General features: G+C 44.7%; 2 protein-coding genes across 4 annotated transcripts; both read left to right on the top strand.

Moving 5' to 3' along the window:
• The first annotated feature begins 42,429 nt into the window (after nucleotides 1–42,429).
• On the top strand, nucleotides 42,430–124,531 carry PINX1 (PIN2 (TERF1) interacting telomerase inhibitor 1). Of its 3 annotated transcripts, XM_084624301.1 has the most exons (8): nucleotides 42,467–42,502; nucleotides 44,855–44,907; nucleotides 49,421–49,530; nucleotides 52,445–52,537; nucleotides 53,301–53,379; nucleotides 57,391–57,480; nucleotides 59,009–59,082; nucleotides 121,961–124,531. In XM_084624301.1, exons 3-8 carry the CDS (start codon nucleotides 49,498–49,500, stop codon nucleotides 122,570–122,572), a joined length of 981 nt encoding a protein of 326 aa, XP_084480427.1. In that variant the 5' UTR covers nucleotides 42,467–42,502; nucleotides 44,855–44,907; nucleotides 49,421–49,497; the 3' UTR covers nucleotides 122,573–124,531. The 3 variants fall into 3 exon arrangements, with proteins under 3 accessions (XP_084480426.1, XP_084480425.1, XP_084480427.1); XM_084624300.1 differs by lacking the exon at nucleotides 44,855–44,907 and having other exon boundaries at nucleotides 42,430–42,502; nucleotides 53,301–53,370; XM_084624299.1 differs by lacking the exon at nucleotides 44,855–44,907 and having other exon boundaries at nucleotides 42,430–42,502.
• A 6,959-nt stretch (nucleotides 124,532–131,490) lies between these two features.
• On the top strand, nucleotides 131,491–135,605 carry SOX7 (SRY-box transcription factor 7; the record flags this gene model as incomplete). Its single annotated transcript, XM_084624298.1, has 2 exons — nucleotides 131,491–131,713; nucleotides 132,940–135,605. The coding sequence occupies 2 exons, from the start codon at nucleotides 131,491–131,493 to the stop codon at nucleotides 133,836–133,838; spliced, it is 1,122 nt and encodes a 373-aa protein (XP_084480424.1). The 3' UTR covers nucleotides 133,839–135,605.
• Nucleotides 135,606–144,179: the final 8,574 nt, after the last annotated feature.

Raw genomic sequence — 144,179 nt, 5'->3', positions numbered from 1 at the left:
AGGTTCCCCTGCCAGCCATTGAGGAAGTGGCACCCCATGAGCAGTGAATAGGAAGCCTGCCTGAGACTGCTGGTGAGGAAAGACTTGGATACCCCAGAAGGGGGAAACACGCCTGGGTGATGTGTCCAGAGGGCCAAGTCAAGAAGAAGGAGCACTTGGAGTTGCAGAGAAAGGGGAAGGACGGCCAGAGGAGGGTGCTGAACCTGGAAGAAGCTAATCCCCAGTGTGGCCAGGAGGAGGCGCCTTAGCGGTAAGTGGAACCCTGTGGCAGTCGCTCAATATTTGGTGCATCACGCAGAACACAGCTGAAAGGAAACGGTATGAAAATACAACAGCTCTCTCCTTAAAGACAGGCAGTAAGCTGGATTCAGCTCGACACCTTCAGCCAATGCACACGCAGCTCCTCAGGCTGGAAGACAGAGCAGGCAGACTGTAGAGAGGAGGATGCTTTTAGGAGATACGTTGGGTAAGAGGCCAGGGAGTAAAGGGCCACACACTGTTTTGTTTATTCTGAATGGATTTGGGAACTGGACAATGGACATTTTGGGAGAGAGTGCTTGGGGAGCACGTTGAGGGAGGGGAAGGTACAGCTCAATGTAACCTGAAAGTTATAGCTGGGGGATGACATGAGAAGGGATGAGAAGACACTTGATGCCAGAGACTGAGTCTTTGTTGTGCTGCCCTGCCAAAGGGTGAGGGGAGCTAAGGAGAGGGTGGGTGCTTGGGAATTGCTCCCTGCAATAGCATGAAGGATGCCTCTCTAGCTTAGTCTGTGCAGCGGGTAAGGCTGGCTATGTTATGCAGACAGTTTCCTTTGTTCTTCTCTGTTTTTCTCACGATGCCAAGCCAGTCTTACTGGACTACAAGCCAGGTGGGGAGACGCCTTGTGAATTCCATACATGCTGGCCCAAAGAGCCGAAAGACTCTTCAGCTGGTATGACAAGGTGAGGCACGAAGGAGGTGGGATATGGAGCTTTCTCAGCTCATGATTCTCAGACAGCAGCACAGACCCAGGGCTGCTCTCTCAGAATGTGTGTTGCTTGCTGGGCTGCGGTCCTCTAGATTCATGGGAAATGTAAAATCGCCAGAGACCAGAGCCAAGTTTACGGGGATTAAAATGACCTCTTCTGAGGAGCCAGCTCAGAGATGCAAGTAGGATGCCAATTTCTTTCACTGTTTGGATGTGGATCAAAGCCTCACCTACTGGCTGATGTGGGGCTTCATGCCCTTCCCTGCTCTCCCCGAGTCATTATCTAGTAAAGGGACTAAAATATCAATAGGTTGGAGTTTTAGTTCATCATAGGAAAGGGCGAGTGAGTAGATTTTCTGCCTGGCCACTTTTCACAACATTTTGTAAGGCTGCCTTAAGCTGGTTTGGAGACTGTTACCCGTCCCAGACCAGGATGTGCATAGGAGAATTCCAGCCCGCTCCCCTTGGCTTCTCTCTGATTTTCAAACGCACTTGAAAGCAACTGGAGTTCTCATCTCGAAGTCTGAAGGAGACGCGGCTGGGTGGCCTGATCACATGACTGGGAGGCACACACTGTGGATTATTGGCTTAGGGGGCAAAAGTGCTTCTTCTGCCAAGCCACTGCCATGCCATTCATTCATGGATCAATTGCGGAAGCATCCAGGCTTATCAAAATTTCCATTGAGAAGTGGGTTGGAACCTTGCCAGAATTTTAACAATCTGTAGGAGGGAAAAGCAGACCCTTCTTGGCTTGCTTCAAACAGTTAGCCATATTAACCAGCTGGGAATCAACAACAGTGAACAATTCCATAGGAACACAGGCACTGCCCGACTAGATCAGATCCAAGGTCCATCCAGTCTAGTATCCCGTCTCGAGAAGAGTTGACACTAGGTGCTTCTGAGGAAGTGCAAGAACCCGACAGTAGGCAGATGTGGGATAATCTGCCCCATAATATTGGCATGCACCCCACATGTGAGACAGTGACCCAGAGTGAGGAATAGATCACCCAAAACAGCAGCAGAAGGAGAAGCTCGAAATGAGGCGGAATTAATTCTCCAGCCTGCTCAAAGTTTCCGGTTCTGTGACTCAGCATTTCTGATGTCAGTAACTGACAGAATAGGCAGTGAAATCTCTCACCAGGTTGGCTTGTACACAGAGGAGATAGAGCTGAGTCTGACGTAAGTGACAGTCCTGGTAATCGGATACAGCTGAGGGTCTGGAGCATAGCAACTGACATATCAAACCAATCTATCTACTCTGGTATACTGTCCTAGACAGCTAGCCAACACCAAATGCTTTACAAGAAGGTGTGAAACCCCCCACAATGTCTAGTTAAACCTGTGGAACTCACTGCAACAAGATATTATTCAGAGGAAAAGTTTGTTAGGCTTTTTTAAAAAGCAGTCGATCCTCATATAACTAATGATAGGAAGGATAATCAAATGGTGAAGACACTGGACTGAGACACTAGACTGAGACCCAGTTCTGCCACAGATTTCCTATATGACCTTGGACAAGTCACTTTATCTCCCTGGACCTCAAAGTTCCCCATCTGTAAAATACAGCTAGTAAGACTTCCTGTCTTCCATCCTTGTCTATCGTGATTATATGTTTGCAGTGTTGTTGTAGCCATGCTGGTCCCAGGACATGAGAGAGAGACAAGGTCTGTGAGGTAATATTTTTTATTGGACCTATGTCTGTCAGTGAAAGAGACATGCTTTGGCCCTCTGACCTGAAGAAGAGCTCTGCGGAGCCCAAAACCTCGCCTCTTTCACCAACAGAAGTTGGTCCAATAAAAGCTATTACCTCACCCACCTTGTCTCTCTCATATCTTGCTTATAAGCTTTTTGAGGCAGGGATTCTCTTTTTGTACAGCACCTAGCTCCATGTGGACTCAGTCTAGACTGGGATCTCTAGGTGCTACTGTAATACAACTAATAAATAATCAAATATATAGGACAATTTGCTGGAAATCAGACTGCAACAGTGTTACCATGCCAGCTAGCTAACAGTGACTGTACCTGACTGTCTATAACTTTAAGAAAAAATGGTCTTTGAGTAAGATTGTCTTTGGGTCTCAAGGAAATTTCCCCTCATGGCATCCTCTGTCTCTGAACTCCCACTGCAGTGGTGCCCAGACTTTTCCTGTCGTGACCCCCTAACACCTTACCAGTAATGGAACCTGTCCCCCCCACCCCACCCCTTTACTACACAGTTGGATCGGCAGAGGAGCTTGGGCTGGGGGCAGAACTGGGGGTGGAGGAAGATCTGGGTCTAGAGGCAGAGCTGGCCTGGGAGCGGAAAGGGAATGAGAGCCGAGCTGGGCTGCGGGTGGAGTGGAGATGTGGTTTGGGGGTGGAGCAGGGGGTAGAGTGGAGCTGTGGCTGTGGCCAGAGCTAGGCAGGGGGTAGACCAGTGCTGGGTGGTGCTTCCACCCCCCCCCCCCCATGGGGGCTGGCCTGGGCCCTGCCACCTGCCCCCCCCCCCCGAACATTCCTCTGTGCCCCCCTTGGGGCACACTCCACAGTTTGGGGACCACTGTCCTAATGTGTGTCATAGAATCATAGAAGATTAGGGTTGGAAGAGAACTCAGGAGGTCATCTAGTCCAACCCCCTGCTCAAAGCAGGACCAACACCAAATAAATCATCCCAGCCAGGGCTTCGTCAAACTGGGCCTTAAAAACCTCTAAGGATGGAGATTCCACCACCTCCCTAGTGAAAAAGTTTTTCCTAATATCCAACCTGGACCCACTGCAACTTGAGACCATTGCTCCTTGTTCTGTCATCTGCCACCACTGAACAGCCGAGTTCCATCCTCTTTGGAACCCCCCTTTGGGTAGTTGAAGGCTGCTATCAAATCCCCCCTCACTCTTCTCTTCTGCAGACCAAATAACCCCAGTTCCCTCAGCCTCTCCTCATAAGTCATGTGCCCCAACCCACTAATCATTTTCGTTGCCCTCCGCTGGACTCTCCAATTTGTCCACATCCCGTCTGTAGTGGGAGGCCCAAAACTGGACGCAATACTCCAAATGTGGCCTTACCAGTGTCGAATAGAGGGGAAACTTTCACAAGTCTCCTTCAGCAAGTAATGGGGTCAACTCTGCTAATGCCGAAACTCTGCAGTAGGTCTGCAGGGGGAGGAAGCAAAGGATGGTGGTAGGATTCTGAATATACTCAGGTTTCAGAGTAGCAGCCATCTTAGTCTGTATTCACAAAAAGAAAAGGAGGACTTGTGGCACCTTAGAGACTAACAAATTTATTTGAGCATAAGCTTTCGTGAGCTACAGCTCACTTCATCGGATGCATAAACTCAGAAGGTGATTTCTAAATGCCAAGCCAAAGGCCAGCCTTGGTGTTAGTTGTCGGAGTGAGGACAGAGGAAACCGATCTCAAGAAGTGTGAGAGAGGAATGTGGCCAGAGAGAAAGTATATGGTTCAGTTAGTGTATTTTGGACCATGTGACATGCATGGACACAATGCATTAGGCATGGGGAGCTTACTGGGTGTGTAGAGATTGTGATTCTGTCTGAAAGTGAAATTCATTAAAGGATGCAGCCTTTCATCCTCTGCAGCACTAGATGACAGGGCGAGGGAGTGATACAGGCATGGAAATGCCACATGCAACAAGGTCACTGAGGCAGATGTCACTGGAATAGGTAGAGGCCAGTAAACTTCAGAGGGAAGTGAGCTCCAGAAATGTTTAATCTGGCCATCCAGTGATCCAGGCACTGCCTATCACTGTCCTGAAAGAGAACGTGGTCTGGAGCAAATGCCAACCGAAGAACTCTAGCATGTTTTCTTTATGACTGCCAGAGACTAGAAGCCAGCACAGAATGCCCCTCCCCCCTCACAAGCCAAATCAGGCTGCTTTCATCTGGCCAGGGTGAGAGTTACTGAGAAAGAAAATTACCCCACACAATCCTCTAGGCTGCATAAGGTGAAACAATTGGAATAAACCAGAAAACCCAGCTCTTGTTTCCTTTGTATACACGTTCCTCGACGCTCCTACACCAGAGAAAACACACCCTGTCTCACTCCATAACTCCACCAACTTCTCTTTGAAATCCCCGCTTACAACCTGCTTCTGCCATGATACCTACAAATCACTTCTGGCTGGCACCTCTTAGGAAAGCAGAGACTTCTGCTTTGCTGCTAAACTCTGCTTTACTATCGAATCTTCCCTCCTGCCTTCAACCATTTGTTTCCTTCGTCCACCTGTTACATCCTCTCTGACATGAAGGGCAAAACCCTGACTCTACTGAACTCAGAGGGAATCTTGCTGTTGACTTAAATTGGGCCAAGATTTCACCCCAGGACAATAAACTCTCTGAGGCAGGGATCATCTTCTTTGTCACTTGTGTGTACATCACCGAGCATGCTGGGGCTCTGACCCTTGACTAGGGTTCTTAGTTGCTACCATAACAAAAATAAATAAATAATCTTTCCAGATAGCTCCCTGTGAGTTGTGCAGAGTTCCCAGCCTGACCAGGTCTCACATGTTTAAGATAAAGGAGGACCGTAGACATTAAAGGAGAAAGAGACATTACTGGGGCAGCTATTCAATTTCCCAAGGGCTAATTCACAATTGTCCCCAGCTGATGACATATTTTCAGTGCTTTTTCCAGTCTTATTTTAAATATCTCCCACTTCCCCTGGGAGACTGTACCCGCAGGCTAATACACCTTGCCGTTTGCAAGTTTTTCCTCTTATTCAGCCTACATTTTCCTTTCACTAATCGCAATCCTTTACTCCTCATCACACCCCCGGAGAGTCTCTTAAACAATCCATTGCTCTGTTTGGCTTTCACATGCTTCTCGTGTTTCTGCAGAAGAGACACCACATACATACTTAAACAAATAATATGCATTTTAATACGGCTAAATATAAATGTATACTTCTAGGAACAAAGAATCTAGACCATACTTATGGAATGGGTGATTATCCATCACAACCCTCAAATCTTTTTCTGAGTCACTGCTTCCCAGGATATAATCAACTCAACATGAGCTCCCACTGCAATGCTGTGGCCAAAAGAGTTAATGCGATCCTGGGAGGCATAAACAGGTGAATCTCAAGTAGGAGTAGAGAGGATATTTTACTTCTATATTTGACACTGGTGCAAACACTGCTGGAATCCTGTGTCCAGTTCTGGTGTCCACAATTGAGGAAGGATGCTGATAAATTGCAGAGGGTTCAGAGAAAAGCCACAAGAATGATGAAAGGATTAGGAAATCTGCTGTATAGTGATAGACTCCAGGAGCTCAATCTATTTAGTTTTACAAAGAGAAAGTTAAGGAGCAACTTGATTACAGTATATAAGTACCGATATGGGGAACACTCTATTTAATAATGGGCTCTCCAATCTAGCAGAGAAAGGTCTAACACGATCCAATGGCTGGAAGTTGATGCGAGACAAATTCTGACTGGAAATAAGGTAAATTTTTAACAGTGAGAATAATTAACCATTGGAACAACTTACCAAGGGTTCCGGCGGATTGTCCATTGCTGATAATTTTTAAATCAAGATTGGATGTTTTTCTCCAAGATCTGCTCTAGGAATTATTTGGGGGAAGTTCTCTGGCCTGGTGTTATACAGGTGGTCAGACTAGATGATATCACGGGTCCCTTCTGACCTATGAGTTTGTCATATTTTTTAAAGCTTGTACTTTCTGTTGCTGATGTTTATAACAAAGAAATGTATTCTGGACTCACATACATTGATTGCAGTCAGTGGGGAAGGTACCCTGGGCCAGATTACAAAGGTATTCAGGCATCTAAAGATGACCCTCAATGTTATTCAATGAGAATTTGGCAGCTAAATATGTTTGAGGTTCTGGTTCTAGGTGCCTGACTTGCTTATTTGTTTGTGTATATTTCAAGCGGTGTCTATCTGCAGCTTTAGATGCCTAAATACCTTTAGAAATCTTGCCCCATGTTTAATTTAGTACTGTATAGCATTAGATAGTCGCAGCCTAGGTAAGGAAAGGAGTAGCTTATGTAGCTGTCTTCAAAAAAATATAAGGGGCCAGATTCTGTCCCCAGTGTGGCCACTGTCAGGCTGATAAGCAGCCCTAAACAGAGAGGTGAGGGTTTCCCTTACATGTGTCAGGGCAGGAAGGGCAAGACTAAGAGCACCTTGCTCTCCAGTCATCTCCAGGTGGTGCATTGGCTGATGCCGAGGCCTCTCCCACATACACAAGGAGCTGGCTGGTAGTACTTTCACCATACTCCCCCACCTCCCAGGTCTTGGGCCAAGCACAGCTTAGGCAGACCTTAGACCCATTGCCAAGGACTGGAACCTGGTTCTCTTTGAAAAACCCATTGTCCAAGCCATCCAGCCACACTATGATCTGTTCCAGGGATAGGTGGGTCTTAGAAGGAAATAGTGCAATGTTATGTTGCTGGGCTGGTTGCATTAGGACACTCTACAAGTACACACTTTTGAGCAAGGTTAAGGAATCCTCACTTCTGCTGGGATGTTTCCAGCTAAGCTAATACCAATTAAACTACCCAAGAGTCTGGAGAAGGTTCCAAAGCCAGTATTTCCCCTTTCTTTACACAGACCAACTGGCACTGTGCTGGGTACCCTCATATGGCCAGAGAGACTGGATGGCAGTAGGACTTTCTAAGAGCAGAGTTATTGGTATTTTATAAAAAGATTGATCTTTTCCATAAGAACGGCCATTCAGATCAATGGCCCATCTAGTCCAGTATCCTGTCTTCTGACAGTGGCCAGTGCCCGAAGCTTCAGACGGAACAAACAGAACAGGGCAATGATCAAGTGATCCATCCTCTGTCATCCACTCACAGCTTCTGGCAGTTGGAGATTTAGGGACACCGAGAGCATGGGGTTGCATCCCTGACCATCATGGCTAATAGCCATTGATGGACCTCTCCTCCATGAACTAATCTAGTTCTTTTTTGAACCCAGACATACTTTTGGCCTTCACAACATTTCTGGCAACAACTTCCACAGGTTGATTGTGTGTTATGTGAAGTACTTCCTTTTGTTGGTTGTAACCCGTTGCTCGTTTGTTTCATTGGGTGACCCCTGGCTCTTGAATTATGGGGAGTGGTAAATAACACTTCCTTATTCACTTTCTCCGCACCATTCATGATTTTATAGATCTCTCTCGTATTTCTCCCCACACACATACTTAGTTGTCTCTTTTCTAAACTCAACAGTCCCAGTCTTTTTAAACTCTCCTCACATGGAAGCTAATTATTTTTGTTGCCCCCTCTGGACCTTTTCCCAATTCTAGTACATCTTTTCTCAGATGGGGCGACCAGAACTGTGTGCAGTATTCAAGGCGTGGACATACCATGGATTTATAAAGTGGCATTATGATATTTTCGCCAGTAACTGATTACCTCTGTAGTCTCCCTTCCGAGAAATAACTTTTGCACACAAATCAACTCCTCACAGTTAAAGTGTCAGATTACAGTAAGGGGTTGTCAGTACCCCTTTCAAAAGAGGTCATTCAGACTCTGTCTGCGTGTCTGTCTCTGTTTGTCTATCTTCTCCAGTCATTATAATGGACGCAATAATACAGAGAAAATTCTACCCTTTGATCCAGGCACAGAATTTTCCACTTCTGACTACCTGAAAGAAGGAAAACCCAGCAGAAGGCAAGCCAATGGCAGGGCTTGGTAGGGCCCTGTGGCATAGGTGGACACTATTTAATTAGGAGGCCATAGCTGTATAAGAAACATATGAGATTTGAAGGGTCTAAGCCCCTAAACTAGATCCACAGCCTATGTAATGAGTGTGGAAAAACAGAACCATGTGGTCGAAAGGAATCAACCCAGGACTAGAGTCCGGAACTCCCAATTTCTGATCTTGGCTATTCCCAATAAGGTCTTTTGCAATTCATCTCAGCTCTGTTCCTCAGCTTCCTTAGCCACAAAATGAGGACAGCAATACTGAACTACCTCATAGCAGAGATGCCAACCTCTTAGACTTTTAGCATGTTTACAAAAAATAAAAAGTAGGAAGGAATTAGGGAGTTGCTTGGAGCAGCGGCAAGTGCCAAAGGTGCAAAGCTGAACACAGACAAAGGGTCTGGGGTAGGGCCTTGAACACTTGCAGTGCATTTTAGATGCATTTCTATGCATGATCATATAATAGGACTGGAAGGGACCGCAAGAGGTCATCTAGTCCAGTCCCCTGCACTCTCAAGGCAGGACTAAGTATCATCTAGACCATCCCTGACAGGTGTTTGTCTAACCTCTTAAAAATCTCATAAGAACATAAGATGACTTAATGATCCCTTTCTGCAGTACTCCTTCCTAGGCAGTCATTTCCCTTTTTGTACGTGTGCAACTAATTGTTCCTTCCTAAGTGGAGTACTTTGTGTTTGTCCTTATTGAATTTCATCCTATTTACTTCAGACCATTTCTCCAGTTTGTCCAGATCATTTTGAATTTTAATCCTATCCTCCAAAGCACTTGCAACCCATCCCAGTTTGGTATCATCCACAAACTTTATAAGTGTACTCTCTATGCCATTATCTAAATCATTGATGAAGATATTGAAGAGAACCGGACCCAGGACTGATCCCCGTGGACCTTACTCAATATGGCCTTCCAGTTTGACTGTGAACCACTGATAACGATTTTCCAACCAGTTATGCACCCACCTTATAGTAGCTCCATCTAGGCTGTATTTCCCTAGTTTGTTTATGAGACTCATTTGAGACAGTATCAAAAGCTTTACTACAGTCAAGATATACCACATCTACCGCTCCCTATCAGGTTGTTTTGACACAATTCGTATTTAAGAAATCCATGCTGACTGTTACTTATCTTATTATCTTTTAGGTGTTTGCAAATGGATTTCTTAATTATTTGCTCCATTATCTTTCTGGGTACTGTAGTTAAGCTGTCTGATCTGTAATTCCCCAGGTTGTCCTTATTCCCCCTGTTATAGATTGGCATTATATTTGCACTCTTCCAATCCTCTGGAATTTCTCCCATCTTTCATGGTTTTTCAAAGATAATCGCTCATGGCTCAGATATCTCCTCTATCAGTTCCTTGAGTATTCTAGGATGCATTTCATCAGGCCCTGGTGATTTGAAGACACTGCACCCATGCATCTCTTACCCCGACCTGGCTGTAGCTGGGGGGCCCGTGGTGAAAAGTGGACGGGCCAGGTTTAAAACTGTTTAAAGTTGGGCAGACTGGATTAGATTAACACCTTTGGTCCATTTATTCCATCTAAATTAACAACAGGCTCCCACTGTTTTCAGTGAGATTGAAGCCAGGACCACAGAGAAAATGGCTGCCACTGTGTGGTTCAGGGGGCTGGACAGGATACAGGGACTGACTAGCAGAGACATTGTGAAAGGGGGATAGGAGAGTGAGGGGGATCAGGAGTCAGATTTAGGGCCTGTAGGGGAATGGGGTGCAGGGAGATGTGGGGGCAGGAGGAGGCTGGGGGGGCAGGAGGATGTGGGAGGGAAGGAGGGAGGTGGAGGCACCTACAGGGGGATGGGGGGAAGGAGGGAGTCTGGGGGGTTCAGGGGAATGAGGGGGGCAGGAGGGAGGCTGAGGGGGTGCAGGGGACAGAGGTGGGAGAAGAGGGGATGGAATGGCCGCTCCCCCAGCCTGGGGATTGTGGTGGGGAAGGAGAGTCCCCTTCCAAGCAGCCAGGGGAAGGCAGTATTGACAACTCTCCTGAACTGTCTGCCAGTCACAGGATTTTGGCGCCTAGAGGAGGAGCTGTCGTGATGACACCAGAGGGGCTGGGCACGTGGCCAGAGCTGTGTGCGACTGCGACAGCCTCAGGGCTGAGGACACAGACCTGCCCTGCCGCTGAGCCCTGCCTTCATGTATGTCCCTAGAGCAGAGGGAGAGTCCTGGGGCAGTGGGAGGCAGGGGATGAGAGGGAAGTTGGGGAATTGGGGCTACTGGGTCCCAAGCAGAGACGTCCTGGGGCAGCAGGAGGGAGAGATGTGTTGTTGCAGGCTCAAGACAGGAATAAGAAACACATGGCTGTTCCCACTCTCAGGGGTGAGGCGAGGGTAAGTGGAGTCTCCATCTGAGCAGCCAGGAAGAGGTTCTTGTGTGCATTAAAGTCTGACTTTCCAACCTGAATGTCTCTCACACACCTTGGCAGAGGAACAGAGGCAAGTTAAATAATCAGAAGACAGACTAAAAAATATGGTTTGATTATTTTAAAATTTCATGATTTGTGGGGCTGATTTCATGATTTTGGGGGGGATCTGACACATGATATTTGATTTCTTGAGGTTGGCAAGAATGGCAAAATCTCACTGAGATCCTAGTTTCTCTGCAATATTGAAGACTCTAAAGCCCTGTGGCAAATGCTGGTGAGTGCAGGGAGATGGCACAAACACCCCAAAATGGGCTCATGTGGATTCTGCAAGAGCAACATTAATGTGTGTAAAGAACTGAACTTCACATGTGCAGGACACAGAAACAACTTTATCCAGTCGACAGATGACCAGTCTGATGTATCCTCATGTGCCAGTAGATGGCGCTCTTTATATTTACTCTCTACCTATATGTGTATCTTTATATAGAACATTTGTAACCCTATGCACCTGTTTTCTGACCAGGACCAGCCCCAGACACAGCCCCTGTCCCTCTCTTGCAATTTATTCCTCCTAAGAATTAAAATAATGTGCATAGTCAGAGGCCATTCCCCGGCTAGGGTACATGCCCACACAGTATATGCAAACCATATCCCCAGGTATCTGGCCTGGGCCCTATTTTGCCCCTCTGGACTTGAAATGCAATATTTCAAGGGACCCTGAATCAAGCTCCTTCTACTGTGCTCCCTTTGCTGGTTGCCAGCCGCTCACGCTGCCCTGCTCCATGCCAGCTTGTTTTGGTCCTTTTAGTGAGAAACACCCTCTGTGAAAAACAGTAAATGCACCAGAAGACAAATTAGGCTGCACAGGCTCCCCCTGAGACCTCTGCCTTGTGAATGTCAGAACAATCAGAGCCTGATCACACACGTCCTAAAACACTCTGGACGAAAGCAGGCACCAAACTAACTGCTCGCCTGCCATGGGAGCGGAGAGCATCCCGGGCAGAAATCATAATCCATGCCCTGAAAGAGTGCTGCTCTTTGGAGGGTTTCACTCCCCACTGTGCTATATATGGAAGCTAAGCTTGGCATCCTAAGTGCAAAAAGGGTCACAGAGGCTATTTTCTGGGTCATGGTCACGGTAATTTATTTTCGTCTAATTCCAGGCTCACAGAATATACTGACTTGTCAGGAACATGGACTGAGATGATCTAATGAAAGGTACCACAAAGGGAAGAGGGTTTCACTTTGAAAAGCACAAGAGGGCGAGATAAAATCCCTTGTCAAACTTCATATCGCCCCCATTCTCCCCGCTCCAGCAGCATTTCCAATCTCATCCTCCTGTTTATCCATCCACAGGTCCCCACCCTGTCCACACTTCAGTCCCTCTGAAAGACCCACTTCTGCCTTGCTGCCAACAGAGAACTAAGTTGACTTCGGTGTAATACATTTCTTTTTGTTGTTTCCCTTCCCCTATCCTCTGTCTACTTGTCTGTCTTGTACTTAGACTATGAGCTTTTTGGAGCAATAACTCGGTGAAATTTCATGGCCTATGACATAGAGGAGGTCAGGCTAGATAATTTAATAGTGACTTCTGGCCTTAAAATCCATGACTTAGGGACCATCCCTTCCTGAGTGCCTGGAAGGTGCTTGGCATGCTACAAGCACTCCTAATAATAAAGAAATAATAACTGATACGTATTTCACAAAGATGGAATTATGATTCTGAAAAGTGTGGATTGCAGTGAAGCTGTACAACTTTATAAATTAGTTAACCTAATGGAATGCAAATGGCACAGCTTTGGCAACCACAGATGCATCGGGAATTTGTAAAGTACATAGGCAAGTTTCCCTCCGGAGTCCCTGGATCCAGCCATTACTTTGGGATGATTTTCACCAGGTCGGAAATCTGCTTTTGGGACCAGTCCTCAGCCACAAACTGGGGTATAAACAAGTTGTTTTCAAGACCTGAGATGAGCTGCAGAACTGTAGAATGAGGAAAGAGACTTATCTGTGTTGTGCTGGCCCCTGAATTGCGGTACCATGCCATGAGAAAGAGAGCTCTGTCTATTGTTGAAAAGAGAGCGGCGATTGCCTGGGGGAAGATGGCTATCTGTCAGCTGGGCACCAGTATGGGGCTGTGAAGTCCCTGGTGAGCAGTGTTGTTGTTAGAGATGGACATGGCAATACATGGAGTGCTGCAGGGGTATGTGATCACCCTGGCCAATGTGCCAGAGATCACTGTGAGAGTTAAACAACTGGGCTGTCTGAACTGTGAGGGAGCTACTGAGTCCTGTGCATTTGGATTCTTGTACTAGGGCCTCTGTGGGAACTGAGCATCTTGAGGGAAACTGCGCATCCAACTGAGGCAGGATTCAGCTACTTTTGGTGAAGAGGCACACAACCATTGCAGCAAAAGCTGTATCAGCTGCCGATCTGTTTCTGGCATAGGGATTACAGGAAAACCAGTGCTTAATTTGTGCCAGGGCTGAGCCCCAGCATCTCTAGGCTTGGCAGTTCCTAGCCACAGCACATCTGGGCTTGCTGTTACAGTTATGAAACTAAAATATTGCTCGAGCCCCGGCACCTCTTTCATTCCAAATTAAGCACTTAGAAAAACCCTCCACCGCCACCCAACAGCCAACTCCCAGGTCTCACAATTACTTCTCCAAAGCCCCAGCGGGAAACTTTCTTGTTAGGCAAAGAGCACAAGCTGAACACTCCTCCACTGGACACTTTTATATGAACTGGCTTCCACTGAGTCCTCTGCTCACTGGCTCAGCTGCATGTATCTGGGTCAGGTTATTCAGTACAATCGTTGTTTCTGGCTGTTCCCCATTTGGCCCATTCAGGAATCTTCTCTGTCAGACATTTGTGCTATTGATGTCAAACATCAGTGTGCTGCTTGTCAGCGGTAACCCAGACGAGTGGAGTTGTGTAAGAGCCACAGGTAACATGGCTGATACTCCCTTCTCCTCCGCAGTTGATGAAAATCTCTATTGCTTGTCACGCTTCAAGAGGGAAAATGCTAGGAGCTGTGAAATCAGGAAAGCCCAATATTCTGAGTGTGAGGAAAGATTATCCTGTCGTTAGGGCTCTGGACTGGGACATACTTTCCTCTTCCACAGACTTCCCTCTTGATCTTGGGCAAGATCTTGATCTTAGGGTTGCTAGGCGTCCGGTTTTCAACAGAAACACCTGGTTGATAAAGGGACCTGGCGAGTCAGGTCAGCACCTCTGACCAGGCTGTTAAAAGTCCAGTCGGCAGTGCAGCAGGGCTAAGGCAGGCTTCCTCCCTGCCCTGGCTCCACGCAGCTCCCGGAAGCGGCCAGCACGTCCCTGCAGCCCCCTAGGTGGAGGGGTGATCAGGGAAGCTCCATGTGCTGTCCCCAAATCAATGGTAAAATTCCCAGGCCCTTAATCTCTCTGGCCCAGACTCTCAATAGGGAACAAATTGATAAACTAAACAGTAATAAGTCTCCAGGACCTGATGGTATTCATCCAAGAGTTCTGCAATTTCACTCAAATGTGAAATTGCAGGACTACTAACTGTCATCTGTAACCTATCATTTAAATCAGCTTCTGTACCAAATGACTGGAGGAGAGCTAATGTGATGCCAATTTTTAAAAAGGGCTCAAGAGGTGACCCTGGCAACTACAGGCCAGTAAGTCTCACTTCAGTACGGGGCAAATTGATTGAAAATATCGTAAAGAACAAAATTGTCAGACACATAGATGAACATAATTTTTTGGGAAATAGTCAACATGATTTTTGTAAAGGGAAATCATGCCTCACCAATCTACTAGAATTCTTTGAGGGGGTCAACAAGCATGCGGACAAAGGAGATCCAGTGGATATAGTTAGTGTATTTAGATTTTCAGAAAACCTTTGACAAGGTCCCTCACCAAAGGCTCTTAAGAAAAATAAATCAGTCATGGGATAAGAGGGAAGGTTCTCTCCTGGATTAGTAACTGGTTAAAAGATAGGAAGCAAAGAGTAGGAAAAAATGGTCAGTTTTCAGAATGGAGAGAGGTAAATAGTGGTGTCCCCCAGGGATCTGTACTGGGCCCAGTCCTATTTAACATATTCATAAACGATCTGGAAAAAGGGGTAAACAGTGAGGCGGCAAAATTTGCAGATGATACAAAACTACTCAAGATAGTTAAGTCCCAGGCAGACTGCGAAGAGCTACAAAAGGATCTCACAAAATTGGGTGACTCGGCAACAAAATGGCAGATGAAATTTAATGTTGATAAATGCAAAGTAATGCACATTGGAAAAAATAATCCTAACTATACATATACAATAATGGGGTCTAAATTAGCTGTTACCGCTCAAGAAAGAGATCATGGAGTCACTGTGAATAGTTCTCTGAAATCATCCACTCAATGTGCAGCAGCAGTCAAAAAAGCAAACAATGTTGGGAATCATCAAGAAAGGGATAGATAATAAGACAGAAAATATCATATTGCCTCTATATAAATCCATGGTACGCCCAGACCTTGAATACTGCATGCAGATGTAGTCGCCCCATCTCAAAAAAAGATATATTGGAATTGGAAAAGGTTCAGAAAAGGGCAACAAAAATGATTAGGGGTATAGAACGACTTCCATATAAGGAGAGATGAATAAGACTGGGACTTTTCAGCTTGGAAAAGAGGTGACTAAGGGGGGATATGATAGAGGTCGAGAGAATCATGAGTCATGATATAGAGTCATGATATAGAATCATGATATAGAGAAAGTAAATAAGGAAGTGTTATTTACTCTTTCTCATAATACAAGAACAAGGGGCTACCAAATGAAATTAATAGGTAGCAGGTTTAAAACAAACACAAGAAAGTATTTTTTCATGTAACATACTGTCAACCTCTGGAACTCCTTGTGTTGTGAAGGCCAATACTATAACGGGGTTGAAAAGGGAGCTAGAAAGATTCATGGTAGATAGGTCCATCAATGGCTATTAGGCAGGATGGGCAGGAATGATGTCCCTAGCCTTTGTTTGCCAGACGCTTGGATTGGGTGACAGGGCATGGATCACTTGATGATAACCTGTCTGTTCATCCCCCTTGGGGCACCTGCCATTGACCACTGTCAGAGGACAGGATACTGGGCTTGATGGACCTTTGGTCTGACCCAATATGGCCGTTCTTATGTTCTCAAAGATATTTATGTGCCTGACTCCCATTGAAAATGATGGAAGTTAGGGGCCTAAACAAGTTTGAGGATCTAGGCCATTGGGCCTCAGTTCACCATCTATAAAGTGGAGATAACAACACTTCCTTTTTCCCACCCTATGTTTGCCTTATCTGTTTAGATTGCAGAGGCTGTTTCTTACTAGGTGTTTGTACAGTGCCTGGCACAGTGGGGTCCTGATCTTGGTTGGGGGCTCTAAGGGCTGCTGTAATACAAATAATAAATAATCCTCCACCTAGAGCAGTGGTTCTCAACCTATTTACCACTGTGGGCCGCATATGCAGCTCTCTATATGTTATGTGGGCCACATCCACACAATATATATACTATCTGTATGGCCCTGAGGATTTCACATGGGCCGCAGCTATGTGCCGATTGGGCCGCAAGCAGCCATGGGTTGAGAACCACTAACCTAGAGGCTCTGTAATCAGATAAAAGATAGTTAGATCTTATAAGTATTTTTTTTAATTGAAAACCACAGTGTTTGTACAGTGTCTAACATAATGAAATCCTGGGCCGTGACCAGGGCTTCTAGGTACAACAACCATACAACTAATAATATTATTATTAATATTAAGTAATAGTACAATGTATTAAGTAATGGTATAATACCATTATACCTTCTAACTGCATTTGAGAAGGCGCACGCTAATCCTGTGTTTATTTACAGGCTTTGCATGTATCTTTTTCTGCTCCATGCCTGAAACTTGATAAAATACTTGCTATAAATATAAACACCAAGAAAGGATGGGAGTTATGAGGCAAACTAAAGATCTTATTTCCAAGCAGAATGCTTTTCTAAATGCTTCAAGTGATACTAAGTAAACAATGGTATTTACAAGCACTGTTAGTAGTGCCATTTGCATTAGATGTGGATTTGAATGCGTCTGTGGGATAAATGTGAACGGGTACTTTCCCTGGTTCGTTAACTCTACAACGAGCCAACAAATGAAAGCTATGCCCCAGCTCCTGTTTTACAAGAAGCATGTTAAATTAAAAAGTTAGCGGTGTTATAAATTGAAATGTGGCGTAGCAATTGCTTGAAGGTTACCCAGGAAGAAGGGAAAGTGCAAGATGCTCTGTTAGTTTGTGAAGTTATTGTTTTGTTGCTTCTTCTTCTGCTTGGGGTGGCTAATATATTACAGCCTGTTGCCCTATTTTAGTAATGTTATGCTGAAATGGCTGCCCTCACCTGAGTCTTGGATCCAGTAAAGGACCTTGTTAAATCCTATGGATGTGCCCAACACCTTCCTTAAAGCTCAACAGAAGGACCAATCAAGCCCCTTGATGTAGTTAAGATAGTTGCAAACAGGAGGCTACCATCCATGGACTAGCTGTGTGCCAGGCTGAGGGGTTTCCAATGTTGATTTCCAGCCTGTGTGAGTTAGAGGCCAAGAAACATTGGAGAAGGAATTGTGATGCCCTGAGAGGAAGCAAGGACACCTTCTTGGGCACAGAACTTGCTGGGGCAGCAGATTTGGGGATTTCTGAACAAGGAAACAGCTGGCTGTTTATTTTTACTGTGATCAGTGCCATAGGACTTTGTGTATGTTGTTTTGTAAATAAACAAAATTACACCAAGAGTGTACCTGGCTTGTATCTTCGATTTCTCATCCCTGCAAGGCCCCCCAGTATTGGCTAACCACATAGGCCAAAAGGGCACCACTAACGTGGGGTGAAATCCTGGCCCCACTGAAGCCAGTAGGAGTTTTGCTATTAAACTTAGTAGAGCCAAGTTTTTGCTCTTTAGCTCTCTTTTGAAAAGCAGCTGAAGGCCAGATTTTCCCAAGACCTTGGCAAAATCAGACCTGCTTGGGGGTGGATAGAAAGCTGGTTAGATCATCGGGCTCAATGGGTAGTGATCAATGGCTCCATGACTAGTTGGCAGCCAGTATCAAGCAGAGTGCCCCAAGGGTCGGTCCTGGGGCAAGTTTTGTTCAATATCTTCATTAATGATCTGGAGGATGGAGTGGATTGCACCTTCAGCAAGTTTGCAGATGACACTAAACTGGGAGGAGTGGTAAATACGCTGGATGGTAGGGATAGGATACAGAGGGACCTAGACAAATTAGAGGATTGGGCCAAAAGAAATCTGATGAGGTTCAACAAGGACAAGTGCAGAGTCCTGCACTCAGGATGGAAGAATCCCATGCACTGCTACAGACTAGGGACCGAATGGACCTATGGGTTACAATCAGTGATAAGCTGCCAAAATCTTAACAACCGGTTCCCTCCTCACCCCATGAGGGGGTCGTGGCCCACCCCCGCCCCCCAGGACTCCTGCCCCATCCAACCCCCCGCATTCCTTGACAACCCCCCTCCCGGGACCCCTGCTCCATCCACCCCCATCCCCTGTCTCCTGACTGCACTGAACTGGGCAGGAGGGTCTTGTGGGCCACTGTAGTTGGTGCCCCTAAGAACCAGAGGGACCTCGGGGGGTGAGGTGGGGAGTCCCAGCGGTGCTTACCTGCGGCAGCTCCCAGGAAGCATCCGGCAGGTCCCTCTGGCTCCTAGGGGCGGGGTAGCGTAGCTGGGAGGGAGCAGGGGGAGCGGCCGCGGCTGGAGCACCCAAGGGGAGAATTTGGTGGGTGCAGAGCACCCACCAGCAGCTCCCGCACCCAGCCCCAGCTCACCTCTGCTCCTCCTCCACCTTCCCCCCGAACGCGCCACCCCGCTCTACTTCTTCACCCCCCGCCCCCACCCCAGCTTCCCACGAATCAGCTGTTTGCACGGGAAGTCTGGGAGGGCTGAGAAGCAAGTGGCAGCTTTGCGCTCAGGCCCAGGGAGGCGGAGGCGAGCTGGGGTGGGGAGCGGTTCCCCCGCGCGCCCCCCGGGTTACCTGCTGCAGCGCAGACAGCCCTCCTCACACCCCTTCCCCGCCCCAGCTTGCCTCCGCTCTGCCTCCTTGGGCCTGAGAGTGAAACCACCGCCTGCTTCTCAGCCCTCCCAGACTTCCCGCGCCAATAGTTGATTCGCAGGAAACCGGGGGAGGGAGGGGTGCAGAGAAGCAGAGCGGGGCGGCACGTTCAGGGTAGGAGACGGAGGAGGAGGCGGAACGGAGGTGAGCTGGGACTGGGTGCAGGGTGGGGACCTGCAGGTGGGTAGTCTGCACCCACCAAATTTTCCCTGTGGGTGCTCCAGCCCCGGAGCACCCACAGAGTCGGCGCCTAAGGCACCACTTTTGGCCAGTTGTTAAATTTAGAAGCCTTTTTAGAACCGGTTGTCCCTCGTGGCTGGGATGATTTAGTTGGGGATTGGTCCTGCTTTGAGCAGGGGGTTGGACTAGATGACCTCCTGAGGTCCCTTCCAACCCTGATATTCTATGACTGAGCTCTTTGCATATCTGGCCTTAAGTGTCACCATGAGAGCAGCTGGGTGAGAGGCCAATTGTGGGTGCGGAACACTAGAAAATCTGGGGTGAAATCCTGGTCCCTCTGAAGTCAATGGCAAGACTCCTGTAGACTTAATTGGGGTCAGGACTTCACCCTTGGCCTTATGAGGCAAACCCGTGGGGTCGTGACAGCAAGTAATTAAAATGAATAAAGTACAACTCTGCTCTGTACAAAACGCTTTGTGGAGTTCCATGATCATTGTCTCCCAATGACTGCCACATCAAAGCGGCTCAATATGCAAGACACACAATGCTTTCCCTCACTGCCACCCGTGTGAACTCGCTCCGGGCTCTGAGAGTCAAGCTGGTTATTCTCCTTCTTGCACATCATCGTCTGTAAAAAAAGGTTGGGGCGGCCACAGTATGCGCTCTGTTCCACCAGAGTTCTCCCATGGGCATCAGAGGGTATGTCTATGCTTTGAACTGGGGAGGTGATTCCCAGCTCGAGGAGACACGCTTGTGTGAGCTTTTCATCAAGCTCGTGCGCTAAAAATAGAGTATAGTAGCCATGGCAGTGTGAGTGTGGGAAGGGCTAACTGTCTGAATATGTGCCTATGGTCTTGGACTCGGGGTGGGTAGCCCCTCCCACCACTCGTGCTACCATGGCTACACTCCAGCGCAAGTATGTCTCCTCAAACTGGGAATCACACCCCCAGCTTGAAGTGTAGACATAGCCAGAGGCTCCCTTCAGGGATATCTGCACTACCCCATTGCCATCAATACAGTTGCACAGGTGCAAATGGCTGGTACTTGGAGTCCCCTCATGAGCAGTTACTCACACATGTTTTCCCATTGACATCAATGTGAAGAAGGGATTTGTGATCTGGCCTTTGGTAAATAATTCCTTGGGTGACATATAAAGAGGAACAGAAACCAGTTTGCTCTCCAGTAGCTTGGGTGGCTCATCTGGGCTAACAGGAGTAAAAGGCAGTAAAAACTTCCCTTCTCATTACAGCAGTCAGCAAATCTGGGTCTGGATAAGCACATGTGGCCTGCCCCCACTCCCACGGAATTCATTGGCAAAACTCCTATTGGTCTGGCAGAGGAGGAGGGCCATGGAGAAGATCTGTGTAGTAAGAAGCATTTTTGCACAGAGTCACTTTGAAGAGAAGACCTCACCTGGCAGAAGGGGATAACATTTTGATTCTGCTGAAATGCAAATCACAAAATTCATAGAGTCGAAGACTGTAAGGGACCACTGTGATCATAGAGTGTGACTTCCTGCGTAAGCCAGACCATAGAATTCTCCTCTCCAGACTCCATGCCACACAGCAGCTGACCTATTGTGAACCAAGGACCCTTGACAGCACAGGAGGTGTATAGGGCTGTACAGGGACCCCTGGGTTGGAAAACTGCATAATAGTTCACTGAAGGGTTGCATGTGAGGTCTTTACTGAAAGCCAGTAGCCCACAGGTCATCATGCAAAATGGATGTACCAGTAACATTTAAGAAGTTATGTATCTGTACTAAAAATTATGTTCTTAAGGTCTTGGAGTTAAGACAGGTCACCAGGAGGTGACACAGCTCCTGCCTGGAAGGAACATCTCTGAGGTAACAGACGCCTATCTCTGTATGGTCATTTTTGTACAGCATGCCTAACACTGTATGCCTATTTGCATGCTGAACCACAAGCAAAAGAAGAGATTGTGAAATCTACACGAAAGAAAATCTGCAGGATTAAATAAATAGCAGTGGAAGGGGGATGCTGTTTATGAATAAAGACAGAGAATTGTTCTGGTATATGTTGGAGTGCAAAGTGACACAAAGTGATCCTTCACCAAGGAGATAAACGAATGCTGTGTTTGTGTCATGAAAAGAGGGTCGCAGCCAGCAAGGCTGAAAAGCTCCACAACAATTTTCGGTGTGCAATGCTCTACAAGACATGAGAGTACCTGGTTAATTAAGTCAAGGCTCTACAATACATGTTATTATTTTGTTTTACATGTAATCTTTTGTTTCCAGTACTTCTACCTGGTATTACCTGAAGGATCTCTACACTTTGTTAAATAACCTTATACTTGATTTAACTATAAGCCTGTCTCGGTGCTGTGTGTTAAGCAGAGTGGTGATCTGAGGTGGAACTGGTAACTGGAGTGCACTGTTTCTTTGGAAGCAGCAAACTGTAAATGCTCTGAGTGTCCAGAGGACATGGGGCTGGACGCTCCACGAATACACTCGGGAGGCTCGAGGGTTGTGGTGTGCCAATCGCTAACCTGTAGAGTAACAGCAGAGCCTGTGAGCCCTAAAGGGCAGTGCTTATGTTGCCCATGGCTGGTGGAGTTGGGGACCCTGACCCATGGCAGGCACTAACCAGGCTTCCTCATGCTAAGGGCAGGTGGATACCCTCACGTAGCATAACCCTGGGACCCCCAGAGAGCATCATCCCTATTCATGCTGGAGATCTTTAGCAGATGTTCTTGAATCCTGACTTGCACTTTGGCTACTAGGTACCATCTTTCTCCCAGCTGCTTAGAGAACAGCAGCAAAGTCCAATTAACAAGCTCCATGGCTGTTTCTTAACACTACCGACTTTTGCAGCTCCAGTGTTGACAGCAACAGTAGCAGCTCTAGTGCAGACAGGTGCCAGCATTTTTACCACTGTGTAATCGTGCCCTGCTCAGAGAAAGACTAAATGACATGGCAGAAAATACACCAGCAGTCCCGAGCACCTCATCTACACAAGAGCTCCCACTGGTGTTACACCAGAGTAGACAAGGCCACTGCAATGGTCTGCTGACTTGCAGTACATTATACAGCTACAAGATGTTTGTGTGTGCTGTACAGAGTTTAAAACAGGGTGTGGTCCCTGGTAAACAACACAGACAAAGCTGGAACCTGAGTTATAGGGAAGCCTGTAGTGTCAACCCCCGCGGCTGAAAGGTGGACCGTGCATTCAGCCCCCTCCACTAAAAATCTTAAACTAAAATTATTATTCAAATGGCAGCCCACCGGGAAGGCAAAAAAATAAATAAAAAAGTATATTTTATTCCCCCTCTTGGCCCTGTGCCTAACCGGTACTGCTGTTTCAGGCACTGTACTCATGAATACCTGGCTGGCACTGGCCCAAAGTGCAGTAAACGCAATGTCGTTCTCAAAAAACCTTATTCTCAGAGGCTGAGGCAGCAGCTCTGGCCTTTTCCTTAGTTAGTATTCCTGGGCTTGTGGCGCATAATTATCACGCAATAAAGCACCTTGCCTGCACAGTAGCAAAAGCCATTAATTTAACCTCAACCGTCCTGGCCCAACTCTCACATAAGTTAAAAAAAGTATGTCAAAGTATGCTACAAAACAAGCTGGCTGTAAATTATTTGCTTCTACGCCATGGTCACCTATGCCAAAAGTTCGCAGGCATGTGTTGCTTTAATATAACAAATGCAGGGCCATTCATAAAAACTAATTTACAACGCCTACAGCAGCTGGCAAAAAGCATTCATCAGCAATCTAAAAAAAATTGGCTAGGCTCTTTATTTTCTGGTTGGGGCCTTTCCCCGTGGCTAAGTGGGTTGTTTAGCCTATTATTTAAGTTTTTTTCCCTGTATTAATCATGTTATATTTACTGTGTTATATGTAGTCCTGTATAAAAATGCTTATTTTGCATAGCTTTAAAAATTTTAATTTTATGCATAGCCCGCTAATAAATAAATAAAAATAAAAAAACGCAAGCAACAAAAATAAATATTCTCAGAAAAAAAGAATTGTTGGAGACCCCAGGGCATGGCCACTAGTTAAGTCAAGGGGATGGAAGGCCATAAGGGTCGAGGAAGTCTCCCTGCTGAAGGCCTAAGGGCTTCTTATCAACCCCCCTTAATAGAACTCAGGCCTGGCTGGTTTGAGTAAGCTCTTTTGCTCTTAAAACAATGTTGCAGTTGTAGATAATGCCTCATAGTATAAGGTTTGCTGACGCCAAGTTAAAAATAACAAAAAAAAATACAGCTACAAGGCCAAACAAAATGTGCTAGTTATTTAAGTTGCTAAAAATGCTTATTAAAAGTTGCAAAAAATAAACATTGTTATAACCCATATAAAAAAAGCAAAATATTTGTACAAAGCTTTAATTAGCTAATATATAGTGCAATAACATTAAAAAATATAAAAGTGTGTGTAATAACCTGCTCTGGTGTGCAAAATTTAAAATGTCTCTCCCTGCACCTTTCTTTAAAATTCCAAATAAACTTTTCTGCTTCTCCACCCCGTTGTGTTTATTGGGTAACGCATACCTGGCAACAAACCCCTGCTGTTGTTTTGCCTCTGGGCACTGGGTGCCGGCAACACTGTAGTAATGGCTGTTTCTTTAATAAATGTCTCCTGTTTAAAGGACTAGGATTCCATATATCAGGACAGCCAGGCATTGAGCACTTCAGAGTCTGTTAATGTCACTTCCCTCCCTGCTCTCTCTGCACTGCTCTTTTCCCCACTGCCTAGCTTGGAGTGTGCTTTGGAGGGTGCAAAAATGTCAGGTTGTTACTCAGATCTGCTGCGGAGTGGAGGAGCTGAAGATGGATTAGCACCTACACAGCAGTGTTGGTAAGTTGTATTGACATGCGCTGGGCTCAGCCAGCCCCTGGCACTCACTAACCAATGTAACTAGCGAGATACATGGGACAAAGTGACATTTGGTTATGAGAGAAAGAAAGAGCAGTTAGCAATTAAAGAGCTAATGAGTCTGTGCTGATTATTTTTAGCGCTCTTTTATTAGCTCAAACATTCCCAAGATGACAGTATTGGGTCAGTCATTTTTACAGCTTAAAGGGCAGCTATACTCTGAAAAGTGGGTTCCCCTATTTCTGCCCTTTCAAAGGCCTCTGAATCTAATTTGCTTTGCTTACAAAGCCGAAGTCAAGCTCTGCGTAGGATGTGAAATTCCAGCTCTTCCTCTATCAGCCTCACAAGTAACACAGATTCTGCAAAGGGAACTTAGCAGACTTTCATGGAGGTGGGGGAGGGGGAATAAAACAGACCGTAATTGAGCACATTCAAATGTGCAGACCCATTTGCTTTTTGATAAACAATCTCTCGTTTATTGCTGTTGGGTTTTGACTAGTGCTGTGCAAGTAATTTGTAATGAATAATTTATCCAACATATTTCAAACCTTTTCCTCCTCATAGAATATATGGGAACAGAGCATGATTTGCACAGACACCTTTGGGATTCAAAATGATTTGATTTTTTTGGGATGAACTCTCGTTTGTCTCTGAGGATGGATCATGAACGATTCTTTGCAAGCATGTGATATTCTTTTTGTGTTGAGTAGTTGTGCTTGATGAGGTATTGGTCATCTGGTATTGTCTCTGTTCCCTGATTGGATGAGCAGGCCAGCACTTGTGAAAACTCTGGCATGTGCAAATGCAACATTTGGTTTTGTTAAATGCTTGCGTACGTGACTTTGGATTGAACACTATTCTCTCACTTCTAATTTGACTGAAGTGAGTGAGTGTTTAAGAGAGTTAAATAGGATTCATAAAACAGAAAATAGCACAAAGGTGCTCTGTGGATAAGACACTGGACTGGACCTAAGAGATCTGGGTTCAGCTCCAGCTCTGCTCGAAGCTTCCTGCCTGGCTTTGGGTAAATCACTACATCTGCATGTCTTGGTTTCCCCATCGGAAAAATAATGATACTCACTTCTTCTACATCCTTCATCTGCTTTATCTATTTAGATTATAAACCCTTCAGAGCAGGGACTGTTCTTACAATGTACAGCGCCTGTTGTGCTAATAAGAACATAAGAGCTGCCATACTAGGTCAGACCAATGGTCCATCTATCTCAGTATCCTGTCTCTGGGCGTGGCCAGTACCAGAGCTGCAGGGGGAGGGTACAGAAAAAGGCAATTTTGAAGAGATCCATCCCTCTTCCTCTCCCAGCTTCCAGCAGTTAGAGATTTAAGGTCACCCTGAGCATGGGGTTACATCCTGACCATCTTGGCTAATAGCCATTGATGGACCTATCCTCCATTAACTTATCTGATTCTTTTTTGAATCCGGTTACACTTTTGGCCTTCACAGCATCCGATGGCAGTGAGTTCCATAGGTTAATTGTATGTCGTATGAAAAAGTATTTTGTCATGTTTGTATTATACCTGCTGCCTTTTAATTTCATTGGGTGAGCCCTGGTTTTTCTATTGTGAGAAAGAGTAAATAAACAAAAGGGTAAATCAGGTAATACAAATACTACCTTGTTTTAGTCCTGCCTTCTCTGCTGTCTTTTTTGCCCAAGTTCCCTCTAGTGTCCTCAGTAACCTATTGCATTTACTCAGTCGTTAGTTGGCAGCAAATGCACCAAATTCTCATTGCTTTGAATGTGTCACTTTGCCTCATCTGCCCCCCGTAGCTGTTCTTTGGAGCCTTTTGTCTCCTCACTGTGGGTAGCTCAGTTTGACATTTTTGCTCCACAGATCAGATATTGTTAATCTTGCTCCATGCCTAGTGGTTGATTCTATGCCTCTTCCATAGCTGCTGTACTAACTCTCCTTTATACCAGAGCTCACCTTTAATCTTCTTGTTCTGTCTAATCATTGTTCTAAATCAAACCTGTCTTTTCATTTTAAAGTCTGGAGGCAACTTGTGTCCTCAGTGCTTCCGTCACACCTCTCCCGGGTTTCACTTGATAAGCACTTTCTGACTGGCCTCAGGCGATCACTCAGCACAGAAACTGAATTGGCTCATGAACGCCCTGTTACTTAGCCAGGATTCAGATCCTATTTCCTCTCTGGTTCTCTCCAATTTGGCTAAGCCTATGGCCTTTTCATTTTTGAACTTCCAGAACTAAATCCCCGTAAGAGTTTACCTCCTGTGTTTGAGGGGGATCACAGGAATCCCAGGAGGTGTAGTCACACATTGTAGTCTGCAGAGAGAGAGAGAGAGAGAGAGAGAGAGAGAGAGAGAGCGGCATGGGCTAGAGGTCTGAGCATAGGCCAGGGAGCCAGGAACTTGAGGTCCTAATTGTATTACTGTGGTGATTCTTTAGCATCTTTGCCCTATTTTTCTCACCTGTAAAAGGCAGATGATAAAACTTATTTGCAGGGATATTGTAGGGAGCTTTGAGAATGAAAAGTGCTATACAGTATATCAGTCACCTGGTACAAGCGTGAGGTTAAAGTGGGCTTTCATTATACTGCCTTATTTGAGCGAGTCATCAACTTTTTGAAGAACTCTTCTCCAGACTGGAAACTCTCCAGAGTTCTCAGCTCAGTGGTGATTTTTGTTGTTTGAAAGTTTGAGGAAAATGCCTCAACCATTTGCGTATGTGTGTGTGTCTGTATGTGTTGAGAGGAGGAGATGTAATTTTCCAGCATTTTTTTAAAAAAAAAATTATTTTGCTCCACAGTAACCTAATATCAACTGAGCCTATAATTAATGTTTATAAAATTATAAACTTTTTACAGGTTTCAGAGTAGCAGCCGTATTAGTCTGTATTCGCAAAAAGAAAAGGAGGACTTGTGGCACCTTAGAGACTAACGAATTTATTTGAGCATAAGCTTTCGTGAGCTACAGCTCACTTCATCGGATGCATGCAGTGGAAAATACAGTGGGGAGATTTATATTCATAGAGAACGTGAAACGATGGGTGTTACCATACACACTGTAAGGAGAGTGATCACTTAAGGTGAGCTATTACCAGCAGGAGAGTGGGGGGGGGGGCATTTTGTAGTGATAATCAAGGTGGGCCATTTCCAGCAGTTGACAAGAACGTCTGAAGAACAGTGGGGGGGTGGGGCGGGAAATAAACATGGGGAAATAGTTTTACTTTGTGTAATGACCCATCCACTCCCAGTCTCTATTCAAGCCTAAGTTAATTGTATACAGTTTGCAAATTAATTCCAATCAGCAGTCTCTTGTTGGAGTCTGTTTTTGAAGTTTTTTTGTTGAAGAATTGCAACTTTTAGGTCTGTAATCAAGTGACCAAAGAGATTGAAGTGTTCTCCAACTAGTTTTTGAATGTTATAATTCTTAGAATCATAGAATATCAGGGTTGGAAGGGACCTCAGGAGGTCATCTAGTCCAACCCCCTGCTCAAAGCAGGACCAATCCCCAATTAAATCATCCCAGCCAGGGCTTTGTCAAGCCTGACCTTAAAAACCTCTAAGGAAGGAGATTCTACCACCTCCCTAGGTAACGCATTCCAGTGTTTCACCACCCTCCTAGTGAAAAAGTTTTTCCTTATATCCAACCTAAACCTCCCTCACTGCAACTTGAGACAATTACTCCTTGTCCTGTCATCTTCTACCACTGAGAATAGTCTAGAACCATCCTCTTTGGAACCACCTCTCAGGTAGTTGAAAGCAGCTATCAAATCCCCCCTCATTCTTCTCTTCTGCAGACTAAACAATCCCAGTTCCCTCAGCCTCTCCTCATAAGTCATGTGTTCCAGCCCCCTAATCATTTTTGTTGCCCTTCGCTGGACTCTCTCCAGTTTTTCCACATCCTTCTGGTAGTGTGGGGCCCAAAACTGGACACAGTACTCCAGATGAGGTCTCACCAATGTTGAATAGAGGGGAACGATCACGTCCCTCGATCTGCTGGCTATGCCCCTACTTATACATCCCAAAATGTCATTGGCCTTCTTGGCAACAAGGGCACACTGTTGACTCATATCCAGCTTCTCGTCCACTGTCACCCCTAGGTCCTTTTCCGCAGAACTGCTGCCGAGCCATTCAGTCCCTAGTCTGTAGCGGTGCATGAGGTTCTTCCGTCCTAAGTGCAGGACTCTGCACTTGTCCTTGTTCAACCTCATCAGATTTCTTTTGGCCCAATCCTCCAATTTGTCTAGGTCCCTCTGTATCCTATCCCTACCTGCCACCTAATCTACCACTCCTCCTAGTTTAGTATCATCTGCAAATTTGCTGAGAGTGCAATCCACACCATCCTCCAGATCATTTATGAAGATATTGAACAAAACTGGCCCCAGGACCGACCCTTGGGGCGCTACACTTGATGCTGGCTGCCATCTAGACATGGAGCCATTGATCACTACCCGTTGAGCCCGACAATCTAGCCAACTTTCTACCCACCTTATAGTCCATTCATCCAGCCCATACTTTTTTAACTTGCTGACAAGAATACTGTGGGAGACCGTGTCAAAAGCTTTGCTAAAGTCAAGAAACAATACATCCACTGCTTTCCCTTCATCCACAGAACCAGTAATCTCATCATAGAAGACGATTAGATTAGTCAGGCATGACCTTCCCTTGGTGAATCCATGCTGACTGTTCCTGATCACTTTCCTCTCGTGTAAGTGCTTCAGGATTGATTCCTTGAGGACCTGCTCCATGATTTTTCCGGGGACTGAGGTGAGGCTGACTGGCCTGTAGTTCCCAGGATCCTCCTTCTTCCCTTTTTTAAAGATGGGCACTACATTAGCCTTTTTCCAGTTGTCCAGGACTTCCCCCGATTGCCATGAGTTTTCAAAGATAATGGCCAATGGCTGTGCAATCACAGCCGCCAACTCCTTTAGCACTCTCGGATGCAACGCATCCGGCCCCATAGACTTGTGCACGTCCAACTTTTCTAAATAGTCCGAACCACTTCTTTCTCCACAGAGGGCTGGCCACTTACTCCCCATGCTGTGTTGTCCAGCGCAGCAGTCTGGGAGCTGACCAGAGGCAAAAAAAGCATTGAGTACATTAGCTTTTTTCACATCCTCTGTCATTAGGTTGCCTCCCTCATTCAGTAAGGGGCCCACAATTTCCTTGGCTTTCTTCTTGTTGCCAACATACCTTCTTGTTACTCTTGACATCTCTTGCTAGCTGCAGCTCCAGGTGCGATTTGGCCCTCCTGATTTCATTCCTACATGCCCGAGCAACATTTTTATACTCTGCCCTCGTTATCTGTCCAATCTTCCACTTCTTGTAAGCTTCTTTTTTATGTTTAAGATCCGCAAGGATTTCACTGTTAAGCCAAGCTGGTCGCCTGCCATATTTACTATTCTTTCTACACATCGGGATGGTTTGTCCCTGTAACCTCAATAGGGATTCTTTGAAATACAGCCAGCTCTCCTGGACTCCTTTCCCCCTCATGTTATTCTCCCAGGGGATCCTACCCATCAGTTCCCCGAGGGAGTCGAAGTCTGCTTTCCTGAAGTCCAGGGTCCGTATTCTGCTGCTTACCTTTCTTCCCTGTGTCAGGATCCTGAACTCGACCAACTCATGGTCACTGCCTCCCAGGTTCCCATCCACTTTTGCTTCCCCTACTAATTCTTCCCGGTCTTCTTGACGTCTGATTTGTGTCCATTTATTCTTTTACGTAGAGACTGTCCAGTTTGACCAATGTACATGGCAGAGGGGCATTGCTGGCACATGATGGCATATATCACATTGGTGGATGTGCAGGTGAATGAGCCTCTGATAGTGTGGCTGATGTGATTAGGTCCTATGTTGGTGTCCCCTGAATAGATATGTGGACACAGTTGGCAACGGGCTTTGTTGCAAGGATAGGTTCCTGGATTAGTGGTTCTGTTGTGTGGTGTGTGGTTGCTGGTGAGTATTTGCTTCAGGTTGGGGGGCTGTCTGTAAGCAAGGACTGGCCTGTCTCCCAAGATCTGTGAGAGTGATGGGTCGTCCTTCAGGATAGGTTGTAGATCCTTGATGATGCGTTGGAGGGGTTTTAGTTGGGGGCTGAAGGTGATGGCTAGTGGCATTCTGTTATTTTCTTTGTTGGGCCTGTCCTGTAGTAGGTGACTTCTGGGTACTCTTCTGGTTCTGTCAGTCTGTTTCTTCACTTCAGCAGGTGGGTATTGTAGTTGTAAGAATGCTTGATAGAGATCTTGTAGGTGTTTGTCTCTGTCTGAGGGGTTGAAGAAAATGCGGTTGTATCGTAGAGCTTGGCTGTCGACAATGGATCGTGTGGTGTGGTCTGGATGAAAGCAGGAGGCATGTAGGTAGGAATAGTGGTCAGTAGGTTTCCAGTATAGGGTGGTGTTTATGTGACCATCGCTTATTAGCACCATAGTGTCCAGGAAGTGGATCTCTTGTGTGGACTGGTCCAGGCTGAGATCGACGGTGGGATGGAAATTGTTGAAATCATGGTGGAATTCCTCAAGGGCTTCTTTGCCATGGGTCCAGATGATGAAGATGTCATCAGTGTAGCGCAAGTAAAGTAGGGGCATTAGGGGACGAGAGCTGAGGAAGCATTGTTCTAAGTCAGCCATAAAAATGTTGGCATACTGTGGGGCCATGCGGGTACCCATAGCAGTGCCGCTGATTTGAAGTTATACATTGTCCCCAAATGTGAAATAGTTATGGGTAAGGACAAAGTCACAAAGTTCAGCCACCAGGTTTGCCGTGACATTATCAGGGATACTGTTCCTGACAGCTTGTAGCTCATCTTTGTGTGGAATGTTGGTGTAGAGGGCTTCTACATCCATAGTGGCCAGGATGGTGTTTTCAGGAAGATCACTAATGGATTGTAGTTTCCTCAGGAAGTCAGTGGTGTCTCGAAGATAGGTGGGAGTGCTGGTAACATAGGGCCTGAGGAGGGAGTCTACATAGCCAGACAATCCTGCTGTCAGGGTGCCAATGCCTGAGATGATGGGGTGCCCAGGATTTCCAGGTTTCTGGGTCTTGGGTAGCAGATAGAATATCCCAGGTCGGGGTTCCAGGGGTGTGTCTGTGCAGATTTGTTCTTGTGCTTTTTCAGGGAGTTTCTTGAGCAAATGGTGTAGTTTCTTTTGGTAACCCTCAGTGGGATCACAGGGTAATGGCTTGTAGAAAGTGGTGTTGGAGAGCTGCCTAGCAGCCTCTTGTTCATATTCCGACCTATTCATGATGATGACAGCACCTCCTTTGTCAGCCTTTTTGATTATGATGTCAGAGTTGTTTCTGAGGCTGTGGATGGCATTGTGTTCTGCACAGCTGAGGTTATGGGGCAAGTGATGCTGCTTTTCCACAATTTCAGCCCGTGCACGTCAGCGGAAGCACTCTATGTAGAAGTCCAGTCTGTTGTTTCGACCTTCAGGAGGAGTCCACCCAGAATCCTTCTTTTTGTAGTCTTGGTAGGAAGGTCTCTGTGGGTTAGTATGTTGTTCAGAGGTGTGTTGGAAATATTCCTTGCATCGGAGACGTCAAAAATAGGATTCTAGGTCACCACAGAACTGTATCATGTTTGTGGGGGTGGAGGGGCAGAAGGAGAGGCCCTGAGATAGGACAGATTCTTCTGCTGGGCTAAGAGTATAGTTGGCTAGATTAATAATATTGCTGGGTGGGTTAAGGGAACTACTGTTGTGGCCCCTTGTGGCATGTAGTAGTTTAGATAGTTTAGTGTCCTTTTTCTTTTGTAGAGAAGCAAAGTGTGTGTTGTAAATGGCTTGTCTAGTTTTTGTAAAGTCCGGCCGCGAGGAAGTTACACAAATCAGACGTCAAGAATTGTAACATTCAAAAACAAGTTGGAGAAGACTTCAATCTCTTTGGTCACTTGATTACAGACCTAAAAGTTGCAACTCTTCAACAAAAAAACTTCAAAAACAGACTCCAACGAGAGACTGCTGAATTGGAATTAATTTGGAAACTGGATTCAATTAACTTAGGCTTGAATAGAGACTGGGAGTGAATGGGTCACTACACAAAGTAAAACTATTTCCCCACATTTATTCCCCCCCCGTTCCTCAGACGTCCCCGCCTTCCCGACTCTCCTGCTGGTAATAGCTCACCTTTAGTGATCACCCTTCTTACAGTGTGTACGGTAACACCCATTGTTTCATGTTCTCTATGTATATAAATCTCCCCACTGTATTTTCCACTGAACGCATCCGATGAAGTGAGCTGTAGCTCACGAAAGCTCATGCTCAAATAAATTGGTTAGTCTCTAAGGTACCACAAGTACTCCTTTTCTTTTTGCGAAGATAGACTAACACAGCTGTTACTCTGAAACCTTTCTTAGGGTTGTGTAATACCACCACCTACAGATTTTATCTGATATTACATTGACCCTCTAAAGAGAAGAGACATTAATGTCAGGCCTCTCCCAATACAGAAATGAAAACTAAATTTGACTGGAGTTAAATGGCTCACGTAAGAAATGAACAATTAGAATAGGAGGGTGAAAAAACTGTCTGTATTAAAAAGACACTTTGGTTAAAAACATAAAGAAAACTGTTCTGTATTAAAAAGACGACTTTGGTTAAACACATAAAGATTTAGGAGCATATTCTTAGCACATTAACAGAACTCGTGTTCTGGCATCCTCTAAAGAAACAAGGGGTTTAAGTGCCATGAATGCAGAGGAATTATTTAGGGAGTGTAATGGGGACAATAGCTAGGATGAATTGGATGAAATTTAGAAAGAGAAGACTTCCCAGCAGTGCTACCTACTAGGCTGTTGAACAGTCTCACAGGGAAAGGGATAGAAGCTGTATTGCTTAAGACTTTTAAAATGAGATTGGACAAAGTACTAGGAAGCAGATCCTCAGAGGTTTTCAGGCATCTAACTCCCACTGAAATCAGTGAGAGTTAGACATCTAAACATCTGTGAGGATGTGGGCCTATTTATTTAAAAAAACAAGCCTGTATTGGCTCCTAGAAGATGGACTGTCTACACTGCATTTTCGTCAGTAAAACTTTTGTCGCTCGGGGTGTGAAAAAACACGGCCCTGACCAACAAAAGTTTTACTGATGAATAGCGCCGGTGTGGACAGCGCTTTGTCGGAGAAGATGCTCTCCCGCCAACAAAGCCACCACCCCTTACTGGGGTGGTTTTATTTTGTTGGCAGCAGCTCTCCTGCCCGCCAAGAGTGGTGACACTCCCTGCCTTATAGCTGCAAGACCTGCTGTAAACTGTGCAGTGTAGACAGAGCCTAAGTCTTCTTAACCTTGTACATCATCACTCACTAGTCTCCCCCATGATCCCTTATAGCCCAGACTATGTTGTGCCCTGCCCCAAGGCTGCTCTGTGATTGCAAACGGGCGGGGATGAGAGATGGGTCCGGGAGAAAATCTCTCCTCTAAGATGTGCCCCACGTTGTGGGAAGATCCCAGCCCCACCCCGCAGGGCGGTCAAGCCCCACCGGGGTGCAACGTGCTAATATAGCGCTGCCAGGCCACCCTGGGACACTGATGCAGGCGGACATTCACGCGTGGGGCAAGGTCCCTGTGGGGCACCCCCACGCGAGCGCACTTGGATACAGAAGATGGCGCCGGACATCACGCGGCGCGGATTCTCCGCCAGCGGCCCTGGCTCCAGCGTCACCTAGTGTCATAAATATAAAGGGAAGGTAAACACCTTTAAATCCCTCCTGGCCAGAGGAAAAACCCTTTCACCTGTAAAGGGTTAAGAAGCTAGGATGACCTCGCTGGCCCCTGACCAAAATGACCAATGGGGAGACAAGATACTTTCAAAGCTGGAGCTGTGGGAGGGAGAAACAAAGGGTCTCTCTGTCTGGGTGATGCTTTTGCTGGGAACAGAGCAGGAATGGAGTCTTAGACCTTAGTAAGTAATCTAGCTAGAGATGCGTTAGAGTCTGTTTTGTTTAAATGGCTGATAAAATAGCTGTGCTGAATGGAATGTAGATTCCTGTTTTTGTGTCTTTTTGTAACTTAACGTTTTGCCTAGAGGGATTCTCTATGTTTTGAATCTGATTGCCCTGCAAGGTATTTACCATCCTGATTTTACAGAGGTGATTCTTTTACTTTTTCTTCAATTAAAATTCTTCTTTTAAGAACCTGATTGCTTTTTCATTGTTCTTAAGATCCAAGGGTTTGGGTCTGTGTTCACCTCTGCAAATTGCTGAGGATTTCTATCAAGCCTTCCCCAGGAAAGGGGGTGTAGGGTTTGGGGAGGATTTTGGGGGGGAAAGACGTTTCCAAGCAGGCTCTTTCCTGGTTATATATCTGTTAGACACTTGGTGGTGGCAGCAATAAAGTCCAAGGGAAAAAGGAAAATAGTTTGTATCTTGGGGAAGTTTTAACCTAAGCTGGTAAAAATAAGCTTAGGGGGTTTTCATGCAGGTCCCCACATCTGTACGCTAGAGTTCAGAGTGGGAAAGGAACCTTGACATGGTGGCAGAACGGTGGGATTAACTTGAAATCATTTTGAGATCAATTTGAGATTTTTTTAACCATAAGCACAGATTTTAAAAGGAAATATTTTTTTTCCTTTGGGCTGCTGGAAAGTAGGTTTTAAGCTGAAAGCAATTAGAGTTTTTTTTTTCTTTGTCTCTGCTTGGGGGCCAGAGCAGAGACAAAAGGGAATTGTCTTTTGTGAGCTGGAGTTTTCTCTACCTAAAGGCAGTGTAGTTAACCTGCAGGGAAATTCACAAGTCTTCACAGACCTGAAGAAGTTTTTTTTACCTAAGAACAACTAGAGGGGTTTTCTGTCTATTTGCCTGGAGACAAAGGTGTTAGGTTTTTTTTTTTAAGGATTTTTCTGTAGGCTGACCATCACTATCAGAGAACATAGGTATCCGGACAGCACAGCAAAATTTTACAAGCCAAGTTTTTTTGTTTGTTTTATTTCTAACTCTCAGGTGTAAAGTTAGTTAAAAACAGAGAGGCAAACATGACAGAGCCCAAAACAGAAACAGCCAAAGAGGCTGCCCACGGGTGAGCTATGGAGGCAAAGGAAAAAGAAATGGAGGAACAGGAAAAAGCCCAAGAGGCTGCCCACATGAGAGCTATGGAGGCAAGGGACAAAGAACTGGAGGAGAAGGAAAAAGAGAGGAAGCATGCACTGGAGATGGAGAAGGCAAAGGCTCAGTAGAATATACCAACAAACCCTAGCAATCCTTCTCCAGGTACCACTTACCATCCCAGAAAGTTCCCCACCTACAAGGCAGGCGATGATACCGAGGCCTTCTTAGAAAACTTCGAAAGGGCCTGCCTTGAGTGCAGCATCTCTACAGACCAATACATGGTAGAGCTGAGGCCGCAGCTCAGTGGACCCTTAGCTGAGGTGGGGGCTGAAATGCCTAAGGAACACATGAACCAGTATGAACTGTTTAAAACCAAGGCGAGAGTCACAATGGGGCTAACACCTGAGCATTCCCATCGGCAGTTCAGAGCCCTAAGGTGGAAACCAGTGTCATTTACCCGACATGCCTACCACATTGTGAAACATTGGGATGCCTGGATATCAGGAGCAAGTGTTAAATCTCCAGAAGAGTTGCCCTTCCTAATGCAAATGGAGCAGTTCTTAGAGGGTGTTCCTGAGGAAATAGAAAGATACATCCTAGATGGGAAGCCCAAAACTGTAAACGAGGCGGGGGAGATTGGAGCAAAATGGTAGGAGGTGGCAGAGAAGAAAAAAACTGGTCGCGGTTGGAGCGGATACCAGAAGGGACAACCTCAGACCACACCCTACTACCAGGGGCAGCCCAAAACCCCAACTACCCCCCAAGGAACCCTCCAGAAACCTTACCGTCCCGCCACACTGTTCTCCAGCAACCCACCTCACCCCAGTGACCTGTCAGCTGGACGATGTTTTAAATGTAACGAGCTGGGGCATGTAAAGGCCAACTGCCCCAAGAACCCCAACAGATTACAGTTCATTACAGTGGAATCACACCAGAGGTCCTCAGGCCCAGATACCTCCCAGATACCCTCGGAGCGGAGGGAAACTGTGAGTGTGGGCGGGAAGAAGGTCACCGTGTGGAGGGACACCGGAGCACAAGTGTCGGCTATCCATGCTTCCTTAGTGGACCCCAATTTAATCGACCCAGACATCCAAGTGACGATTCAATCCTTCAAGTCCAACACTTTCAATTTGCCTACAGCCAAGTTGCCTGTCCAGTACAAGGGCTGGTCAGGAACGTGGACTTTTGCAGTCTATGATGATTATCCCATCCCCATGCTGTTGGGGGAAGACTTGGCCAATCATGTGAAGCTAGCCAAGAGGGTGGGAATGGTCACCCGCAGCCGGGCTAAGCAAGCCGTCATGCCTACCTCTGTTCCGGAAACTTCTACCAGGACCCGGTCAGAGGTGATGGACCTTGACCCCAGGCCAATGTCTGCAACAGCAGTAGTGGATCCGGTCCCAGAGACCCAGACAGAGCCAGTCCCAGAACAGGAACCAGCGGAACAACCAGCACCAGACCCATTGCCGACACTGAATCCAGTACTTGCAACCCCAACACCAGAGTGTCCCACCAAACCTGAACTGGCAGCAGCCGATAACCCTACCCCAGAGGCTTAGCCGGAGCCTGAACCCCAACATAGTGCACCATCGGAGAGTGGTGCACAGTCAACGGAAACAGCCCCATCCCCTACATCACTTCCAGAGGGACCAACCCAAGGTCCACAATCCAATGAGGAACTGATGTCTCCAGCATCAAGGGAACAATTTGAGACCAAACAGGAAGCAGATGAAAGCCTCCAGAGAGCTTGGACGGCGGCACGGAGCAACCCACCACCTCTCAGCTCTTCTAATCGATCCAGGTTTGTTGTAGAAACAGGACTTTTATACAAGGAAACTCTTTCTGGTGGACACCAGGAAGACTGGCATCCTCAGAGACAGTTGGTAGTTCCAACTAAGTACCAGGTCAAGCTCTTGAGCTTAGCCCACGATCATCTTAGTGGCCCTGCTGGGGTGAACAGGACCAAAGACCGTTTGGGGGGGTCATTCCACTGGGAGGGAATGGGCAAGGATGTTTCTACCTATGTCCGGTCTTGTTAGGTATGCCAAAAAGTGGGAAAACCCCAAGACCAGGTCAAAGCCCCTCTCCAGCCACTCCCCATCATTGAAGTTCCATTTCAGTGAGTAGCTATGGATATTCTGGGTCCTTTTCCGAAAAAGACACCCAGAGGAAAGCAGTGCATACTGACTTTCATGGATTTTGCCACCCGATGGCCAGAAGCAGTAGCTCTAAGCAACTCTAGGGCTAAAAGGGTGTGCCAGGCACTAGCAGACATTTTGGCCAGGGTAGGTTGGCGCTCCGACATCCTCACAGATGCAGGAACTAATTTCCTGGCAGGAACTATGGAAAGCCTTTGGGAAGCTCATGGGGTAAATCACTTGGTTGCCACTCCTTACCACCATCAAACAAATGGCATCGTGGAGAAGTTTAATGGAACTTTGGGGGCCATGATACGTAAATTCGTAAATGAGCACTCCAATGATTGGGACCTAGCGTTGCAGCAGTTGCTCTTTGCCTACAGAGCTGTACCATATCCCAGTTTAGGGTTTTCACCATTTGAACTTGTATATGGCCACAAGGTTAAGGGGCCATTACAGTTGGTGAAGCAGCAATGGGAGGGGTTTACACCTTCTCCAGGAACTAACATTCTGGACTTTGTAACCAACCTACAAAACACCCTCTGAACCTCTTTAGCCCTTGCTAAAAAAAACCTACAGGATGCTCAAAAAGAGCAAAAAGCCTGGTATGATAAACATGCCAGAGAGCGTTCCTTCAAAGTAGGGGACCAAGTCATGGTCTTAAAGGCGCTCCAGGCCCATAAAATAGAAGCATCGTGGGAAGGGCCATTCATGGTCAGGAGCATCTGGGAGCTGTTAATTATCTCATAGCATTCCCCACCTCAAACCGAAAGCCTAAGGTGTACCATATTAATTCTCTAAAGCCCTTTTATTCCAGAGAATTAAAGGTTTGTCAGTTTACAGCCCAGGGAGGAGAGGACGCTGAGTGGCCTGAAGGTGTCCACTATGAAGGGAAAAGTGCTGGTGGCGTGGAAGAGGTGAACCTCTCCATGACCCTTGGGAGTATGCAGCGACAGCAGATCAAGGGGCTGTGTACTAGCTACTCACCGATGTTCTCAGCCACTCCAGGACTAACTGAACGGGCATACCACTCCATTGACACAGGTAATGCTCACCCAATTAAAGTCCAACCTTACCGGGTGTCTCCTCAAGCTAATACTGCTATAGAACGGGAGATCCAGGATATGTTACAGATGGGTGTAATCCGCCCCTCTGGAAGTGCATGGGCATCTCCAGTGGTTCTAGTTCCCAAACCAGATGGGGAGATACGATTTTGCGTGGACTACTGTAAGCTAAATGCTGTAACTCGCCTAGAGAACTATCCAATGCCACGCACAGATGAACTATTAGAGAAACTGGGATGGGCCCAGTTCATCTCTATCTTGGACTTAACCAAGGGGTACTGGCAGGTACTGCTAGATGAATCCGCCAAGGAAAGGTCAGCCTTCACCACCCATGTCGGGCTGTATGAATTTAATGTACTCCCTTTCGGCCTCGGAATGCACCCGCCACCTTCCAAAGACCTGTAGATGGTCTCCTAGCGGGATTAGGAGAATATGCAGTCGCCTACCTTGACGATGTGGCCATATTTTCAGATTCCTGGGCAGAACACCTGGAACATCTACAAAAAGTCTTTGAGCGCATAAGGGAGGCAGGACTAACTATTAAGGCTAAGAAGTGTCAAATAGGCCTAAACAGAGTGACTTACCTTGGACACCAAGCGGGTCAAGGAGCTATCAACCCCCTACAGGCCAAAGTGGATGCTATACAAAAGTGGCCTGTCCCAAAGTCAAAGAAACAGGTCCAATCCTTCTTAGGCTTGGCCGGATATTGCAGGCGATTTGTACCACAATACAGCCAAATCGCCGCCCCACTGACAGACCTAACCAAAAAGAAACAGCCAAATGCCATTCAGTGGACCGAAGAGTGTCCGAAGGCCTTTAACCAGTTTAAAGCGACACTCATGTCTGATCCTGTACTAAGGGCCCCAGACTTTGACAAACCATTCCTAGTAATCACAGATGCTTCTGAGCGTGGTGTGGGAGCAGTTTTAATGCAGGAAGGATCGGATCAAGAATTCCACCCTGTAGTGTTTCTCAGCAAGAAGCTGTCTGAGAGGGAAAGCAACTGGTCAGTCAGTGGAAAAGAATGTTACGCCATTGTCTACGCTCTGGAAAAGCTATGCCCATATGTCTGGGGACGGCGTTTCCACCTGCAAACAGACCATGCTGCACTAGAGAGGCTTCATACTGCCACGGAAATAACAAAAAATTTATTTGGTGGAGTTTAGCTCTCCAAGATTTTGATTTCGACATCCAACACATCTCAGGATCTTCTAACAAAGTGGCTGATGCACTCTCCCGTGAAAGTTTCCCGGAATCAACTGGTTAAAATCGTCCTTGAGATGTGGAAAATATTGTTGGTAGTATATTTAGAGGTACATGTGTCTTATTAACTCTGTTTTCCCCTAGAGCTCCAGGAAGAAATCACAGCCAGCGTTTCACCCTATCTGTAATTTGGGTGGCGTGTCATAAATATAAAGGGAAAGGTAAACATCTTTAAATCCCTCCTGGCCGGAGGAAAAACCCTTTCACCTGTAAAGGGTCAAGAAGCTAGGATAACCTCGCTGGCACCTGACCAAAATGACCAATGAGGAGACAAGATACTTTCAAAGCTGGAGCTGTGGGAGGGAGAAACAAAGGTTCTCTCTGTCTGTGTGATGTTTTTGCCGGGAACAGAAAAGGAATGGAGTCTTAGACCTTAGTAAGTAATCTAGCTAGAGATGCGTTAGAGTCTGTTTTGTTTAAATGGCTGATAAAATAAGGTGTGCTAAATGGAATGTAGATTCCTGTTTTTATGTCTTTTTGTAACTTAAGGTTTTGCCTAGAGGGATTCTCTGTTTTAAATCTGATTACCCTGTAAGGTATTTACCATCCTGATTTTACAGAGGTGATTCTTTTACTTTTTCTTCAATTAAAATTCTTCTTATAAGAACCTGATTGCTTTTTCATTATTCTTAAAAAAAGAAAAGGAGTACTTGTGGCACGTTAGAGACTAACCAATTTATTTGAGCATAAGCTTTCGTGAGCTACAGCTCACTTCATCAGATGCATACTGTGGAAAGTGTAGAAGATCTTTTTATACACACAAAGCATGAAAAAATACCTCCCCCCACCCCACTCTCCTGCTGGTAATAGCTTATCTAAAGTGATCACTCTCCTTAAGTTGGGCCATTTCCAGCACAAATCCAGGTCCCGTCCCCCCCTTTGGTAATAGCTTATCTAAAGTGACCACTCTCCTTACAATGTGTATGATAATCAAGGTGGGCCATTTCCAGCACAAATCCAGGGTTTAACAAGAACATCTGGGGGGGGGGGGGTAGGAAAAAACAAGGGGAAATAGGTTACCTTGCATAATGACTTAGCCACTCCCAGTCTCTATTCAAGCCTAAGTTAATTGTATCCAATTTCCAAATGAATTCCAATTCAGCAGTCTCTCGCTGGAGTCTGGATTTGAAGCTTTTTTGTTGTAATATAGCAACTTTCATGTCTGTAATCGCGTGACCAGAGAGATTGAAGTGTTCTCCAACTGGTTTATGAATGTTATAATTCTTGACATCTGATTTGTGTCCATTTATTCTTTTATGTAGAGACTGTCCAGCTTGACCAATGTACATGGCAGGGGGCATTGCTGGCACATGATGACATATATCACATTGGTGGATGTGCAGGTGAACGAGCCTCTGATAGTGTGGCTGATGTTATTAGGCCCTGTGATGGTGTCCCCTGAATAGATATGTGGGCACAGTTGGCAACGGGTTTTGTTGCAAGGATAGGTTCCTGGGTTAGTGGTTCTGTTGTGTGGTATGTGGTTGCTGGTGAGTATTTGCTTCAGGTTGGGGGGCTGTCTGTAGGCAAGGACTGGCCTGTCTCCCAAGATTTGTGAGAGTGTTGGGTCATCCTTCAGGATAGGTTGTAGATCCTTGATGATGCGTTGGAGGGGTTTTAGTTGGGGGCTGAAGGTGACAGCTAGTGGCGTTCTGTTATTTTCTTTGTTAGGCCTGTCCTGTAGTAGGTGACTTCTGGGAACTTTTCTGGCTCTATCAATCTGTTTCTTCACTTCCGCATGTGGGTATTGTAGTTGTAAGAATGCTTGATAGAGATCTTGTAGGTGTTTGTCTCTGTCTGAGGGGTTGGAGCAGAGAGAAAACCTGGATTTGTGCTGGAAATGGCCCAACTTGATTATCATACACATTGTAAGGAGAGTGATCACTTTAGATAAGCTATTACCAGCAGGAGAGTGGGGTGGGGGGAGGTATTTTTTCATGCTTTGTGTGTATAAAAAGATCTTCTACACTTTCCACAGTATGCATCCGATGAAGTGAGCTGTAGCTACTGTTACTCTGAAACTTTTCATTATTCTTAAGATCGAAGGGTTTCGGTCTGTGTTCACCTATGCAAATTGGTGAGGATTTTTATCAAGCCTTCCCCAGGAAAGGGGGTGTAGGTTTGGGGAGGATTCTGGGGGGAAAGATGTTTCCAAGTGGGCTCTTTCCTGGTTATATATCTGTTAGACGCTTGGTGTTGGCAGCAATAAAGTCCAAGGGGAAAAAGGAAACTAGTTTGTACCTTGGGGAAGTTTTAACCTAAGCTGGTAAAAATAAGCTTAGGGGGGTTTTTTTCATGCAGGTCCCCACCTCTGTACCCTAGAGTTCGGAGTGGGGAAGGAACCTTGACCTAGCAACCAGCGGAGGTGGCCTGAGGACAGCGAGTCACGGGGCCGGGCGAGCGCGCATCACAGCGGCCCGCCACGCGCCCCACACGGCACTGGGCCCAGTGGGCTCCTCCCTCGTCCGCGCGAGGCGCTGTGGGTGTGAGGGCGGGGTAGCCCCCCCCAGAAGCCCCCTGGATCCAGGCAGGATCCATTTGAGAGCCCCACCCGGGCAGCCCCATTCACAGCGCCAGGGCTGCCCAGCAGTTGCCTGTGTAGCTTCCACGCAGAACCGGGGGTGGGTGAGCGTTTTAATCGCATTGGGTTTCTCCTACGTCCCTAACACGCCCCGCTTCCCCCTTGGAAAAGCGCCTTGTTTTGACTCGCCTTCCCTTTTAAGTCAGGCACATCTTCGGGCGCCCTATTCTGCGCCCAAGAGAAAGAGGGCCCCATTCTCCCCAGATGGCGGCGCCGGCCGGGGAACGTAGGGCTCTGCGCGCCGGTAGCTTAGAAGGCCCCAAAGATGGCGATGTTGGCGGAGCGTGAGTAGCGGGGCTGTGGAGGGGGTTAGAGCCGGCAAGTCGGGTGAAGGGAGAAACCATTATGTGTCTGGGAAGGGGGAGCTACCAGGGTCTACGCAGGAGGGGTGCGGGGGGACACCAAAAGCGATGAGGCGGTGGAAGACACCACCAGGGATGTTGGGGGGGGGGGAAGGGGAGCGTGTCCCTGATAAAAGGGTGGATTCGATGGAAGGAGCTATTCTGAGGGGTAGGGAGATACCACTGTTCGGGGGGTGGGGGCGCCCCGCCAGGCTGCGTTATGTCTCCTCTGGAACCCTGGCTCCTTGCCCCGCCCAGGGCGCCTGGGGGCCCTGGCACAGCGGTGGGGAGGCTGGGAGGGGCCCCTGGGTGCTACCAAAGCGGTGGGTGGGTGGGTGGGGGGGGGAGGAACGAACCTGCCTAGTTCCAGGCATTGGGGGAGCGAGTGGGGAGGTGCCTGGACCTCGTGGGGCCCCTATGGGGGTCCTGCCTGCTGGGCCCCTCTGTGGGCCTTTGGGCAGGGTGAGCACTGGGCCCCAGCCCCTCTGTGGGCAGGGGCGCTGGGCGGGGCCCCAAGCTGTGTTGTTGGGCCCCCATGAGGTTGATTCCCACACCAGCGTCCCTTCTCTCCCCCTCTACTGCCCTCACTAAAAGAGCCACCTGTCAGAGGGGAAAACGCTTCTCATCATGGCCTGTGGTGCGTGCTCCGACACTGCTCTATGGTGTGAGCACGCACATGGACGCAGTGGTGAAACACAGCCGTCTCTGGCGAGGAAGGGTGGCAACTGTGTAACGGTTCACAGCAATTTAGGACAGGAAATGAACGCTGCCTTATACCCAGTGATGGCGAGAGGGATTTTCTGTAGTTGGAACAAAACTTCATAGTATCTAAGTGAGAGAGTACCCTGACTGTATGAAGATTTATACATATGTATAAAGACAAGAACATACTTGAAATAACCCTGCTGAACTCAACGAGATTTGTGCTTAATGTTAAACATTAGTATTATAGCACTTTTGCATAAGGAGGGCATTCGTTCTTGTGTGAGAGGCTTTTTTTAATTGAGTGTGAGGTAAACTGTTACCACAAATTGATTATTTAATGCCGCTGGGTGATGGAATCAAGTTCAAGGTCTCAGTACTTATCTTCAAAGCACTCAAGGGCATGGGCCCAGGATACGGAGAAGATCAACTAAAGTTCCAAGATGAAGACTGTGATCAGCAACTTTGGTCTTCTGCTGCAATGGAAATCTCAAAGGCTATGTCTATATGTGTCTTTCAGAGGTATTCCCCTCTACCCCCCCCCCCCAAGAAAAAAACAAAAGTTTTGCCGCAACAAGTGCCAGTCCTGCTGACGATACAAACGCCAGTCATTGGAGGTAGAAGTATTTTGTTGGCAGGAGAGCCGACAAACAGCGTCTATACTGCATAACTTTTAGCAGCATGGGTGTGGCGATACAGACATGTCACTAAAAGCTGTGTAGTGTAGACATCGCCTAAGAGAGAGGCTCATCTCTGCAGGAGACAGAACTTTCTTGAGGGCTGGTCCAAGACAGGAATGAACTCCCCCAGGAACAAAGGATCATCACAGTCCTTTCTACCTTCCTCTTCCAAGGAGCGATGGTCTAAAGCTGCAGTGGGGGAGGTCTAGGTTGGATATTAGGAAAAATCATTTCACTAGGAGGATGGTGAAGCACTGGAATGGGTTACCTAGGGAGGTGGTGGAATCTCCATCTTCGAGGTTTTTAAGGCCCAGCTTGACAAAGCTTGTCTGGGATGATTTAGTTGGGGTTGGCCCTGCTTTGAGCAGGGGATTGGACTAGATGACCTCCTAATGTCTCTTCCAACCCTGATCTTCTATGATTCCAAGTGCAAAATGTATTTCTCTGAATCTCCCTTCTCTAACATATATAGCAGTGTGTGTATCAGAAATATATAACACCTAAAACTAAACATTTCATTGTATACTCTCATCCCCTGGGGAGAGGATGAAAGAACAAACACATGACAGATGTTAGTCACATTGCATAATGTGCCATTCAGAAGTGCTTAGATACTAAGTTGATGAGGATACTGTAAGAAACTGTTGATAAATTGTATAGCCATTTGCTTGACCACGCTTCAGTTGGTTATGAAGTATATTCAAGAGACTAGCCAGCATGTATTGGTTAACAGAATATATAAAATAGTTTTTAATGCCGTTAGATGGTTATTGAAAGTTTAATTATTTATTGGGACACTCAAAGCTTTTGAATTCTTTTTTTCTTAATGTCAAATATAAATAATATGTTTCTGCAGGACTGGGGCCAGAATATGTAATGAAACTTAAGATTTTTTTTTTTTTTAATTTGAGAGACATACCTCTGAGTTGATTTGAAGAAAGCTGTACACAGAGAGCACAATTACATGTAAGTCCCCATCAGCATGGTTATTCAGAATTGTGCAGTATCCAATGTACAATAATTAAAAATTTAGTGCTGTGTTAACGTTTATCCTTGCATGTGCAGGGAAGCACTGAAATACTTCTTTAAAGGATAAATCTAATTACGTAGGGTTTGCCAGAACTCTGTATGTGTGACTAGCTTGTGGTAATTGTGAAGGCAGATTATGCACATGCATTTTTGTGTGTGCAGTTCTGGACAACTTCAATCACTGTATTATCAATATTTAGTCCAAAAGAGAGGAGGAGAACTATTTCTTATCCATGCACATAGCTAAAACTCTTGTCCAAGCTCTCATTCTCTTGGTTCTCAATTACTGCAACGTCCTTCTCTCTGGACTTGACAAAAGCAATCTTGCCATGCTTTTATCTATTCAAAATGCTGCTGTAAAGATCATTTTCCTAGCCTGTTGTTTTAAGCATGGCACACCTCTCTTTGCATCCCTCCACTGGCTCCCCCTCCTCCTACCTGTCATCTCTCATATCAAGATGTCAGCTCTTGCATCCTGTCAGCTCATGATGCTCTCCTCCCTCACCCACTTATTACATTTTCAAACTAAGATCGTTTGCTTTCTCACAGGATGCCCCTCACGCTCGGCAGGTGCTTCCCATAACAATTGAAAAGCCATCTCGTTCTCCTTTTGCAAAACCCTCCTCAAAACTCTCCTGTACCATGATGCGTAAAAAAAAAAATTGACAATGGTCAGGGTGCTGATGTGCAGAGTATACCACCTATCATACGGTACAATATTGTCTTGTTGTTTCCTTGTACTGCCCTGTCAGTCTGTAGCCATCTGTTGTCTCCTGTCTACTTAGATTGTAAGCTCTTTGTGGCAGGGACTGTTTTGGCTTGTACAGCACCTAACACAACAAGGTCTGGTCCATGATTGGAGCTCCTAGCTATTACGGTAATTCAAAAAGAATAATCTAAAACAAGAGACTATAGATGGGAGGGCAAGGAAAGGATGCCTAGAACATCTGTAGATGGTTTTTAGCCATCTCCTAGTGCAGTTTAGCAGCTGGAGACAAGGAAAAGAGCCAGTAGCACATCACCAACCAGCTCTCTGCCCATAATTATTGAGTGCTCCATGGACCACAGTTTCAGAACTTCTAGTTCAGCTTCACGTCCAGGGCTGCAGTTGGGCAAAAAGTGTGCAGGAACTGATCCATTGCAAACTGCATGGAGCGGGAGTTAGTGGAATAGCAAAAGGTGTCTGAGTGAATGAAGTTTTTCTCCACTGGATGGTGCTGCTTACCCAGGATATCAGTAGTACCTCTATAATGTAATTCTCCAGGGGCAGTTTGGTACAGCGGACTAGTGTTGGAACTGAATCACTTTTAGCTTGCAGGATGATAGGTAGTTTACTTCTTCATTTTGGAAAGATTACAGTGAACAGACATCTCTAACAAAGAGAATTGTTCTTTCCAAATCTCATTTGGAGGAGAAGGGATGGCTGCAGCACAGAGGTTGGAGTTCTGGCTTTGCCACACGTTTCTTGTTGATTTTAACTAAGTCACTTCACTTCTCTGTTCTTGAGTTTCCTGATCTGCAAAATAGGACTAACACATCTGTCTGTCTTAGGGAAATGTGAAGATTAATACCCTGTCTGGAAAGTGATTTGAGATCCTGCAATTGAAGGTGCTAGGAAAGGAAAAAGTATTACCAATTTCAACTTTGAGAAATTACTCTACTAAGTCTTGTAACCAGGGGTCTCTGGGGAGGATGAACTGAAAAGCATCTTAGATATATGTGGCAGCTTTACAGCTGGGTGAGATGTATCAAATTTAATTCTCCTGGTTTTGTTAAGCCACTATCCTGAGTAATAGTTACAATAGACAGAAAATGAGGGTTCTTCAGATGTTATAGCTGGTAGGAAGTGCTGAACAAGTGGGATTATAGTGATTTAAGGAAGGTGAAAGGAGAGCAATGAAGAAGAGACTTCAGGCTAAAGGGGTAGAGGAAAAGGCACCGTGTAAGGCATGGAATTGGAAAGGAGACATTAGTGTACTTGAAACCTTCCGTATGTGTGTGACTGTGTCCTCTTGAATTGATCCTCGTGTGCTGCACTGGTTGACTCTGAAATGAAGAACCTTCTGTGGCTTAAAGGGACAGTGGCCAAGATTTTCAAATGTTGTGAGATTCAGTGTTTGGTTGCTCAGTTTGATTTTCAGTGGACTGGTGATCATTATTTTTTGAAATCAGTTTTCTTTGAGGTGTGTTGAGTTGGTTGCCCAAAATCACTAGTCAGCTTTGTAAATCTTGGCCAACATCCACATAACTCCTTTTGGCTGAGATTTTCAAATTAGCCTAAGGAGGTTAAGTGCCCAGTTCCCGTTGAAGATTTGTGGGAGTGTTGGGCACTTGGCATATTTTAGGCCCTTTTGATCATCGCGACCACTTTGTGTTTATATATAAACACAAACAATCCCTATGTTATTGGTATGACTATAGATTATCAGCACTAACAGAGCTCTAGACTTTTCTCCCTGTATGCTCTATTCACTTCTTGAATTTTTACTCAGCTTGGATAATGAAAACAGGCTGGTCAGTTTCACTTATGAAAAAGCATACCGAAAGTCATATAGAGATCTCTCTGGAAACTGTACAGTTTTCCAGAGAATGAGATCCTTTCTACTGGTATTTAACCATCTGATGGAATTTGGGGGTATTCCATCAGCAGGGTATAATTTCCTCTTAAATCCAATAGGACTTTTCTTGAGGGTGGTTTTTCTGTACAGCGCAGTTACTAGTGCTTCTAATGCTGCTGGGGAACGTTAAAGCTAATGTTAAACACAATTTTGTAACTTTTTTCATCACTGTGTTTTGTGATTTTTTTTTTTTTGAAGTCAGAGTGGGTTTTTATTAAAAGAAACAGAACAGGGGCTGAAACCAAATTGTGTTCCTGTAATCTTGTTCCAATTTTCCAAAGGTGCATTTAGAGGACTGATGGTCTTGTAGTTAAAGCATGGAATTGTGACTCAGGGGAATTGGGTTCAATTCCTGGCTCAGCCATAGAATTTTTATGATCTTGAGCAAGCCATTTATCTCTCTATGCCTCCATATGTAAAATGAGGGTAGTAATACTTCCTTTTTCTGTTTAGGCCAGGGGTGGGCACACTTTTTGGCCCAAGGGCCACATCTGGGTATGGCAATTGTATGGTGGGCCATGAATGCTCACAAAATTGGGGGTTGGGGTATGGGAGGGGGTGAGAGCTCTGGGGTGGGGCTGGGGATGAGGGTGCAGCAGGGAGCTCCGGACTGGGACCAAGGGGTTTGGAGGGCAGGAGCGGGATCAGGGCTGGGGCAGGGGGTTGGCATGTGGGAGGGGGTCAGAGGTGCAGGCTCTGGGTGGCGCTTACCTCAAGCACCTCCCAGAAGCAGCAGCAGCATGTCCTGCCTCTGGCTCCTACGCGGAGGCGCAGCCAGGCAGCTCTGCGCGCTGCCCCGCCTTCAGGCGCCATTCCTGCCAGTGGGGGTTGTGGAGGCAGTGTGCAGAGCCCCTTGGCTGCCCCTATGTGTAGGAGCCAGAGGTGGGAGGACATGCCGCTGCTTCCAGGAGCCACACGGAGCGGGGCAAGCCCCCGACCCCACTCCCCGGCTGGAGCGCCAGAGTGAGGCAAGCCCTGGACCCTGGTCCCCGGCGGGAGCTCGAGGACTGGATTAAAATGTCTGACAGGCCGGATGCAGCCCCCAAGCCGTAGTTTGCCCACCCCTGGTTTAGGCCCTGATCCTGCAAACAGTTATGCACATGTTTAACTTTGTTATGCTAACTTTACTTCGTTGATTTCAATGGAACTACTAACAGTAGTAAAGTTAAGGATATGCATAATTGTTTGTAGGATTGTAAGCTCTTCAAAGCAGAGGATCTTTCTTACTGTGTCTGATCACAAAGTGGCCTTGATCCTCATTTTGAGACTCTAGATGGTGTAACTGTAATACAAATAATAATGTCATCTGAGGTCTCAGATAAATTAGCCATTCTCTGTGTAGACCTTGAAAGCTTTCATCACATTGGTGCTTGTTCTGTACTCGTTTGAATAAGTAGACATCTGTGACTGGTTATATTTAATTTTTTTTTATTAAAGCAGTGGTTAGATCCACTATAACCTGACATTCAGGGAGGAAAGATGGTCCAGTGGTTAGGGCACCACCCTAGAACTTGGGAGACCTGCATTCGAGTCCCTGCTCTGCCATAGACTTCCTGTGTGACCTTGGGCAAGTCTCTTAGTCTCTATGTGCTTCAATTCCCTGTTACAATGGGGCTAATAGCACTTCCCTACTTCAATGTATTTCTCTTCATAACACTTCTGTGAAGATTGAGATGCTGAGATACTGTGGTATTAGGACTGTATAAATACCATAATAGTCTGTTATAGATTCTGTTTGGAGGGAAAATAATGTCTTGACTTTTTTTTAATTGCATTATCAGCTTCTGTAATATTAAATAGAGCATAATTTATTCCCCTCCCCCCCACTGTAGCCCGTAAAAAGCAGAAGTGGTCTGTGGATCCTAGAAACAGCGCCTGGAGTAAAGATGAATCCAAATTTGGCCAGAAGATGTTGGAAAAAATGGGATGGTCCAAAGGAAAGGTATGGTCTGAAGGGAAGTAAGTGGTCTTGCAGAAAAGCAAACTCTCAGCTATTCCAGAATTTGAAATACTGAGAGAGATCTGGATACAGGAATTACAGGCAGCTCTTAGGCCTAGAGCAGGGGTCGGCAACCTGCGGCACACATGCCAAAGGCGGCACGCAAGCTGATTTTTAGTGGCACTCTCCTGCCAGCCAGGGTCCCGGCAGCTGGCCCCGCTCAGCCCGCTGCCGGCCTGGATGGATGGAACCCTGGGCCGGCAGCGGGCTGAGCGGGGCCAACGGCCGGGACCCCAGGCCGGCGACGGGGACCCCAGGCCGGCAGCAGAATGAGCGAGGCCGGCGGCCAGGACCCCAGACCGGCAGTGCGTGCAGCAGACAGAACCCCAGACTGGCAGCGCGATGAGCCGCTCAGCCCACTGCCAGTCTGGGGTTTCGTCCGTCAGCCCCTGACAGCTGGGGTCCTGGCTGCCGGCACCACTCAGCCCGCTGCCAGTCTGAGGTTCCATCGGGGGGCTCTGTAAATGTAAAATTTATTACTGGCACGCGAAACCTTAAATTAATGAAGACTTGGCACAGTACTTCTCAAAGGTTGCCGACCCCCTGGTCTAGAGTTTATAGGGCTATATCCTTTTTAGTAGGTACTTTACTGTTACTCCCCTTCTTGCTGACTTCTGGATCTCTCCTGCTGTCCTGTTTCCTTTTTTCCTTTTCTGCTCTCTTTGATAAGGAGATGGGTGACCCCAATTCAGAACTGCAGGAGCTACAGATGTGCCTCCCAAATTCTGACAGCTGCCTGGGGTGTAAGATAGAGCAGCTTCAGGAGCTGCTTTAACTTTTGGCAACTTTTAATGGCCCCTTATGATCTGCTCTTCCACCCAGAATAGCCAGAGTGTAGCATCAAGCCACATCTCTTCCCACCCCAGCATGCTCCTATGGTGGAGAGCTGTGGATGGAGGCCTGTGATCTTAGGATGACAGATATATTCCCTGTTGGCCAATAAAGACATCTCTGCTGCCTCTTTAGAGTGGCTCAGCTTCTATAGAAACTCCACAGAGCCCAGAATTGAGGCCTGTGTCTCTTCAGCATTTCCAGGTGATAGTTACCTGACTAAACGCAAAAGAGAATGGTCTTCATTGTTTTTTAAAGGCATCTTTCATCTCTGGTATTTCTCTTCAACCATTTAATAAAGAATAATAGTTGTGGCTTTCTTGAGTTTAGGAGACTCCCAGAACTTATGGTGAAAGAGAAGAGGTACTCCTGAGTGTCTCACAATAACTGTGTTGACTTGGGAAAGTTGCTTAAAGAAAAGGTAGCCTAAATAGGTTTTTAACTGGCTCTAATTTTGCATTTAGTTGCTGGAGCAGAATTTCATATACAAACAGTGAAAGGTAGGGCCTGATCCCAAACCCATGGACATCAATGAGTCCATTGGCTTCGATAGGTTTTCTAACTGTGATTGATTAACTTCTTGATTTGTAAGCACAAATACGTATTTATTAGTGCTTTTAATGTACTGTGAAAATAAGTATGAAAGCCATGGGATTTTAAAACTGAGATTGAAAGGATGCTGTCAAACATTCTGCTCACACTGGATAAAATCATGCTGGCAACAACCAAACACAACTGTTGCCTTAACTAAAGTGGACAGAGATTTTTTCCTAAGTGTCCTAAAACCATGCTATAGGCCCTGCCTACACTGGAATTACAGCTGAAGTCGGGAGGATCTGTTACAACACAGTCCCAATAGATGGGGCAATAGACCTGGTATGTGATAGTGAGAGGAATCTGGCTAGCATCATTTTTAAAACAAAATTCACTGTCTGCTGGGCCCATGCTAGCAACAGTCATGTTTAAATATGGGTTATTGCTGCATAAAACAGGTTTTCAACCATAGGCCTCATCTACACTATTCCCAAATACTGTGATGTGGCCCACCAGTGTTCTTATGTGACTTCTCCTTATTTGTGTGGCTAGGAAAAAATAAATAGGGTAGAGAATGAGGTCTTGTCTTTGATAGGTACCTTGGCTAAAACATGGTAACCTAGTATGGGCTTAGCATGTTTGGTTTTCCTGCCACTTGGGCAAGAAAAATACATATTGGGCCCCAAACATATTTTCTTACTGAATTTAAATACTGTTAGTTTGTAGTAGGGACAAAGCCAAGATCTGAAGTCCAAACTTGCCCCAACACTCTTCATGAACAAGCAAAGAAAATGGGTCCTGCTGAGTTCCAGTTTGGGTCAATTACATTTTTATTTGCCTCAATCTAACCTCTCTCCGCAAGTTCAGTTGGGTGTGTTATTCTTTGTTTCCTGCTGGCAGTTTTTTAAGTACAACAATTACATCTTCCACCCCTGAGGTGGATGTATTTCCGTGGTGAGAGAAGCATTCCCAATGTGTGCTCTCTCTTTCTATGTGCAAAGTTTTAAAGCACTGCAGGATCACCTGGAAATGTAAGGTGCTGTCCGGATTAATCATGAACAACTCAGTGATATTATTTGTTTCAGAGTAGCAGCTGTGTTAGTCTGTATTCGCAAAAAGAAAAGGAGTACTTGTGGCACCTTAAAGACTAACCAATTTATTTGAGCATAAGCTTTCGATGAAGTGAGCTGTAGCTCACAAAAGCTTATGCTCAGGTAAATTGGTTAGTGTCTAAGGTGCCATAAGTACTCCTTTTCAGTGATATTACTGCTTTGGTGTTTTGAGGGGCACATAAACAGTAAGTTAAAAATACACAAATTCTCTGTGTTGCTTATAGCATTTGACTGAATTAAATTGTAGACAAGAAAATAAATAATAATATAAGTTGTCTTGTTTGTATTTCAAAAACAAATGGACTTTCTATATGATACCTATATTTATCTTTAATGTCACTCCTGAAAAACGCTTACAATTTGCCTTATGTTCTCATTAGGGTCTTGGGGTTCAGGAACAAGGGAGCACAGAGCACATCAAGGTTCAAGTGAAAAACAACACACTTGGTTTAGGAGCAGCCATAAACTATGAGGTGAGTACTAGTTAGCGTTACTGCCAACACAGGTAAGAATGTGTTGATTGTTGACAGCCCCTTTATGTAATGGGAAGTGAGTGAAATCTATCATCAAGTTTGTATGGTGTCAGGATAATGATGAACATCTCACAGAAGAGAGAAACCAGCTTAAATGCAGCATTGGTACAGTTATGTCCTGTTGGGGTTTTTTGGGAGGATGTTGGAGTGGGGAGGCTGTGGTGAATAATGGGGAGTAGGCGGCTCAGAGATGCCACTTCCCACAGACAACTGAAATGTTTGTTTACTGGTAGATATCCCTTTGTCTCCATTTACTAGACCTGGTTTCATGCCTTCCTGTCATTCTGCTCCCTATTCCTGGAACAGTCCCTATTTCCCGTTGGCAGTCATGGGTTTGCACAGAATGTGGGATCGAGCCCTAAAGGCGCTGTCTGAGTCAACATCTGAACTGACTTTGTGTGTTCTCATCTTTTGTGCTGCAGGAAAATTATGTTAGCATTTCCTGCCTGTAGCTGAAAACAACTTGCCCAGACTGGGGCATGACAGAGCCAACAACAACTCAGTATTGTTTGAAGACTTTTTCAAACGCAACTCGTAGGCACTTGGAGCGAACTTAACAAGCTGTAGTTAGTGTTTCTACCCATGAAACTTTAGGGATTGCTAGTTACTCTTTGGTGTGTAGAACCAGAGGATGTACAGTGGGACTCTGATAGACCTTTTGATGGGATCTTTTGCCTCTTATTTGCTTGGGTGCTATTTACAGGACAACTGGATTGCTCATCAAGATGACTTCAACCAACTTCTGGCTGAACTGAATAATTGCCATGGGCAAGGTGAGTCAGGTATGTTAATACTTTGCTATATTGGAAGTTTCACTGAGAATTTCCTTTATTTTTCATTTCTTAAAAGGCAAATTAAGGCCCGGTCCTGTGGGCTGGTAATACTTCTTGCATGATGCTCATCCCCCTTCAACTCTCATTAAAATGAATGGGAACAGAGGGCTCACTGCCACGCAGAACCAAGATGTTAAGTTTGATGAGGATGTGTATGAATTACATTTAAATTCCATAGATGGTAATGGGCTTTGAATTAGGCCCTTGTTAGGGCTCTTCAAAAGAAAAGGCAGACGGCTGTGTTCCCTTTATCCAGTGAGATATGCAGAAGCAGCAGCTGTCCACTGAAAAACAGCCTGAGGCAGTTCAAAGGCGTGTGACACAAACATCCTCCAAAAAAAGAAAAGGAGGACTTGTGGCACCTTAGAGACTAAGAAATTTATTTGAGCATAAGCTTTCATGAGCTACAGCTCACTTCATTGATGAAGTGAGCTGTAGCTCATGAAAGCTTATGCTCAAATAGATTTGTTAGTCTCTAAGGTGCCACAAGTCCTCCTGTTCTTTTTGCGGATACGGACTAACACGGCTGCTACTCTGAAATATTCTCCATTGCCACATTTTACCTCCTCAGCCTCATTGATGAAGAATTGTGTCTGGGTTTTTACCTAGTGGCAGTTTCTTCAGCGCTTCACTTTTCCTGCCCTTGAGAAACTACTGTTTGCATGAGCTGGGGTCAAAACCTACCTCCTCTTTAAATACTGTGATTTAGTTGGGCAAAAGGGCAGGACATGCAGAAGCAGGAAACTTGTCAAAAATTTCCAAAAGAGCTAAATCTCTCAGTCTCAGAAAGTACTTGGGCCTGGTCTATGCACATGCTGGTTTAAATAATAGGAACAAACTAAACTGATATAAGTGAGGTGTAAAACCGTGCAAGCATCCACATAGTGCTGCATAAGTTTAACTAACTCCATCTAACATCATGCCTTTACTTAAACTGGGTCAATTTTTATGTGCCGACAGGCCCTTGGGCTGCAGGTCTGCAACCGTTAGCTCCCTGGTGGAGCCCCATTAGAGTCAGCGGGGTTCTGCCTGGGTGCAACATCTGGCCACAAATTATCAGTGGCAGTATGTTGGCCTTAGTGAGTTTATTCAGAATATTCAGAGCAAACTGTAGTTGCTAATGAGTTAATCCTAAAAATGACAGCAAGAGTGTGGAGTTATTTTTGGAGTTACGAGGAAGATTAAAATCAGTTTTTACAGTGGAGAAACTACAACCTCCCCTTAATAAGCTGCACACCTACAGGGCTGCAACTGGAATCCTGGTCCTTAAGCTCTAAGGGACAGATTTTTAAAGGTACACCTCTACCCCGATGTAACGCGAGCCGATATAACACAAATTCAGATATAACACGGTAAAGCAGCGCTCCGGGGTGGGCGGGGCTGCACGCTTCAGTGAATCAAAGCAAGTTCGATATAACACGGTTTCACCTATAACACAGTAAGATTTTTTGGCTCCCGAGGACAGCATTATAGAATCCTAGAATATCAGGGTTGGAAGGGACCTCAGGAGATCATCTAGTCCAACCCCCTGCTCAAAGCAGGACCAATCCCCAATTTTTGCCCCAGGTCCCTAAATGGCCCCCTTAAGGATTGAACTCACAACCCTGGGTTATATCGGCATAGAGGTGTATGTAGGTGTCTAAAGATCTAGAGAGGTGCCCTGGTCATTTTCAAAGTGCCTAGTTCCTAACTCCCATTGGATTTTGGTGCCTTTGAAGATCCCACTGGGCACCTATCTGCATTTTCAGGAATCTAAATACAATTAAAAATCTGATCCTAAAATCCTGCTGAGCTAAAGGAAGATCAGTTAGCTGTAACTCGTGGGAAGACCCTGATGGTCTTTGTAAGTTGATTCCATCCATTACGTGCTTTCAAAGGTGGGCAAATGTCACTAACCCCATTTTTACACATATGAAAACTGAGGATCAGAGAGGCTTAAATGACTTGTCCAAGGACACACAGTGAGTCAGTGGCAGAGCCAGATTCATTGAAGGAAGCTGTCCTGGTTCCCGGTCCTGTGCTGTATCCCCTAGGTAGACCATTGTGACCTCTCCAAAGTCCTATGCTGTATTAAGTTTGAAGACCCTTGATCTTGAAAGATATTTATACTTGGCTCACCCCCATGGTATCTGAGCACCCATTTCATTGCTCAGTAGTCACAAAAAGTGAATAGGATATGGACATAAATACAGCCAAAGCAAATTGTTTTTAAAATTGGGGTGAATATTTCTGCAGCATCTGCCCAGCCCAAATACTAAGTCTCAGTAGTCAGCAGAGGAGATGATGATGCATCTTTCCAGTGAAAGCTCCATAGATAAAATTTCTGATGTTGGATACTGAAGTTCCACCTTACAGCCACAAGAGGGTGCTGGTGTCACTCTTGCTGGAAGTGTGAGATTGCGATTGACGCTCCACTGAGAATTTGTACTGTTTTATGTTCCCTCTGGATTAGACAGCAGTGGAATCACAAGTGCCTGATCCTTGGTTGGGATGCTACTATTGTGATGCTCAGTTTCCACACAAAATGTGTCTTTAAGGGCTTTCAACTCTGTCTGCAGCAAATTCTTTCTAACCTCAGATTTGCTAGATGTAGGAGTAACCAGTTCCCCTCGTTACAGATTTTCAGTTTAAATGCAGTAGGGACCGGATGGATCGGAGTGATCATGGGCTATTAGCTTTTCCCCCCTAGGTTGATGGTTTAACTCCAGCTTAGTCATTCTGAGTTCCAGACAGTTCCACTGTACTAGTCCATGGAGGGTAATGGGTTTGCACAGGTTCACTGAGGATCTAATTTTGTCTGCAGATCCTTGATTACAGGTGAGGGTGCATGAGAATGAAGGAGCCCAGCTTGGCTATTGGTACCCAGGTTGAGTCTGCAGGCCTAGCAGTTAGAAAATACATCTTAACTTGGAAACTGATGATGATTATTTGTATTGTGGTAGCACATAGGAGCCCTAGTCGAGGACCAGGACCACACTATTAGGTGCTGTGCGAACACAGGACACAAAGCTGTGAAGAGCTTACAATCTAAGCGTAAGATGAGATAACAGATGGGTACAGACAGATGGGGGAGCACCAGGAAGCAATGAGATGATATTGATCAGCATGATAGGCAGTGGTCTCTGCACATCTGCAGCCTAACTGTTATCAGGGCTTTTTTTTTTAAGAATCCCAGCATAGGAGTTGGGGGTGGACAACGAGGTAGCTTGTGGATGTTTATGGGGAATTCCTCTGAAGCCTGTGGGGCAGCATGGGAGAAGGCATGACGCTGCTTGTTTGAAAATTGAATAAGTGGATGATGAAGGCTGGCACGATGGGCCGATCGGAGGTGAGCATCAGCATCTTGATGCTGAATGAGAGATGGTGGGTAGCATGGGGATTGACCATGAAGAGCCTTGTAAGGGAAGAGAAGCAGCCTATGAGTGATTGCGTTAGAAAAGTGAGAGTCGCTGAGAGATGATCACAGAACCTCACAATGCTGTTTCCAGCCACTTTTCATGGTTGTACCCTAACTTAGTCACTCCTGTATATCAGTGTGTTTGTCATCAAGAATTCCTTTTAGGTTAATTGGTATGGTGGGCAACAAATGATGATAATAGACTCTATCTAAGGGTTGTACATACGGACAGTGTAGAGGACTTAGAACAATGGCCCGCCAACCTGATTGTTTGTAGGCACTGTTGCAATATAAATGTTTAGTAACAAGACACTGTCCCTGCTCTGAAGAACTTGCATCTTTTTACAAATTACATTTATAACGAGTAGGGGTAAAATAATAGCTGGGAAGTGGGGTAATAAGATCGTACGGTAACGTATCTTGAACAACACTTACCATGCTCCTTCGATGTTGTGGTGTGACTGGTTGTTGGGACACGGTCCTAAATTGAGGCGTTAAATGTACTGACATTTGAGTTTAGTGGTTAACATTTGTTTAATGGAAATGTAACCTTTGTGTTTTAGAGCCCTCTAGCGAACAGAAGAAGACATTCAGTCTTGAAGAGAAATCCAGATCCTCCAGGAAACGTGTTCATTATATGAAGTTTGCAAAAGGTAAGGGGCACTTCGTTGTTCTTTCTTGAACTTCAGGGTTATAAATATCTATGTACCAGGATGACACATGCCCTCTGACTTACATTTGTCATTAGAAACATCCATGTGGCAACCAGCTTTCAATTATAATACAGCCTTCCTGCTTTATTTGGCAGGTTTTGTTGGCTTTAGGCTAGTATTCTTGAATAATTCAATCATTGTCTATAGGAAGCTGCTATTAATAAGGAAGGGTGACTATTTTGAATGGTATAAAATTAAAAACACAATGGTCCATGTGTTGAAAGAACTCACAAGAAGTTGTTGCATGGACATCTGCACAGCTATATCCTGTGCAATCTTGATAGCCCCTCTTAGTGGTCATGTGGATAAGATCAGTGATAAGCTTAAACTTGATTGCAATAAGAGGAAAGCCCTGTTACCAGGTCTTCTCTCTATCATTGATCATTGGCCTAGGTCACCCAAATAATTAAATTTAACTCCTGAAGTTTTGATTTTTTTTTTTTCTTCTTAATAACTGAATGCGTCAGCCATCCTCTGCTTCTGGCTTTTCTTTAATCCTATTTGCCTCTCAGTTCTCTATGTGTATGTAAGTAAATAAAAATGTCATTGGAATGGATTCTACCCATACATACTATTTTCCACTAATGGGTACTTTGTTAAAATATAATCCCCAATACAATGTTGTGTTACGCTAGTGAATGCATCACATAAAATAGCGGCAGTTGACTTCTTAATGGGGGCCAAATTGTAGTACTAGGGCTCCACCAAAGGCTGCAGCTAACTTTTGGTGGCATCTCAAGATGTCACATCACTCCTCCTTTCTTTCCCTTCCTCTGCTTTGTCTACCACTCCTGTATTCAGACAGCGTAGTATTCAGATAGGGATAAAGCTTATTGCAGGGTCTGAAGCATCACTCCCCTGCCCTTGAAAACATTTTAGAGACCCGCGGGCTGGGGCAATCTGGTACTTTCCAGAGGTAGAAGTTTAGCTCTTCATAAGCCAGGGTTAAACCCTCCCCGGCAGAGTGGGCTACACTGTATCCAGAGAAGACGACTTAATGCTGTTAGAGGCAAGGATATCCACCCAGAGTTCGAGGAGACATGCTTGTTCACTGAACTCGCTCTGTGTGTAAGGGGACACAGACCAGGTCTCCCTCTAGCATGGTGCAGCCTTCTCCACCCTGCTGCATTCTGTCAGCAGCATGACAATCGAGACAGAGGGAGGGGGGCGGGGCCATGACCCTACCCCTTCCCTGGCCCCTTTGCGATGGCGTGAAGGAGTGCAGAGAGACCTTTTTTATGTTTGTCTGAGGACAGGCACTACAGCGGGCTTCTTGTGCCCACTTGCTGCCTCATCCCTACCCATTCCTCCCCCTGCAAAAGGGCCAAGGACAATCAACGTTTAGGGCCAGCTTAACATGTTGTCCCTGTCTCCCCACCCCCTAAGGCTTCTGGAATCCCACTGTTCACTTTTGATACTGTCCAAATGAATAATGGCTGCATTTCTTTGCTTCTCCCCCCCCCTCCAGGAAAGGATCTCTCTTCCCGCAGCGAAGATGACCTGTCCTGCATTTTTGGGAAACGACAGAGTACAAAAACTGAGGTAAGTCATATGAATGTAGGACGGGAAGGGATCTCCTGGGTCATCAAGTCCAATCCCCTGCTATCACAGACAACCCTGTCATACAGTCTTGTTCATAAACTTACCAAGTTCCATCTCAAAACTAGTTAGGGCAGTAGTGAGCAACCTGCGGACCATCAGGGTAGTCCATTGGCGGGCCGCCAGACAGTTTGTTTACATTTGCATGGCCGCTCCCAGCTCCCAGTGGCTGCGGTTCGCTGTTCCCGGCCAATGGGAGCTGCAGGAAGTGCCGTCCGGAGCGTCTTTCTTGATTCTGGGTTCAATAGTGTAAACTATTCCTCTTCTTTTAACATTTTTCCCTTTAAAGAAACCTATGCACATATCCAAATGCCTTGATGCAAGTGAGATTATTACGTACTCTTCGAGAGCAATGGCCTTTCCGGTCCTTAAAGCCCCCATTCTGTCCCCAATAAAGCTCTGAATGGAAGGGCAAGCTTTTAACTGTTGGTGAAAAGAATGAGTTTAGTCGATGTTTTAATGATTTACTGCGGACATGGCGTAACTTCTCTAAAAATCAGTCAGTATTAAGAATTTTGTTTTTCCTTTTACACTCTTATTTGCAGTGTAGAATGCATAGTAGCTATCTTTTGTTGTTTGAGTTGCAGATTACATACATATTGTAAATATAAAGTACAATATTTAGCAAAAACTGACCAAACTCAGCAAAACAGTAAATTGTTCCTATGTTTCCACAAGAGAGCTGAATATTTACAAATCCTAAACCCAAGGAGCTGTTTTAATGTCACCTGAAATATGGTGACTTGTTTTCCACTTTCGTTGTTCAGTATGCACAGGCACAAATCTGCTATTGCGTATCTCCCAGGGACTCTTCGTTCCTTCAGGAAGGTAAAATATGATGTCCAAATTGACACTTATAGACTCACCGATGTGAGTTCTGTAGGTCACAGCTAGGTTTGCACTTAACACTTCAGTAGCGTTTTGCTGTTAGGAGGAGGGTGTCTGTCTTATGAATATGCAGAGTGATTCCCTTGTGCAGGAACGTGACTAGTGCAACCAGGCAAGTGTTTTGGCAATACTGGTGATCACTAGTGTGCACACAGAGAAGGGACAAAAGAACATGCCACAGGAATTATAGTGCTAACCCTGTGGGCACTCTGAAGTCGGTTGTGGTTAGAGGGAAGGCTGGAGCCTGTGTTTGAACTGAGAGGATTTCTTGAATATCATATGTGATGGAGCTAGAATATGCAGAGCCTTGTGCCAGCTCCAATCAAAAATATTTTAAAGCTGTTTTACAGCTTCATGAGAAGCCAGTGACAGGGGGCTTGGCAATAGTGTGCCAGGAGATCCTGTCTCGGGTGAGTGTTGTAACAGTAAAGATCTGTAGGCTGTCAAAACTACAGCACCTCCATGAGATTGCAGGGTGTAACCCAAGCTACGATACACTGCCTTGCTGTTCTCCTAGGTAGCTTTACAATTTTTTTTGTTTTTAAATAAATGAAACTTTGGCAGGGAGAGAAAATGGGTATCCGCTCTGCTTCTTATGATAAGAATTCCCCAAACTGCAAGAATAGAGCTACCATTAACTGGAATAACTGAGGCTAGAAGAGACTTAAAACCAAGAACCTTGTCTTGTCTGCAACTATGAGTCATAATCCAGACCTTCATTTTACAAGCCACATCATTTTCACTTGACGGACAACAGTTTGGGGAGACTCCATCAGCCACAATACAGCTGGTCTTAATTTACAGCAGTTTTGAAATTAGCTTTTGGACTTCAAGTCCATAGCAGCCACCAGCAGCCTAAGATATCATATGCTTTCAGTAGCTGAGCCCCCTTGATTAACTTCTCCTATTAGCTGTATGGTCATGGGCCCTGTTGCTGAGGTGGTGCCTCCTGATAGCTCAAGGTGTAGCACAACTTGTGGGGACTTATAGTCTTTTTATAGGTTTCAGAAAAAAGAAAAGGAGTACTTGTGGCACCTTAGAGACTAACCAATTTATTTGACATGAGCTTTCGTGAGCTACAGCTCACTTCATCGGACGCATCATAGTTTTTATAGTCTTCATCTCATCATTAAATGTAAGGAACTCAGGGATCACATTTTGCCCAAACAGAGTTATCCAAACAGTGATCTCACTGTAGAATCGTAGAGCTGGAAGGGACGCTGGGAAGTCATCAAGTCCAGCCCCTTGTGCTGTGGTGGGACCAAGTAAGCCTAGACCATCCCTGACAGGTGTTTGTCCAACCTGTTCTTAGAACCTCCAGTGATGGGAATGCCACAACCTCCTTTGGAAGTGTATTCCAGAGTTTAACTACCCTCATCGTTAGAAAGTTTTTCCTAATAACCTAAATCTCCCTTACTGCAGAATAAGCCCATTACTTCTTGTTCTACCTTCAGTAGACATGGAAAGCAATTGATCACAGTCCTTTTTGTAACCTATTTGAAGATAATCACGTTCCCCCTCAGTCGTCTTTTTTCAAGACTTCATGTGCTTAGTTTTTTGTTTTTTTTTGTTTTTTAAGCCATTCCTCATAGGTCAGGTTTTCTAAACCTTTTATTTTTGTTGCTCTCCTCTGGACTCTCTCCAATTTGTCCTAAAGTGCGACACCCAGAATGAGACACAGTAGTGTAGCTGAGGCCTCACCAGTGCTGAGTCAAGTGGGACCTCCCATGTCTTATTCACAACACTGCTGTTAATACACCCCACAATGATATTAGCCTTTTTCACAGCTGCATCCGATTGACTCATATTCAATGTCTGATCCACTACAAGCCCCAGATCCTTTTAGTCAGTTCTGCCATCTAGCCAGTTATCCCCCATTTTGTAGTTGTGCATTTGATTTTTCCTGCCTAAATGAAGTACTTTGCACTAGTCTTTATTGAATTTCATCTTGTTGAATCCAGACTACTTCTCCAATTTGTCAAGGTTGTTTTGAATTCTAATCTTGTCCTCCAAAATGTTTGCAGCCACTTCCAGTTTTGTATTATCTGAAGATTTTATAACATATTCTCCACTTCATTATCCAAGTCATTAATGAAAATATTGAGTAGTACCAAACCTAAGACTGATCCCTGCAGGACCCACTAGATATGTCCTCCCAATTTGACAGTGAACCATTGATAACTATTCTTTGAGTACAGTCTTTCAACCAATTGTGCCACCCACCTTATAGTAATTTCATCTAAACCACATTTCCCTAGTTTGGTTATGAGAATGTCATGTGGGACTGTGTCAAAAGCCTTACTAAAATCAAGATATATCACATCTGTTGCTTCCCCCCTATCCATTAGGTGAGTAACCCTGTCAGAGAAGGAAATTAGGTTGCTTTGGCATTATATGTTCTTGACAAATACCATGCTGGCTATACCTTATAACCCTATTATCCTCTAAGTGCCTACAAACTGATTTAATAATTTGTTAGTGTCTTTCCAAGTATTGAAGTTAGGCTGGCAAGTCTATAATTCCCCAGGTCCTCTTTGTTCTCCTTTTTAAAGAGTAGGTACTATGTTTGCCTGTTTCCGGTCTTCTGGGACCTCACCTGTGCTCCAGGAGTTCTCAAAGATAATTGCTAATGGTTCCAAGACTCCTTCAGCGAGTTCGTTAAGTATCCTAGGATGAATTTCATCAGGCCCTGTCAACTTAGATACATCTAGCTTACCTAAATATACTTTTCCTATTTTAACTTGCATTCCTTTCACCTTGTTGTTAATATTTTGTATCTGGTCACCATTAACTTTTTCAGTGAAAACTGAGGCAAAACGGGCATTATTAAATACCTCAGCTTTCTTGATGTCCTCATTTATTGGATATGCTTCCCCACTAAGTAGAAGACTATGCTTTCCTTCGTCTTTCTCTTGCTCCTAATGTATTTAAAAAAATTCTTATTGCCATTTATTTTGTGCCTTAACCTTTCTGATTTTGTCCCTACATGCCTATGCAATTCTTTTGTACTTCTCCTTAGCAATTTGTCCATGGTTTCCACTTTTTGTAGGCTTCCTTTTTGATTTCTCAGGTCATTAAAGAGCTCCTGGTGGAGTCACATTGGCCTTTTACTATATTTCTATCTTTCCTTCACATCGCAATAGTTTGCAGTGAAGTCTTTGGCAGTTTCTCAAGGAGACAATATTAATTACCTGGTGACACTAAATGGCACCCGAACCAAAAGCCCAGTTACCGCAGGGCAGGGGGAGACACTGGGTCATTAACCCGCACCAGCACCTGCTCAGCTGGGGCCGCCTGCTACCTGCAGGCAGCCTCCTTGAGATGAGCCAGCAAGTGACGGGAGCATGGGGGGAGATGAGCGACCGACGGGAGCGAGGCCTTGCGGGGAAGAGGTGGAGCACGTGCAGGGTCTCAGAAATCTACCAGCAATTAGAAAGGTAGCAACCCTAGGAGTGGAAGCACTATAGAAATGCATTCAGACATAGGCATGTTTTTATTCTTATAAAAACGTGATGGCTAATGGCTTTGATGTGGCACTGAACTGTGGGGTGCAGGTATTCCTGGCTAGATTTCTATGCTGAAATAGTGGCAGAGGTAGGGCAACTTGGCATGGTGGTATCGCCCCCTGTATCCCCTCTGAAGCTGCTGGTCCGCCACAGGTAGACCCAGCCAATAGTAGCGCAGCTGCTTCTTAAGCCATTCTAGCCACAGTGCAAAAGCCCTCCCTTCTCTCTGGATCCCAGACATCTGTGTTGTTTAGAGGGCGAACAGTATAAAAACTGCCCTGCTCAGCCCCTCAAGTAAAGGGGGACTTGTAGCATGGAACTTCACAGACTTTTCCTACTCCTCTTTTGTCTCCTACATTGGATTTTCCATAGAAGGGGGGAATCTGGCTTGATATTAAATTAATTGATCAGCTGACCCTTTTAAATGGTATTTGTTACGTTTATTTGTGGTCTGTGCTGCAATTCCTGGACACTGGGCTTTTCCCTGACGTGGCAAAGAGAGAGCACTGCATATGCTGTAATTCTCTTGGACAGTAGTTTATATCACTTCCTGTTCAGAGAGAGTGTAGGAAGAGTCCTGGTGTCCATCAGAACCCTGGGATGCGCTTTCAGACAGTGGTAGTCTGTGGTCCCTTGCCTTTTCATTACAGTTTCAACCTTCAGCAGTTACATGCTGTCATCCCTGCTCGGGACAAGTCAGGACAGGTGGATTTAGGTGCTAGAACTATTGCTACCAAGGAGTCGTATTGGCTTCTAAAGTCTTATTGTAACCACACTTTTTGTATAGTGGTAATGCGCCTTGTATTGTTCCTGCATTCTCAAACCACGTGTACTTGAGAGAGATCCCTTTCAAGGATCTGGTAATAGAATGTCTAATATTTTGCCTCTAGTTCATAGAATCCAACTCAGGTCACTGAGTCACCAAAACTCCTTCTCTACGTGTAATAGCTGTTTGGTGGTCTGTGTGAGGTGGTTTCAGTCCATTTCCTGCTGGACAATTGTCCATATCACACAACCTCGAAAGAAAGCAGGGACTGTGTTAACCAGGACACTAAATTCCCTTCTTATTCCGAGAGATGGTCCCACCAGCCCAGAGTCAAGAGACGCAGAGGCGCTTACGTTGCAGCTGCCTGTTATGTACCTGTCCTTGGATAAATCTTCAGTCTTTTTCTCTCTCGGAGATCGCAACGAGTAGTTGTGGGCAAATTGCTTTTTCCTGAAAAGTTCTCAGGTATGGGTGCCATGGGGTGCTAGTCTGTAACCTTTCCCACTGTACCTGAGTCTGGGCCATTAGGAGGATTAGGTTATTAAGGAGGTGTGGGGGGTGTCATCAGTATGTTGATACATACCAGCTGTGTATCTCTTGTCCTGCTCTCCTGATGCAGTTCAGCACCTCAGCCAGTAAGATTGAGTTATGGGTCAGAGCGACCTGGCTGAAGCTCAGCGTAGCCAAGACTGAGATATGGTGGGCGGTGGGAAGCAGCTAGAGGAGATGGTGGAGATAATATTCGTCCCACTGAGGAAGTACATCCACCATTAGTCACTAGTGTTTGCAGTTTAGGGGTGGTTTCAGCTCCCAGCTGCTGCTTGATGATCACATTACAGCACTAAGGCAGTCAGCTTTTTACCACCTGCAACTGGCTAGGAGGCTGTGACCTTTCCTTTCAAATGTCGTCCGTCTGTGACACTGTTATCAGAGCTTTTGTCACCTGAAGATTAGACTATTGTAGCACATTCTGCTTGGAACTGCACCTTAAAACCATTCAGAGACTGAAGCTGACCCACAATGACGTGGCTCACTTACTGAGCAGGACATATCACTGGAAGCGTGTGACCACTGAGCTCTGGGATTTGTATTGGCTGCCAATTAGGCTGCGCGTGCAGTTTAGGATGTTGGTTATACCCTATAAAGCCCTGAATGGTCTGAGGCTACCTGCCTGAGGGACCACCTCTCTCCCTACCTCATTCTGCCTCATCTGCAGTCAGCAGAGATGCACAAGCTGGATTCCCCTCTTCATGAAAGAGATGGGTGGCTGGTAGTGCGTTCTCTGTGAAGGCTCTTGCTCCCCAGTCCCAAGTAGCCTGAACCTAGCCACTTTTCAGGCAAGCTGAAAAAGACCACATCAGGTTGGATAGGGTTTTTAGAGAGGGCTGTGGGTTTGTTCCCCATACCCATGAAGGGGTGGAAAGGAGTTTTGGTAGGTGTCTGGCCAGCTGAGATCTTGTTAAAGTGATTACGTCAATGCTGCTGAGATTTCATTGTATGTATTGATGATGCAAGGGTACCCAAAGTCTTTGATAGGCGTCTTTTTAAAATAATTTTAAATCTAAAATAAATGTTTCCTTCATGATAGATCGTGTGGCCAAACAAAGCCTTTTTAATAAACTACAGAGGGACCTCTGGAACCGTCTCCCTTAAAGTGAAAACAATGGCTGAGCTTTGGAGCTCACCTAAATTGGAAACGTCTGCAGTTTTCTCAGGGAGACAATGAGTGATCGAAAATATTGAATTGTAATTATGGCGCTCTCCCGAGACCCACGGTGGGGACCTGCTTGCAGGGCAGTGCCTGCCAGGCTTCACCCCCAACCCCCTTTAATTTTCTCACTCGCTTAGGAGCTGGGGAGACAGAAAAACAAATTCCATTAGTTCCTATCTGGTTGAACTTCCTGGAACCCCCACTGTTTTTTTTTTTTTTCTTCTCAGAATTTCCTTCCTCCATCCAGCTGTGTTTCCTGATGGAGCCTTATCACAGGAGAAAATACTCCTGAGTGAGACTGAGGATTTGGGAATGAGTTAGACGGTCCCAGCTCATTAGCTGAACAACATGATTCTGGCACTGACTAATTTTGGGGTTTGCGGGAGAAGCCCTGATTTGCTGGGATGCTTCTAAGAAGTCAGATTCCTGCACAGAAAACTTGAGTGTTTTAAGCCTATCTCCTCTGAGGCCATCTGATCAGTAAACAGCTTCCTTAAATTTATAGTAACATGGATGTTGTCATGCATGAGTTCCCCTAAATGGCCAAAGACTAGTTGCCCATTTACCTCCAGGTTTGGTGTGATCACTTTCCGGTTCATCATCCGGAATTTCAGTCTTCCTCCCCATTGCTGTCTCACTTTTTATCAGGAAATAGGGTTCTGACACATTCTCCAGAGTTTCCTCAATTGATTTGCATTTCCCAGCAGTTATCAAAGATCTCATTGCCTAGTGGTTAGAATCCAGAACTTGAAAATTTGCCTAATGCTGGCTCTGCCATTGTCGCACTGTGAGGCTGTAGGCAAACCACTTCCTCCCTCTGTGCCCTGGTTTTCCCCTTTGTGAAATGTGAATGCTGATACTTACCTGACATAGGGTATGTGAGGCTTAACTAATGTGTTCTTAGACTAGTCACAACTTCTCTCTGCATCTGTTTTTCCATCTGTAAAATGGAGCTAATATGTATGTCACGGGGTGGTATCAGGATTCATTAGCTATGTTTTTCAAAGCTTTGTCTGTGGACATTAAGTGTTGCATAAGACAGAAGTTGGTTATGAGATAAGAATTACTGATAGTTTATTTGAGCTTGGCAAGATCACAGCTGGCACAGGGTGTTCAGAATGGGAATGCGCAATACAAAAAGGACATTGAAAAACTGGAGAGAGTCCAAAATGAGCTTAGTAAAATGGCTAAAGGGTTAGAAGGCATGTCCTAGAAGGAGGGAGTGGAAGAATTGGATATGCTCATCTTAGAAAAGAGGTAGAAGGAGACTGCCACAATGTCTATAAATATCTGGGTGTGGGGGAGTAATAAAGGAAAAGGAAAGGCTTCTTCTATTCAGGGTGGTCAAAATCTGGGAATAGAACAGGGAGCAGGCGCTTACAGTTAGGAAAAGGAAGACACATGCCAGATCTTCTGCAAGCTTCCTAATGGCAATGTCAGTGGAATAATCTTCTAAGGGAAATCCAAGCCCCTATAGTAAATAGAGTCAAGAAAAACTGGATTTAACATGTCAGGGGTGGGGAATTATAAATTGGTTTATTTGAAATACCTCACAAAAATGTGATGGCTTCTACAGCATTGTCTTCCTCCTTAACTCTCTGGTGGTCTCTAATATGTATTGCATTTATTCTCTCCTGCTGTATTTATTTGATATTAGATGTATAATATCCCCATTTTCGAGGGTGAGGAGCTGTGACCCAGAGGTTGTGACTTGGCCCACAGAGGGAATTGATCAGAAGTGGGATTAAAATTTAGGACTTCATGGCTCTCGGACCTATGCTCAGAGTCTGTTTGTCTCATATACACGTCAGCCCTTCATGTTTACAGTTAAAGAACGTTTAATGCATTCTACATTGTTGACGGGTAAATATTATTAAACATTGCATTAAAAGCAATGAATCTCTCAGTAAGGGAAGTAAATGAGAATAAATAGTCCTGTAATGAAGAGTTAGATATTGGAATGGATGGTTAAATACTGAACTATTTCTATTGTAAACCCTGACCAAACACTCCAGTAACAACATAGTCACCGTTCAGCCTCCGCTCACAGCTTCTGTTTTTTGTGATGGCTGCTCCTTGCAATTTGTACATCAGTGATGGTTATTCATTTGTACCGTATCTTCAAAAATCAATAGTTTTGTAGGTGGGGGGAAAGAAAATGCTTGATCACTTATGGTAAACTCTGGTAAGTGATTGAAATTCACTCTATCAGTAGCCGTGGGAAATTGCATTGTGCTGTTATATAAGAGATCCAAACTTTGAAGATGGTGATTTGTAGGAACCCCTTCCTGGGAGCTGTTAATTTTTGTCTGCCTTGACCATCATGGTTTACTCAGTACAGATGATTGGTGTGTGTGCCTATCTGTATAATTTGAGAAATTGAATGTTGTGTAATTGGGCTAAGGGGCAGCTCTAACTCCCATTAAAAGGCAATGTAACTCTCATTGACTTCAGTGGGAGCGGGCCATGTTTCCAGAGGCATAGGCATAAAGGGAAAGAGTGAATATTGTACAATCAGTCTTAAGTTCTGCATTTCCTGCCTTTTGACCATTTGAATGAATTACCTTAATGTTTCTTCTGAAAGAGAAGAGTTTTTGTGAATGTATTGTATTAAATCTGTGGACTCAGGCTACACTGCAAACTATGGCCTGTGAAACTTCAGAGACAAAAGCCCCTTCATCAGCTGTTCGTGTAGGGCTTTGACCCACACTTGAGCACTTTGCCACTTGAGCAATTCTGCTTCCACCCAGTAGAGGGCAAGTGGTACATACAACTACTAGCTAACTCATTAAAATATAAATAAAGCGCCCAGTTCATCACAGCCTTGCACCTTGTGTACTCATTACACCAGTACAAAGCACTACTGGTAGCATTTTGCACCCATTTTGTGCTGGCGTATCTGATGGCCAGCTGCAGAGCTCATTACACCATCAGGCCCCGTGATGTTAATCGGGGTTCTGTTTGGTGCTTCTCAGTACCGGGCACGTTATTTCTGCAGCAATGGTAAACATTCCTTTATCTGGAATGGTATCTTAGCTCCTCTTTCCTTTTATCAAGAGAACTGCTATGTATTGATGTTCCGTTGCCTATTCTGTAAGCACCCTGTTAATCAACTGAGGATAAATTATTGCTGTTCGGAAATCAGCAGATAAAGACATCTCCCAGTCTCAAGGAACCAGTGCTTTTTCTTTTCTCTTCATTGGTGAAGAGTCTTGCCTCTATCTGTTCATTCCTTGGGGGTTTAGTTAGGGACTGGAGTGAAACTGGGGGGAGCTCTTTTGATTTATCTTCTCTCCTTCCCTTTTGGTCACTTCGATAGGCTAAAAGAGCCGAGTTGGCTTTAATGTGTCGCTGTTAGAGACCAAGCATTAGCAGGAATAAACCATCATGCCTCACAGTGAAAAATGTCCTCTGATTGGCTAATTAATCAGTCAAAGGGGAATGACATGGCTCTTGGCTTGAGGGACTCTGCTGCAGAAGTAAACAGGCCTGTTGATAAATGGTTTGCCCACAAATTCATATATCAAGAAAACTTAGTCATTTTTTAACTATACTCTGTGAAAACTACACTGCATTTTTTTGGGAGGTAAGTTTTTTGCTGGTGCTGCTTTTTGAAGAGTGCTTTTTAGGTTTGGGTGGTGAAACATTTTAAAGGGAGAGTCCCAGATGTAACCATCTGCTGCACTTATCACTCATATCTGCTTTCTAAAGTGCAAAAGCCTCCCGCCCGTTAAGCAATCTCAAGAACATAAATCCTTGCCATGGATTGGTAGTGAAGCTAGGTAGTATATCAGGTTGGAAAGGTTTGTGGCTTTCACGTTTATGTACATTTCAAGAGTTTAACAGGCGATATCATCACTGAATGAACAATACTTTACTCCATGATCAGGCCCAGTGGCATCAGTGGAAGAACCCATGGGGTAAAGTGCCCAAAATAATTAAGGCTTGACTCTGCCACCCATACACTACATAGGCTCTTCCTACGCAAATAGTCTCATTGATTTCCCAGCGGGACTGTTTCCAGAGTGAGGTACTACCCGCTGTGCGAAAAGGTGACAGAACTGGACCCTTAGCATTTGCAAGTTGATGCGATATGGTGTAAAAATAATGTGATTCAGATCACTCCACACAGGAGGAAAGGGTAAATCCAGGTTGGAGCAGTGCAGCCATGTAAAGAGCCATAAAAACAAGCACATTAGAAAAGATTTAATTGTTGAATTTGTCACGTAAACCAAGAGATGTCAATTCCTAGTTGGCAGTTGTAGAGTTTTTAAACTATGAGAGAGCTGTAGCCTTCATATAGGAATTTTGGATTGGAGCATGGAGAACTTAATTAGCCTTGACTTTGTCTTGTGAAACCCATTTCTGACACAGCCCTTATTACGGCCATTACAATTTTGTCACAAAATTGTGTTTTTCTAACTAGTCTTTTAAAAAACATTTGGCCGATTTCAGACATTCTTTTTAGAAAATTGGTCTGCTGGACGGGAAGTAAAGTGATGAGAAAAGTTCGTTGAAATTTTAATCTACTCCTCACAGAATTTGGATATCATACTAGGATATAATTACACCTTTTGCTATAAGTATAGAGTCCTAGGTCCCTTTTGATGTACAGCCAGAATAGCAGGCTCCTTCATTCCCCCACCTGCTGACTGCCCCTGGATTGATAGAGTACACTGCACTCTGCTATCCGCACGTGACATAGTACAGAGCATTAGTTTTCAAACTGGGGTGCACCCACGTGTGGGGAGATGAGGAGGTTATCAGGGAGGCACAAGTAGGGCTGCAGCTGGCTGGGGCAGGGCAGCAGGGAGAGAAATTATGTGGATGGTGGAGTGTTTTGGTTTGGCAGGTTTTTTTAATATGTGCGCATAGTGTATTTGTGTTAGAGAAGGCTGGTTGCAGTGTGCTTTGTCCTTGGAGCAGAAGGTGCTGAGATTTGTGGTAGCTAGTTCCTGCAGGAGTTCATTCCACACTCTCAGACAGGCCCCGAAGAAAGCACTCTCTCCTGCACAGGGGAGCTTTACTGTTATGGTAGAAAGTTCTGTGGTGCCTGAGGAGCAGAGGTGTTAGTCACAGTCTTCTTCTGGAGTTTTTGGCTCTTTTAGATACCCTCAGAGGCCTGGACTTACGTCTACACTGCAATTAAAAACCCATGGCTGGCCTGTGTCATCTGTCTCGGGTTCATGGGACTCGGGCTGTGGGGCTGTTTAATTGTAGTGTAGACACTTGCCCAGGCTCTCGGACCCAACCAGGTGGGAAGGTCCCAGAGCTCAGGCTCCAGCCCAAGCCTGGAAGTCTACACAGCAATCAAACAACCCCGCAGTCCGAGCCTGCAAGACAAAGTCGGCTGGCCCGGGCCAGCCGCGGGTGTCTAGTTGCTGTTTAGACATACCCATAATAGGAAAATGACAGAAGCCTTGAACTTGACTCAATATATTCGTTGGATAGCCACTGTAGAGAGCAGAGCACAGGTGTGATATGCTCATGGTAGCCCATCTTGCTGTGGAGATATTCTGCAGTGTCCTAGACTAGTTGGAGTTTCCAAACAGCTGACGGTTAAATGTCTAGGTATATCACATTGGTGTGGGCCAGCCAGGAGATGACAGAGACCTGTATAACAGAGGCTGGGTCATAGTCCACTGGTGTGGGATGGAATCTCCTAGCCATCTGGTGATGATAGAAAGTGTTATACCAGCATTCTGGAGTGTTAGAACTTAGTGTCAGTGAACACTCATAACCTACGTGTTGAAATGACCCATGTTGGGTGTGCACAACCCTTTTGTTCTCTGGGCTTGAATTTCCTCCCTTTCAGCTATTTTACGCTTCAGTGGAGTTACCGTGATTTACACCTATAAAAGAGAGAGAGCAAAACATGGGGACAGCTACATGAACTGTAATGATGGGGCATGCTTAAAATGGTTCCTGGAACTGAAATGCCCAGGACCAACAACAGGGCAAGTCTCAGTTCAGGTCCTTGAATTGTGGAACCTGGGCACTTTGGTAGTCTGCCAGAGGTGGCAAGTTGCAGATTATGGTACAAGGCTCACTTGCTCAGCAACCAGTCCATGCTCTTTATTTTCTGTTAGGCATTTCTAACAACATTCATAGTATCTGCCTCCAGCACGTTAATAAATTATTCATCCCAACAGCCATATATTATACCCATTCTGAAGGTGTGGAAACTGAGGCAGAGAGCTGTTAAGACCAACACTTTGAAAAGTATGTACAGGGAATCCCTGGTATGTGTCGGGGTTGCATCCGTGAGAAGGGAGATGGATACTGGGGAATTTTTCCCCATAAGAAATAATAGCCCACCCCGCCTCTTCCTGCCCCCCCACTCCCTTCCCACCCAGTTCTGCCCCCATCTTTGCGCGCACCCCATCCCTGCTCCTCCCTCCACCCCACCCTCAGGGCCTCCTGCACACCAGGGAACAGCTGTTTCGCGACGTGCAGGAGGCACTGGGAGGGAAGGGGGCGGAGTTGATCAGTGGGGTCGGCAGCCCCAGACATGATTGCACCCCATCCCAGCGCCTCCCCACAGAAAGCACACACAGAAGTAAGCACTCACAGAAAAGCCATGCACAAGGTGAAGCAACAGATATGTCGGTCCCGATCCGCATGAATCGGAACACATTCCCCTATTGATGAGCGCTGACTACATGAAATGACAGATAAGGGGGAGACCTATACCGGGGACCCCCTATACTAATTTTGGGTGCCCAACTTGAGATATTTAGGGCCTGAATTTTCAGTGGTGTTTGGTCCCTGCAGCTTCCATTGACTTATCTGAGTTATGGGTGTCCAGCACCCTGAAAACCAACCCTAAGTGTTTCAGGTTGCACAGCCAAAATCAGTGGACAAATGGTTAGGTACCTCACCTGAGCTCTGACTCAATATGTAGTAGACCCAAGAACAAAACCCATATTTCCTGACTCCCAGTTGTGTGCTGTAACCAGCTTATACTGAAGGGGATTGTACGGAGACCTGGTCAGAAAATGCTTTTTGTTCCCAGGAAAAAAAATTACCAAACTGAGTTTTCATTTGAAATTTTTCTGAAAGCTGAAAATTTGTTACTGTTCAGTACAAGTTTGTCACCCAAAACTTGAAGCTATTTCAGTTTTCTGATGAAAACACCCATTTTTTGTTGAAAACAGAAGTTTCCATTTTGATGAGTCAGCTTTTCTTTGGAGAGAAAAGTTGGAACAAATCTTTTTGATTAGCTCTGGCTTGTAATTTGAAGCACCCATTGGCATGACTCATATATTTGTTTGAATTCGTTTATTTTAAACCTGATGCACAGATGCCAGGGAAACGGGCACAGGATAAGTAATAAGTGGAAGAAGCGTTTCCTTGGCTTTGAATTCCCCCACTTCCACATTTGTGCAGCAGCCTGTTATTTTTAAGTACTAATTGGCTTTACAAGGCTGTCTTACACTGCATACCACTGCACAAAAGCAACTGGAACATTCGTTGCACCTTACCCATGTTACCCAGTGTGCTAGATATTTTGCTGAACAGCAATGGATGCAAAAATTCTCCCAAAAGTTATGCCAATGTAATTAAACACTCAGTGAAGAGGGAAGTAGGAAGTGCAGGAGAAAACAGCAAAGGGTGAATTCCACATTGACACACAGGCCAGAATAAGCGCAGGTTAGTTTTTATTCTATTATTATAGCGTTAAAGTGGAAGCTATTTCATTCAACTACAGTAGAACCTCAGAGTTATGAACACCTTGGGAATGGAGAATGTTTGTAACTCTAAAATGTTCATGTTCCGTTGTAAACTTTTGAAAGAACAACCATAATGAAATATTCATTATGATTGTTCTTTCAAAAGTTTACAGCTGAACATTGACTTTAATACAGCTTTCCAACTTTACTACGCAGAAGGAAAATGCTGCTTTTAACTATCTTAATTTAAATGAAACAAGCACAGAAACAGTTTCTTTACCTTGTCAAATCCTTTTTTAAACTTTCCCTTTATATTTTTAGTAGTTTACATTTAACACTTTACTGTATTTGTGGTGTGTGTGTGTGTGAGCTGTCTGATTGCATATTTCCATTTCCAAATGAGGTATGTGATTGACTGGTCAGTTCATAACTCTGAGGTTCTACTGTAATGAAATAATTCTCAAGCTAAGATCCTGCGATGCTTGAACATAAGAACAGCCATACTGGATCAGACCAAAGGTCCATCTAGCCCAGTATCCTGTCTTCTGACAGTGGCCAATGCCAGGTGCTTCGGAGGGAATGAACAGAACAGGTAATCATCAAGTGATCCATCCTTTGTCGCTCAGCTCCTGGAAAACAGAAGCTGGGGCACCTTGGCTTGGCTAATAGCCATTGAGGGACCTATCCTGCATGAATTGATCTAATTCTTTTTTTGAACCCTGTTATAGTCATGGCCTTTGCAACATCATCTGGTGCAAAGAGTTCCACAGGTTGACTGTGTTGTGTGAAGAAATACGGCCTTTTGTTTGTTTTTAAACCTGCTGCCTGTTAATGTTGTTTGGTGACCCCTAATTCTTGTGTTTATGAGAAGGCGTAAATAATACTTCCTTATTTACTTTCTCCACACCAGTCATGATTTTGTAGACCTCTTATCATATTCCCCCTTAGTCGTTTTTTTTTCCTTCTAAGATGAAAAGTCCCAGTCTTATTAATCTCTCCTCATATGGAAGCTGTTCCATCGCCCTTTACAGTCTCGGCACTTCTCAGGATCAAGTCCTTAATTTAAAAAAAAAAAAGAAAAAAAATTAGCTGTTCCCTATCACGAATCTCATTCTGTCCTATTACTGTAGTAGTACAAACCAAATGCTGTTCTTAGAAGACCATCACATCATAGCATTTTTGTATAAATCCTGCTTTTGTTGCTACATGATTGAAATCTGGGGCACCAATAAAATAAAATACTCGGCTGTTGGGTTGTGGAGCTCTGACATTTGCTTGTATCTAAAAATGCCTTTTCTGTTGTACTGCTTTATGAACGTTCTGTAGGGAGCAATCCTACGCTTGCACAGGAAAGGACTAGGTGACATAATTTCCATCTGTAATATTTGTGATTGTACTAATGATTAAAATTGTAGGTTAGTTATTGATTTACATTGGATACTTAAAGCTGTAGGATCATAAGTGTAGAGCCAATTGTAGAGGTGGTGACATACAGTGGTGTAAGCTCACATGTCAACAAGTGACCATAAGGAAGTGGATAGTTCTCTGAAGACGTCCACGCAGTGCGCAGCGGCAGTCAAAAAAGCAAATGGGATGTTAGGAATCATTTAAAAAAAGGGATAGAGAATAAGATGGAGAATATCTTATTGCCCTTATATAAATCCATGGTATGCCCACATCTTGAACACTGTGTACAGATGTGGTCTCAAAAAAGATATACTGGCATTAGAAAAGGTTCAGAGAAGGGCAACTAAAATGATTAGGGGTTTGGAACGGGTCCCATATGAGGAGAGATTAAAGAGGCTAGGATTTTTCAGCTTGGAAAAGAGGGGATTAAGGGGGGATATGATAGAGGTCTATAAAATCATGAGTGGTGTAGAGAAAGTGAATAAGGAAAAGTTATTTACTTGTTCCCATAATATAAGAACTATGGGCCACCAAATGAAATTAATGGGCAGCAGGTTTAAAACAAATAAAAGGAAGTTCTTCTTCACACAGCGCACAGTCAACCTGTGGAACTCCTTGCCTGAGGAGGTTGTGAAGGCTAGGACTATAACAGGGTTTAAAAGGATAAATGGATAAACTGGATAAATTCATGGAGGTTAAGTCCATTAATGGCTATTAGCCAGGATGGGTAAGGAATGGTGTCCCTAGCCTCTGTTTGTCAGAGGGTGGAGATGGATGGCAGGAGAGAGATCACTGATCATTACCTGTTAAGTTCACTCCCTCTGGGGTACCTAGCATTGGCCACTGTCAGTAGACAGGATACTGGGCTGGATGGACCTTTGGTCTGATCCAGTATGGCCATTCTTATGTTCTTATGTATGCCAAGAAGCGAGAAAAAGCCAAGATGCCCCTACTTTAACTTACTCCTTCTTACACCTTCTGTTAGTTGCTGCTCTTTCTATGCCTGTCTTCTTGTCCTATCCTGTCTGCATCCATCTGTTGCCTCAAGTCTTAGGCTTAGATTGAAAGCTCCTTGGGCCAGGGACTCTCTTCTTGTTCCGTGTTTGTACAGCACCTAGCACCGTGGGGTTGTGGGGCAAGATTATGTCTCCAAGGCGCTACAATAATATAATGTGCATGTTTATTTACTAACAGCGGCTGGTGCTGGAGAACTAAAAAGCTGTCTGAAGTATGCTTTATGTATGTGCATATTTATCTTCTGAATTTTATAGCCATAGTGCCTGTAAACTCAATGCAGTGGGTTTAGGATATCCTGACTTAATTAGACTTTCTGAAATTCCTGAAGCATGACTGTCTCCAACTTGCCTGAAATACTTGCCGAAGCAAAGCTGTTTACATATTATTAGGATGGGGAGGGACAAGAGGAGGGAATGTGCTCCAGAGCACTAAATTGCACATATGGGGGCGGGGTGGAAGGGGAGGCGGGGAGAGGATTGGGGCGAGGAATGGGGTGTTACTCTAATTAGATCTTTGAGCCTCAGAAAGCTGAGGTCAAATAACAAGTGAAGAGGTATCTACCTGCTGGAGTGTTTGTATAATCGGTTGCTTCTGGTTAAGTGAAGTAGCAGCCCTTGTTTTGACAGTTAGTACTTAATGCATCATTTGGGCTGCTGATTCCCTGACATCTGTTCATTACAGCAGACCTCCTCCAAGCAGGTCTTGCAGACCGAAATACCTCTTTTTTTCCCACTCCCCCCTTTAATAAGCCTCGTGTTTCTAAGTTACCAAATGGCGAAAGAATGTTCCATGTAGTAATTGTAGTGGATCTTATCCAAAGGCTCAGAATATACTCCATGGGTTTTTTGAAGGGGTTGGTTTATATTTTTCTCCCTTGTTTTAGGATGTCCATCAATAGCCATCATTTGTTGGCCAGCCTCTCCCCTCCAAAAAAAACACACCCCACAAACCAACCCTGAGGCTTCTGACTTTAACATTTGCCACTAGGAAAAACACAGTTTGTCACACTTGGCAACTAGCCTTGCAAAAACACTCATACAATAAAGGGCTTTATGCCGAGCCCTAGCCTGTGCTTGCTTTCTGGGGATGCTCCAGGATAGTGGTGACCGTCACCTTCCATGAATGACCCTGCTCCCCTTCTTTATTAACTTAACGGATCTGGCTCTGGATGTGGGGAGCTCATGATATGCTCTGTGAAAAGGTGACCCAGCGGCCATGTTCCCCCTCTGCTCCCAGATGCAATGTGCCTGTCTCAAGTACATTGCTTCCCAGAGCTCCATCTCAAACAGTGTGCCATCCCCTCATCTAGGGTCTGGTTTTTAATAGGCCATCAAGCCTAAAACATACTGTAGACGCACCATGAGCTTTTGCAGACATTGCTCAAGCCACTGAATAGAACTAAAGTCTTTATCTGTCATCTGTCTCTGTCATAGAATCATAGAATATCAGGGTTGGAAGGGACCCCAGAAGGTCATCTAGTCCAACCCCCTGCTCAAAGCAGGACCAATTCCCAGTTAAATCATCCCAGCCAGGGCTTTGTCAAGCCTGACCTTAAAAACCTCTAAGGAAGGAGATTCTACCACCTCCCTAGGTAACGCATTCCAGTATTTCACCACCCTCTTAGTGAAAAAGTTTTTCCTAATATCCAATCTAAACCTCCCCCACTGCAACTTGAGACCATTACTCCTCGTTCTGTCATCTGCTACCATTGAGAACAGTCTAGAGCCATCCTCTTTGGAACCCCCTTTCAGGTAGTTGAAAGCAGCTATCAAATCCCCCCTCATTCTTCTCTTCTGCAGGCTAAACAATCCCAGCTCCCTCAGCCTCTCCTCATAACTCATGTGTTCCAGTCCCCTAATCATTTTTGTTGCCCTTCGCTGGACTCTCTCAATTTATCTGTCTCTCACCTCTATCTAAAATATGTGCTACTGGGGCACCTGGCACTGGCCACTGTTGGAAGACAGGATACTGAGCTAGATGGGCCTCTGATCTGACCCACTATGGCTGTTCTTATGTTCTCTTGGATCTTCATCAACCCATTCTTCAATGAGAGTTAGCAGCCATTAGTAATACAATGGCATAAACTGTTCTTCATTTGTATCTTAGGAGTTTTCTTGTCTGTTGGTTTGAGCCAAACTGCTGCGCTGGAGAGTATGGCCCAGCATAGGTGTGCTAGGCAAAGAGAGTGAACAGGGGAGTGTCACTAAGGTTATATCTTGGCCTGTGGAACCCTTATTACTGGTGCTGGTGGCTGAGGCTATGTCTACATTTAAAATGCTACAGCAGCCCAGCAGGAGCGCTTCTGTGTAGCCACTTGCTGCAGCAACGGGAAGGGTTCTCCCATCGCTCTAGGTATTCCACCTCCCCTAGAGAATTCTTCTGTTGACCTAGCGCTGTCTGCACCAGGAAGTAGGTTGGCTTAAGTACATATGAGGGATGTGGTTTTTTCATACCCCTAGGAGATATAGGTGTGTCAGTGTAATCTAGGTGAGCCTTGAGAGGGGAAAGCATCCAGCTTGACTGTCAGATCCCAGGGTGAGTTTGCAGGGCTGGCAGCTAGGAAAAATCATCTTTTAAACTGAGCGTACCTCCTCTGGATATGGAGATATGGAGTTATGAACTTGTGATATGGAGTTTGAACTTGTGAACTGGAAAAACACTTTTTGCCAATTAATATACAGTCCGGTGGAAATTTGCTAGTAGCCAGAAGAGCAAAAGAATGCTGCTTCTGTCTGTCCCCAACATTGAACTCACTGAGGACGGGCACTGAGGTATTCTTTTAGGGGAACCTTTCCCTTTGGAATTTGATCCCTGTTAAATTCCCTAATGCCAGAGCACCTTTAGGACGGATGTTGTGCCAGATCCATCCATTCAACTTTCCATTTTATCCTTCTGGGAGAATTTCTTGTTGTGTTGCTGATGGTTGAATAAAGATGGTTGCTCTGTTAATTGGATGAGTATTATCAGTGGGAGTGGTCTGGTTTTATCTTGTGATATTTTTCTTCCATTCTATACTGGTGCTTAGATGTGCTGTATGGTGGTGATAGGTTTATTACACAATTGGTAATACACAAATGATCACTCTACTTAAAATGGACAGGTGTTGAGAATGGACATAGACCAACATGACTCTTTGAAAAGGTCCATCTGGAAACAAATTGTTCTGTAAAGTAGCTTCACTTTCTGACTTTATCTGGTGAAAGATGATCCTTTCCCATCCAATTGTAATGCTGACTATTTCCACAATTGTATCTAATAAAATTGCCTGTGTATAGGAGATCCAGGTAGTAGCCTTGCTTAAGACTGTGGTTTTATAATGTCCAGTAATTTGAGTATTGTAGCCTAGTGTGTTTTCTCAGAATTGGTGCCCGGTGGTTGTTTAGGAGGGCATATTATTCACTTTTGTCTAAAGCCTTGGAAAAGCATGACATATTCATTTGAAAATCGTACCAGCTCCTTTATCACTGCCAGTCATCTTCAGCAGCGCTACATTCCTTGGTTTGACATGAAGGAGGAGGCTTGCCCTGAATAAATACAGTAGATAAATGGTCTTTCTGTTCCTCAGAAGAATTGGGCCACTTCTCAAAGCTGGTGCCAGAAATATGGTAGCAGAGCGGCATGCTTAAAGTTAATTGCACCAACTTTTTAGTTAAAAGTGTAACTGGCTTGTCAGTTTTGAATTTATATTTTCACAGTTCAGTAGGGAGTGATAATAGGGAGGCTTTGATGTAGTTTGCTGCTGTTTGCTTTGTGCCTTAAGCTCCAAAGATTAGTTGTTAGTCTCTAAGGTGCCACAAGTACTCCCTTTCTTTTTAAAGAATGTTTGAAGCATTTAAAAAAAAAAAAAAAAAAAGACTTTTAAAACTCACTGGCCAAAAGTGCGTGGTGTACTTGTTTGTGGTGTTTAAACAATCCGTGGTTACCTAGGGCTTCACAGTAGGCCCTGTGCTGCACGCCATGGCCACTCCGAATGTCACAAGACAGCAGAGAGAGAATATTGATCCTCATGCTCCTCGAGCTCAAAGCCCTGCCACGTAAATTAAAGGAGCCTCTTAAGTGTAGTGCCTCTGATAGACAACGGAGCGGTTCTGATTCCATCCAGCAGAGGGCAATAGAGTGTGCGCATGCACACCTTTCTACACAAACACTTGCAGACATGTGCAATATCAAAAGTATGTAGCGTTCTGAAAATAGGACTGTAAAGTAATTATACAGTAGTTAGATAATTAGTAACTGCTAATGAAAATGAGATTTTTAGTCTTACTTAAAATATCTGATTATATAGTAATACTTGGCACATAATTGGTACTTTCAATCAATGTTTCAGATATATTCAGACCCTAAGGCCTGGTGTAGCTACAGTTTTTGTACTGGTATAACTATTTCAGTTAGGGGGCTGATATTTTTTAAACCAAAATAATTATACTGGTATAACCCCCTAATCCACCCACCCCACTTCCACCCTTATGTGGAGAGAGTTATACTGACATAAAAGTGCCTTATACCAATACAGTTTATTCCCTTCCCGTATAATAAGAAGCTCTGTGGTATAAACACCTTTATACTGGTTCAGCTGCATCCACAGTAGGCAGTTGTACTACATAAGTATACCAGCATAGTTAAATGGTACAACGTTTGTGTGTAGACAACACCTAACTAAGCCTCACAACTCTCCTGTGAGATAGGTTGTAATCTCGTTGTAAATGGAAACTTTTAAATAGAAATAACTGTAACCCTTGCTTCCTAGAAGTAATAGCTTTGATTCCTTCTTTTGTAGGAGAAATAGCTTGATTATTTTGTTTGCATAGTTATCTGGGGTGTGTGAATAAATTACTGGGGGGAAGTCAAAGGAATAAGTGTTGTGTGTAGTTCTGAACCGATTAGTTCCGTGCTTGTTCTTCCATCCTGCAGCAGTCAGTTCCATAGGGCTCCTCTATTGTGGAGGAAGGGGGTCTCTAAAGAAGCCAGGGCTAATCCCATGGCAGCTGTTGAAAATCAAGACAGAGACCTGGAACTGGATTGTGTATTCAGTGGGGAGCCAGTGCGTAAAGAGCAATTCACTGGGCTGATGTTTTCATCATGGCCTGTCTTGCCATGCATTAATTCTAGGAGTTCTTCACGGATTATGTGGCTGTATATCTAAATATGAGTTGTAAATAATCGAGCCTGGTGGTCACAAACGTGAATTGCCATGGCCATATCTGTATCCAACAGGAAAGTTTGTGTTGGCCAATTGCAGTGCAAATAGGCACTTCTTATTGCTGTAGCTATTTGAGCATCCAGTAGCTTTGAAGAGTCTGAAAGGAATGAGGCTACAGGCTGATTTTAACATTTGAGTGGGGAGTGACTTTCTTTTTTGCAATCGCTACTGATGTAGATTTCAGCAGCTAGCCCATGTGATATGTCCTGGGTAATAACTGCTCTCCTTAGAAAAGTAATTGGTTTTGTTTTAAAATGTTTTGGGTTTTATCCATTCTAAGCCTGATGCTGGAGGATTTAAAAGGTGGTTGTCCTTTTCAGTAGAAGAGTTTGTTTTCACATTGAGTCTCCTAACAAGAAAGGATCACTTACTCCAAAAGAGATGCAGTGTCTACCTGTAAGAATCATTTCTGCTCTAATTGGAAGAACGTATATAGGAAGATGCCCAAAATTTCAACACAATCGGCATTTATGTGTTTTGATATTTGAATACTGTGCATGCTGTCTTCATAGCTCTGTTATTCTGGCAGCATAACACTAATTCAAAATTTGCAGTTGAAAAGAAGTCACAGGCTGGTATACATTTTTCATGTTATGTTTATTAAAGTATACATGACCCTCAAGAGTGTGCAGGGTTCTAAAGTGTATTTCATAAGTCCTGCCTCACAAGAACGGCATTTAAATTTTTTTTAAGCAGAAGTGATGGAAAGATTGTGAATTAAACATTTGTGGTGTTTTGCACGAGTATATTATGTACAGTAGCACTTCAGCCACATAAGACTTTCCTTAGGCCCACTTTGTTCTGCTGACATTCTCAATATTTGTAGACACTTATCCAGAGACATTATTACTGGGGAGGGTATCCTGCAAGTGACATTTAGATATGCTCTTAATTGAGTTACACATTTACACTTGCATAAGTTCGGGATCACATACCCCAGTAAGTAAAGATTGGGATCAAATGATTGATGTGTAAGTAGACTATACACTAAAACACTATGGGCTTAAGTGGAGCAGCCTGTATTGCTAGAGAACATCCACTCTTCCAGACAATGTCAAAGTGCATGTAACACATAGAAAGCAGTCTTAGAATCATAGACTTTAAGGGCAGAAGGGACCATTATGATCGTCTAGTCTGACCTCCTGCACAACGCAGGCCACAGAATCTCTCACACCCACTCCTGTAACAAACCCTAACCTATGTCTGAGCTACTGAAGTCCTCTGTCATAAATAAAGGGAAGGGTAAACCCCTTTGAAATCCCTCCTGGCCAGGGGAAAGCTCCTCTCACCTGTAAAGGGTTAAGAAGCTAAAGGTAACCTCGCTGGCACCTGACCAAAATGACCAATGAGGAGACAAGATACTTTCAAAAGCTGGGAGGAGGGAGAGAAACAAAGGGTCTGTGTGTCTGTCTATATGCTGGTTTCTGCCGGGCATAGACCAGGAATGGAGTCTTAGAACTTTTAGTAAGTAATCTAGCTAGGTATGTGTTAGATTATGATTTCTTTAAATGGCTGAGAAAGAATTGTGCTGAATAGAATAACTATTTCTGTCTGTGTATCTTTTTTGTAACTTAAGGTTTTGCCTAGAGGGGTTCTCTATGTTTTTTTTAATCTAATTACCCTGTAAGATATCTACCATCCTGATTTTACAGGGGGGATTTCTTTATTTCTATTTACTTCTATTTTTATTAAAAGTCTTCTTGTAAGAAACTGAATGCTTTTTCATTGTTCTCGGATCCAAGGGTTTGGGTCTGTGGTCACCTATGCAAATTGGTGAGGCTTTTTATCCAACATTTCCCAGGAAAGGGGGGGTGCAAGTGTTGGGAGGATTGTTCATTGTTCTTAAGATCCAAGGGTCTGGGTCTGTAGTCACCCAGGCAAATTGGTGAGGCTTTTTACCAAACCTTGTCCAGGAAGTGGGGTGCAAGGTTTTGGGAAGTATTTTGGGGGGAAAGACGCATCCAAACAGCTCTTCCCCAGTAACCAGTATTAGTTTGGTGGTGGTAGCGGCCAATCCAAGGACAACGGGTGGAATATTTTGTACCTTGGGGAAGTTTTGACCTAAGCTGGTAAAGATAAGCTTAGGAGGTTTTTCATGCAGGTCTCCAACATCTGTACCCTAGAGTTCAGAGTGGGGGGAGGAACCTTGACATCCTCAAATTGTGGTTTAAAGACTTGAAGGTTCAGAGAATCCTCCAGCAAGTGACCCGTGCCCCACGCTGTAGAGAAATGCGAAAAACCACCAGGGCCTCTGCCAATCAGCCCTGAAAGAAAATTCCTTCTCGACCCCAAATATGGCGATCAGTTAAACCTTGAGCATGTGGGCAAGACTCACCAGCCAGACACCCAGGAAAGAATTCTGTCGTAACTCGGATCCCATCCCATCACAGGCCACTGGGCATCTACCGCTAATAGTCGAAGATCAATTAATTGCCAAAATTAGGCTATCCCATCATATCTTCCCCTCCATAAATTTATCAAGCTTAGTCTTGAAGCCAGATATGTCTTCTGCCCCCACTGCTGCCCTTGGAAGGCTGTTCTTGAACTTCACTCCTCTGATGGTTAGAAACCTTCATCTAATTTCACGTCTAAACTTCCTGATGGCCAGTTTATATCCATTTGTTCTTGTGTTCACATTGGTACTGAGCTTAAATAATTCCTCTCCCTCCGTAGTATTTATCCCTCTGATATATTTCTATAGAGCAATCCTATCTCCTTTCAGCCTTTTTTTGGTTAGGCTAAACAAGCCAAGCTCTTTGAGTCTCCTTTCATAAGGAGGTTTTCCATTCCTTGGATCATCCTAGTAGCCCTTCTCTGTACCTGTTCCAGTTTGAATTCATCCTTCTTAAACATGGAAGACCAGAACTGCACACAATATTGCAGATGAGGTCTCACCAGTGCCTTATATAACAGGACTAACACCTCCTTATCTCTGCTGGAAATACCTCACCTGATGTATCCCAAGACTGCATTAGCTTTTTTCACGGCCATATCACATTGGCGGCTCATAGTCATCCTGTGATCAACCAATGCTCTGAGGTCCTTCTCCTCTGTTACTTCCGAGTAATTAGTCCCCAGTTGATAACAAAAATTCTTGTTGTTAATCCCTAAATGTATGACCTTTGCACTTTTCATTATTAAATTTCATTTTAGTACTATTACTCCAGTTTACAAGGTCATCCAGATCTTCCTGTATGATATCCCAGTCCTTCTCTGAATTGGCAATACCTCCCAGCTTTGTGTCATCCGCAAACTTTATTAGCACATTCCCGCTTCTTGTGCCAAGGTCAGTAATAAAAAGATTGGCCACAAAACCGATCCCTGAGGAACTCCACTAGTAACCTCCCTCCAGCCTGACAGTTCACCTTTCAGTGTGACCTGTTGTAGTCTCCCCTTTAACCAGTTCCTTATCCACCTTTCAGTTTTCATATTGATCCCCATCTTTTCCAATTTAGCTAATAATTCTCCATGTGGAACCATATCAAACGCCTTACTGAAATCCAAGGTAATTTAGATAGACTGCATTTCCTTTGTCTAGAAAATCTGTTACCTTCTCAAAGAAGGAGATCAGGTTGGTTTGGCACGATCTACCTTTTGTAAAACCATGTTGTATTTTGTCCCAATTACCATTGACCTCAATGTCCTTAACTACTTTCTCCTTCAGATTTTTTCCAAGACTTTGCATATTACAGATGACAAACTAACAGGCCTGTAGTTACCTGGATCACTTTTTTTTCCCTTTCTTAAAAATAGGAACTGTTAGCAATTTTCTAGTCATACGGTACAACCCCTGAGATTACAGATTCATTAAAAATTTTTGTTAATGGGTTTACAATTTCATGTGCCAGTTCCTTTAATATTCTCGGATGAAGATTATCTGGGCCCCCAGATTTAGTCCCATTAAACTGTTCCAGTTTGGTTTCTGTCTCGGATGTGGTAATATCTACCTCCTTATCGTCATTCCCATTTCTCATCCTACCATTATCCCTAAGCTCCTTATTAGCCTCATTAAAGACTGAGGCACAGTATTTGTTTAGATATTGGGCCATGCCTAGATTATCCTTAACCTCCACTCCATCCTCAGTGTTTAGTGCACCCACTTCTTTCTTTGTTTTCTTCTGATTTATATGGCTCTAGAACCTTTTACTATTGGTTTTAATTCCCTTTGCAAGTCCAACTCTACATGGCTTTTGGCCTTTCTCACTTTATCCCTACATGTTCTAACCTCAATAAGGTAGCTCTCCTTGCTAATCCCTCCCATCTTCCACCCCTTGTAGGCTTTCTCCTTTTTCTTAATCACCTCTCTGAGATGCTTGCTCATCCAGCTTGGTCTACAGCGCCTGCCTATGAATTTTTTCCCCTTCCTTGGGATGCAGGCTTCTGGTAGTTTCTGCAACTTTGACTTGAAGTAATTCCAGACCTCCTCCGCCTTTAGATCCACAAGTCCTTCAGTCCAATCCACTTCCCTAACTAATTTCCTTAATTTTTGAAAGTTAGCCTTTTTGAAATAAAAAACCCTAGTCACAGATATATTTTTGTTTACCCTTCCGTTTAGTTTGAACTGAATTAGCTCATGATCACTCAAACCAAGGTTGTCCCCTACACCATTTCTTCTAAGAGGTCCTCACTATTCACCAAAACCAAATCTAAAATGGCATCCCCTCCTGTTGGTTCAGCAACTACTTGGTGAAGGAATCCATCAGCTATCGCATCCAGGAAAATCTGAGCCCTATTATTATTACTAGCACTTGTCCTCCAATCTATATCTGGGAAGTTAGTCTCCCATGATCACACAATACTAATGGGAATTTACTTCATTAAAAACATTAAAGAGGTCTCTATCCATATCCAAATCGGATCCCAGCGGTCTATAGCACACCCCAAGCACTATCCCAGGGGAGGCTCTAGTAGCTTTCTTTCCCAATGTGATTTTTGTCCAGACAGACTCTTATCCATTTTTTCTTTCTGAGGCTGTTGTGATCTGATGGAGAGTTAGATGCCTTTATATAAAACAGTTCTGGTTTACCCTTTTAGTTAATTTGGTGCTGTTTCTATATTGCAAAGTATCCTTTATCCCAGTTCCCCTGTCCTCCCAAATTTGTAATCCCAATTTCCTTCTACCACCCCCCTCACATAACCCACTAGTCTTCCATCTAAGTCTCCCTTTTCCCTCCCCCCCCCCCCCCCGCCAGTCCAGCTCTGGTCCCCTCTGCATCTGAATCAGGCAGCTGCCTCCTCCGGAGGGGTACTGAGGAGACAGGAGAGGTGGTTTACCTGGCTCTCAATTCCACTGCCTTTTCCCAGCACAGCCTGCAGCACCCAGTGCTACAATTGCACAGAAAGTTCTGCTCTGGCCTGGAATGGAGCATGAGCCGTGCAGATGGAATCTTCAGGGAATTTAGTTGGGAGGCTCCAGCAAGTCTCTACTGAGCATGTGCAGACAATGATTTTTTCCGGAGGCATATGACTTGACCAAATTCAGCTGGACTTTCACAGGGATGACAGAAGTCACGTACTGACACAAAGGCTACCCCTTGCCAAATTTCAAGTTCTTGCTCCAAAGCTTGCGGGCACTAGAGCTGCTTAAAGAAAACGTCACCAGTATTTGTTGACTTGAGCAAAATAATGTATTTTTTCCTAGCCTGCTCCTTGTAAATGGCTGAAATTTTCTAAAAATATTCAGCCTAAGGTGTGTACCAAGCAAGGAAACTTCAGCCCAAATGGTTAAAGCTTGGCAAAGTTATAAGCAACTGAAGTCAGGGTCTTATAATGGGAAATGTCAGGCAAATTTAATAATGGGCAGTGCTACCAGCCCTGCCTATTATCTGAGAGGCAGCTTTATCCAGAGGAGTGAGCTATGGGCTAGGAGTCAGAAATTCCTGAATTCTTATTTAGTCCAGTGCATAGGACAGAGGACTGGGAATCAGAACCCAGGTCCCCTATTTCCAGCTCTGCCCTGACTCAATGTGATTGTAACCAAGATGCTTTGACTGCTTGTCTCACTTTCTCAGCGCAGGAATAACAGCACTTAAGTACCTGTTTCACAGGGGCATTGCCAGACTGATATTCTAAGCATTATACAAACATTAAATTATATGTAAAGTACATCTTTGTTCTGTTTGCACTGCACTTAGCACAGTGGCATCCAGCTCCATGGCTAGGGCTCTCCACGGTTTTGGAATCATATAAATAATTATACAGATGCAAAGCACGTGGGCTAAGTGTTAAATTAGTACCCAATATCTGTGTTGTAACATATGTCTTTTGCTATAGAACAGTATTATAACTGTAGAGCATTAAAGCCAATTTCAAATGCTCTGAGCCCCTACAGCTCCCCCTGACTTTAATTGGAGCTCTGGTTGCTCAGCTCTTCTGAAAATCAGAACACTTCTATTTAGGTGCCTAAATCTGGATTTAGGCCCTCAGGTTTGACAGTGTTGGCCTTAACTATTAGGTTAAAGAAATGTCCGTTGCAATTATGCGTATTGTTCCTGGTTGGTCGTGTGTGTACAGTTCTTGCCCTATCAGAGAGGGGAATTGTGACTCTTGCAGGGAAATATTTGAGTCATTTCATCTAACATTTACAAGGGTAGTTAGTGCTCAGCATGTAGCCTTGCAAAGGAAGTGCACCATCACAGGAATTTTTCTATTCCTGTTTGACTCACTTTATGATGCACTTACATTTTTGCCTTTTTTGGGTTAGTTTCCTATATAAGTACGGTCAGCTCACTGGGAGACTCAATCACAGTGAGAGATGATATAAATACCTAGGCAGAATTTCATCCTCTGAAGCTACTCTATTAATCCCTGCCATCAGGGAAGCTTCTTGTATGTGTCACCTCATGAATGATACAGGTGAGAAAGTTGAGAATAAAAGCTTTTCAACAAAGACTTTGTTTTCTGTAAAATTACAGACCTTGGGGCTAAATTTTCAGCAAGGCCTCAGTCTGGCCTCCATTTATACGTGCACTACTTTACCCACGTAACTACTGCCATGTGCCATTTTTTGTCCACTCTCATTAGCAAATGCATATAAATTATTCACACACCAACCATTATTTGTGGGCTGGTGCAGTAGTACTGCAAGGACAATTACGCATGGAAATGACTGAGCACAAGTCACACATACAAATAAGAGCCCATCTCTTGCAAGTCTGGCTTCTTAATTAAGGCAGCAATAATCTAATACTTTGCATGTGCAGTGCCTTCCCTCTGAGCCTCTCAAAGCATTTCATGGAGAGGTTTCTCTATTGCTATATGACTTCCATGAGTTAAGTATCTTTGTGTGGTTAGACGTCATCTTGAAACTGCAACGATACTTCATTTTCAATGGAGGATAAAACTAAAGGCACAAAAGAGATCTTAGACCTTGGTACTTGGCTGCCAACTGCACTAATTGCTGTAGTGTATTGGGTAAGGCATAGAATAGCATTTCCCAAACTGTGGGTACCAGGTGGGGGAGGGTGGTTATGAGATGTTGAGCCAGCAGGGAGGGGAGAAGTAAGGAGCAGGATGAGAACATTGAGGGGAGGGAGGCAGGGGCTCTGGAAGGAGCGCAGCTGGCACCTGGGTCCCACTCTGCCTACTGGGCCCTCCTATCAGAGCTTGTGATGGCTCCTCTCTGCGTCTCTGGGAACCTCGAGCCAGCAGGGAGGGATAAGGGGCCAGGGGTACTGTCATAACTATAAAGGGAAGGGTAAACACCTTTTAAAGGAAAAACCCTTTCACCTGTAAAGGGTTAAGAAGCTAAGATAACCTCGCTGGCACCTGACCAAAATGACCAATGAGGAGACAAGATACTTTCAAAGCTGGAGTGGGGGGAAACAAAGGGTTCTCTCTGTCTGTGTTTGTCTTTTGCCAGGACCAGAGCAGGAATGCAGGTCAGAACTCATGTAAAAAGTCAGTAAGTAATCTAGTTAGATATGCGTTAGATTCTGTTTTGTTTAAATGGCTGATAAAATAAGTTGTGCTGAATGGAATGGATATTCCTGTTTTTGTGTCTTTTTGTAACTTAAGGTTTAGCCTAGAGGGATTCTCTGTTTTTAATCTGATTACCCTTTAAGGTATTTATCATCCTGATTTTACAGAGGTGATTCTTTTACTTTTTCTTCAATTAAAATTCTTCTTTTAAGAACCTGATTGCATTTTCCTTGTTCTTAAGATCCAAAGGTCTGGGTCTGTGTTCACCTATGCAATTTGGCGAGGATTTTTATCAAGCCTTCCCCAGGAAAGGGGGTGTAGGGCTTGGAGGGATTTTTGGGGGAAAGACGTTTCCAAGTGGGCTCTTTCCCTGTTATATTTGTTAGACGCTTGGTGGTGGCAGCAATAAAGTCCAGGGACAAAAGGTAAAATAGTCTGTACCTTGGGGAAGTTTTAACTTAAACTGGTAAAAATAAGCTTAGGGCATTTTTCATGCAGGTCCCCACATCTGTACCCTAGAGTTCAGAGTGGAGAAGGAACCTTGACAGGTGCCATTTAGAAGGGTAGAGGAAGGCAGGGAGGCTGTTCATGATCCCATCCCAGGGGAGGGAGCAGAAGTGCACAGAGCTGGCTACTGAGAGGCTAGTTCCTGCCCCTGGCAGCAGAGTCTAAGGGCTGGCAGTGCTGAAATGACCCCCCAATCCTGGCAGGGAGCTGTGGTGCCTGGGGGAGGGATGGGGAAAGGTGAGCTGCTGCCACCACAGCTGGGGCAGAAATGCCCCATCCGGGCGCTCCTGCCCACTTTGGTTAGAGATGGCAGTTCCCTCCTAGGAACCTGGGGGTGTGAGGAGAAGGGCTGGATGTGGGACTTGGGGGAAGTGTGTGTGGGGGGGGGTCAGCAAGGCCAAAAAATCCCCCCCCCCAACATATATGAATTTCCACCACTGCCCCAGAGGGTTTTGTTAACGCATGTGAGTGCAGAGGGGGTCGCAGCATGAAACGCTGGCATAGTGGATTCAGAAGTCTATCTTATCATCTGAGTCAGTCCTCACTTTCCAAAGGTTGCTTTTTTAACTGCCACTGCACATGGAGTGGACGTTTTCAGAGAACTATCCACAATGACTCCAAGATCTCTCTTGAGTGGTAACAGCTAATTTAGAACCCATCATTTTATACGTATAGTTGGGATTATGTTTTCCAATGTGCATTACTTTGCATTTATCCACAATGAATTTCATCTGCCATTTTGTTGCCCAGTCTCAGTTTTGTGAGATCCAATTTTAACGCTTCGCAGTCTGCTTTGGACTTCACTATTTTGAGTAGTTTTTTATCGTCTGCAAATTTTGCCACCTCACTGTTTACCCCTTTTTCCAGATCATTTATGACTATGTTGAATAGGACTGGTTGGGACACCACTATTTACCTCTCTCCATTCTGAAAACTGACCATTTTTGCCTACCCTTTGTTTCCTATCATTTGAGTTACCGATCCATGAGAGGGCCTTCCCTCTTACCTCATGTCAGCTTACTTTGCTTAAGAGTCTTTGGTTGAGGGACCTTGTCAAAGGCTTTCTGAAAATCTAAGTACACTATATCTACTGGATCCCCCTTGTCCACATGCGTGTTGACCCCCTTCAAACTACTAGAATTCTTTGATGAGGCATGATTTCCCTTTACAAACACTATGTTGACTCTCCTCCAACAAATTATGTTAATCTGTGTCTGACTATTCTGTTCTTTACTATAGTTTCAACCAGTTTGCCTGGTACTGAAGTCGGGCTTACTGGCCTATAATTATCAGGATCACCTCTGGAGCCTTTTTTAAAAATTAATATCACATTAGCTATCATCCAGTCATCTGATACAGAAGTTGATTTAAATGATAGGTTGCAAACTACAGTTAGCAGTTCTGTAATTTCAAATTAGAGTTCCTTCAGAACTCTTGGGTGGATACCATCTGGTCCTGGTGACTTATTACTGTTTAGTTTATCAATTTGTTCCGAAACCTCCTCTAATGACACCTCAAACTGGGACAGTTCCTGAGATCTGTCACCTAAAAAGAATGGCTCAGGTTTAGGAATCTCTCTCATATCCTCAGCCGTGAAGACCAAAGCAAAGAATTCATTTAGTTTCTCCGTAATGGCCTTATCGTCCTTGAGTGCTCCTTTAGGACATCAATCATCTAGTGGTCCCACTGGTTGTTTAGCAGCTTCCTGCTTTGGATGTACTTTAAAAAAAAAAAATGTCGCTATTACTTTTTGAGTCTTTGGCTAGCTGCTCTTCAGATTCTTTTTTGGCCTTCCTAATTATATATTTACCTTCACGTGCCAGAGTTTATGCTCCTTTCTGTTTTCCTCACTAGGATTTAACTTCCACTTTTGAAAGGATGCCTTTTTGTCTCTCACTGCTTCTTTTACTTTTTACTTTTGCAGCACTTTTTTGGTTCTCTTACTACGTTTTTCAATTTGGGGTATATATTTAAGTTGAGCCTCTATTATGGAGTCTTTAAAAAGTTTCCATGCAGCTTGCAGGGATTTCACTTTTGGCACTGTACCTTTTAATTTCTGTTTAACTAACTTCCTCATTTTTGTGTAGTCCCCCTTTCTGAAACTAAATGCTACAGTGTTGGGCTGCTGTGGTGTTTTCCCCACCATAGGGATGTTAAATTTAATTATATTATGGTCACTGTTACCAAGCGGTCCAGCTATATTCACCCCTTGGACCAAATCCTGTGTTCCACTTAAGACTAAATCAAGAATTGCCTCTCCTCTTCTGGGTTCCAGGACTAGCTGCTCCAAGAAGCAGTCATTTAAAATGTCAAGAAACTTTATCTCTGCATCCCGTACTGAAGTGACATGTACCCAGTCCATATGGGGATAATTGAAATCCCTCATTATAATTAAGTTTTTTATTTTTGTGGCTTCTGTAATCCCGCTGAGCATTTTGCACTCACTATCACCATCCTGGTCAGGCAGTCGGTAATATCCCTACTGCTATATTCTTATTATCCAAGCATGGAATTGCTATCCATAGAGATTCTGTGGTACAGTTTGGTTCATTTAAGATTTTTACTTGATTTGATACTACGCTTTCTTTCACATATAGTGCCCGTCCCCAACCAGAACGACTTGGTCTGTCCTTCCGATATATTTTGTACCCTGGTATTACTGTGTCCCATTGATTATCCTCATTGCACCAAGTTTCTGTGGTGTCTATTATATCAATATCCTCATTTAATACGAGGCACTCTAGTTCATCCATCTTATTATTTAGACTTCTAGCGTTTGTGTATAAACACTTTTTAGCTGTCTGCCATTACATGATGTAATTGAATGGGTCTCTTTCATTTGACTGTTTCTCCCATCCTTGCTTGAAGATTTCACAGTAGATAAGTATTTTCATGAAGAGTTAACACGGAAAGAGAAGGATTTGTGTCTTGGAGAGCTGTTTAAGGTGGACCTGATGAGCCTACATCTGATTAGGCAGTCTTCCCATGAGACTGTCTTTAGGAAGGTGCAGAGTTGCATGTTGGCATGCATTGACATATCTTGATTAATTCCACAAAAGATATGCAAGCTGTTCCATCCAGTTCTTGAGAGAATGAGAGGCACATGTTAGCTTGCCATCACCCTGTTTTGGTGTCAGAACGTCTGCCTGTTGGCATTGTTATTTGTAGCCAAGGGAAATCACCTGATATCACTTGGAAATGTCTGAAAATCTGGACTGCTTGAGTTGGGCACTCGGTGGGTGAATTTGCCAGATGTGAGGTTTTGCCCATTGGCAGCATCGTCCAGATAGACAAAAATGACTTGATTTTTAGTTTTAGTGCTGTGGTCTGAGGGGGGAGCAGCAGAAAGAAACCAGCCAGAGGCTCCAGCTGATAGGAGCAGCTGCAGCAACAGCCAAAGCAGGGACTGCTGCACTGGAGGGAGGGAGGAAGTAATGTGGATGGGGCCCAGATAGGACAACCCTTTCCCTCAGACCTGTGCAGGGGAGACACCCCTCCCAACGTGCACACACAGGCACCAGGACCTACATGGTTTGGTGTCTGTCTCTCTCCTCTGTCCCCCCTCCCCCGGTGTTGGGGGCAGAAAGGAGCCAAGTGGTAGAAGCAGCCAAAGTGGGGATCTTTGGACATTTTAAAGCGCTTTCTACAGTTTTAACTGGACTTTCTCCGCCCTGTGCAGATTGACTGTTTGTGCCACTCACCCTCCCACTCACCCTCCCTCAGTCTGTTTACCTCAGCTTCACACCTGCACCACTTACTTTCTTCTCCCATGCCTGTCCCCCTCTCCTTCCCTTCACTCTTCTTTCCGTTGAACTTATTGCCTCTGGACTAAACCCACCAAAAGTAAATACCTTAAATAAATCCTGGCACTAACACAGTGTTTGCCACCATCACACTGTTTGCTCTGCTCGGGTGTTCTCTCCCTTTCCCCACCCTGTGTCTGTCTTGTCTTGTCTAATGAGCTCTTGGAACAAGGAATGTCTGCTTCCGTGTTTGTACAGCATCTGACACAATGGAGCCTCGTTCTTGGTTGGTTCTAGGCACTACCATAATAAACATGATGAATACTAATGTGATTTAGTAAATCCTTGAAATGCACTTCTACAGATGAAGCAGAGACAATTCCAAGTGCTACTGACCAAGTTAAACATCTGTTTCTTTTTCTGATGTAAGTTTGCAATTGCCAGTCGTATCTGAAGGCAGAGCAAAAAGAAGAGTCTCTTATGACATGGCTTCTGTAAGAGAAGAGATCTTGGTGTTTTAGAGTCCAAGTTATTCACTGTATGTTCTGTGAATCATAAGCAATAAAGTAAGAATATCTTCAGTCCTTCTCATAGAAGAGGATTACAGAAGGTCATACCATTTTAAATGGAGGCTTTTGCACACTGGTGTCTAGATAAATCCACATCCTTTATCTGTATCAGGCACACTTTATACAATCTCTGATGGTTTTATTTTGGTGGGCAGTATATTTTACCTCCCCTATGTAGGAGAGAGTACAGTACAGTTTTCTGAGAGATTTATCCTGGCCATGATGATCCTAGTTAAAATTTTTTTAGTTATTTAGACCATTTTCATTTTTGCATATCTCCTTATATGGACATTTTTCTGGTAATAGAACCAATGAGATTCTAGCACTGAGCATTGCTCTGTACTCATTGTAGAATCCTTCTCCCGCTGATTTTTGGCTTTCTCCATAGTTAAGAAACCAAAGTGCCGCTCAGACAAGTTAATTTTCCAGAGGTCCTGTAGTCCTTATCTGAAGTAGACAAAACCTTGTAGGAAGTTGATTCAGAGTTTTGTTTCTTCAGACACCACCACAGAAAATGGGGCTTTGCCAAACAGAACCCCACTGAAATGGTAGTTCTTTCATTTTTCATTGTTGTTGTTCTTTGTCAAGACTATCTCGCTGTTATCAAACGAGAGCTCACTTAACCAAAACAGCAGCAGTAACAATATCCAGTCTCGGATCAGTTTTTGCCTCCTGAGATTTTCATGAGTTTATTTTGCCGCTCTTGAGAGGCAAATGCTTTTACAACCAATCCTGCCTTTGATTATTGCAGCTATGTGGAGGTACTAAATTTGGCCTTGCTTTATTTTTTGAGGACTTCCTGAGCTAGTCAAATCTTCCTTTCTTTCCTGTTCTCTCTGATATCTAGGGATACACACACACATACAGACACATTGTCTGTTCTATAAAATCAGTAACTTTTGTAAAAAAAAAAATCTAATTTCAATTAATTGAGATTTTGTTCTGGAGGAACAGTGGAGACTTCATCATCTGTGTGTTTATATTGGTGCCCTTCTCCATAGTATCTGTGTATCATGCAGAAAGAGGGCTTATATTTTAGTAATTGACAAGATTGTGAGATGGTGATGGATGTTTATCTCGCCACAAGAAGCTTATCTTTAGACCTGTGCTGCTTTGCAAGTCTGGTATCTGAGACATGTATTTCTGCCTCTAAAGAGTCTGTGTGCACTCTTCCTGAAGTGAATTTAAAATACAAAAAAAAAATTCTATGGAACATTGGTGAAAATCTACCTATTCTCTAAACAGGACTTTTAAATTTTCAAACTCTTGTAAGGGGTTGGATTTGTTGTTTTAAAATTTGGCAACACTGAAAATTTACCTGTCGGATATGGCAAAGTGATTTAATAGTAATAGTAATTTAGCCTTTTTCTAAAATCTTAACATGCTTTACGAATATCAATGAATTAAGCCTGCACATATCACAGAGATAGGGAAGTTTTATCCCCGTTTTTTAGATGAGGAAACCGAGATTAAGGGTAAAATTCTCAAAAGTGCCTAAATGCACTTTTCTAAAATGACTTAGGAGCTTTACGGGCTTGTTTACATGAGAGAGTTTTACCAGTTATAATTACAGTTTGTGGTTTTGGAAGGGGATTACTTCTAAGCCAGAAAAGATACTCGTGCTGAAATGTGTGTGTCCACATAGGGAGTTATATCCGTATGGGCTTGTCTACACTTGAAAGGCTACTGTGACACACCTGCAGCTGTACTGCTATCACATTTCAGTGTAGACACTCACTACAGTGATAGGAGGGGTTTTCCTGTTGCCATAGTTAATCCACCTGCCCGAGAGGCAGTATCTAGGTTGACAAAAGAATTCTGTATACACTGGGGATTAGGTCATTTTAGCTATGTCACTCTGGGGTGTGGATTTTTCACACCCCTGAGTGATGTAGCTGGACTGACTTTTTTTGATTGGAGACTTGACCTAAAATTATTATTTTACACTGGTTTACCTTTCCCATGTAGACAAGCCCTTAGTCTGGTTGCCTTTCAGTGAGATATATAGGGCTTGTCTACATGGAGACATCCGGGAAAATTAATCTGAATTAACTAAAGGTGTGAAATGAAAGTGGATTAGTTAAACTGCATTAAACCCCTTTGTGAACACCTTTTTCAGAGTTAAAGTGGCCTTAATTTGATTTAGCTCAATTAAGTTCCAAAGTGAATTAAACTAAACTGAATTAAAGCCCTTTAATTCTCATTAACAGTGTCCATACAGGGTTTTAATGAGGTTTAATTAATACACTTCATATTCACCCCTTAAATTAATCCAAGTTAACCATGCTGGCTGTCCCCATGTAGACAAGCCCTTAGTCTCCCAAATCCCATTTTCAAAAGTAACTAAGGGTTTGTCTACATGGAGATGCTCAGAAAAATTAATCCAAATTAACCAAACGTGTGACTTGAAAATGGGTTAGTTAAACCTCATTTAAATTCTTGTGTGGCCTCAATTTTGTTTGTTGTAAAAACTAAGTTGAATTAAGGCTACTGAATGAGAGTGACCACACAGTGCTTTAATGCAGTTTAATCCACTTTCATTTTACAACTTTAGTTACTTTGAATTAATTTTCCTGAGCGTCCCCATGTAGACAAACTCTCAGGCCCTTCGGATAAAATTTTCAAAAGCACCAAAGTGGCTTGTCAGTGGTCACACAGGAAGTCTGTGGCAGAACTGGGACTAGAATCCAAGTATCCTGAATCATAAAGCCATCCATCCATCTCCTTAGGTTCAAACTTCCTTTGCTGTTGTGGTCACTTGCATGATTTGGCAACCCTTACAATACTGAGATCATCCACAGTGTCTAGTGATATTCCGTGGGTTGTATTGTTTCCATTTGACAGCTTTTATGATGAACTACCTAATGTTTGTACAACACTTTAAACACGTAAAGCACTATATAGCCACTAAATTGTTATGAAGTTGTAATGCTCCCTTTTGACTAAATAGGGCTGGACTTGGGTGTCTGCCAAAGGGACTTGTTAGACAGTTGGCAGCTATCACAGTGATGTATCCAAGGGGCAGGGATGTGATGTAGGAGCAGTGGCTGGCTTTCTAAAATATGTTTTGTGGCGATGCGTGAGTACCTGCGTGGATACTACATAGGGAGTGGAGCCATGATAGTGTTAATTATTAGTAGGAATGTTTTTTTTGTATACATTGTATAATAGTGTGTGTGGCACTTCCCAGAGACATTGAAGATGTGGTCCCTTTCTTGAGGCATTTAGAATCTAAATCTTATCATAGACAAGCCACTTCCGAAGGATGATGAGCCGTAGTCCATCCTATGGAGTTGGTACTCTAGTTAAAAATGACACATCAGGTCAGCCTTGTGCTAAGAATCAGTGCAATGTCCTGCCACATGGGGCATGTCACCCTCCAAAAATATGACCGTAATATTGTAAAATCCTGCTGTAATTTTAATATAAACTTTTTTTGAAGATTTAGAACCATTCAGTTTATTTTGTACAAATTAGGTATGGGGGTGAATTTATTTTCCCAGAGTTTGAACCTATTCTAACCGTGGTTCAAAACTCCGATATTATTGAGATTGCATTCCACTTTATAAGAGCCAGGTATCATTATTATTATTAATTTATTTATTGTTTACATTTCATCTGTAGATCTCAGAATGCTTGACAAGGAATAATGCTAGCTCAGTTTTACAGGTGGGGAAATTTAGGCACACAGAGATTAAATGACTTGCCCCCACTCACCCAGCATATCAGTGGTACTTCTGGAGTAGAACCCAAGTCTCCTGATTTGCAGCCCGATGCCCTGCCCACTGGACCATTGTGAAACACTTAGGAGACACAGAGAAGAAAGGGACAGCTGTAATATAATGTGAGAGAGGCAGCAGCAAAAGAAGAGAATAAAAAGGAAGCAGAGAGGTGTGTGTGAGAGAGAAGTTCTAATTAAAAAATATCAATACCATATATAGGGCATTCGAGTGTGCACTGGAGGTGGGAGGGGGCACTTCTTTCTTTAATATAATACAGACTGCCATTTAGCTACTAAGAATTTTTTTTAATGCTGACTCATCCTTGGAGTGGGAGGGGTTGAGATGGGCTTAAATTGGGGGAAGGGGAGGTTCAAACTCCAACTAATTTTTGCCAACCTCAAAACATATTTTGAGAGATTCATGAAACTTCCACCTGCAATAGGTTCAGCCAGGCTTTGTACAAACTGTTATGAGAAATGTTAGTCTCTTTATTTTTCTTTTCTTGTCTTACTTGAGCTAGTTGCGTTTTACTGCCAGTCTTGGTGGTGTCTGTGCTGGAGAGTAGCAGGAAAAGCTGATAAGGCCATAGGACAGAAATCTTTGTGCTTATCTCACTGCAGCACATGGAGTTGAGAGTGCATCCTTTTCCTGTCCTAGGACAGGAGACATAAACTGACCATCTCCTGACAGCAGTGACTTCAAACGGAGCTGTAACATCTACAGGGTATGAATCTTCTCTCGACTTCAGAGGCCAGCTAGGTGAAAGTGGGTCACCGCTTGTTTAGAAAGCGGTTTTTGTGCCAGCGAAAAGTTCTGATAACTGCTGGGTCAGTAGACAACTTTGTATATATTATTTGAAAAGTATAAATTCAGCACAACTCTTGATTGTTTGTTTAGACTTTTACCAGGAGATGAATTAAGCAGAAAGGAGTTGACTTTTTTTTTTCAGCCAGGCAATTCTGCTAAAATAACAATTGAACTACAAAGTTTGGATCCAAGTTCAGATCAGAACTTTCCCCAAGTTATGGGGAATATTTGGACAGGGAGTTTTTGTCCCCATCTCTGAATAAAAGGACATGTGGCTGATTTAACCACTGTCTTTACTAGAAATATAAATATAATAGAATATATATTATATAAATATAATAGAAATATAAATGAATTGATGGATCCAGTTAAAAGTTGTAATGTAAATGGGACTGTGTCCCTGAAATCAGGACTGTCCAGGGTTTTAACTTGGTTACAGGGACTTAGATACAGAGCCCATGGTACTTAACTATTAGCCAGGCTGTAACCAGGATCTCTTATGGTTGTAGTATACTAATTGACTCGGGAATGATGTGTGTACAGTTATGAATGGTAGAGAACCTATAAGTATATGAGCAGAGCTCACCCTGGTTATTCCCTGTACATTTTGGTTACACTTCTTTTCCCCTTCTCATCCTCCCCACCCCACAAACCATCACCAACACTGCAACACATACATACTGGGCACAAGGGCTGAACATGCAGCTTTCCTTAAGACCAACTTGAAAGAGAGGGTGCAGGCCAATGCTTGAAGCACTGAACTGGGAATCAGAACTTCTGGGTTCTGCTCCCAACTCTACCACTGATTTTGGGCAAATCCTTTTATCACTTCCTGTGCCTCAATTTTCTCATCTGTAAAATAGCCTTAATATCTATTTCTCCATAGTGGTGTGGAGCTTACTGCATGAGATCAAAGTATTTCTGTTCTAATTAACTGGCTGGCAGGTGGGCACCCATACAGTGGCTGCAGTCTGAAGTCTACCATGTAGATCAAGCATGTCAGGTGAGCATGGCGCCTGTTTTCCAATTACGCAAAGATCTCAATTCTAATGGTTGCTATGCAGGCTACCTATGTTTGACAGCTGTGTAGTGTGTTGCCACCTCAACCATGGGTGCAGCCTTATTTATAGTATTATTTGAACTTTAATTTATTGCTATGTTATTGGCTGGCATACCTTGCAGAAAAGTGAGTCTCATAATACGTTTCACACACTGGCAGTGAGATCTCACCAATGCCGAAGCAGTAGCATATGATCTCATCATTCCCCTTTGTTTCAGTACCCGATGCAGAACGGTTCCCTCTAATTTTTCTTTCTTTCGTTCGTTCTTTTTTTTTTTACCATGACTCCTAATAATGTGTGTGAGCAGTATGAATTATTAGCAGAGTCTCCAAGCCACTCAGACTCAGCCTGGAGTTTGAGGTTTGCTGCATTCCTGAATCTCGACCTATGCTCAAAAAATTTGTCAGAGACTGACTTTGACTGAAAAGCCAGCAAACTTTATTCCCCACTTCATCAGCTACCCCCTCACTTCTAGGAAACCCCGAGATGCTCTCCTGAGTGTATCTAAGTTCAGGAGTGTTCCCAAGGCCTTTAAATAATGAGGAGTGGAGATGGGCTCCCCTTTGAATTCTGAGTTGATCAAATTGTAGTTTGAATCTTCTGGTTCATTTCCAATCCCCATGAACCAGACACGAACTGCACTCTGCAGGGCTGGCTCATCTGTCTCCTCCTGTCTCTGGTGAATAGCAGATTGTGTCATCTGCTCATCCAGCTTCATTAACAATGCAAAACCTTTCGTTTTAGTATTTAATGATCATCTTGGAGATTTGTTTATGGAACGCTTTCCTTTCCCACTTTTATATTGAATCTCAGGGATGCAGAATATTACTGAATTAGTTTTAGCTCTGATTTAAGATGCAGGACTAGTAGATGCCAGAAATAACAGTCTTCTTCCAAAGATGTTGTAGACTTGAGACTAGAGTAGACTAAACTTGCTGTGATGACCACGTTCCTTCTATCTTTCCCCACCTCCTCTCTTTTCTGTTTAATTTAGGGATGGGCCCAAACCAAAACCCAGCATCTGAAAATTCCTGAAGGCAAGGCTTCATAATTGAGCTCCAAGTATCAACGTACACAAATATAGCAATGTTCACGTTCATCCCCTTCGAGAGCTTTGAGTTGTGAATTCAGATCCTGACTCAGTGTTGGGTGGGGGAGTTGGAGATTGGGTTACGGCCAAAATGGGTTATTTAAGGGAGGAGAGTTTTAACATCACTCAATTTGATGTAGATACAGAGGCAACCATAATGTACAAAGCATGGACTAGTAATTAGAGCACAAGACTGGGAACCAGAAACTCTGGGGGCTAGTCTCCATTCCTGCCACTGAGGGTATGTCTACACTGCAGTTAAACACCTGTACCTGGCCCATGCCAGCTGACTTGAACTGACTTGGGCTGAGGGGCTGTTTAATTGCTGTCTAAACATTCAGGCTCCAGCTACAACCTGAGCTCTGGGATGCTACCATCTCACGGGGTCCTAGAGCCCAGGCTTCCTCCTGAGCCCAAATGTCTACATTGCAATTAAACAGCCCCTTAATCCGAGCCCCATGAGTCCATGTCAGCTAGCATGGGCCAGCTGTGGGTTTTTAATTGCAGTTTAGACATACCCAGTGTGGCTGACCTTGGGCATGTTCATCAGTTTCTTCATCTGTAAAATGCGATCACATTTTCCTACTGCACAACAATGTTGTGAGACTTATTAATGCTTGTAAAGTGCCTTGCGGTCCTCTGATAAAAGGTGATACATAAGAGGCAAATTAGTTACTTGTTTGTTAATTTTATTTAGATGTTCATAATTTTTGTGTGCAAGATGTTAAAGAAAACTTGGCATTCTCTTTCTAGTCTTAGCTAAGAATCCCGTGGCCATTATTCAGCAGTTGAAAGTACATATGTCCTCTCACGGGGAGACAGCTTGACCCAGAATTATAATTTATAGACAGTTTGATTTGATTTGGCTTCCATCCCAAAGGACATAGTGCCTTAGTTTCGATAATTTCTGAAGTATGTTCCTCAGCTTGGGGAGATTGTCATTTATCTTTCAAACAACTTGGGCACCAGCAGTATGTTATGAACCATTGTTACATGAGTCACGGCAGCTTTTCCGTGCCTCTGGACATTTTAGAAAAGCGGGAAGTCAACTCCTCTGTCTCCCACCCCCTCTTAGAGACTGAGTGTTGTTGGGAAATTCCTTGGTTAGTTCAGGAGTCATTGCTATAGAAAATGGCCTTTTAAACGTGTTTGTATTGGCTTTTCTAACTGGCTGGCAATACAAGCATCTGACTAGGCATAAAAACAGTATCTGCCATCTGATGTTAACATTGGCAGCTTGTAACTATTGCAGTAAAATTAACTCTGGTGGAGGAGTTTTTCAAAGGTGCAGATGTACCAAATCTGAATATTTTTTTTAAACTCTTTAATTAGATTTCAAAATCCCTCCCTCTCCATTTCCAAGATGCCACTCACCCTGGCATCTGGGTACCAGGATGTAAGGTGGCATAGAACAATTATTTAAAAGCACCATTATGTTGGTTTCTTTAATCAATTAGTAAGTAGCTTTTAACACTCGGTAGCTCCAAAAAGACCTAAAACCGTGTTTTAAGAACTGGGCATGCAGCAAATTTTGTGGTCATTAATGGAGGACTCAGGCAATTGAGAGCAGGATTTCTGTTTGTTGGGGGAATGTGGTGGGAGGTTTCAGTTGTATTGATCTCATGATTGGTGATTAAATGAGTGGTAGGGTGGGAAGAATAGCCCTGCTGCTTTGGGTACTTACTCCTCCTTCGACATTATTATCATTCTAAATGTGCATCAGGGACTCCCAGAGCTGTGGGTGGGCATCACGGTGCAGAGTTCATTCTAACTGAAATTTAAATGATAAAAGTGTTTTGAACAGTTAAAACAATTAAATGCTGCAGATGTGCACAACGGATACAGCCAGTTAGACAGAACAAGGTTTGAATCTGTATAATTTACAGTCTGTTCTAGAGAGACCAGACACAGCAAGCCATAGAAATTGTTTGGTTTTGCCATCTTTGTTGTTGATTTATTTGTAGTGTACCAAAGCTACTACTAGGTCTGAAGTTAAAGGTGTCTACCATGAAGAGCTCATAATCTAAAAACGCTACAGTGTAGCTCTTGGAAGATGCGCAGTCAAATTTTCTTCCTGTTGAATCAGTTTCTTCAATAAAATCTCTGCAATCTAGTCACTCCCATCTTTCTAGGACTCACTTTTTTCCCCCTTATCCTTCAGCGTTAAATTCCAGGGTGAGTTTTCATTCTGCTCGGAACGTGTTACAGTGTAACCTCTTGAAAGGGAGCGAATCCCTTCTCGCACTGGAAGTAATTCAGGTTGCCTTGGTGTTGCAGTAGCAGCATTGTTGTATGACTAACGCTGTGACATGGGAAGACCCTGGTCTGGAAGGAAATTTTGAGAATGGATTTTAGGTGGTGTAATGTCAGTTTTAATGTGACCCATTTGCTGCATTTGTAACATGGATGGAAGCATCTGTAGGTACAGCATTTTTATTCGGAATAAAACCTAACAATTGCCCCGATTTACAGTGAGACATTGACCTTGTAGTAGTTAGTACTGCTTAAGGTTCAGTACTATAAACTTCACTTGAACACCAAGCAAATACCTGCCTTTTAGCAAAGACCTTCTTCACAGGGAAGAGATGGAATATCCCTGGGAAGCCAGTACAATGGTGATACAAATCTACATTACTAGTAAGCAGGGACAGTGTGACTAATTTTGCCAGCTGATAAATTTGGACTCCTTTTATCTACACTACAGAAATAAGTTTGTTTTGTACCTGTGTCCATGTGGATTAAGGGCCCTAATAGGAGTCCTGTTAATACTGTGTATCCCATTTTAGATTGCAAAGACATCTCTGTTATTTCAGGGCCAGGTGAGCTACCTGTGAGGGATGACGGGCCTTAAACCCAGGTCCTCAGGTCACCAGGCAGTTCTCAGACCGTGGCTGCCACCAGGCAGCTCACCCGAACCACTGGAGAAGGGGGCTAGCAAAGCTCTAGCTCACAAAGGGCCCCGCCCACAAAACTCCTGACTGGAGGGAGGAGTTCAGCTTCTCTGATTGGCTGGGACACACTACTTAAGCCAGAAAGAAACCCAGGAAGTTGTCCAAGCAACTAGGTAAATCCCTGGCTGGCAGCTGCTACAGATCCTGCCTACTTGACTGACTCCTGAACCCTGCCTTCCTGCCTGTTCTTCCTAATCCCAGGCCCCCATTCGTTCCTGGTTCTTGCTTTCCTGCCTCACTTCATCTCCCTGCTCCTATGCCCTACCCCAGAACTGACTCCGGCTTCGACTCCTGACTGTCTCCAGCTCTGACCTTTGGCTTGGCACCGGACTCTGACCCCTGGCTCCAGACTCTAACCATTAGGCTTGACCTCCCTTGCCCCAGTCCATACAGTGCCTGATTATGTTCTGAAATCTTACAATTCTAATTCTAAAATTATTTTTTCTGTACATTTCCAAAAGGGCTTTTAAAAAAATGGGTTACCATCCACATTATCATTTTTCAGATAAGAAATTCTGAGATGCAGAGAGAAGATATGACTTGGCCAAGGTCACACAGCTTGAAGAAGCTTATGTTTCTTGGTGTGAGCACTTATATTGCATAGAGCAATGTATCTGGGTTTTTTTTTCTTCTTTTTTAAGTCAGAGGTGCCGTTTGGCTTTCAAAGTATCCAGGACCTTAAATTCCATGCAAAATGATTTCTTTGAAAGGTCAGGAGCCCCACCCTGCAGCTTTTCTTGTGGCATTAAGTATGGGGTAATTGAAGGAGGAAATAAAAATGAGCTGGCACTGCTGAATCACTGCAGAGATCTAAATCTAAATGAATTGTCAGGTGTGTGGGCAAAGCACAACTCAGGAGATTTACACTGTCGTAGCTGACAGGGTGGGGCAAGGATGGCATGAGAGAGCTTCTACTATAAAGGAGGAGGGAGAGTAGGAAAGTTGACTGAAAGGATGGTAAAATGAAAGTAAAAATAGCTTTTAGTGGTGGTCTGGCTATTGAATCTAGACCTGGAAGGATATTGATAAATTGGAGAAGGTTCAGGGAAGAGCCTCAAGAATGATTAAAGAATTTGAAAATATGTCTTAGAGTGAAAGAACTTAGTCTATTTAGCTTAACAAAGAAAAAGTTAAGGGGTGACTTGATTACAGGCTGTAAGTGTCTATGTGGGGAACAGGTATTTGATAATGAGCTCTTCAGCGTAGCAGAGAAAGGTATAAGAGGATCCAATGACTGGAAGCTGAATCTAGACACATTCAGACTGGAAAGAAGGTGTAAATCTTTCGTGGTGAGAGTAACCGTTAGAACAATTTACCAAGGGTTGTGGTGGATTCTCTATCCCTGATAATTTTAAAATCAAGATTGGATGTCTTTCTGAAAGACCTGCTCTAGGAATTATTTTGGGGGAAGTTCTATGGCCTGGTGTTAGACAGGAGGGTCAAACTAGATGATTACAGTGTTCCATTCTGGCCCTGGAATCTACAAATCTATGGTAAAAACTAGAGTAGTCAAGTGATTAAAAAAATTAATTGCGTGGTTAATTGCACTGTTAATAATAGAATACTATTTATTTAAATATTTGTAGATGTTTTCTACGTTTTCAAATATATCGATTTCAATTATAATACAGAATACAAAGTGTCCAGTGATCACTTTATATTTATTTTTGATTATCATTATTTATACTGTAAAAAACAAAATAAATAGTATTTTCAATTCACCTCATACAGGTACTGTAGTGCAATTTCTTTATCATGAAAGCTAAATTTACAAATTTAGAATTATGTCCAAAAAAACCCTGCATTCAAAAATAAAACAATCTAAAATTTTAGAGCCTACAGGCCCACACAGTCCCATTTCTTGTTCAGCCAATCGCTCAGACAAACAAGTTTGTTTAAATTTGCAGGAGATAATGCTGCCCACTTCTTGTTCACAGTGTCACCTGAAAGCGAGAACTGGTGTTCTCATGGCACTGTTGTAGCCGGCGTCGCAAGGTATTTACATGCCAGATATGCTAAACATTCATATGCCCCTTCATGCTTCGGCCACCATTCCAGGGGACATGTTTCCATGCTGATGACATTCATTTTAAAAAAAATGCATTAATTAAATTTGTGACTGAACTTCTTGGGGAAGAATTATATGTCTCTGGCTCTGTTTTACCCGCATTCTGCCATATATTTCATGTTATAGTAGTCTCAGATGATGACTGAGCACATCTTGTTCGTTTTAAGAACACTTTCGCTGCAGATTTGACAATATGTGATTGCAGAGCCATTGGCCATTATCTTTGAAAACTCGTGGCGAACCGGGGAAGTCCCGGATGACTGGAAAAAGGCTAATGTAGTGCCAATCTTTAAAAAAGGGAAGAAGGAGGATCCAGGGAACTACAGGCCAGTCAGACTCACCTCAGTCCCTGGAAAAATCATGGAGCAGGTCCTCAAAGAATCAATCCTGAAGCACTTGCATGAGAGGAAAGTGATCAGGAACAGCCAGCATGGATTCACCAAGGGAAGGTCATGCCTGACTAATCTAATCGCCTTCTATGATGAGATTACTGGTTCTGTGGATGAAGGGAAAGCAGTGGATGTATTGTTTCTTGACTTTAGCAAAGCTTTTGACACGGTCTCCCACAGTATTCTTGTCAGCAAGTTAAGGAGGTATGGGCTGGATGAATGCACTATAAGGTGGGTAGAAAGCTGGCTAGATTGTCGGGCTCAATGGGTAGTGATCAACGGCTCCATGTCTAGTTGGCAGCCGGTATCAAGTGGAGTGCCCCAAGGGTCGGTCCTGGGGCCGGTTTTGTTCAATATCTTCATAAATGATCTGGAGGATGGTGTGGATTGCACTCTCCGCAAATTTGCGGATGATACTAAACTGGGAGGAGTGGTAGATACGCTGGAGGGGAGGGATAGGATACAGAAGGACCTAGACAAATTGGAGGATTGGGCCAAAAGAAATCTGATGAGGTTCAATAAGGATAAGTGCAGGGTCCTGCACTTAGGATGGAAGAATCCAATGCACCGCTACAGACTAGGGACCGAATGGCTAGGCAGCAGTTCTGCGGAAAAGGACCTAGGGGTGACAGTGGACGAGAAGCTGGATATGAGTCAGCAGTGTGCCCTTGTTGCCAAGAAGGCCAATGGCATTTTGGGATGTATAAGTAGGGGCATAGCGAGCAGATCGAGGGACGTGATCGTTCCCCTCTATTCAACATTGGTGAGGCCTCATCTGGAGTACTGTGTCCAGTTTTGGGCCCCACACTACAAGAAGGATGTGGATAAATTGGAGAGAGTCCAGCGAAGGGCAACAAAAATGATTAGGGGTCTAGAACACATGAGTTATGAGGAGAGGCTGAGGGAGCTGGGATTGTTTAGCCTACAGAAGAGAAGAATGAGGGGGGATTTGATAGCTGCTTTCAACTACCTGAAAGGGGGTTCCAAAGAGGATGGCTCTAGACTGTTCTCAATGGTAGCAGATGACAGAACGAGGAGTAATGGTCTCAAGTTGCAGTGGGGGAGGTTTAGATTGGATATTAGGAAAAACTTTTTCACTAAAAGGGTGGTGAAACACTGGAATGCGTTACCTAGGGAAGTGGTAGAATCTCCTTCCTTAGAGGTTTTTAAGGTCAGGCTTGACAAAGCCCTGGCTGGGATGATTTAACTGGGAATTGGTCCTGCTTCGAGCAGGGGGTTGGACTAGATGACCTTCAGGGGTCCCTTCCAACCCTGATATTCTATGATTCTGTGATATGCAAAGAAGGTACCAATGTGAGATTTCTAAAGCACTCGACCCAAGGTTTAAGAATCTGAATTGCCTTCCAAAATCTGAGAGGGATGAGGTGTCTTACAGAAGTCTTAAAAGAGCAACACTCCGAAGTAGAAACTACAGTACCAAACCACCAAAAAAGAAAATCAGCCTTCTGCTAGTGGCATCTGAGTCAGATGATGAAAATGAACATTCATCAGTCCGCACTGCTTTGGATTGTTATCGAGCAGAACTCATCAGCATGGACGCGTGTCCTCTGGAATGGTGGTTGAAGCATGAAGGGACATATGAATCTTTAGCATATCTGGCATATAAATACCTTGCGCCGCCGGCTACAACAATGTCATGAGAACACCGGTTCTCACTTTGTAAACAAGAAGTGGGCAGCATTATCTCCTGTAAATGTAAACAAACTTGTTTGTCTGAGCGATTGGCTGAACAAGGAGTAGGACTGAGTGGACTTGTAGGCTCTAGTTTTGCATTGTTTTTGAGTGCAGTTATGTAACAAAAAATCTATACATTTGTAAGTTGCACTGTCACGATAGAGATTGCACTACAGTACTTGTATGAGGTGAATTGAAAAATACTGTTTCTTTTGTTTATCATTTTTACAGTGCAAGTATTTGTAATAAAAAATAATATAAAGTGAGCAGTGTGCACTTTCTATTCTGTGTTGTAATTGAAATCTATATATTTGCAAATGTAGAAAACATCCAAAAATATTTAATTTCATTTGGTATTCTGTTTAACATTGTGATTAAAACTGCGATTAATCACGATTAATTTTTTAAATCACAATTGATTTTTTTGGAGTTAATCGTGTGAGTTAACTGTGATTAATCAACAGCCCTAATAAAAGCCCTTAATGTTGAGACTGGTAAGCTCCTCAGGGCAGGGTCAGTTTCCTTTTGCAGTGTTGCCAACCCCAACTGTTCAAAAATCATGAGATTGGCTTTAAAAGAATGAGATTATGTAAAAATAATAGATTTGTATCTGTCTTCTGCCTTTTGAGCCTTTAGCGCACATGGGGCCACATTTTGAAGCTTTCTCCACAGTCACAAGGGCTAGAAACTTACTTTTTCTTTAAGAATGAAGGCTGAAATCACATATCCACTCGACTCTAGGAGCTGGGACTTTAAGAAAAACCACAATTATGAGACTCATGATAAAATCATGAGAGTTGGCAACACTGCTTCTGTGAGTTCTCCACAATGCTAGCCACCCTGCTAGTGCTCAACATACAATAAAAAATGGTAGCTGTTTCTAACTAGCATCTGCTCTTCGGTCAGATCCTGCTTCTCTGTGAACTAGCTGGCTAGGCCGAATTACAGGGAGTCAAGTAAATTACTCAGTCTCTTATTGGAGAGTTAGCACCTTGACATATCCTGGCTCCCGTGTTTTTGCTCTAACTTGAGAACAAAGCTTCACCGATTCTTGACAGCTTCTACAGTTACATTGTTTCTTAACCACAGACGATAAAGCACTTGTGACAGATGAGATATTGGTTTTTCCTCCTGTTTCATCATGTCCTCACTCATAGAATCATAGAATATCAGGGTTGGAAGGGACCTCAGGAGGTCATCTAGTCCAACCCCCCTGCTCAAAGCAGGACCAATCCCCAACTAAATCACTCCTGACGTCTCCCTTCAAATCTTCACATCTTCCCTCGTGCTGCTGCTTATTCCTGAAACCGTTTAAGGACCTTACCAAGAGACATTGGATCATCCATACTGGTGTGCTTACATGGCACTTCTGCGTGTTGTAACTTGTATTGTTCTGTACCCACTCGTGGCTTTAGCTTGTGAGCTCTGTGCGGCAGGGATTACACTCTTTGTGAGGCACATTGGCTAGCTGTGCTCATGTGCATCTTAGTGCACTATATAAATTATAGTAATAAAATCCCAGTAGATCAATAAATCTATTTGGATTTATAGGCATTGGCATTTCCTCATCCTCTTCTGATCACTGTTACTAAATATATCTGCATTGCCATATGCCTTTGCAGACTTTAAAAAAAATGTAGAGTTTATCATTTTGAATTAGGTGAACTCTGGGAATGACAGTACCAAAGGGAAGTGAGGACTGGGGTAACTGCGAAGAAGGTACTAACCAAAACTTGTGTGAAGTGTTGCAGTTTTGAGAATAAGGCATGAGGAAGTGGAGCAGTTGTCAGCTGTCAAAAGTGAGCCCCTAGAAATGAATTTTGAAGTGGGTATTGAAGGCAGAAAGTGAGGACGCTTCGCCTTCTGGAAGAAGAAGGCTACCCTTGGCCTAAGGGCAGCCTGAAAAAAATTTTGAGGACTGCAAATAGGAGAGACCAAATGGATGAAATTCTGTGGTCTGTGCTATGTGGGAGATCAGATTTAAATGACTGTAATTGTCTCTTCTGTCTTTAAAATCTATGAGGATTGGACACAAGGGTGGAGGTTGGTAGAGACAGAGGTAGAAAAACAGGTAGGGGAAGAGTACAGGTATTTGATGCTGAAATAGCGAGCTGGTGAAGGGACTGAAGGTGTGATTTGCCAAATGGTGGGTGAGGCTGTTGCACAGATTGAAGTAGAAGGAAGTAAGAGCTGAGGAGGCTAGAAAGGAGAAGGGTACAATAATCTAGGTGAGAGAGAAGCAAGGAGAGAGCCAGGTTTTCAGCAATGGTGAGGGAAAAGGAGACTTTATGCTCTAGTGAAGGACAGTGGAAGGCAACAAAAATGCTTAGGGGGCTGGGGCACATGACTTACGAGGAGAGGCTGAGGGAACTGGGGTTATTTAGTCTGCAGAAGAGGAAAGTGAGGGGGCACTTGATAGCAGCCTTCAACTACCTGAAGGCCAGCGTTCTGCCTGTGGGACAGATGTCAACCCTTATCCATGAATCCCATCATCTTTCCTATCGGGGAATGACCCATGGAAACTATAGGTCTCAGCGTGCCAAGCTCCATCTTGCTCAGAGTGGGAAGGCTGCTCAGATCAAACTGGAGCATCGTTCATTAAGAGCTGTGATCTCTAAAGACCATCCCACCTCCCTCCTTGCTAATGTCCATAGCTGTAACCTCCTCTTGGCAAGTTGGCCATGCAGTTGACGGCTGGGAAAAGTCTGACATTGACCCTGGTTCAGGCTGTCACTAGAGAGCACTAGAAGCTGTTATTTCGAGGCAAGAACTACTGTCACCAGATCTGTAATCAGTACTGCAGTTTGCATTCCATTCCATCCCCCCACTGTCCCACTTTCTCTGAAACACCCAGCCCCTGAAATAATCTTCCTCCTAGTGTAATCCCTGAACAGACTGCCTCTTCCTTCCACTGCTCGCCCTAGGCACGCTCACCCTGGGCACACACTTTTTCTCCCTTACTCCGCTCTCTGCACCCTTCTCTCTACCTCCTCAATTCCCAGTTTCATGCCTTACTTCCCCTTCCTCTCCCCCCCGGCAGGGTCTAAACTCCTCTTTCTCAGCCTGACTGGGATTAAGTGGAAACACCGCACGGCTGCTTTGGGTCATGACTCCCAATCTCTCTCCTTTCAATACCATGGAGAGAGGCAGCACTAGAGGGAGTGGGAGCCATGCTCGGGAGCAACCAAGGAACCAGTGAGGCGGCTTCACTTTATCCCTAAAAGGCTGAAGAACTGGGAGGAGATATTCTATGGTAAGAGGGCTGGGAAGGGTTTTTTCCCTCCTCCCAGAGCGGGAGGTTTGGAGTCCTTTCTTTCAGGTCCAACAGCAGTTAGTTTGGCAGCCATTCACTAATGCCAAGTGTTCAGCATGGGCAGGACCTAGACCCTTGTGCACAGAGGTACTGGCCAGGTAGAGTTATTCCACACTACGAAGTATGTGGTCTCTGCAGAAAAGGTGTGACAATACTGTGCATTTCTGCCCCACATCTGTTGTTGTTTGTTGATTGATAATTTATAGTGCCCATACGTGTGCTGATTGCTTCAGAGAAAACAGATCCGTCCCTCAGAGAGCTTACAATCCAAGGGATTGTCATGACATGTGAGGGTATAACGTACACAAGGGACGGATTAAGGTAGGACACTGGTTAAGTGGTGGTTCAGCTGTGCATACATAAGTCTTGTTTTGTTTTGTTTTTTAAAAGTTTAAAGTGGTCACGTTTTGTAGGTGCTGGTGTGGAAACGTGTCTTTTGGAGGGATCAGAATCCTGTGAGGCCCGTGATTTGGTTGTCATTTTGGAAGGGTGCCCCAGGTATAAGGGGAAGCTTGCAGAAGGCGTGGAAACATTTATGAAAGAAGGCAAGAGGTGTCCCAGCTGATCTCTCTGGCAGAGTGCTTGGGATGGTCACCAGGAGACCGGGTCAGAAATGTAGACAGAGGATGTGTGATCTAAGTCCTTGAAAGCAAGAACAAGAAGATCACGTACAAAATGAATTCCAGCTCACAAGTGAATTTCCCAGGCCACACAGCATGTCTTTGTCAGAGCTGGGCCTGGAACCCTTTCTGCACTCGAACCCTTTCTGAAGACTCACTTCATCCAGGAGGCCCCCAACTGCGCCAAAAAAAAAAAAAAAAAAAAAAAAAGTAAGAATGCGTATGATTCTGTTTGGTATATACACTCAGTTCTCTGCACTCCCAGCACATCTTGTCTTTCTGTACCTCCTAGACTACAAACTCTCCTGGGTGGGGAGTACTTTGTGTTTCTGTTGCTTGCCCTGTCTGAGCACCTTGCTGCTCTCCTGATTGGCAGTCCTGTGCTGTAACCACAAGGATAGCCTTCTTGGCACCGTGCAAAGGAGAGGAACTAGTTAGCGATGATGGCTTGTTAAGCAGATATGTGACTAAAAGGTGACACAGACTTTCTTAACAGCTCCTCTGCTACCACTCACTGAAAAACAGGAAATGTCTGTATCCCCAGTGCAAGGGCTCTGACTTGATTCTAGTTATATGGATCAGCTCTGAAGCTAATTACCCCCTTACGGAGTAATTTCAACTGTGTATTTTCCTTCATAGAAAGACATTTTAAGGAAAAACCACTAGAGAATCAGGCAATACTGTTTTTATAATCCTCCAAGGAACTTTAATTCCTGATTTTACGTGACCAAAGAGGTACAAGTAAAGGTTCCCATAGGTCCATATTATTTTCAGATTTCAAAATACATGTGTTTTCCTCATCCTTTAGAAACCAAGCCCTGCTGCTGACACGGCTTCCTCTGCTAATCTTGGCCAGAAATCTTTTCCGTCTTTTGGGTATTTTCAAGTGCATTACGGCATCATTCCTCCCAACTGCTTATCTCAACAGAATCTCCCCATGCCCCCATCCTCTGATATCCTTGCTTGTGATTTGGCTACCCGAGTGCACTGCCGTGTGTCCCATCCAGTCCATGTAACTGGTGCCGTATCTGACCGTAGGGAGCAGACAGAAATCCTTCTCTTCAACCAACAGTTGAAGAGGGTTTGGTGTTCTAGAGTCTGACTAAAAGGATTAACAGTTATGTTGAAAACAGACACATTCCAGGTGCAGCTGAACAGTATCTGCAGAATCACATGCAGGTAACACAATTGCCCCTAGAAGCAGGGTCTGTTCTCAGTGCATCTTTAATTCCATGGGGGGATAAAGCGACATTATTGCAAACTTAAACATCAGGAAATGAAAAAGCTGAGGCTGCCTTATAATTCTGCCACTGTGGTATGGTCATCTTTAATTGTATAGTCACATATTTCCTAAATAATATATCCTCTGGTTTATCTGCAACACAAATTTGTGTGAACCTGCAGTACTATGTGTGCCAGTTAAACAGTTCCTGTAAGTCATTTATATGATAAGGACACAGACTTGGAGAAAACTCTACAGGTGAAATATTACAGCATAGTGAAAATGTATGCTTGGACTGTATAAGATAATTGTATGCTGTTCAAGGCAGGGGCCATGTCTTTCTATGCCTTTGTACAGCACATGTAACAATGAGATCTTTCATTCTGATTGGAGTCTCTGCATGCTACTGCAATACGAGTAATAAAGAATTCAGGGCTGTCTAGCCCTGACTAGAAGGCTATACTGTAGCATTGAAAATTAGCATTGAAGCATTGAAAATTGAGCTTACTGAGCTAAGGCTGCATGCTCATCCTTAACCCAGATATCTTTGGAACACTCAACCTTGCCAACTTAAGGCTGCATAAATGTAAGGTCTTGGTATTTACATAATACTTTCTACTTCTTCCCTTGGAGGATCTCAAAGCACTTTGCAAACATTTAATTAATGAAAAACTTACAACTCCCTTGTGAGTCAGTTAAGGATTTTTAGACCCGTTTTACAGCTGGATAGCCTGAAGCACAGATTGAGTAAGTGACTTCTTGTTCAAGACTGCACTGTGAGTCGATAGCAGAGCTAGGAATGGCGCATGGGAGACCTCGCCCTCCCTGTCCTGTGCTCTGATTACCAGACCATATTTCCTCTATTGTTATGCAAGGCGAGAACACACTGATTAGGACTTCTAAATAAGTCCCTTGGAAGAGGGAAGATGAGGTCACTGTTTGGATCTCTGTATTGTACGAGTAGAGGAATCCAAAGGGAAATATCTTCCTTAGCCTTGTTTATTAAATCTAACACACAGCTGTAATTTACAAGGAAATGAATAGGAAGAGGAATTTTGTGACCTCAGCTGTGAAGGTACAGTGGATTGGGATGTCACCAGAATGTGTAGGTGTCTTGCTTTCCTTTTCATAGCTTGGTTATTACTGTATGCAGTGCATTAATTTACCCTCTTTTTCTCTCTCCTTATACCCCAAACATTTTCCCCGTCATGTTATGTTACATGTTATCTCCTCCCACTGTGTTCACCTTTGGGTTTACATATCCTGCCCTGCTAGGCCACGATTTGCCTGCTACCAGTGTTCGTTTACACTGCAATACGTGCGGTTCTACTCTGAAAAGTGGTTCTATAAGAACAGCACTATGAGGTTCCATAAGAACTTTCTATGACACCATATCACGTTTGCTAAGTAAATATTCAAAAAATGTTTGTCCTAACTGCCAGTGCTGTTGGCCCAGCCTGAAAGTAAAGCGTGTCCTTTGTGGCTCTTATATCACCAGTAATTAAAATCTTTCTGGCCAAATTTTTATCTGGTGCACCTGTGCAACTCTGGAATCTTCAAATTCTCCCATGAGTTACGTCTGTGTTCAGTGGTGTTGAACAGGTGTAACTGAAGGCAAAATTTGGCTGTGCACTTGGAGTTTACTTACATTTCTATTATGAAGCATGAGCCAGATTAGAATCCAGCTCAGTCTCTGAGAGCTGTGTATGCTTTTTAGGACTGAGAAGAGTGATCAGCAATAAAAATGTATTATTTCTAAAATAAGAAAATAGAATTCTGGATACATAGGATTCACATTGTTGAGTAAGATGGCATCTTCCTGGTTTTAACTGAAACCCCATTTGAATTTAAAGAGAAATAAAAGCTGAAATTGTCTGTTTTCTGAGATCTTTGGCACAAGCTCTTGGCAGAAAGTTTAACACCCTTTTAACTGAAGTGCCTCATTTCTGAATTCAGGAGGAAAAAAGACTTAATAAATACAACAGCATATATACGATAAACGTGCAGGAGAGTGTCTAATGTCTTGGAATCCACATTTTGGACTGTTACTTAAAAACAAAGTAATTTTAGATTTATACAGTGAGACTTTTTATAATGAAGTGCTCTTTTGTTTTCTTGTCTAAAAACTGCTGTATAAGCAGGGAGTCGCTATAATAGGCAAAGACCTCTCTGGAAAAGATCCCTCGCCTTGTACACCGTAGCAGTCGTGGCAGCACCTCTTGTCACCCTCTCCATTTGCAGAGCTGAAGCAATTCTAGCAAAACTGGTTCCTCTCACTCCTGGCAGGAAACAGCTGCATCAAGGCTGGAAGTCTCAGATTCCTCCTTTCCCCTTCTTCTATAGGTTACTCCCGAACCCCTGTCCTTGTCTGCTTAGTCAGAACAGAGGGGTGGGAGAAGGAGATGATGCCTGTGGAATACAACATTTAGCATCTAACTGGTGGATAACACATTTTCTAAGCTGTCTAGCACAGTAGAATCTGCTTATAGTAAAGCTATAGTGGTTACAGTAACCAGAATGAACGTCCTTTTCAGACATGCTGCCACCATTCAGGATTCTAATTCTGCTTCACAATAAATGGAATTTTCACGCTTGAAGTTTACTTGTAAGTGGGTTCTACAGTTTAGGATTAATGTACATATGCCATTACATCCTGCTTCGGTCCTGCTTTGAGCAGGGGGTTGGACTAGATGACCTTCTGAGGTCCCTTCCAACCCTGATATTCTATGATTCTATGATCCTTGTAATGTAACATGAGGGTCCAAGAGGAAGTGAAGGAGAACAATGAATAGCAGAAAAGGAACAAAATATTAGGGAAAGAAAACACTGAAAGTTTGAGATCTCTTTCTTCTGGATAATAGGGTCTGTGGTATTCATGTGGATGGAATATATGGACCAAAGATGTTAGCATAACCCAGTTACTGTCTAACAGTAAATAGTGTTAAACATGGGAGAACTGGCTACAGAACTATGGGAACAGTTTTTAAAAAATATTGTGCTTAAACTAAAAACACCACTGTGCATTACTTGCTGTGTTGTCTGATTGGTCCCAATCCTGCAAACAATTATGCACATGCCTAGCTCAAGTGTCTGCAGTCTAAACCCCTGATCCTACAAGCCGCTCAGAGCAGAGACCTTGTCATCTTTAAGGTCTATAAAGTGCCATGCACATCTGTTTATTTGCTGTGCTTCTTTACATCAGCGTTGGACCTGGGGTCGAAAGACACTAGGCAGCCATGAGCTTTTTCTTGCCTGCCAAGTTTTACTCCCTCTAGGGGAGGGGTACAAACTCATATCTGCAATGAGGACCTAAAGTAGCAGTCATGAAACCAGATTCTATAAATCTGATTGGTACAGTTCCTCAAGAAGGAAATCACTTCTCCACTCTGACAGAGCAAAGATTCAGGAGGTAGGATTCATAGGTTTTTAAGGCCAGAAGGAATCATGTAATCTGACGTCCTGTAACACAGACCACAGATATACTCAGTAATTTCTGCACCAATCCCAATTTCTGTTATTTAGGAGATCATCTATTAAAAATAGGGCTGCCAAGCAATTAAAAAAATTAATTGCAATTAATTGCGTGATTAAAAAATTAACCATGCTCTTAAACAATAATAGAATATCATTTATTTAAATATTTGTGGATCCCAACAAGTGCGGACTGATGCGTGTTCATTTTCATCATCTGAGTCAGATGCCACCAGCATAAGGTTGATTTTCTTTTTTGGTGGTTTGGGTTCTGTAGTTTCCCCATCAGTGCTGCTCTTTTAAGACTTCTGAAAGCATGCTCCACACCTCATCCCTCTCAGATTTTTCACGGTACTTCAGATTCTTAAATCTTGGGTTGGGTGCTGTAAGTATCTTTTGAAATTTCACATTGGTACCTTCTTTGCATTCTGTCAAATCTGCAATGAAAATGTTCTTTAAAAGAACAATGTGATGGGTCATCATCTGAGATTACTTTAACACGAAATGTATTACAGAATGCAGATAAAACAGAGCAGGAGACGTACAATTCTCCCCCAAGGAGTTCAGTCACATTTAATTAACACATTATTTTTTTTAATGAGCGTCATCAGCATGGAAGCATGTCCTCTGCAATGGTGGCCAAAGCATGAAGGGGAATACGAATGTTTAGCATATCTGGCATGTAAATACCTTCCAATGCCTGCTATGAAAGTGCCATGCGAACGCTTGTTCTCACTTTCAGGTGACGTAAATAAGAAGCGGGCAACAATTCTCTCCTGTAAATGTAAACAAACATGTTTCTTCTAGTGATTGGCTGAACAAGAAGTAGGACTGAGTGGACTTGTAGGCACTAAAATTTTATGCTGTTTTGTGTTTGAGTGCAGTTATGTAACCAAAAAAAAAATCTACATTTGTAAGTTGCATTTTTATGATAGAGATCACAGTCTAGTACTTGTATGAGGTGAATTGAAAAATACTGTTTGTTTTGTTTATCATTTTTACAGTGCAAATATTTGTAATAAAAAAATATAAAGTGAGCATTGTCCACTTTGTATTGTGTGTTGTAATTGAAATCAATATATTTGATGTAGAAGAACATCCAAAAATATTTAATAAATGTCAATTGGTATTCTATTGTTTAACAGTGTGATTAAAACTGAGATTAATCATGATTAATTTTTTTGTTAATTGCATGTTAACTTCAATTAATCGACAGCCCTAAATAAAAATATGTTCAACCTTATTCTACTGTGCCATCCTCAGTGCCACTATACTTTTTATTCCATGCCATTCTGATAGTCATGGAAGTGACAACTCCTGTTAAGTCACATAACAGGGAAGCTGAGATGTGGGGAGATAAAGTGACTCGACCAAGGTGTCATAGTGAGTCAGTGGCAGAGGCTGAACTAGAATCCGGATTTTTCTGACTCCCGATCTTGTCTTTGAAGCATTAAGAACAGCTGTCTCTCCTGTTCAGAGTTCATGAATCTATTTGAACTCTCACAAGATCCACTGTTGCTTACATAGTAACCACTAGTTATTTTGTAGATGATTGATTTTGTTACTACCTCACTTTTCCTCCTAGAAACATGTGGGACCCAGTTTTTCTGTCTGGACTTCTGTGCTACTAACTCAGCTCTTACTCTCCTCTGCTGTTGTCAAGTTTCTGTGTCTCTTTTAACAACTGTCCCGTTCCCTACCAAAGGTGGCTGCATTTCAGCGGTGGGTGAAATATTTCCTATAAATAGTTGATAACTCACTTTGGGCTGAAAGGTGCTAGGTAAGTATAAGGTGACCTATGGGAAATCCTGACCCCACTGAAGTCAGTTGACCTTTTGCCACTGACTTCAGGGGATCCAGGATTTCACACTATAAGGTTGTTATTCTGCTAACCTATTACTGAAATCAGCTTTGTGGTTTTTTTTTAAAAAAAGTAAAAAATTTGAATATCAGTAAATGCTTAGCGCTTCAAAGTATGTTTCTTAGGATGCAAAATATTAAGTAATTCTGCATCTCACCTTTCTAGAGGTTGCAGAGAAGCCATGTGTATAGTTCTAGGATGTTTCCATGGTTTCTTAATCAGGTAAAACATAGAAGGGGAGGAGGAACATTTCTGGCACTTAACAGCCCTTCCAGATGATTTACGATTTTACATAAGCTTTCCCTAAACTGAAGGGGGCTTTTTAGGGTTGGCACCTTCTTCCCTGTCTCCATGCCCTGCTAGTTTTGTGTTCAGTGGCCCATGGTTATTAAAATTCTTATCAATACAGGAATTTCTGTGGAGTGTGCTTGTTTTCTGGGATCACAAATACCTTCTGAAGTTAACGGCTTAGCCAAAGAACAAGTTTGTGCCATATTTTTAAAAATAAATGGATACAGTTCAATTAATATTCACATTCAATTACAGTAATTAAATTGTCAGAATCAGAACTTGCCAAGGGAATTAACAAACCCTTTCCTGGTTTGCCCCAGGGTTATTGGCGCTCTGTCCCTGAGGACATTTTGTATATCAGCGAGGGCCAGTTTTGGCTAGTGTCCATTGCTGAGAACACTGGGAGACCGTTTGTCATTTTGTAGAGCAAGGTGTCAAAATCATCTTGCAGATAGATGGAAAAAGAAAGTGACCTGGTTAAATTTGCCTTACCAGGGCAGCTATTTTTGATCTGCACCAGTATTGCTTGGTAGGACTCAAATTGGAAGGTACCTTGTTAAAAAGACTGAGCTGTGCTAACAATCTAACAATTTATTTTGTGGATTCTGCCTTGTCAAACTTTTCCTGCCTCTTCCCCCATCAAATGTAGAAAAATTGTGAGGAGGTGGGGGGGGAGGAGCTTTAAATAACATTTCTTAATGACAGAGTCCTACTGTTGCATTAACTGTGCTCAAATTCCCCCTTTAAAACAAGGTGTATTCCTAGAGGAAAAAGTACCTAATTTTTTTAAGTGCCCACACAAACATTACTGGAATCTCAAGTGTAACGTTATTTTAGTTCCACTAGAATAACTCTCTTGAAAGCAGATATGAGGAAGTAGCCACTCTTGGTGCATCGCTAATGACACAAACCTGCAAATTCTTGCTCACACGGGTAAAGATTATGGACATGAGTAAAGACCTGTACCTGGAAATCCTCACTTAAAAACTTAGAAAACCCCACTCCAGCTAGCCAGTTAAATATCATACCCTAAAGAGGACTGAGACCACTCATGTATGCCACCAAACAATAACTACAATAGTTGAGATCAGTGGTTTTATATTCTCCCCATTCACTGCTGCCCTACACCCTGTGCAGCAGTTTAAATCGATGTGGCTATAAAATGCTAGCTACCATTCTGATTTGATTGCATTTTACACCCACTTTGCTCTGGTACAAGATAAGAACAGCCATACTGGGTCAGACCAACGGTCCAGCTAGCCTAGTATCCCTTCTTCTGACAATGGCCAATGCCAAGTGCTTCAGAGGGAATGAACAGAACAGGCAGTCATCCAGTGATCTATCCCCTACTGTCCACTCACAACTTCTGGCAGTCAGAGGCTATGGACACCCAGAGCATGGGGTTGCATCCATGACCATTTTGGCTAATAGCCATTGATGGACCTCTCCTCCAGGAACTTACTTAATTCTTTTTCTGAACCCCGTTATACTTTTGGCCTTCACAGCATCATCTGGCAATGAGTTCCACATGTTGACTGTGTGTTGTGTGAAGAAATACTTCAGTTTGTTTTAAATGGCTGCCTATTAATTTCTTTGGGTGGCCCCTGGTTCTCGTGTTATGTGAAGAAGTAAATAATACTTCCTTATTTACTTTGTCCACACCAGTTGTCATTTTATAGATCTATATTATATCGCCCCTTAGTTGTATCCTTTCCAAGATGAAAAATCCCAGTCTTTTTAATCTCTCCTCAGATGGAAGCTGTTCCATACCCTTAATCATATTTGTTGTCCTTCCCTGTATCTTTTCCAATTATAATATATCTTTTTTGAGATGGGGTGACCAGAACTGCCTGAAATATTCAATGTGTAGGTATGCTGTAGATTTATATAGTGGCATTATGATATTTACTGTCTTATTATCTCTCTCTTTCCTAATAATTCCCAACGTTAGGTTAGCTTTCTTGACTGCCACTGCACATTGAGTGGATGTTTTCAGAGAATTATCAACAATGACTCCAAGATCTCTTTCTTGTTTGTTTGTAAATAATGGACACCTTAACAAACTTTTTATTTTCAACCTAGTTTATTTCTATCGCTTTATGAAAAAGTTAATCCTTTTCTTAATCCCGTATGTCCATTACTCAACTCAGCGATTATTTGCTTCTTATTTTATATATATAGTCTAGACACAGTATCGCTTCTCAAACAATGCACGTGCAGAACTTCTGAGTTCAGCAGTGGTTCTTGGTGTGAAAGCCTTGCTAAATCTGGCCTATAATGGAGTTTGTTCTTTCTGATAGTTTTTCTGTGTGTATAATATATATTCTATTAAGGGAACCTTAAGGTTGCAAAGTCAAGCACTCAGAAGTTAAGAAATGCCAGAATTAAGGTTGCTTGAGCATTATTGAAAAATGTATTATTTTCCTTCAGCCTCGTTCTCAGAAACAGTGAGCCATTTTTGCTGAAATCTCCCCAGAATGGTCAGCCTGAGGCGGGCACATGGCATGGAAAATGTTAGCCTGGCAAAGTTAGAAAAAACAGAAAATGGTCCTTATAATGAGAAGTGTCAGGCAACCTTAATGAAATATCTTTAGTATGGTACTATGGTCAAATGGGAACACCTAGAGTGAAATGATATGAAACAGTTATGAAAGAACTTTTCAAATGATCACAGGTGTTAGATGAGATTTATTACCTCAATCTCCTCCTGCCAGTGCTGGAGTGCTCCCTACAACATATGTTCTAGTGCTTTAAGTATCTTCTGGGGATGTGGTTTCCACCTTTTCCCTTGGGAGACTATGCCACAGATTAATAGAGCTCACTCTATATTTTTTTCCTCACCACTTTGCATCTTGTGGAGACATATGTACCTGTGCAAAGTGGGTGTCATACACTCCTCTGATTTGGGAGCATTTAAAACATGCTTTGCATTTACATTGAGTAGGTGTAGATGACGGCATATGGAGCAAACCAATAAAGAATAACCAATAAAGGCCCCCCAAGTCTAAATTTTCCTTGCCTTAATTTTATCTTCTTATTCCTCAGTATACCCCCTTGTGTGATACCAGAATATTGGCAATGTTCACAAAAACTGTAGTATGTTCTCTCCTTTCTCTTGCCAGTTTAAGAGGGTTGGTTGGTTGGTTCCCTCTTCCCTTCACACTGCACTAATTGCTAGATCCTATTCCCACTGAAATCCATGAGACTTCTGCCATGACTTTCAGAGTAGGGTTTAGGGTTTGACCCTAGATACTTTTTCTTGTTTTCTCTCTTCAGATGTTGAAATGCAAAAAACCTTTAAATCCATATGCTGAAAATCTTTTCCCTGATCACCTTTAAATTATTTCCCCCAGGAGGACAACACCTGTGTGGATTCTCCAGAAGAGGATAGAAAAGAAGACCTTGGGATGCCCAATCCAGTGGACCATAGTAATACAGTGACCAGCACCATGACGGTGCAAGAGTATTTTGCCAAGCGCATGGCAAAACTGAAGAAATTCCAGAATGAACCAGAGAGTGAGTTAGCGGATCCTGGCACGACCACAGCTGAAGACTTAGAATCTTCACAAGGACTGAAAACCAAATCCAAAAAGAAAAAGAGTCAGAAAAATGCTGAGGCAGCAAACATGGACAGTTACGAAGAACCAAAGGTGAAACGCTCCAGAACAGCTGGCGCGTGGGAAGAAGAACTGGAGACCACAAACACTGAATACCAACCAGGGAAAAAGAAAAAGAAAGCTAAAGATCAACGCAAAGGTGAAGATGTCAGTTGTGATGGAAATTCTTATGTTTTCCCAGGGAGTGGAGAAATTTACCCTGGAACAGCTGATGGGGAAAATCTTGGTGAAGACGCCTCCGAGACAAAGCAAAAGAAACCATATAAGAAAAAACACAAAAAGCAGAAAAAAGAGGCAGCGGAGTATGTCGACGGGATGCAGAGGAAAAAGAAGAAACGTTTGCGTTAACTTAGCAGTGTCTTGGACTTCGGAACGAGTTAGACGTTGACATGTTGAATATGAAGCCTTCTGTGAATGCTAGCCAGACATCAAAATGTAGTTCATCCAATGTGTACGCTCTGTCTCTGTCAGTACTGAAACCTCAGACTCTTTAAACACAGCTCTCGTTAGCAGGGCGGGAATACATTGCCCCATCATAGGTGGGGGATGAAGCATGCTATTAACTGTTGTAGATAACAGTGCTGTGGGCTAGGCTTTCCCCAAGTCTACACAGCATGGCTTTGTGACAACAGTGCATAAATGGAGTTAGGCTCTGCTCACATAATCATCAGTTAGCCCTCCCGCACCCCTCCCACGGCCAGCAAGATCTATACTTTAGCACAATGGACCTGAATCTACTCTCACTTACACTGGTATCGTTTCACTGGTATCATTTCACACAGTTGCTAGCGTGAGAAAAGAACAGGACTGTGTTCTAGTTGTAAATGCCGACAGATCACTGCCCACTACCCTGTCCACTGACCTCTTCCCAGCCTTGCAAAAATTTAATTGTTGCAATTTTTTTATCATCCCCGTTTTCTTCTGTGCCAGTGCAGTTGCCTTCTGTGAGTCTGAGCAAGTACCACGTAGCCGTGTAAACCTTCTCATTGATTTCCTTTCGTAGCTAAAATGAATTTTGCTTCCTCTTAAAATGCCTGCTCTAATTAAAGGATTATGCCCATGTGTCAGTGCAGGAGAATGGAACGAAACAGTTCCTTTTGTTCCCTAGCCGGTAGTTAACTATTGCGGGGTAGGTATTCTGTTGTTACGGAGCTGCACAGGAATTCTTTTTGGTAGCCTCGTCCGTGTAGCCTAACTTTGACTTTCAGGCCAGAACTCTGGTCTTTATGTTGACCCATTCGGTGTTCAGAATGTCACACTTGAGGAGCTTTGCATGCGGCATACCTGTGAGCAAAACAATTTAAACAAATGTAGCTGTTCGTGTGCATTGAGGGAAGGAGTTGCCATTTGTACAAGGAAAACCTAATTGAGGAGTACAATTTAGCAATTTAAATGTATTTTTAAAAATCGGCTGTACATTTTAAAATGGAGGACCGCGTGTGCTGGGACGCATGGCTCCCGCGGAGGAGTTTTGTATACAAGCGTAGATGTGGAGGACCAGATTCTGGCGCACTTACTCAGAGTGGTAGCATCACCACGAGATACTGGAGTAAGTGTGGCAGAATCAGGGCCTAAAGAAGCATTTGCCCTTGGACCCTTTTACAAACCCTGAGCCTGATTCTGATTTCATTTACACCAGGGAGGAACTCCATTGAAGTCAGGAGAGTTACTCTGGATTTAAATCAGTGTAACCATATAGAGCTTGGCTTTTAATATTGTTTTATTACAGCTGTGCATTTGACTCTGGGCCAGAGTCTCTTTATTTCACCACTGTAATTTGGAGCAACTCCACTGGCCTTGTCCTGACAGATAAAAAGGGAGGGTTTGTGTTTTTTTAATTGTGTTAGCGTAATGTGATTGAAAACCCCACTAAGATGCAGGCTAACAAGTATGAACCTGCATTAGCTGGCCGTGCTGTAGCCTGAGAGAAGCCTACGCTACAACACGGCCCATTAACATTGCTTCAGACCTGTTAACCTTCATCTCAATGGGCCTTTGCAATTGTATCAAGTTAACACCAATGAAAAATGCAGCCTCTTTGCCCATCCGGATGCAGCCATTTCCTGCTGAGGGATTACTCCAGATTTACATCAGTGTAACAGCAGATTTTGGACTAATCTACATTCAACGGTGTACTGTTTGGCTTTTAATCCCTGTAACATTTACTTTTCAATGCAGTGCAAATAATGGCCATCATGATGCTGCTTTGGCTGGTGCTGCTACATGGCTTTTTTTAAGCAACATGTCACTTACAGTGTGTGTGTCTACTACAGAACTCGAAATAAACTGCAGACCTGAGGCAGAAAAGTGTCGTTTTTCTTCAGTGAAAGGGGCCAGCTAAACACGCAGTGGTTTGCAGTGTGAATGTTGTAAGTGGTGTGGGTCTGCTTCTGAGCAGCAAAGCAGAGTGGCACAGGCAATTTATTGCTCCCACTAGGAGTGCTGCCTATTGAGGGCCAAAATCTGACCTTTGACCTTGATTTTTAACCCTGCATTGGCTGAGTGGTGTTGCCTTCATTGGGGATGAATTAAAACTCAGATGCTATTAAATGAATAGATTTTTTTTTCCCCAATTAACTTTGATCTTTTGTTTGTTCTCTCTATTGGACTTCACTGAGTTTCTAAATGCTAACTTTTCTGGAGGCACAAAAGGCCAGATTCCAGTCTCAGTCAAAACAAGTGTAAAATCAGGAGTAGCTTCTTTTTAAGGCAATGAATTTGCAGCAGTTAAATATAATGTAACTGAGATTAAAATGAAAAGGAGTACTTGTGACACCTTAAAGACTAACCAATTTATTTGAGCATAAGCTTTCATGAGCTACAGCTCACTTCATTGGATGCATACTGTGGAAACTGCAGCTCACTTCATCGGATGCATACTGTGGAAACTGCAGAAGACATTATATACACAGAGATATATAATGTCTTCTGCAGTTTCCACAGTATGCATCCGATGAAATGAGCTGTAGCTCACGAAAGCTTATGCTCAAATAAATTGGTTAGTCTCTAAGGTGCCACAAGTACTCCTTTTCTTTTTGCGAATACAGACTAACACGGCTGTTACTCTGAAACCTGAGATTAAAATCTGGCCCAAAGAATTTCTACTTGTTCAGGAAGAAGTGTAAATTATACACTAAATTGCGCACTAACCCAGGAAGAGTGCTTTGAGCAGGGGATTGGACAAGATGACCTCCTGAGGTCTCTTCCAACCCAGATCTTCCATGATCTATGATTCTATGAGTGTGCAATTTTACATACTAGAAAGTCCTTCAATAGCTGAAGTAAATCTGAGCTGTCACAAAGAGGAATATTTCTTTCACAATGATCCAAAAGTGAAGAAAGCCTTATGAAAAAGGCCTCCTCTCAATGGCCTCCATTTTTGCAAGTGTAGTTTTGTATTTTGCAGTTTGTTTTATAATTAACTGCTGGTGCAAATGCTCACACTTACGCCCCAATCTACCTGATCTCCTGGTGCAGTTAGGTAGCTAGTAACATAGATGCGGTGTAGTGTCCCGTTGAAGTCAGCGGGGCACCATGTGGCTGCAGGATTCTGCTCCCATAGAGCTCAATGCCAGAATCAAGGAGGTAAGTATTAAAATGTGGTGATGGCTTTCCAGTCTGCTACTGATTGAACTGACATGGTCACAATGAAAAGTGCCATTTTCACATGGCCATAGTTGCCTTGATGTAACTCAGAAAGTTAAATGTTCCTACGGGGCAGGTTTAACCAATGTTTAAACAGGATGCGGGATGGAACTGATCTTACAAAGGCAATCAAAATGACAGACCAAATCAGATGCAATGTTTTCTTTCTTATGTATGCTTGAGAAGCCCCTAAAATGTGGTAGAGACACAGAGGAAGATTGCGGAAGTAATTCCAAAGCTTAGTAATATTTATTCCTTTGCATTATCGTAGCACTTAGGAGTTGCTGTCATGGACCAGGACCCCATTGTGCTAGGCACTGTACAAACCTAGATCTATGTACTTATATGACTATGGCCCTACCAATTTCATGGACATGTAAAAGATGTCGTGGACCATGAAATAAGCCCTTGCCCATGAAATCAAATCTCCCAATGCTGCTGTGAGTGCTCCAGCTGGGGCTCCCAACTGCTAGTCCATGCCAGGCTGGGGTGGGACAGGACTTGTCCTTCCCTTGTACGGCCACTCTCAAGGGGGAAATCGGACCCACCTCCAGAGGTAGTGCAGAAGTGAGGGTGGTACACCCTCACTTCTGTGCTGCAGAAGCCCCGGAGCTGGTCTTAGAGCTTCCACCCCTATGGCTTCTGTCAGGATCTGAGCTCAAGGCTTCAGCCTCCCTCCCCCTCCCCCCCCCATGGCTTTCTGCCAGGGCTCGGGCCACCTGGGCTTGAGGCTTCAGCCCCCCACAGCTGGTGCTCAGGGCGCCCAGGCTCGGGGTGCCTGCTCCTTGCAGCTCCTGCCAGGGCTCAGGGCAACCTAGCTCGGGGCTTCCACCCCCTGTGGCTCAACTCAGGGTGCTTGGGCTCAGGGCTTTGCCCCCTGTGGTTCCTGCCTCGGCTTGGGGCGTCCATTTTTCTGGGGGCCCCCAAATTGGCTGGGGTTCCTGGGCACAATTAATCTGCCACTGGCCATGACTAGTGGCTAGGAGCCCCTGGGTGGGGCGTTCCTAGCAGCAAGGAGGAGATTGGATCCACCTCTGGGAGCTGCCTCTTGAAACTGCCTGTTGGAGCTGCCTCCGCAGCTGCTGCCTTTTGAACCCAGCTCTGAAGGCAGCACAGAAATAAGGGTGGCAATCCTGCAACCCTCCCTCTCCCCACCCCGCCCCCCCACACACACACCAGCTTTGGGACCACCCACAACCCTTTTTGGGTCAGGACCCCTATAGTTACAACACCCTGAAATTTCAGGTGTAAACATCTGCAAGTATGAAATTGACCAATTTTCAAATCCCATGGATGTGAAATTGACCAGAATGGCCGGTGAATTTGGTAATAAAGTACGTTTACAGTAGTTTCTCTGGCTTAAGTCTTTAGACTTAGCGAAAATGCTCCTGCCTTTTTTACAATGTTTGGGGCAGAGGGCAGGCAGGTGTCCAAGGTCCTGCACTTGGTTTCATCCAGAAAAGGATCCGTCAATCATGCCACTCCTAAGAGGTGAGTCCCTGCAGATAAGAGCAGAGGCATTTTGGGTGCACCCTTCTAGGTCCCTGTGCATGGAGAAGTGTGAGGGCATCTCAAGTGAACTGTGCCCAACTGCACCCCACATCTATAACACCCTGCTCAAGGTTGCAGGCTCTGAGGCTTATCTGTTTGAAAGGCAGGCCAGTGGCAGGCAGTCTCTGAAATGGACTTGGAACCCTTTTGGCTACAATTCACTATCCTCTTCTGGGTGTCAAAACTGCTGGCTTAAAGTTAGAACATAAGCATGGAATACTGTCTCAAATCAATAGTCCATCTAGCCCAGTCTCCTGTCTTCTGGGAGTGGCCAGTGCAAGATGTTATAGAGGGAATGAACAGTACAGGGAAATTATCCAGTGAGCCCATCGCCTGTCATCGAGTCCCAGCTTCTAGCAGTTGGAAGTTTAGGGACACCAGAGCATGGGTTGTATCCCTGCCCATCCTGGCTAATAGCCATTGATGGGCCTATCCTCCAGGAACTTCTCTAGTTCTGATTTGAACCCAGTTATAATTTTGGCCTTCACAACATCCCCTGGCAATAAGTTCCACAGGTTGACTGCATTGTGTGATGAAAGATTTCCTTATGTTTGCTTTAAACCTGCTACCTATTAATTTCACTGGGTGAGCCCTGGTTCTTGTGTTATGTGAAGGGACAAATAATACAATTTCGCCATACCATTTTTGATTTATACATCTGTCATACCCCTCCCAGTCATCACTTTTTAAAACTGAATATTCATCCTAGTCTTTTTAATCTCCCCTCATATGGAAATCGTTCTATCCCCTAATCATTTTTGTTGCCTATCATGTACGTTTTCTAATTCTAATATCTCTTTTTTAAGATGGAGTGACCAGAACTGCATGATGTATTCAAGGTGTGGGAGTACAGTGGATTTATATAGTAGCATTACGATATTTTTGTCTCATTATCTCTTTCCTAATGGTTACTGATGGCCACATATCAAAACTGAAGCATCTCAGATCAAGACCGCTGGAGCAACTGCAGTGAGCAAACTGCATCAGTGAGACCTGTGCATGTTCCCTGTCAGATTACTATTGAGGGACTAACTGCACACTCGCAATGTATGCTGTAGCCCAGGGGTTGGCAACCTTTCAGAAGTGGTGGGCCGAGAGTCTTCATTTATTCACTCTAATTGAAAGTTTTGCGTGCCATGTCATACATTTGAACGTTTTTAGAAGGTCTCTTTCTATGAGTCTTTAATATATAACTAAACTATTGTTGTATGCAAAGTAAATAAGGTTTTTTAAATGTTTAAGAAGCTTCCTTTAAAATTAAATTAAAATGCAGAGGCCCCCGGACTGGTGGCCTGGACCCGGGCAGTTGTGAGTGCCACTGAAAATCAGCTCAAACGTGCCAGAGGTTACCTACCCCTGTTGTAGGCTGACAGCCGGGCAAATGAGTCCAAGACATATTTGAATTGAGAGTGCAATGGCTACCTGGAGTTACAGGCTGCACATGTAGGATTCCTCCACTGAAGTTTGCTGCTGCTGTCTTTCTAGACCAGGCCTCCAACACGCAGCTTAGGGGAATAACTACCTCCTTGATTATTTTTGAAAGGAATTTAAAAATCTGTCTTGACATCCAGGAAATCTCCTGTGCCTTTTAGATTGGAGAGAAGTTGCCTTCCTGTTGTGTTCTCAGATAACAGAGGCTGAGATCAAACCCACTTGTAAATAACTAGATTTAATCAGTTTCCCTTGGAAAATGTTGATGTTTCTGCGCAGTTTTAAAAGTATTTTGGTTACCGAGAGAGCCTCATCAGGGCAGTTGCTTTTGTAGGGTGTTGGAGCAACTTCCCGCAACGTTTCTCTAGCAACTCTGCCCCCAGAGTCGTCCTAATAAATTCTTCTTTTAAGAGCTCGAAATAATGTCAGATTATGTACAGAGGAGTGTTCTAGGGATCAGGAAACTGAGCCGGATCTTGGTCCCGCACAACACGTTTACATACCAGGCTTTAGATCACCGTTAATCTGGCGCGTGTCAACAGAACCGGAGACACGTGTTGGAAGTCGCTGTCAGCGGCCCACCTGTCCAAACACCCGGGTCTCGCTGGGACTCTCCGCGCAGAGCAGCCAAAGGCTCCAAGTGCCTGATTCCCTGATACTTTTACACGCCTCTATCACCCAGCTGAAGGAAATGCCTCCCCAGCTCGGGTCCTGTCCAGCTCGCTGTCTGGCAGCACAAATAGGAAATCCACCATCATTCAAACGGGAGCGGCTGAAGTGCTGTAAGTCGTGTCAGGGGGTCAGAATCATAAAGGAACCCAGGGCCTAACTAGAACCGTTTCAGTGAGGCCAGAGGTGCTGGCTTTTATTTCTTCTGACCCTGGCTAGCCCAAGAGGAGGCGAGGCTTTCAGATTCCTTTGCGGGCCGGGGGTTGGCTGCACCTCGGTCTCTAGTGCCTTTGGGGGTGGGGGGGATATTTAGACCCCCACCGTTTCTGGCTGAAACTTTCCGAACAATTCTTAAAACTCATCCCTAGTTCTCTTCTGGACAAGCAGCACCTGCTGTTGGCTCTTGGGTTATTTATTTTTTTAAGCAACACCTTTGGAGTGATGCTATTTTGACTTGACACATCCTGGATTTCCAAGCAGGCGATGTGCCAGGGTGCACATTACCAGGGGGTTTGTCAAGGAGACAAAACCTTACACCTTTAGCTTCCCTTTGGGGGGCAGCGGCTGGATTGTAGAGGGCAAATCCATGCTTCTGGAGAGAGAAGGGGGAATCTGTAGTGGGGTGTTGGGGGACCAGGGTGTGTCTTGGTTTCTTTTAGGCTTGTTGGCTTTTCCTGCCTCCCTCAGAGGCCCTTCTTTTGACGTGCTCCAAGTGTCTCGGGAAAGCAGGAGGCTGGGCTTTGCTTGGGCCATCGTGTGCCTTGGTGAGCAACAAAACCCAGGTCGCCTTCAGGGCCCCTTTGGGGGGCGTTGGCCCCTCATTCATTGTTTGCATGGTGAATCTGAGGCTCATGCAAAGTGCATAAACATCTCGGGGTAGGTCGCCCAGCAGCTTGCAAGGGCTGTCGGGCTCCGTCTAGTTAAAGGTCCCTGTAAGGCTGTCAGGTGCCTTCAGCTGGTTTCTGTTGGGCTGCGGCCCGTAGGCGTCCACACTGCAGCTCTGCGGAGATTTCCTCAGGTCTGGGGCCCACCTGACCAGTCAGAAATCAGCACTGTAAGACAAACCGCCCGCGCGGTCTAGTGGCGGGGGCTAGGGCGTGAGTGGTTTTGCATCTGATTTGCAACTGGACCTTGGTCAAGTCACGTCGCTTATTTGCGCCTCAGTTTCCCTACATTGCCAGTAAAGGGTAATGTGATTTCTCCGCTTTGCAGAGGGCCCTGAGATGCTGGAATCAGACAGAACGTGTGTGTGTTTGTTAAAACCAGGCCTTCTTCGTTTTATTCTGAATTTGCAATCAGACTAAGGCGGGAGAATTTTCGAAAGCTCAGAGTCTTCTTGTCTTCCCTCTTTCGACCAAAGCTGGCCAGCGGGGCCCAAATCGCAGCTTTCATACCCTTGCTCTCCCCTCCATTACTTTCTTGCTGGCTGGAACAGCCAGCTGGCTGTTGAACCTGGACGCTTGTCCCCCGTCCCCAGCACCAGACTTGCCCTGTGGCTGACCCGGGGAGCTGGATCCTTGCCCGCTTGGTTGCCGTTGTCCCCTTGGGGCAGGAGAAGGGAGCCCCGGGGCGGGCGCCCCAGCAATCCGAGGTGGGAGGAGAAGAAGAACCTGGCGGAGGGATGGGGGAGAACTGGAAGGCCGGGGGCGGGCTCCCCCTTGGGGCTGAGCCAGCCCCTCTGCGGCGGGCAGGTTGCAGGGAGAAGTTTCTCACAGGCCTCCTGGCTGGGGCGCCGGAGTTTGAAAACGAGGAGGAGCCGCAGGCACCTTCGGTGTCATTGGAGGAAGCTCCTGCGAGGAGCTCATAAATACAGAGCCCGGGCTGCAGGGTGCAGCTCGGCCAGGGGCCCCCTGGATTACGGTGCCAGAGGGGGAGGGGGGCGGCAGCAGCCGGGGAGCCCCGGGCGCTGCAGGGGGACTCGGAGCCGGGCGGCGGGGAGCGCTAGGGGGCCAGGGGCGAAGCGGGGGGTCATGGCTTCCCTGCTGGGCTCCTACCCGTGGTCCGAGAGCCTGGATGGGGAGCTCCCGGAGGGGCTCTCCCCGCCGGCCGCGCACCGCTCCCCGGGGGAGAAGGGCTCGGAGACCCGCATCAGGAGACCCATGAACGCCTTCATGGTGTGGGCGAAGGACGAGAGGAAGCGGCTGGCGGTGCAGAACCCGGACCTGCACAACGCGGAGCTCAGCAAGATGCTCGGTGAGCCGGGGCCCCCAGGCTGCCCGCGGGGCTGGCGGCCGGGATCCGTCCCCCGATGCCCCCCGGAGAGACCGGGGTCGGAGCTGCGGGGTGGTGGGGGGGGGAAGCCTCCCGCTCCTGCCCCCGGGCTCGACCCTAACCCCAGCCGCCGCTGTGACCTCCCCTGCCGGTCTGGACTCGGGGATCCAAAACAAAAGCAGGTGTTCGCCCGGCACGACACCCCGGGCAGCGCGGCGGAGCTGCCCCGCTTCTGGGCTGTGTCTCTCCGCTGTCCCTGGCTGGGGTTGGGGAACCCGGCGGGGACTCCGCTCCGCCTCTGGGGCCGGAGCAAAGCGGGTTAGAAGTCCCTGACCCGGGTTATTTTCCGGGTCGAAGTTGTCACGTTGCATTAGTTTTGCTCGCTCGTCAATCCGCCCCGTTCGTCAGACCCCGGGGAAACCGATCTTCAGGGCGATGATTGTTTGTTCCTCAAAACAAAACCAGTGATTTCTTTGGTCTTTTGCTTTTCTCCACTTTTGTGATTAGAGGGGAGGCGGGGGGGGGGGGATTACCCTGCCCAAATCTGGCCAAACTGACGACAGCCATTTATCGTCCCGGGTTGTTTCCAAAAGTGTAATGAACTTTTGTGAATTTGTTTTAAAAACGTCGCATCTCTACATGTGTCCAGCCCCCCCGTCTCTGTGGGGAACGGGCCGATTATTTCCATCTTTCCCCTTGGAAACTGTCACCCGGCACCTGGGCTTGTTTCCTTTTATTTCGCGTTCAGACTCTGGCACGAAATGAGTTCCCCCCCCCCCCCCCAGGTGCAGGAACTCGGCTTGGTCTAATTACAAAACCAAGGGGCTTTCTCCGCAGCTTGGGCAGGGCTGCAATTTAGTTGAAGCAGGCGAGTCAGTGAGCATCTGATTAAAGAGGAAAGGGAATGCAAGCCACACGTGGGGGTATCCCTCCCACTCCAACCTCTTAATATTTTGCTCTCCTGGGGAGGTCCCACTCACTAGATCTGTAGGATTCATACACTCCCCTCGACCCAGTATTTTGTGTAGGGTCGTATCCCTGTATTGAGGATTCAGTGGGTGTCTGGCCACTGGTTTCTACAGGACGAGGCTCTGTTCCTGGGTCCCAGCCAGCGCTCTCTGGGTGCTTAGGGGAACAGCCCCTCCTTGCCCAGCACAGATGCCTCAGCTGTGGATTCTAAGGGGATTTTTGTTCCTTCCTGGTTGCAGGCAAGTCCTGGAAATCTCTGAGCCCTTCCCAGAAGAGACCTTACGTGGAGGAGGCGGAAAGACTGAGGGTTCAGCACATGCAAGATTACCCCAACTACAAATACCGGCCCAGGAGGAAGAAACAGGTCAAGCGGATCTGCAAGCGGGTGGATCCAGGCTTTCTGCTGGGGAACCTCTCCAGGGATCAGAACTCGGGGCCAGAGAAGCGGGCCTGCGGCAGGACAATGGGGGAAAAGGAGGGGCAGGGTGAGTACTCGCCTGGCCCAGTATTGCAGAGCATCAGGGGCTACAGGGAAGCCCAGGCCAGCGGCGGCAGCACCAACATGGACACCTACCCCTACGGGTTGCCCACCCCGCCTGAGATGTCCCCTTTGGATGTGATAGACCCTGAGCAGAGCTTCTTCTCCTCCCCCTGCCCAGAGGAGCATCACCACCCCCATATGACTGGGGCCCCTTACTCTCCAGAGTACTCCACCAGCCCTCTCCAGTGTAACCACCATCCTCTTGGCCCCATGTCCATCCCTCAGCCCAGCACCTCCATGATCCCCCCAATCCCCAGCTGCCCCCCTCCTCCTCCCACCTACTACACGCCAGCCTTCCACCCCATCCACCCCCACAGCCTCCATGCCCATCTTGGTCAGCTCTCCCCACCCCCTGAACACCATGGCTTTGACAGCCTGGACCAGCTGAGCCAAGCAGAACTTCTGGGGGAGATGGACCGCAATGAGTTTGACCAGTATCTCAGCGCTCCCGGCCACTCAGACCGCAGCGGGGTGATAACCAATGGAGACGCCCAGGTGTCTCAGGTTGCAGGTGGCTCACCCTCCACAGAGACTAGCCTCATCTCCGTCCTAGCAGATGCCACTGCTACCTACTACAACAACTACCGCGTCTCCTAGGCCAGAAGGAGCAGGGCCTGAGGACTGGCCACGGACAGACCCTACAGTATTATTGGCCGTGGCTCCAGGGCCGCAACAGCTGGTGGGCACCTTGCTCCTCACCTCAGGGTTGCCAAGTCAGAACTGAAACAGCTTTGGAGCCTCCTCTCTGTCCTAGATAATGGATTTTGCTTCTCAGACATCCACTGGCATCAATATTAAGTATCCTGCTTTAAAAGGTATTTGATATCCTGCTTCAGAAAAGGTCTGTGGTCAAGTCCCTTTTCCAAGCCAGCTGGTCACTGGCTACAGTCCTCCTACCGATTTATTTGATAAGCGTGGCGAGTCTTTGGACGATGGGTCTGATTTTTCAGTGGCACTGAGGCCCAGCTCCATAAAGGTATTTAGACTCCTAACTTCCTGGATCTGGGCCAGAGCTCCCTCAACGCCAGCTGGATCCCCTGGGGGCTGCAGAGTCTCGGCTCCTCTGAAAAGTCAACCCCTGTGTCTTGTTCTATGTAGCTCTTTGCCGTTGTGGTAGGGATGGGGGGAAAAGCAAAGATGTGGCAAATGAGTTAATGTAACCCTCTGGTCAGCGTGTGCCGCCTTCTGGGCCTGCTGGTGTGACTCTGTGACTGCCCCCTACCTACAGAACCTGGCTTGTCAAGCTGTAGTCACTCCAGTGTTCGATAATGCAGGTTTCCAATTCCAGTCGCAGCATTGGCTAAGATGGTGGCTGTCACAACCAGCTGTTGCTGTACAGAGAGAATATGATCAGGGGATCATAAATGTCCTGTTCTCCCGTAATTACGCTATGTGAAGAGCTTTAACCAGAGAGAGCTCTGTGGCTTTCATGCATAGCTGTGTGTGTTTTCTGTTGGCCTGGTCTTGCATTCCCTGTGTACTCAACAGTTTCACGGAAGTGGCTGGGAGTTTTTGAGAGTGCACTAGCATAAGGAATGCAACTCCAGTGAAGTCACTGGACTTGCAGTCCCTAGTGCCAGCTGTGTATTTGGTCCTGTGTCTGCAAAGGCATCTAATCTAATCTGTTGCACCCACATAACCCCGCTCTGTGTCCCTTTGGCTCCTGGAACGTTTTGTGGATTTCAGTGGGAACCCTGGGAGTGTAAGGAAGGAAAGATCTGGCCCAGGGTGGAATCCTGATGTCATTTCCACACACACACACACACCCGCGCCCCACCGCCCCAACCCTGAACAACTTGAGTGGGAGGTTCACAATAACTGGAACTGCAGTGCCGTGACACAGTGTGGTCTTGTGATAATGGACTGACTGCTAGCTGCTCCAGTGCGAAGGTTGCGGCTGAGCTTCTGTTTGAAGCTGAAATTTGCGCACTCCATAAAATTCAGCTTGACTTCTCTTTAAACAGAGTTTCACTGGGCTCTGATCCTGCTTTCTCTGAGTTAAATGGAACCAAGATTGGTCCCTGCCTGAGTCACTACAAGTAATTTCCCATGTACGTAGCCAGGCTAGTGGCCTTCGTAACAGCTACTCTGAAGGCCACGAACCTGAGTAATATCCCATCATGTCCCCTCGACCTGCAGCCACAGCTGGAAAGAATTTATTGTGATGAGCACTTTGGAAAAGAGGTGATACATAGCAGACACACATTTGTATCAAGCATCATTTGAAGGCAAATACTTAATGTTTAGAAATGAAATGCCCGTTCCTCTTTCCATCAGTATATTATTGCTTGTAATAAAGCTGTACATTGATTTGTATGTTCCATTATTTCCCCGTCATATTTTGTATTGCTCTTTTTTCATAAAGATGACATTTTATTTTAAATCAGTTATGTATCATGATTAATCTTAGCATTACAGTATGACATGTGGTTATGATTAGTTAGTAGCGTGGTTATGATTTTTTGGTTTCAATCCTGAGTGCGTAATTAATTGCAAATGATAATATAATTGCAAATAATTCTTTAAAAAAACCACAACTTTTAAGCTAACACTTCCCATCTCTTTTTGTGTGTGACTCTTTTATGCATTTTGAATGCGTGTAGATATGAGTTCGCATAAAATATTTAATTTAAATAAATATGTTTTTATACAATGACTATTTTATCATTTAGATTGCTGTAATTCTGGACAAAACTGTTCAAAGGGGAAGCATTTATTGTGCTCGATGGTGCATTGGGGTTTTTTTAATTTTCAGCCAAACTTTTCTACATCAGTTTCTTTTTTGAAATAAAAAAGGCCTGTGGCTATCTTTAAAAATTGTGTAATACTTTATCCGGGACTAATTTATGTCACAATTTGAAGTATTTTTTCCCGTCCCAATGTATCAGTGGAAATCTCTTTAAGGGACCTGATTGCGCATTCCCGCTTATCCAAAGCGCCCTTCGATATCAGAGTTTTCATAGAATCATAGAATCTCAGAGTTGGAAGGGACCTCACGAGGTCATCTAGACCAACCCCCTGCTCAAAGCAGGACCAATCCCCAGTTTTTGCCCCAGATCCCTAAATGGCCCCCTCAAGGATTGAACTCACAACCCTGGGTTTAGCAGCCCAATACTCAAAGCACTGAGCTATCCCTCCCCCCTTTGTGTAGGCAAGGATTGCAGGACCCAAGTCAGGCACAATTTGGGGGGCCCACTGAAGTTAATGGGGAGTTTACTATTGACGTGGCATAGGAGTGGACCTCAAAATATGTGGACTGTTTGCTGAGTATAATATGAGTCTGTAGGGCATGGTTCTTATTTGCACTAAGGATACTAAACATTTACACCCCTTATGAGCCCTTCTTTACATTGCCAGAGTGAAGTAAAGGGGCCTTGGTGTAACTGAGAATCAGGATGAATAGTCTCCAAAGGTGAAGTTCTGGGTGAAATGTAACAAGTGTGGAAGAGGGAAGGTAAGAAACGCAGTGGGGTATGATAGATAGGTTTTAAATTGTAACTCTGAAACATAGTGGGTGAAGAGCTCTCCAGACAAAGCCAGGTTCCTCTCTACTCAACTGGTGTAACTGATGAGAGTTTAGCCCTTATCATGGACCTGATCCTGCAGGCCAAACCTATAGCCCATTCATGCAAAACTTTACTTGAAGCTTTGCTTTGTACGGACTTTGAAATAGGGTCCATGGACTCATATACCTCTGTAAGGCCTCTTTCTTGCCCTCAGATCCATGGGGCAGGAGCCAGTTTTCCGAGACATCTTGTAATGGGTGACTATGAATTCTGAGAGGAGTGAGTCTTAGGGGAGTCCAAACTAATCAATTTCACCAGCTTTATATGCTCCCGACCAAGCCCGAATATCTATACAACGAGGCCAGAAGGGTGACCGACACGAAGGAAAGCTACATAGAAAGCCATCGCTCACTGACACAGCCTTTTCTTTTGTTTCTGCTCCTCAGCATACACACTTCTGTGGCCATGATGCATCTGTATTGTTCAAGTGAGTTTTGATGGGTATTAGGGACACAATATACTACGCTCAAATTCTGTGCACATGGTATAGAGGGAACTATGCCAGAAGGAGCACTTTGCACATTCAAGATGTTTTGCGACCATGAGTGAATTAACCCTCACAACACTCCAGCATAGCTGATATTCCTAACCCCATTTTACGAGTTGGGAAACTGAGGCATAGAGGAATTAAGTAATTGGCCCAAGGTCAGGAGCAGAGTCAGTACTAGGTCCTACATCTCCAGACTCCTATTTCCACGCTCCAACTACAATACCAGGCTGCCTCCCAGATGACAGGGATGACTTTAACACACGAGAGCAGAAGAGCCATAAGAGGAAGTCTCCATTTATCAAATGTAGGATAGATTCCGAATTCATAGGGTAGCTTGGAAGTGAACTCAAGCTGCAAAATCCCGTTTGGATTTAGTTTTCAAATACCCCAACATTTGGGGCTTCTTTGATTCAGGAGTTCTATTCAGCTCCTGGGAAAGAGAAGGGGGTGCATGCAAAATTCAAACTGTAGAGCGAGATTTTCAAAAACAAAAGTTCCATTGACTTGCAAGGTGGCTTCTATTCCTAGGTCAGATTGGTGCTTCTGCAAATCCCACCCCACTAGCCCCATTGAAAGTCAGTGGGGTTTGTACTTCTAAGTCACCTAAATGCTTTTGAAACTCCCCCATGTAGTCTTTCAGCTGAAGTAGTGAGGGCTCATGCAATTAGATCTGGAGATTGCAGGTTTAAACATTGCGAACGGATCAAGCAGGGTTGGTTATAGTAGTACCCATACTCCAGTCAGTATTGGGCCTCACTGAGCTAGGGACAGACACAAAGCACAGAGACAGACGTGTTTCTGTCCCAAACACCTTGCAATCTGATTTGATAGTAAAGAAGCAGCCTGTTTTCTCCTCCCATCTCATAGACAGAGTCTTGTTTCCTGAACAGAGATTGTGTAATGACCACCGAGGAGCACATCACCATAGGCCTAGTTAGGAGTAGACTTGTCTAAGGAGGTAAGGCTAGCAGCGCCCCCTAAAGGCAGTCTGGATCCCTAGTAGGTGCAAGGATGCAAACTGCTCTTTTATCAAAACGAATCGGTCTCACAGCCCAGCGACGGTACAAACAACAAACGTACCAAAGCCTTGCAAGGAAATTAGAGTTTGGGGCTTGTAACAAGCCAACGAAGCTCCTATTATTCTGGCTAATCATAAGTCTCTGGGTAAGTTACAACCATTTATTACATTATTTGTATTTAATGCAGATATTGGGTCTAATTCTCTGGGCCACCCGGTTCCCATTGACGTCACCTGGAGCAGTGGGTGCTCAGCATCTCAGAAAAATCACGTCCGGTGCATATTACCTATTGTTCTGAAGATGTAATGTGTTTTTTAAGCCCTCTAATCCATTTTGCAGGGCAGAAGTTCAATTAATCCTTGATTTAACTCGGCTGACTTCCGTGGTGTTATAGAAGGGATGACTTTGTCCCCACTTGTTTAAAGCAGAATCACATGAGGAAAAGCAGCGTGAGTCACCCACACACCTTACCTGTAGCAGAGCTGGGCTGAATCAAAAACCTTGCTGCTGGGGGAACTTGGATCTGAATTCAAACAATGGGTCTGGCTCTAGAATAGACAAAACTAGCCCATTAGGCACACCCATACTTTGGGAAAATCTGCTTCTGGATCAGAACCTGGTCACTTGGGTGGTTTCAGTAGTGGAGAAATTCGTGATCAGTGCCATCAGCCTATCTCCTGACAACGTCTTAATAGCCACAGCAAAACTGAGTTCTCTGTTTTCATCCTATGTAGCTAACTCTGCAAAATCAGCTCTCTTGGGAATTTATTTTTAGATCCAGGGCTTTCATGGTGCCAGAATGGCACCCCTGAGGGCACAGTCCCCTATTTACTTGCCAAACAGGGCATGAGCAAGTGGTAGCCTCCCATTCAGTCCTCCAACAACGTTTCTCAAATCAGACCTGCAGGAACCATTTCCCCTCTTTGGGGCAGGGACTCTGGATCGCTCACTATGTGTACGTTCAGCACGTGGCAGAGTAGGGCTCCAATCTCAGATGGGGGTGACTGGAAAATAAATAAATAGCCATCGCAAGTGGTAAGGAACATACTGCCATCACTAGGTCCACTCAGTCATTGGCCTATCTGCTGCAAATACCAACAAGACCCCAGTACGAGCCTATTGTGGTGGTGGCTTTTGTGACATGGCCATCTCAGAAAGCAGCTTGTTCCACGTCGATACCCTAAGCAGGTCTGTCCTTCCCCTGCAGCAGTTGGCCACTCTCCCCAGAACGACCCAGAGTGAGGTCTCGTCTTTGCACCAGGCTGGCGACGATTCTCCATCTCCTTCTCCTAAGATGCGTTGGTCGTCTCCTCCAGGTAAGACAGGGCGGGGAGTGAAAATGAAAATGTGCCCGGGGTAATTCAAACCCAATCTCTACTGGTGTTTTTGACATAGATCCAAGGCAGGGATGGGAGGGCGGAGGCGGAGAATTGAAAAAGTCACCTATCGCCTTTGGCCGAATCCACGGGTCTCAAAGCCCACGCACAGTTTGAACCAGCAGGGCAGCAGTTTTCCATATGACATTCAAGCTGCAGTCAATATTTTTGTTGTGCAAGTTGCAATGTGAGTAATTGTGAGCAATCATGACCTCACCCTTCCCGGATAGCCCTGGAATTCAGTCCGTCTGGGAGTTAGCGTGTGTCATGTGCCTGGCCTCCCAGGAGAACCGATTTCCTTTAAATCCACAGAACAGGTGGTGATTCTTCTCAGTCACTGAGGCCAGAATTGCTGAAGCTGAATCTGTCCTAACTCAGCTACTATGGGCAAGGAGGGGCCGCCAACCCTTTTCAGTGCCTCTTTGATTGACATCTGTCCAGATCTCATTCTGCCCGAGATGTCAGAGGAGAAAAGGTTGAGTGAGAGTCAACCTAGCTATGTTACTGTCATTTATTGACTGCTGCCAGTGGGCCCAGCAGGTATGGAATGACCTCGCTCTCTTGCATCCTGTGTGTTTACTGCTGGACATGGCACAGTCCCTCCCCAAGGAGACGAGATCCTAAAGGGGGCCCCACAGTTCGGAAGCACCATATGTGGGGTTGCCTGTTGCTCGCCTGTTGCTCGTCACAGGAGGAGAAGGATTTGTAAGAGGCAACAGCAGCGTGGATAGCAAAATCAGTCAAGCCTAGGCAATGTCCCCAAGGGTGGGAGAGGCTCTCATCGGAGCAGTTCTAGGATTTGGAAAGGAAGGGTGGTCTCGTGGTCAAGGAGACCTGGGTACATATCCCAGTGCTGCCACGGACTCTCTGGGTGACCCCGGGCAAGTTACTTCACCTCTCTGTGCCTCAGTTTCCCCCGTCTATAAAATGGGGATAAGAATGATCCCTTTGTCTGTGTTATCTATTGAAGCCTGGTCTACACTGAACAAGTTTGTTGGTCAGGGGTACGAAAAAAACCCAACCCCCTGACTGGCACAGCTATGCTGACACCCCCCTCCCGCCACGTAGATGCAACTAGGTTGATAGGAGACTGCTTCTGTCAACAGGGCTAACTTCATTTGGGGTAGCGGTGCTCCCCGTCTGTTGGTGCAGGCTGCGTCTACACTGCGGGGCTGCAGCGACATAGCTGTTCCAGTACAATCTCCGCAGTGTAGACATACCCTTACACTAAGCTCTTTGGGTCAGGGATTGTCTTTTACTATGGGCACGTCTACACGGGAGTTGGAGGTGCAATTCCCAGCTGAAGTAGACTTACCTGTGCTAAAAATAGCAGTTTAGCTGCAGCTGCATGGTTGGCGGACTGGGTTAGCTGCCCCGCGTACAATCCCGCCCAGGGTCCTTAGATCTCCGAGTGCTTTGCAAGAGAGTGGGGGATATCATTGTCCCTATATTACAGGTGTGGAAACAGAGGCATAGAGAGATGAAGGGATTTGCCTAAGGCTGCACCGTGAGTCAGTGGTGGAGACCCCTGATCTTCTGATTCCCAGCCAAGGGCCCTGCTTTATTGGACTGGGTGAATGCTGTGAATACAATGAAGTGGGATTGTTTTCTCCTTTCACTCAGAGCGGAATTTTGTAGGGGGAATAAGGCGTGTAACATGAAGATCTTCTCTTGCTCCTGTTTGTGGGGCCACATCTCCCTGTCCCATACCAGCCCAGCAAGCCCTTGCTCCAGGAGCTCTCCCATTCTGGTCAATAAGAGTTTTCCCCCTGAGTTAGGACAGCAGGCTCAGGCCCTCCCTTGATTAAGAGGAGGGAATGAGACAAGCTGCTGAGTCTTTTCCTGCTAAGCGCTGCCAATGAGAGCTGCAGGGAGTGCGGGGAGGATGTGTCCAGAGCTGAGTGTTTCCTGCCTGATAACGCCGGCCCCTCCTGCCGGATGTTATGAGTCCGGGTCCTACTTCACGATTCAAGTAAAGGGCCGAGGGAAAGCCTGGCTGTTTATGTCAAGAAAAAAATAACTTCTCCCTCCATACAATTCTGCAGCTCCCAAGTTTTCCCTCGCTAGCTCCCTTTCACCTCCCCCGGTCAAAACGCTGGGAAAATGAAAACAGGCCCAAAGACACAAAGCAGGAGCTGGCTGCCAATGGGGGAAAGGCCTTAGAGCAAAGGACAGAGGCGCTCCTTGAAACGTGCAAACGGTGGGCCCCCTCCCTCATGTCTGTTATGAAGCAGAGGTCGGGCAGAACAGGAGTCTGGATCTGAATGCAATGGGCTGGACTCTGCACTCAGTTACTCTGGTATAAAACTGGAGTAACTTCACTGAAATCAGTTGAGTTACTCTGGATTGACCCCATGTCAACGGAGAGTGTGAAACAAACACCCCAATCTGATCACTCCTGAACTCACGGGTGTGAAACCCAGATGCCAATGGGAACTTTCCCAGCTACTGCAGCGTTTGCATTTGGAGTTCAGATTCTGTCGCAGAGAGAGGCTTAGGCTGCGAACGCTGATCCCAACCCACATCCAGGGCTGGAAATTGTCTTCAGGCCCATCTCTGAGATAAAGGATCTCCCTAACTAATAAGTGAGATGAGAGTGAGTGACAGAAGCATTGTGGAGGGATTGTGAGTGGGGAACATCTTTCTGGGAGGTATTAAGCAGGGGAAGCCAGCTGGTGGGTGGAGAAGGAATGGCACCCAACACAGTAGGCAAATGCCACAATTTCTCTAGAAATCTGTAAACACGAGCCCACGCTGGGACCTCTTTTTTATTTGTAATTGAGCCTTTTGTGCCGCCTCTCTCTCTCTTTGACGCTTGAGGGCTGGGCTCCAGAACAAGACAGTGCTGTGAAAAGCAGAATGACACTTCCGCCCTTCCCAGAGGGACGGTAAATGACTTTCTTCCCAGTAGGTAGCATATACGCGGTGAAGGGCCACAGTGTCGTCGATAAAGCAGCACGTGTGGCAAAGTCCTTTATGGTGACAGTCCTTCAGGCTTCCAATCCGGATCTTGGCGTGCTTGGCAGAGGCGAGCAGTCTCCTTAACCCTACCTCACAGGCGGCGTAGCCAAGGTCACGTAACCAAGTCATTGCAGAGCTGAGGGTGGAACCCAGGCTCCTGCATTGGCCCATGCCGCGGGCGCCGATAGGGTGAAATCCGGGCCCCGCTGGAGTCAGTGGGAGCATTGCCGTGGACTTGAGCGGAGCCTGGATTTCACCCTAAGCATTTTCAGTTGCGTAGCGCTGCACCTGGAAGCTGTAAGATCAGAACAATGATCCGGGAAGCCTGTCTTTGGTGGAGAGGTGGAACATTTCAACACACCTAAAGATAGTTCAGACCCGGACAGACTGCGAAGAGCTACAAAAGGATCTCGCAAAACTCAGTGACTGGGCAACAACATGGCCGATGAAATTTAATGTTGATAAATGCAAAGTAATGCACATTGGAAAGAATAATCCCAACTCTACATATAAAATGATGGGGTCTAAATTAGCTGTGACCACTCAAGAAAGAGATCTTGGAGTCATTGTGGAGAGTTCTCTGAAATCATCCACTCAGTGTGCAGCGGCAGTCAAAAAAGCCAACAGAATGCCGGGAATAATTAAGAAAGAGATAGATAATAGGATAGAAAATATCATGTTGCCTCTATATAAATCCATGGTGGGCCCATATCTTGAATACTGTATGAAGAGATGTGGTCGCCTCATTTCAAAAAAGATATATTGGAATTGGAAAAGGTTCAGAAAAGGGCAACAAAAATGATTAGCGGTATGGAACGACTTCCGTATGAGGAGAGATTAATAAGCCTGGGACTTTTCAGCTTGGAAAAGAAACAGCTAAGGGGGGATATGATTGAGGTCTATAAAATCATAACTGGTGTAGAGAAAGTAGATAAGGAAGTGTTGTTTACTACTTCTCATAACACAAGAACTAGGGGTCAGCAAATGAAATTAATAGGCAGCAGGTTTAAAACAAATAAAAGGATGTATTTCTTCACACAACACACAGTCAATCTGTGGAACTCCTTGCCAGAGGATGTTGTGAAGGCCAAGATCATAACGAGGTTCAAAAAAGAACTAGATAAATTCATGGAGGATAGGGTCCATCAATGGCATGGGCAGGGATGGTGTCCCTAGCCTCTGTTTGCCAGAAGCTGGGAATGAGTGACAGAAGATGGATCACTGGATGATAACCTGTTCTGTTCACTCCCTCTGGGGTATCTGGTGCTGGCCACTGTCGGAAGACAGGACACTGGGCTAGATGGACCTTTGGTCTGACCCAGTATGGCCGTTCTTATGTTCTTATCCTTACCTGGGGGGCCAGAGGTCCCCCGCCCTTGTGGGGCACAGAGAGGAGCTGGAAGAAAGGAGATGAAATGGCCTTGAAATAAGGGAGAGGGAAAGGGGCAGCTCCACAGCATTCTCCATCCTCCTTCACAGCTTGGGGGGATCTCCATGGACACCATCCCGGGCGTGGGGGAGTTCTG

The sequence above is a fragment of the Lepidochelys olivacea genome (assembly GCF_965140295.1).
Source record: "Lepidochelys olivacea isolate rLepOli2 genome assembly, chromosome: 3".
NCBI lineage: Eukaryota > Metazoa > Chordata > Testudines > Cheloniidae > Lepidochelys > Lepidochelys olivacea.
This window is presented reverse-complemented; position numbering and strand designations above follow the sequence as displayed.

Bases quoted from the DNA above. Each gene is read 5' to 3' on its own strand.
- PINX1 (XM_084624299.1), top strand. The intron at 57,481-59,008 runs GTAAGGGGCACT...CCCCCCCTCCAG, and splicing joins TTATATGAAGTTTGCAAAAG to GAAAGGATCTCTCTTCCCGC. The intron at 59,083-121,960 runs GTAAGTCATATG...TATTTCCCCCAG, and splicing joins GACAGAGTACAAAAACTGAG to GAGGACAACACCTGTGTGGA.